This window comes from Pelodiscus sinensis, chromosome 3 (genome assembly GCF_052426305.1).
Source record: "Pelodiscus sinensis isolate ZL-2025 chromosome 3, ASM5242630v1, whole genome shotgun sequence".
Taxonomy (NCBI): Eukaryota; Metazoa; Chordata; order Testudines; family Trionychidae; genus Pelodiscus; species Pelodiscus sinensis.
Window position 1 is genome coordinate 195,281,201 of NC_143054.1, and position 143,537 is coordinate 195,424,737.

At 45.5% G+C, this 143,537-nt stretch overlaps 3 protein-coding genes and 1 long non-coding RNA gene across 11 annotated transcripts in view; 2 read left to right on the forward strand and 2 right to left on the reverse strand.

Annotated features, from left to right (window-relative positions):
* Positions 1-14,948: 14,948 nt before the first annotated feature.
* GPCPD1 (glycerophosphocholine phosphodiesterase 1) lies at positions 14,949-75,671 on the forward strand. Of its 5 annotated transcripts, XM_075925727.2 has the most exons (21): positions 14,949-15,204; positions 21,641-21,724; positions 25,386-25,482; positions 27,905-27,989; positions 30,879-30,954; positions 33,197-33,238; positions 34,997-35,120; positions 41,138-41,381; positions 45,209-45,371; positions 46,854-46,986; positions 47,696-47,750; positions 55,966-56,058; positions 58,142-58,219; positions 60,238-60,277; positions 61,936-61,997; positions 64,933-64,998; positions 65,857-65,993; positions 67,936-68,071; positions 68,464-68,624; positions 69,447-69,497; positions 73,964-74,101. In XM_075925727.2, exons 2-20 carry the CDS (start codon positions 21,676-21,678, stop codon positions 69,451-69,453), a joined length of 1,848 nt encoding a protein of 615 aa, XP_075781842.1. In that variant the 5' UTR covers positions 14,949-15,204; positions 21,641-21,675; the 3' UTR covers positions 69,454-69,497; positions 73,964-74,101. The 5 variants fall into 5 exon arrangements, with proteins under 5 accessions (XP_075781842.1, XP_075781841.2, XP_075781838.2 ...); XM_075925723.2 differs by lacking the exon at positions 69,447-69,497 and having other exon boundaries at positions 14,950-15,204; positions 73,964-75,671; XM_075925724.2 differs by lacking the exon at positions 69,447-69,497 and having other exon boundaries at positions 14,950-15,193; positions 73,964-75,671.
* A 13,218-nt stretch (positions 75,672-88,889) lies between these two features.
* On the reverse strand, positions 88,890-94,993 carry LOC112543549 (uncharacterized). Of its 3 annotated transcripts, none has more exons than XR_016349299.1 (3): positions 94,573-94,993; positions 90,236-94,342; positions 88,890-89,320 (listed from the first exon to the last, which is right to left on the reverse strand). It is a non-coding gene; the product is annotated as an uncharacterized LOC112543549 (long non-coding RNA). The 3 variants fall into 3 exon arrangements; XR_016349298.1 differs by having other exon boundaries at positions 90,236-91,891; positions 92,122-94,993; XR_012903048.2 differs by having other exon boundaries at positions 90,236-94,993.
* Positions 94,994-103,715: 8,722 nt separating this feature from the next.
* NAPB (NSF attachment protein beta) lies at positions 103,716-140,568 on the forward strand. Of its 2 annotated transcripts, XM_075925730.2 has the most exons (11): positions 103,928-104,025; positions 113,761-113,840; positions 115,786-115,902; positions 119,682-119,728; positions 119,915-119,992; positions 123,811-123,866; positions 124,457-124,541; positions 130,299-130,403; positions 134,084-134,152; positions 135,551-135,601; positions 137,342-140,568. In XM_075925730.2, exons 1-11 carry the CDS (start codon positions 103,928-103,930, stop codon positions 137,444-137,446), a joined length of 891 nt encoding a protein of 296 aa, XP_075781845.1. In that variant the 3' UTR covers positions 137,447-140,568. The 2 variants fall into 2 exon arrangements, with proteins under 2 accessions (XP_075781844.2, XP_075781845.1); XM_075925729.2 differs by lacking the exon at positions 119,682-119,728 and having other exon boundaries at positions 103,716-104,025.
* A 1,044-nt stretch (positions 140,569-141,612) lies between these two features.
* GZF1 (GDNF inducible zinc finger protein 1) overlaps positions 141,613-143,537 on the reverse strand; it is a 13,572-nt gene continuing 11,647 nt past the window's right edge. The window contains exon 6 of the mRNA XM_075925728.2: positions 141,613-143,537. This exon is cut by the window's right edge and continues 885 nt beyond it. The gene's annotated coding sequence lies outside the window, so the exon portion shown is untranslated.

A 143,537-nucleotide genomic window follows, 5' to 3' on the forward strand; every position in this document is an offset into this window, starting at 1 on the left:
ATAGAGGATACCCAAAAGTAGGGACACACAGGAGAGAGGTAAGATAGTGCATCTGGGAAGGAGAATGGGTCAGGGAGGCTAAATGAGAGCAGGGAGCTCGAGAGAAATTAATAGGTCATATGGAGTTACTCAAGATACTGCACACAGAGCCAAGACTTCTGGGCCCAATCCTGCAGTACTTATCCAACATCAATGAGTCTATATCTACACGGTCCCCATTTTGTGCAAAAAATATGCAAATGAGGTGAAGCGTGGAATATTACCGTGCCTCATTTGCATAATCCATGAGGCTCCGTTTTTGCGCAAGAGGCTTTTGCACAAAAACAGAGCCGTGTACATGGCTCCTTTTTGTGCAAAAACCCCCTCTTGCGCAAGAGCCGTTCTTCCTGAAAAAAATGCAGAAGAACGGCTCTTGCGCAAGAGGGGGTATTTGCACAAAAGCCTCTTGCACAAAAATGGAACCTCATTAATTATGCAAATGAGGTGTGGCGATGTTCCATGCTTCACCTCATTTGCATATTTTTTGCATAAAATGGGGGCAGTGTAGACATAGCCTAGGAGTTTAAAGCCTGCAGGATCAGGCCCTACTAAGCTATATATTACCAAATTGCAACAGTATTTTTAAATGAATTAAACATCCCTAATGCCCCAACTCAGTTCAGAACAAACCCCATTAAGCGGGCAGGTCAGAATAACTCTTCAAACTCTGCAAGCCTGAGTTACGGTACGATGTTCTTTTGCTGTTCAGTCAGCATAACTAATGAATGCTATAATGGATCAATAAGAAGCAAGCTCCTTTCTACCTGTTTACCAGATGAGTGGTATATAGTGTCTGCTCTGTAGAGCTTTGGAATTTTAACAGCTGTTTTCAACATGGATAAAACATTCACCATATATTAGATTATTTACATTTGAGTTATGTAAATAAATAACTGTATCTATTTTTTTTTATTCCAAAGCAACTGAGCTCATTTTTTTTCTAATCTTTTTCATTGCATTTTTTTACAGTATACAGCCAAAACAAACCATTGCTTGAAGAGTAATTTGGACCAATGGGAGAGAAACACCTTATGGCTACGTCTACATTGGCCCCCTATTACGGAATAGGGATGCAAATGTAGCACTTGGGAAGAGGCAAATGCGCGGGGGATTTAAATATCCCCCGCGGCATTTGCATTTTCATGGCCGCCGCTTTTTTCCGGCTTGGAGATAAGCCGGAGAAAAGCGTCCAGACTGGCGCGATCCTCCGGAATAAAGCCCTATTCCGGAGAATCTCTTATTCCTACTTGCAAGGGTATGTCTACACTACAAAGTTAGTTCGAACTAATGGACGTTAGTTCGAATTAACTTTCATAGGCGCTACACTAGCGCTCCGCTACTTCGAACTTAATTCGAACTAGAGGAGCGCTTAGTTCGAATTAAGTAAACCTCATTTTACGAGAACTAAGTCTAGTTCGAACTTACTAGTTCGAATTAAGGGGTGTGTAGCCCCTTAATTCGATCTAGTGGGAGGCTAGCCCTCCCCAGCTTTCCCTGGTGGCCACTCTGGCCAACACCAGGGAAACTCTATTGCCCCCCTCCCGGCCCCGGACCCCTTAAAGGGGCACGGGCTGGCTACGGTGCCAGTGCCAGGTGCAAGCCTGCCAGCACCCAGCTAGCAGACCCTGCACCTGGCACGGCTCGAGCCAGCCACCCAATGCCCCCCAGCCCTCCCCCTCTTCCCGGGACCAGGCTGGCGGCACCTGGGAGCTTGTCCGGCACCGCAAGAGGTGGGCACCCGCCTGGTCTAGTGCGGACATCATGGACCTTGTCCACGACCTCCGCACTAGGCACAGGAAAGTGGCCGTCTAGGGCAGGGGAGCTGCCAGCCTGGCCACCCAGGAGCAGGTGTGCATGAAAATCAAGGTGGTCCACTGAGACCCCCGACCCTGAGCTTACAATGGCCGTACTGGGTCAGACCAAAGGTCCATCTAGCCCAGTAGCCTGTCTGCCGACAGCGGCCAACCCTAGGGACCCTGGAGGGGATGGACCGAAGACAGTGACCAAGCCATTTGTCTCGTGCCATCCCTCTCCAGCCTTCCACAAACTTTGGGCAGGGACACCACTCCTACCCCCTGGCTAATACCACTCCATAAACCCAACCTCTATGACTTTATCTCACTTCTCTTTAAACTCTGTTCTAGTTCTAGCCTTCACAGCCTCCTGCAGCAAGGAGTTCCACAGGTTGACTCCTTGCTTTGTGAAGAACAACTTTCTGTTACTAGTTTGAAGCCTGCTACCCATTCCTTTCCTTTGGTGTCCTTTAGTCCTTCTATTATGGGAACTAATGAAGAACTTTTCTTGATGCACCCTCTCCACCCAACTCATGCTTTTATAGACCTCTATCCTATCCCCCCTCAGTCTCCTCTTTTCTAAACTGAAAAGTCCCAGTCTCTTTAGCCTCTCTTCATATGGGACCTGTTCCAAACCTCTGATCATTGTAGTTGCCCTCCCCTCTCCCACCCTCTCTCTTCCCCTCTCCCACCTCCTTTTCCCAGTCTCCCCGAGTTTTGTTCAATAAAGAGAGATTCTATTTTTGACCACACATTTTCTTTATTTTGTACATCAGGAAGGGGGGCTAGGGAAGGGTAAGTGGAAGGAGGTGAGGGAGGAATGGGGTACGAGCCCCCGATGGGGAGGACTGGGCTGGCTCTGTGGGCTTCTGGGGGTGGAACCTCTCCTGCAGCCCCCCAATTGTCCCCTCTCCCCAGATGGCAGCCTGTGGCAAGTGCAGCCGGTCTGATGGCCGAGTGCTGTGATGTGCCCAGTGTGGGTACTCCGGGCAATCCAAGCCAGGACTGCTTTGCAAGCGGCGCACCCCTGAGATCTGTCTGTCCGGGGTGGGGGTCGGGTCCCTTTAAGCACAGCCCTCGGCTAGCCTGAGACAGCAGCTCCACGCTCTAAGTCCTCCTCTGATGCCCTGCCGGCACTGCTTCCGGCCATCCTTAACCCCGGTTCAGAGTCCACTTAATGTGGACATGCTAGTTCGAATTAGCAAAATGCTAATTCAAACTAGTTTTTTAGTCTGGATCCGTTAGTTCGAATTAGCTTAGTTCAAATTAACTAATTCGAACTAAGTTAGTTCGAATTAGCGCTGTAGTGTAGACGTACCCACAGAGTCAGCCCTAATACACCAGTGTCAAAGTGTGTCTGACAGAAATGAGAAACTTGTAATCCCTTTCATTTGCCTGTGGAGATTGCTTCCTGATTTTCCTCACACATTGGTCCTTCAGTAATGCTTTTTTAAACACCCGAGTTGCTCCATTTATGACGATTGAAATTTTGTTGTTGCTGTTGTAGATGCTCTGCCGGTATTTTGAATGCAAAATGTTTCAAGAGATTTTTAGGTTCTGGGGAGGAAAGTGTCCATAAGAATTGCAGAAAACGGATCTGAGTTTGATTTAAGGCAAGTGCTGCTCTGCCTAACTGTCTCCCTCCTCCTCCATTTCTTCCTAAGTGATTCTAACATCTCTAAAATTCCTTATCTGGCTTTGCGAGAGACTTGTCTACACTGTTAGTGACATTAGACATGGAGATGAGATACCTTTCTGAGCAAAACAGAGATGATTGTAAAATACTGATGATGCTAAAAAATGTCCTCATGACACTATGCTCATAATGCAGCGTATAATTTAAGGATATATTTTAACAGTACTTGATGCTGTTTATCTTTTGAATGAGATCAATGATAGTATTAGTGTGAGTTCTCATGAACTCTCTCTCAGAGGACTGTGTACTAGTAGAGCTTTGGAATTCATAAACTATTGGGTTGCTTCCATTTTTAGCTTGTGTGATCCTATTACTTTCTCACCATAAACATGAACGGTGTTTGAATGATCAAATAGCTATCAAAAACTCAAGTAACGATCAAAGCATCTGTTTATGTATATGAACATATGTTTTAATTCATGCCATAAAAGGTTGAAAAATGGAACCCTCAAAAGTCATAAAATGCAAAGTTAAAGTTGGGGAGGAGAAATGTATTGAGTCTCTTTTCGGTATTAGTGATAGTTCCGTTTACTCCCTTGCTTATGTTTAACTCAGCTATTTTTCACTTCTCTTTCTTTAGTGGAACAGGAAATAGGTGACAGAAGTGGCTTTATTTAGGTATTTATACCTTGCCCATCACTGAGCATTCATAGGTTAATTCCTATGATCTTTGGCTGTACTCTAATTTACGAGCGTAAAGTCCCAAGGCATCCTTATGCCAGTGGAGGGTAAATGTGGTGAAGCTCCAGTCTGACATGCCCCTTATATTAGAGACGGGAGAGTTTATAGGATGGTGCCTTCAGCGGCTTTACACTCCAGTTCAGAGGCCCCCTGTGCAAGGAGAATTCACTATGGGCCCATTTCTCCAGGGGAGAATGCAGGGAGAGAATGCAGTCCCATTTCATCATCTGAACCAAGTGCCATGTCTATATTGGAGTGGAGAATCTGCTCCATTCTACCCCTCGTTGCTTTAATTTGTCGACATCTTTCTCTCTCTCTTCCATACCTCCGTCTTTAGACCCTTGTCCTTCCTAACAGTCTCCGAGGGGCAGCCGTGTTAGTCTGGGACTTTAAAACCAACAAGTAGTCCTGTAGCGCCTTAGAGACTAACCCAGATATATAGGATCATGCGCTCGCATGTGTGAAACCCTCCCTGACCGTATCAGCTTGAGGTGGCAGATGCAGTGTGGTGAACAATGGGATTTCAGTTCTGCGATGAAGGTGAAAGAAAAAGCTTGAAGAACTAGCTGAAGGTAGCAGAAGAAAAGACATGTCAGAGTATGTGCCATTGAGTAATACAATGCAGGTAGGACTCTGCAGTTCTGGTCTCCATTAAAATAAAAGGATTCCTATTTCACAGCTCTGGAGTTTGTTGATCAAGCTAGTGTTGCCATACGGAGTAAAAGCAACTTACATTTCTTACAGGTACAGTCCTATTGCAACCTGGGTCCCTGCCAGCTCTTTCAATAGCTCCCTGCTGCCTTCTGCCGCAGCTCAGCCAGTTCTTGCCAGAGCTGTGCCCCAGGGCACACCCCTTTACTTTCACCTCTGGTTGCCATGATCACTTGTGATGATTAAGTGGTTTACTGGAGACTGTTGCTTTGGCTGAAATTAATAAAGTGAAGGGATGTTATTCCCTAGCATCTGGCAACTTTACAAAAAATGAGTATCAAAGGCATAGGAACAATCTTGACATTTAGGTGCCTTGTCTTCACACACCTGATTAGCTAATGCTCAAATCACAAGTCACCATCAATGTGTAGCACTTTAAAGACTAACAAGATGGTTTAATAGGTGATGAGCTTTCGTGGGCCAGACCCACTTCCTCAGATCAAATAGTGGAAGAAAATTGTCACAACCATATATACCAACGGATACAGTTAAAAAAATGAACACATATGAAAAGGACAAATCAAATTTCAGAACATCACCTATTAAACCATCTTGTTAGTCTTTAAAGTGCTACATAGTCCTGTTTTTTGTTTCAGCTACACCAGACTAACACGGCTACATCTCTATCACCATCAATGTGTGACATTCAATCCATAGGTTAACATATGCCTGCTCCAGCTAGCTGGCCACATTTTTTGCACATCAAATAAGTGATTCTAAATTGCAGCTGATTTGTTGACAGAAAAGAGAGATGAATTCATCCCTTGAATCATTTGTTTCAAATACTTTGCCCAGCTCTAATAACCAATTGTTGTACAGCCTGGTTATTAACAATGGTCTGTAACAAGATGGCCTCTCTCTCCATGAGCCAGAGGCCATGGGCCAGCCAGCTCTGTTCACTAACTGGGTGCAGCTGAAATGAGGACCAGTGTTCCTAGCAGAAAGAGACAGGCTGTTCCTGTAGACGTTCCTGCAGAAGGACGGCTGCAGGTAGGATTCAAGCCCTGGCTAGGTAGAAAGCCTCAACTGGAAGTTTGTTTCCTTTTGTAAATTGGCTGGTTGTTTGACCAGTAAATGGAGCCCCCAGGCAAAGGCTAACGACTGACTGGGTGTAGTCAACAATTCCCCGGGCTAGTGAGGAATGTTGTCAATTTAGTGCCCATCCCCGTGGCAGATAGATGTCAGTTTCCTTGAGAAGAAGAAGAAAGTCTGCTGGACTTTGGATAAGAACACAAGAGAGTAGAAAAGGACTCAAAACGCGGATGCTCCGTTTGTCCTCTGTCCTCACATGCCTTGTATCCACCCAGCCTGAGATATTACGAAGAAGAAACGATTGCAAATAAAGAAGGCATGTATATATCCTAATGGAGCCAACTGGGTGGGTGAATGGGACTCCCTCTGGGATTGAGCACATTGCTCCTGGCAAAGCTGGGAGAAGTTGCTTAAGAATTAAAGTCCTGGCCCAGCAAAGCACTTACACAAGTAGACTCATGGTCTCATGTGTTTTGCTGGGCTGAGGTTCTGCCACCTGCCCAATGGCTGGGTGAGCTGCCTCTACAACATTTCCAGCCTTTGCCACCCCAGGAGTTGGAGGTGCTCTGCTTAGGAGTCATCTCCAAACCTGACATGCAGCATTGTCCTGTAGAGCGTATTGAGGACACACCTTGCAGGGTGTGCTGTGCAGGGAAAACAGAATGGAGTTAAAGGAAAAATATTGTTTCCCCGGAGGTACGAAATTCAGTCAAAGGGAATGTTCAAATTAAAGATTGCTCCTCAAAACAAAAGACTTTTCCTCTGCGGAGCAAGTGTAAACCAAACAGAGGGACTTAGCCGAGCCCTTCTTCCAACAGCTCCAAAGACAGATGTTGCTGATTGGAGGAGTATAGGATCCATGTGTCCAAAAAGCTCCACACACAGTAGGTGTGTGATGTGTTATTGCATAACGAAAGGATAAGGTCAGCCCCTGCTCCACTGGGACATTCGTTCTTTACAAAACAATGTCAGTGTGAAGCCTCAATGATATTGTTGGTTGGGTTGTTGTGATTCCCCTGCTGTGGTTATCAAATGCAGAAGGTCAGAATGGAGAACAAAGTCTTCATATTAGCCACGTGTGTCCAGGAAATTCATCATCTCTCCAGAACTACAGCCCCACTGATGTGTAACCCAGGTGCTTGCATTGCAGCATTTACTGGTATAAATAAGGGAAGAAACAATGGGGAGGATCCACGGTTCATTGAGGGATAAACTTATGCCAGAGCTGGGCAGGGTGACTACCAGAAGAGCCAGAAACTTTCATCCGGGGATGTAGCAGTCACTACACATGCTCAGTAGCTGTTTTGAAGCTACACAGGCAACTTTTAATTGCCAGGAAAAACTGCCTAGCCGTTATACATACCTATAGTCCCCATCTGAAGGCTGAGTACCTGGCACTCAGTAAGGCTATAAATAAGGGAAGTCGGAGGCCACCTGCGAGAACACAGCAGCTGAACCCCGCTGGGTTACGAGGTGTTGATGGCAAGGGCTGTGCCTATCCATTCGGATCCAAATGGCCTGCTCCCTATCTCACTGGGAGCTACACGAGGCTGTCTGGGCAGGTCTACACTAAACCCTCCCAGTCAATCTAATCTACATAGCTTAAGCTACACAAATAGCATAGCTGAAGTTGATGTTCTTACTGTGGTGTCTTCCATGCAGTAAGGTCGGCGGAGGCTGCTCTCCCATCGACACTGGCTACTCTTCTCATCCAGGTGGAGTACCGGCATTGACGGGAGAGCACTCGCAGATCCATTTATCATATCTGAGCAGACATGATAAATCAACGGCCGGTGGATTGATCGCTGTAGCATTGATCCCTAATGTAACAGAGACAAGCCCTAATAAACGTTACTGCTGGTTATCAGCGTTAACATTGGTGTTGCTGTAGAGGTTCAGGGGAGTTGGAAGGAGGCTGTGGAAAGGCTCTAGCTGGGAGAGGCTCAAGAGAGGTATATACGCTTTAGATTGCACACACTGCAAAAAGGACTCACCTCATGAGAAAGTTGGGGGAAGTGTATACGCACGTGTAGTTCAAGGTAGACGTTGCCTCAGTATCTTGTAATATGGAAGCTTGCAAGCAAAACACCAAAGGAATTGTCACAATAATTGTTAATGAGAAATATTGACAGCCAACTCAGACAGTGCATGTAGATTGATTATACTTACTAAATGCTGAGGTTTTTAGAACAAAAGAAATAGTCAGTCTCTTTCTTTCAAAGGTGTGCGTGTACAAAGCCAAATCTTGATCGTGAAAGGACTGATCTCTGACCTCGGCATCAGCAGAAAAGTAGGTTGAAGTGCATGAAAGGCAAAGTAATTCTAGATAATATTATCGCTGCCTTCTTCCCTGTTACATATGCCCATTGACCCCACTAGGTCTTTCCACTGACTTAAACAGATGATGCTGAATCAAGCCCTTGTTATTTGCCCAATACTCTGGGGGTATGCTCATTTATTAGATTTACTCTTACAGGACTGGGGGGGAGGTTAACAATTCTATCAGTGTGCTGCTTGTGCTTACTTGTGCTCGCATATGGAGCTGAATTCTCCCTGCTGCCAATTCCCCCTCCCACTAGAGCTCTCCTGCAGGAACTAGGTTCCTCAGGAAGGGGTTCTTCCCACCTTAGCAACTCACACCCACTAACAGAGCATGCTTGAGAAGACTGGGTAATCAGCATTCACAAGCTGACTCCCCATATGCCCCTGGACTCAGCAGGCTGGGTTTAACAGTAATGCCACACTGCACCCTCCTGAGCCTTTGGACTCAGTGGGCTGGATTAAACAGCACTTTAAGCTGCCATCCTCATATGCCTGCAGGTTCAGCACCCCCTATCCTCACTTTCACACCACAGTCATTCACAGGTAAACCACACGATGAGCAAACCCCACAGGATTTTGGACACTATAAGGATCTTTAGCTTGTGTACAAGAAGCGTTGTTGCAGAGGGAATGGGGAAGCCAAAACAACACCCCTTGAGGAAGAGTGAGCGAAAGAGAAAGAAAGAGAGAGAAGCAACCAGCTTAACAGTGAAAGTGATTTATTTCTGAGTAGTGATAGGAAGCCAACCACACATAACAGTTACAATATTAAATCTAAATTGAACGGCTACGTCTACACTGGTCCCTTTTTCAAAAGGGGCATGCTAATTTTACACTTCGGAATAGGGAAATCTGCGGGGGATTTAAATATCCCCCGCAGGATTTAAATAAAGATGTCCGCCGCTTTTTTCCGGCTTGGGGAAAAGCTGGAAAAAAAGCGTCTAGAGTGGCGCGATCCTCCGGAATAAAGCCCTTTTCTGGAGGATCTCTTTGAAGTAGGAATAAGAGATCCTCCAGAAAAGGGCTTTATTCCGGAAGATCGCACCACTCTAGACGCTTTTTTTCCGGCTTTTCCCCAAGCCGGAAAAAAGCGGCGGACATCTTTATTTAAATCCCACGGGGGATATTTAAATCCCCCGCGGATTTCCCTATTCCGAAGTGTAAAATTAGCATGCCCCTTTCGAAAAAGGGGCCAGTGTAGACGTAGCCAAACTGATTACAGATGCTAGGGCTAGCTAACCATATAACAATTTACATAGGGCAGAGTCAGGAGGCTATGCTTGGAGGCAGGGGGAAGGAAGAGAGAGAGACACCTCACCACTCTGTGGAGCTTGCACTGATCGGGGTTCCCAGATGATGATGATAGCCAGGGGTCCAGAAGGCAGGAGACAAGCAGAGCCCCCAGCATGATCAGACAGGAGATGAAGAAGTCCAAATGGAACTGATGCTGTTTTAAATCCAGGCATCAGAACAGTTTTTCTTGGGCAAGAGTAGGAGTTTTTATAGGGATAGGACAATAGTTCGAGGAGAGACAATAGAGACTGGTCACAGCTGGTTATGGGTGATGTTCCTTGAACCAGCTCACAATACAACTAGGCAGTTTCAGTATTTTGGATGTCAATAGGACCCATTACTAGAATTGGTCTGATAATGACTAATTGGGGTGTGAGCAGGCCTGGGTTCATTAGCAACTGGAGCAGAGATTTCCCATCAGGCAGTGCTTCTCTGCTTTAGGTATCCCACAGTTCAGGGCGGTTCCTGCTTTGGAAGAGCTGCTCTCCATTCTGTATGCTAATGAGATGTCCCTCTGTTTTATCTCCCATGCAAATGAGGCTGGGGTGTTTCCTTAATTCTATCACCCTTGTCTGAAGCAGTTTAGGTGTGTCTTCTCCAGCCTTTTCATTGCTTTATCTTTGATTCTAGCAAAGGCCTGGGGGAAGGGAATGGTTTTCCAAGAGTGTCACTCCCTGGTTCCCCAAGGGCACAGGGCTGATAGCTAACACCCTTAATGAGTAACTTATGACAAGAATAGTAATAGAGAGGTTGCCGTGTTAGTCTGATCTTGGTAAAACAAAAGGAAAAGCTATGTAGCACTTTAAAGACTAACAAGATGGTTTATTAGGTGATGAGCTTTCGTGGGCCAGACCCACTTCCTCAGATCATATTCAGAAAGAGAATTGGCATGACCATATATAACAAAGGAATACAATGAAGAAAGTGAACCGGGCTGGCCCAGTTGCTCAGTGTTGTAGGGTTGCCAGATGTCTGGTATTTTTGCCTCCTGGCAGGGAAAAAAAATCCGAAAATACCTGACATTTTAGATGTCCGGTATTTTCTGATTTTTTTTTTTACAGGACAAGTGGTCTAGTGCTTCTGATTTTTTTTACCCGGACTGTCCAGGTCAATACCAGACACCTGGCAACCCTAGCTGCTCACCACATCCAGCTCCAGGCTGCTTCAGACCCTACTCTACTCTCTGCTGCTCTGTCTCCAGCTCTCAGGCAGCTTTTCTATCCCCTCTGGCTGCAGCCCTGCTCCCCACATGGTGCTGCTTCTGGACTGTGTCTCAGGATCTGTGGCTACAGCCCTGCTCCCAGCTGTATCTCTGCACAGGATCTGCACTCTGAACAGTGTCTCTGGTTCTCTCTGGTTGGCCCAGCTCAGCCCCATGTGCTCTCCTTAGCTCAGCCCCACTTTGCCTGACACAGGCAAACCCAACTCACATGGAGGACAAGGGCCTCCCCTCACCCAACCTTCTGACTCTCTCAGTAGCGTGCCCACCCTATCAATGAGGCTGACTTGGGCATTGGCCTCTCCCCATTGTTCCTATGGACTGTCAGTGTCAGGATCCTGATTTCTCATCGACTCTTCCCCTTCCTTTTGGTTCTGGGGCTAGCCAGCCAACCTCACCCCATTGAGTAAGGGGCCAACATTCAGAGGGTAGAAGAGGTTGGATTGGAGAATATCTTCTGTCTGCACATGGACAGAAAATCCAACCCCAATCCTGACTCCAGTCCCAATTCCAGTTTAGAGATTAGAAGCAGAGTTAAAATTGGTATTGGAACATTAACCAAGAGGATCCTGACTTCTTTGCATTTAATTTCTCAATATAGACTCTGTCTTACTGGCATTTTTGACTATTGAGATTTTCTTGTGCTAACCTCTCTGCTGACGTAAACTGGTTCAGCACCAATGACGTCACCAGTGTACAACAGCAGAGTGCCTGGGCCCTTGTTTTAAAGTTGAGCTTTATTTAGAGCTTTGTTTCAACACTGAATAAATATAAAAAACTGTGCAACTGCTTTGTCTAGCAGCTAGGACTGCAGTGAGGGTTTGAGTTTGCAATTTCAAGACTTAGAAGACCATGTTATAAAATAGTTCCTTTGATTGTTCAAAAGGCAATTTAAAAAACATGTTCTGTCCAAAAGCATAAGAAAAAATCTGCTTTATGACAAAGTTAACAAAAATCTTATTGACACTTCATGTATTTATAGATTTAAAGTCCCAGTTTGGGATATGCTACAAACCACACTGGAGAAACGTTGACACACTTTGGCAGATCAGCAGCAATACCAATGGGATGTAGTCAGAAATCTCCCAATCTTGGCCTTCAACTGTAATCGGTTCCATTTTCTAGTTTTAATGGGGGACCTGGCACTTTAATACTTTCTTAGATTTTCCGTTTGTGTTTTCATTGGAACATTCCCCTCTAGTACAAAGATTTTACAAAACAGGAAACATACTTGAATCTCAGTGTCACAGCAGGAATGTTCGGGAGGCAGGATGCTTGCAATCCATAGATAAGGGACTGGGTTTGAAAATTAAGCACTTTGTTGTGATTCACTTGGACTATTGTTACATGGGTGATTTCACTGGGCCACATCCTAGCCCTGTTCAGAAACCTGTGCACTGCTCTGGGGCACGTGGGGGCTCAAAACTCAACATATCCGATAATCCAATCCTAGTGGCACACAGCCAGCCTGCTTGCCCCCAATTCCCTCTACACTTTCCAGCACAGGCAGCGCGCTGGGGGCACAGCTGAGAATAGACACAGGAGTAAGACGCTGTGGTGCGCTCTGCTGATCCTCAGTTTGTGTAAAAGCCCATTTAGGGGGCTGTTATTAGTTGGCACAAGTTAGAGTAGCCAAGACTGCTCTAACTGGCGTCAGGGGCTGAATTCTGCATAGAATTAGCCACTCATGCTGCATTCCTATATGTTGTGTTTCAGATCACCGGCTCTGTCAATTCAATGCGTAGCCAACATAGGACATTTGGATGGGAGCCTTCGGGTTGGCAGGTAACGACGGGTGTAGGGGGAATCACTCCACCTCCTCCAGCCAGCTTTGAGGGGGGAGGGATGCTCTGGTCAGAAGCCCCCCATGGGTCCATTATGCACACCCAGCTCTGGGGAGACACTGCTCTCCAGTTCCTTGTGGTACTGCACCCATCCATGCCAGGCTGGTCTCCCTGAGGTGACAGGCCTCTTTTTTGAGGATCTCTCTGCCATTGCTGCCAGGCTGCCTGCTTGCTGTCCTGCTGCAGCATGCCTGGCATGGTCATGCAGCATGCTACTGCTGTCCCTTCCTGTCCGGTTGAGCTATGTACGTCCACCAGTTCTGGGTGGCGCTAGCACTTGGACGGGAGTAGAGTGGTGCTGTGGGGTGGCCCTGGATGCTAAGTGGCTACGCCCCTAATCCAAGCACAGAGCTTTGGCTCTAGATTTATAAAGGCAGTTAGGTGCTTAAAAATCTGTCCCCAAAATGTAAATGGGTTGTGTGCATATGGAAACAATAGTGAGCTGCTCCAAAACCTACAGCAGCTAATGTAGTCTTTCCACTTCTTTCACTGACCCTTAGATCAGTCCTTGCATCTCTTTGTTGTTTAATTTTGGCCAGGCTTTAAGCTGGATCTTCTGTTTTCAGCAAACAAATGTAGGAATGTTTAGTTGCAAGGAAGTCTTTTTACTTACCTATAATCCCACTCATATTGCATATCAATTTCCCTGCAAGATGGAGTATTTTCAAAGCTGCAGTCTAATTTCAGCCAGATTAAAAATTTATGAGACTTTTTAAGGAGACATTGTAACTATTGAGTATTTGTGTATGGGGGAAGAATGTATAATAATGGTAGCTACATTCAGCGCACTTTGAAATAAAACTGTTACTATACCATGGAGATGAGTACAAAAATTATTAAGGGTATGAAATGGAACTCTTTGCCAGAGGATGTTGTGAAGGCCAAGCCTATAATAGGGTTCAAAAAAGAACTAGATACATTTATGGAGGATGGGCCCACCAATAGCTATTAGCCAGGGAGGGGACAAGATTTCCCAAATGATCTTTCCCCTGGTTTCTTTATCAATATTTGGGTGGTGGCAGCGGAAGTTTTATTCCCAAGATCTAGGTTTTTAAGATTTTGGGGGAAGTTTTATACCAAAGCCTGGTAGATAAGGCTTTGGGGTACGCTTGCTGGCCCCCACTTCTGCATTTATCATGCCAGAGTGGGGAAGGAGCCATGACATGGTGGCATAGCGGTAGGATTATTTTGAGAACCCAGGATTTTTAAAAGGACACAGGTTTTTCTTTGAGTGCAAGCTTTGCAGTTTTTTCTCTTGTTTCTTCTTTTGTTTTCTGGGCTGCCTCAGAGGGGCAGACAAAAGGTTAAGCTTAAGCCAGACACAGACTATTCCACCACTGCCACCATGTCATGGCTCCTTCCCCACTCTGGCATGATAAATGCAGAAGTGGGGGCCAGCAAGTGTACCTCAAAGCCTTATCTACCAGGCTTTGGTATAAAACTTCCCCCAAAATCTTAAAAACCTAGATCTTGGGAATAAAACTTCCGCTGCCACCACCCAAATGTTGATAAAGAAATCAGGGGAAAGATCATTTGGGAAATCTCACCCCTAAAATAAAAATCAGGGCACACAATTAACCACTACCAGGTAAATGAAAAGAAAAGAAAGAACTTTTATTATTATGACAGTATTCCTGTTGCAAGCATAATGACTAGATAGGAAGGTAACAAAATATACTCATGGAGAAACTCCATGGGCCTAGAACTTAGTTACAAAGAAAAGCCAAAACATCTTTTAAGCAGTGCCAGATCTCAGCTCCCATACCCAACCCTTAAAACAATAAAGCCTAATGAAACTTCCTAATCTTTACCCTACTTACAGAAAATGAAGAATGGTGTCTTGGGGAGAGAGACAGAGAGAGAGAGAGACACATGCTTGTCCCTCTCTGTAGCTGCAGAGACCTCACCCAGAGAGACAAAAAGGAGAAAGGAAAAAACCCCAATTCCTTTGTCCCAGTTTGAAAGTCCCACCTACATTCCTACTGGTCACTCCACCTGGCTAGGTGTAGTTAACCCCTTAATCCCCAGGCTGCTGGCTAACCCTCATAATCATGACAGTCACAACCTGCCCACTCCGCTCCCTCCTGGCCCTTTGGGTGCCTCCCTGTCTCCCCTGCAGGCCCTGGCCGCATCCCTGCCCGAGGCTCAATGCCAGCCTGGCCCGGGGCACCTCAAGCCGGCCAGCCCCCAGCCCTGGCCACGCCCCCTCCGGGCAGGCACTCTGCACGCTGATTGGCTGACTTAACTCAGCCCCGCCCCCGGGCCTTCCTGCTTTTCCTTGGTCCCCAGCTCAGCTGGCCGCTGGCTCTCCCCCCAGCGCGGCGCTTTCTAGGAATCGTTTCCGCGCCCATTGGCTGCGCCTGTCACGTGGCCGCCGCCTGCCAGTCCCCGCCTCGCGCCGGGTTCCGGCCGGGCGGTTGGAACCGGTTTGGCCGGGCCGTTGGCGACGCCGAGCCCTGCGGGGAGCTCGGCAGCCGGGGCCGCCGCCGCTTCCTCACACAAAAGGCGGCGGGAGCCGCGTCCAGCGCCTAGGCCAGAGCCGGTGGCCGCGCGGAGGAGCCAGGTCTCTGACAGGTGGGAGCGCGGGGGAGGAGCTGTAGCGGGGGGGCGGGTGTGTGGGACGGGGCTCCCCGGGGCGGGGAGGAGCGAGGCGGGGCTCCCTAAGGGGGGCTCGGGGGGCGGGGCTCCCCGAGGGGGTGGGCGGGGGGCGCGAGGCGGGGCTCCCCGAGGGGGCGGGGCTCCCTGAGGGGGGGTTCGGGGGGCGGGGCTCCCTGAGGGGGGTTCGGGGGGCGGGGCTCCCCGAGGGGGCGGGCGGGGGGGGGGCGGGGCTCCCCGAGGGGGCGGGGCTCCCCGGGGGGCGGGGCTCCCTGAGGGGGGTTCGGGGGGCGGGGCTCCCCGAGGGGGCGGGCGGGGGGCGCGAGGCGGGGCTCCCCGAGGGGGGTTCGGGGGGCGGGGCTCCCCGAGGGATTTGGGGGAGTGGCGGGACTCCCCTCGGAGGTGCAGGGGGAGCGGGGAGGAGTGTGGTTGGACTTCCGGCGGGGAGGAGCGAGGCGGCGCTCCCGGGGGGGGGGGGGGGTGCGGTGCGCGGTGCGCTGTGCTGTGCTGTGCTGTTCTGCCGGTCGGGGCAGGTGCTGTCCGGCAGCCGGGCGGAGGGGGCGGTCTCGCCCGGCCGCTGTCCAGCGCGGGGAGGTTTGTGTGGGGCCCTGATTGGGCGCGGAGCCGGTGACGAGCCCGCACAGGGAGGCTGTTTCAACCGCCTGTCGCTGGGCGTTGTGCGACCCGCTCTCGGACTGAGCAGACTGGGCTGCCGCAGCCAGCTAGTGTCGGGACAGCTCCCTGGCTAGGAGCACGGTGAGTCCCGGGCAGCGCCAGCGCTCAGTGCCCCCCCGGGGGCGTTGGGAGGTGCTGTGGGGTCACCATCCGTGGGGTGGATTCTGAGCTAGGACCCAAGGAATGATACAGGTTTGCTCTGTGTGAGCCTAGCCTTTCCTGGGATCAGAGTCATCGGGGATTCAGGAGCAAAATGACATTGATTTGATGGGGGTTAGAATATCAAATTAGGGCTCTTTGATAGAGAGTAAGTAGCCTTTTCGGTTCCTGGGGGAATTACTTGGCCATATGTAATTCAAATGCTTTTCATTCCAATACATTAAACTATACAGTGTAATTATTAAATATATTTTGTTCTAACAAAAATACATTGTATCCTGCCCACTTCTGCTCATCTGAGGAGGTGGGTTTTGCCCACAAAAGCTCATGATACTATATATTTTTGTCAGTCTCTAAGGTGCTACAGGACTACTTGCTTTTTTTTTTAGTTACAGACTAACAAGGCTAATCCCCTGAGACTTTTAAATATGTTTTGTGTTAGTCATACAGATTTGATGTAAATGAACAAGAAAATCCAGATAAACGTTTTCATTCCATTCTCACCTTGTTTCCTTCATGACTTCTGCAGGGTTTGTGAACTATTCCCTATGTGCCTCAACTACTGGGTATGGAAGTTCATTAGGAAGCTTAAATTGTATATCATTGCACTTGTCAGTTCATTGGACTCTTAATGTTGGTTTAATATAGTGGAGGACCTAACTTAAAATATTTTCGTAGTAGAAATACATAACACCTGAAAAGCAAAACTTATTCCACAAGTGTCACTGTCACGTCTGTAATAAGTGTAGAGTATGTTGTAAATATTTTCCCAGGAAGATTTTTTTGTCTTGAATAGTGGCCACTTTCAAAACTGTCAGTTGGCTTTCTGTCTCAAAACAGAATGCAGTATTCCACATAATGACTTTTTTAAAATGCTATTTTTTTTAGTCCTAGAACTGTGGGGAGCATTCAAAACTTCTAGTTAGTTGTCCATTCCATTTTTATCACTAATTGGTATAAGGGGGGATAGAGTGAGGCTTGTGTAATGCCAACAGGCAGGACCAAAAATGGGACCTTGGGAGCTTAGTGTAGGAGCCTTTACAGCTTGAGTCAAGCAAACAGTGTAGAGCAAACTCATTCTGTCTCTGTCTCTGTCAGTGGTCTAATCATGGGACAGTAAACCACACCCAGTAGGTTTGTGGGTTATACTTGCTCCTAGACTGAAACCATTTTTTTTATCAAGTTTCAGCACTGAAATATTTCATCCTGGCCTAGATAATTAAGTAAATGCTTTTTTTAAAAAAAAAAAAAAAAAAAAAAACCCAACTACACAACTTGGTGCCATTGCAAACATACCCAGATTCATTCCACTGCCTTCTCTGAGAAACGCAATCTCCAGAATTGCTGTTAAATGACTGAACTGGAAGAACAGTCTGCATATTGATAATTTCAATTATTTCTTGTGTTTACCTATTCTGAAAGAGATGACAATGTAAGCTAATGTCAACTACAAATTTGTTTTTATAATTACAGATACAATTAAAATACATTATATATTGTACTAATTAAAATACAATAGCACACTTTGGCCTTCTCAGTAACAGTTATAAATACTTACCTTTGGAGACATTGCCAGATAATTACAAGATAAATTAAATATCTCTCTAAAATGTTAATATTTCTATTTTAATCCCCAGGCATACTGTAATACAGTTTCTTAAAATAGTATTTCTGTTTTACTACTTCCTAAATGATAATTATAATATATATCAGGATTTTGTTTTGTCAGCAAAATTTCTGCTTTTTGATCAGAAGTGCATGTGTTCAGATTTTGCATCTAACTTTGAGATCATGTCTAAGTCTTAATGCTGCAATGCAGTGTCAAGGAGAGCTGCAGGATTTGTAAAGATGCTTGGTTATGTAGGAAAGATGACAAAATAAGGTTCTTTTTGGCAGTCTGTGACTATTCAGATGGAAACAAAGGGTTTCAGAAGTTCTTTGTAAGAAGCTATTATGTCCTGATATGCTGTTCAACCTTGGCACTGGTTCTTATGTCTGATGCTAGGGATGTTAACTTTTGATTAATTGGCTAATAATTTGATAAGGGGGAGGTAGGGTGTTCACTATGCTGACTGCGCCTCAGCCTTTTAAATGTGCAACCAAGGCTCTTACTATATTTAAAATGCAGACAAGCAGTGGGGAATATGGGGCAAGTGTGTTCCGACTGTGATGCTTCAGCCTTTGAAATGCAGCAAGAACCCCCCCAACCCTTTCCCCCCTTATCACTCCCCCCCGCCCCCCCCCCCATTGCTGCCACTCTCTGATAGAGGCAGCAAGCATTGGGGGAAACAACTAGTTGAGTCACTACTCAACTACCTGATAAGCTTATGCTTATTGGGTAGTCAGCTAGTCACATCCCTATCTGATACTACATGATTATTGCCTTCTGTTGCTGTATTGAATGTTTGCAGTTTGTTACTTTGTGATACCTTGTGTATGAGAGAGAGGGTTCTATTCTTTGTACTACAATAATTACTCATTTAACACGTACCTGCTTAACACGTTTTTGCAATAGCACGATTTTTTTTAGGGAACCGATTTTGAATAACATAACCGTCCCTGAAATAACACGAAAATAATCCAGTGGTGGACTACTTCGTGCAGCGCCATAAGTTGGTGAAAAGAGTGGTAATACGCATGAGTGAATGAATACACATGGTCACAGTGCTCCTCTGCTCACTTATGTGTTTTAACAAACCGCGGTGACTTGTGTTGCTAGATATCTAATGTTGACACTGACAACCCAGCACCAACAAAAAATTGACTTTGCCACCACTACCTGAAATGCAACCCTCTCCTTTTCCATTATTTTTAATGGGAAAATTGAACCCCCCCCCCCCATAGCATGTTTTCGCTTGGCACGGACATTTTCAGAAACGCATCTATAGTGTTAAATGAGGAATTACTGTATTAGTGTAACGAGTTTTCATTTGAAATTTAAATTCCATTTAAGATGCTTATTGTGTGTCTTTGTTTGTTTGTTTTTGTTTGTTCCCTACTGTGCTGGACTTTGTTCCTCATATACTAATTACATAACTTGTGATGGTATATTATGTAAGGCAGTGTTTCTTAAACTTTTTAAGACTGAGGAATACCAAACAACATTTTTTTTAATGAGAAACACCAAGGATTTTTTTGTTGAGCAAAAAAAAGGGGGGGGGGGGGAGGTTGCCTGACCTTTTAAGGGCGACCATTTTGAGCTCTGTTCTCCCCGGCACACCTCCGACTGCCTCACGACACACCGATGTGCCAGGGAACACAGTTTAAGAAACACTGATGTAAGGCAAACGGGGGTCAGCAAGTGCTCTGACTTTATTTTCCTATCAGATAGGGTTGGCGTTGATAGCATCCATGTGTTCTATGGGTATTATAGGGAGAAGGACTGCTTAAAATTGAAACGTGCAATTTTAAACAGAATGTAAAATGATTATAAACAAAACTTATTTCCAGGTAACTCCTGCTCTGTATCCCCTCTCATGATGGTAGCCAATATGTTTCTGAGAGATTGAAGAGAACAGGGCAGTTTTCTTATCATGTGATGTGTATCCCCCTTTAGTCCAGTCTCAACGTCTATCTTTTGGAGACTTAACAGCACCTGGCTTGTGTTCCAGACCATCCTGGCTGCTAATCACATAGGGAGGTGAATGTGTACTCCTGTACATAGTTAACCAATGAGCCTGGGCTCATCAGTTAACCCTAGAGTTGCCAGGTGTCTGATATTGAACTGGACAGTCTGGTATTTTCGCCTTCTGTCTAGTTAAAAAAAAAATTTCAGAAAATACCGGATATCTAAAATGTCCGGTATTTTCTGATTTCTCTGCCCCCCTCCCCCCCCCCCCAGGCAAAAACCCCGGGTGCATACGGGTTCTGCAGGGGAGCTGTCCATCCTGGGGCAGGGAGGTAAATTGGCAGGCGGCTGCCTGCAGCCTGTTAGGGCCAAAAAGCCTCAAAAGCAAAGTGTTTCTTAAAGGGACCACGCTGGTGTTTTGGCTTAACAACTCTTGGGATCTTTGTATTTTTTCAGAAACCATCTGGCAACCCTAGTTAACCCTTATCATTACACGCAGCCCCGTGCTTCCCTCTCCCCCTGCACTGCTGCCTCTGTATCTGCTTTTGCAGATCTGCTTCCCCACTGCACCAACTCTCATGGAGTTGTCTCCTGCCCCCCTCCTCTTCCTTCTTTTTGTGTAAGTGTGTACAGACTGAAAATTTCAGCAGGTACACATTTACCAAAATAAACAAATTTTAACATCCCTACTGATGGACCTGGCCTCTTAACTTATCTAACTCTTTGTTTTTTAACCCAGTTATGTTTTAACCATCACAACGCTGTCTTGGAGTAGGGATGTGAATATTGATCAAAACAGTTAACCGATTAAATGATATTGTTTAACCCGTTAACTGTTGGTAGGGGCAGGGCAGCCAGGGTGGAGGGTGTTATTGTTGCTATGGGTAGGAATGTTGGAATCCTGGTATGCTGTGTTTAGGAATCTGGCTGGGAGTGTCCCTGCGGGTAGGGCTGCTGGGCTGGGATCTGGAGCCACTGTGGCGATGTTGCCTGCCTGCTCTGGAGCCCCACCTGCTGCCCTGAACTCTAGTTACCAAGTAAGCATTCTGGTAAGGCTAATGCTTACCAGGTAACTGGTTGACCCATTAACTTTTTACATCCCTAGTTTGGAATGTGTTCCCCAAGTTGACTCTGTTGTGTGAAGAAGTACTTCCTTTTGTTTGTTTGGAACCTGATTGTTTGTTTGTTTGTTTTATTCAAGTGACCCCTTATTATTTACCATTTCACATAACTCAAGAACGTGTTTCCCCTATAACATTCATGATTGTATAGACCTCTGTCATCCTTTTGTTGTCTCTTATTCTAAGCTGAACAGTTTGTCTTTTTAAATGCGCCTCATGAAACACAACTCGTCAACACAGCTTACCAAATATCTTCCCTACCGAGGCTAATCAGTTCACCAACAGGACCAGATGTTCATGTGGTGTAAACACATGAACAAAGAGATGTACAAAGTTAACCAGTAAGCATTAGCCTTACCTGGTAAGCATTCTGGTAATGGGTTAACTGGCGGGCCTGTCCCAGCTGGAGCAAACCCTAATTAAGAGTAAAGAATAGTTTGAAGCGGCTGCTGTTTACCTATAGAACAGCCATTGGCCATTGAAGAGTATAATTTCACTTTGACTCTAGCGATAAAACTCTGACTTCACTGGGAGCACAGTTAGGCAAATTCTGAGTGCTTTAGGGAAATCTTCCTCTAAAAATATTGAATGCTATTTGTAGTTGCACTTACCAATCTCACTGTTATTGTTTAACACGTGTTTACTTTGCATGTAGGCCTTGTATCACGCTGACACTGCCCATTGGCTGGACAGTAATTTCTTGATGTGTTCAGTTCTTTACTTTGGGTTGCTGTGAAGTGGCATAGAGCTCACAAGTATTGCTGCTGACTCAGAACATTAAAGACCAATAGTTGGTCACCTCTCTATAGATAGATGAAGCTCATATTGTAGCTTTTAGTGAGTTACAGAATCAGTGTATTGTTACTGAAATATTACTTTTCCCTCCTAATAGGAGACACCAGACTTCCTTTGTCTTTATCTGCAAGTATGACCCCATCTCAAGTCTCTTTTGAAATAAGAGGAACATCAATACCAGGTACAAAATTACATTTATCGTATACTTTTTTGTGTCATAAAACTAGAAGAAAAAATTTCAGCCCTAGAGTTTAAAAAAAATTATTTTTGTTAAAGGGCAAAGAATTATATAATTTTGATAACTGGGATGACAAGGCACAGAGTGGATCAGTAAAAAGGAGCTAGGCAAAATAATTGTTTTTAGCAGAGGATTGGAGAATTAATAAATCAGGTAAAAATTCACTTTTGTTTGAAAAATATAGCATACTTGAGATTTTGATATACTCTCTGAAAGGGTGAATATTTGTAATGTTAGAGTTGTATTTGTGATAACCTTACTTTACCTAGTAGAAATATTTAGCATTAATCCTGATACTAGATATGGAGGCATACATTGCTCTATTTCTTGGAAAATCCTTAGTTCATGCTTAGATATTCTGATGGTTCCCGTTATATTTGGTTCAACTTGAATGGGCTTGGAATATGAGTTGACCTATTGGGTCAGAACAATGTGCTATCTAATCCAGTGTCCTAAAACCTCATATCTCAGTTACATTTCTTTTCTGTGTCTACCTGGTTTTGACCAGTGGAATATTATCCAATCTTTGTTTTCAACATTTTTTTAAAAATTATTACAAGCCAAACACAGGTACTAGTAGCCATTCTTTTTGAGCTTCTGATCTTGTACCACCTCCTCTAATTCAGAAACAAATGCACACACTCAGTGGTTGATTGCATCTAAAACAGCGGTTCCCAACCTTTTCCAGATGGGGACCCATTTTGACAATTCAGGAAGACTTGGTGACCCAGGGCAATTAAAAAGAATGTGTGAATGGCTCCTTAAGAGCCACCTGGGGAGACACCTGGCGACCCTTTTGAAATATAATGGTGACCTATATTTGGGTCCCGACCCATAGGTTGGGAAACCGTGATCTAAAACAACCTGAGGGCTTCCTCTGTGAATCATTATGGATATGTCTAGTCTACATGCCTCTGGCGACAGAGGCGTGTAGATTTTGCTACCCGACATAGGCAAAGAAGCGGGGATTTAAATAATCCCCGCTTCATTAAAATAAACATGGCCGATGCGCTTTGTCGACAATCAGCTGATCCGGCACAGGGCAGTAGTCTAGACGTGGATTAGTCGGCTGGGGAAGCCTTTGCTGACCGATCCCTCATGACGAAGCTTTCAGGATCGGTCGGCAAAGGCTTCCCCAGCCGACTGATCTGTGTCTAGACTACTGCGCTATGCCGGATCAGCTGATTGTCGGCACAGCGCTGCGGCCATGTTTATTTTAATGAAGCGGGGATTATTTAAATCCCCGCTTCTTTGCCTATGTCGGGTAGCTAAATCTACATGCCTCTGTTGCCAGAGGTATGTAGTCTAGACATACCCTATATGACTTGCCACAAGTGTATGTAAGGTATTCATCTTCTCAACTATCCTGGCTAACCTAACTATATGCACTCCCTGTGTAACAGCATAGCAATACTTAACTGTATATACACACAACTGGTGTTGTTTATACAGTGCTATAATGATTTGACTGCTTTGAAGTCACTAGTTCCTGTAGCAGGGGTGGGCAAAAGGGCCTCCGCGGACCGGATCCGGTCCGTCAAGTGGTTTGATCCAGCCCGAGGAGGCCCTGTCGCTCTCCCACTCCCAGGCCAATTATGGAAAAGTGCTGTGTGCTCCTGGCAGGGCGGAGGAAACTTCATGTGCTTCCCCCAGCCCAGGCCCTAATTGCCCACCCCTGTAGTAAGTACATTGGCATATTACCCATCTATCTTTATATGTTAACCATGGAGAGTATAAAGTAGGTCTGAATTCTGTGTTTTCATATTTTAAAGAAACTATTTATGCAAAATATGATAATTACTATTATTGGGACTGAACAACCTCAGTAACATCATTTTAAAATTTTTTAAATTTTGCATATACTCTTCCCTAGTATGAGAATTTGAAATAGTTGTCCGAGGTAGTGACTTTGGCACAGACTCACAGCTTTTATTAAGGTTTCCTGTGTCTCTGTAGGAGTGGTTCAAGTTTAATAGGTGAAAATACCTAGTCCATTGACATGACAGGTAGCTTAGTCTTCATTAATTCCAGTTTACTGATGCTCATGTTTCTGAAACTGAAGTGATATTTTCCTTTGAGCTAAAATGCTGCATCTTTGGTCTCAGCCCAAAGGTGAAATTATTTTTGAAACATGAAGTTAAAACAATTCAACTTTTTTAGTGAGGATGAAACAAATTCCAATCCTGTGTTTAACTTTTTAGGAACACTTCCAGTGGAAATTACTGAAGTTTAAAATTGTGCATATAAAGATTATTTTTAATTAATGGGTAATGCTATTCTAGGCATTTTGGGGAGGGACCTGGTGAGTAGAGGAGGAAAGAGGTCAAGCTTACTAAAATGTTCAGTGAGCATCTGTGAAGACCTGTAGCAGGACCAAATGAAATCCCATAAGGGTGTTAAAAATTTGGTGTGTTCTTGGGTGCGTAGACTGCTCCAAAGTGGAACAGTTTGCATGAGGGGCAGGGGGCAAGGCTCTCTGTAAAACTACAAATAACTCAAATTGTTCCAAAAGTACTGTTTTAACATCAAGAAAACAATGTTGAAGTTGTGCAGTTCAAGTTAATCAAGGGGGGAGGGAGAGGAAATTCTTGAGATTCTCAATGTGAAGGCCTCACCAGAAACACAAACGCCTTAATTTGTCCATGCTGTATGTCTCGTGTGTGTGTGTGTGTGTGTGTGTGTGTGTGTACGCATATGCACAACCACTAATATTGTGGTGCTTATAGTCATATACACATAAGAAACTAAGATGAACAAGGTTGAAAGCTTCAGAGTGGTAGCCAACTTAGTTGGTAACAGGAAAAACAAGTAGTTTAGTAAAGACTAAATAGTTACAAGAGACTGAAGAGACAAGTACTGAAGCTTGAAAATGCCAAAATGCATGCCTACAGAAATTTAATTCTGCTGCCTTCTGTGCATGCATTGTGACAGTGTTTGTTTATATGGCCACATACTATTTTTTTTCCATTTAAAAAAGTATAAAAGAGAAAAAGGTAAATATTTGTTCATGGTAAAGAGCATGTGCCTTCTGAAGGCTTGCCTTGCAATGGAACTAGTCACCTGGGAAAAGTGAAGCATGTGCATAAATATTTGTGAATTTGAGGCTTAAATTAGCAGCCTACTCTCTTTGTGCTTTCCTTTTTGTTGAGAAACTTAAATATAAACAACAAATTAGTTGCTACTTATTGGGTACATTAATTCTGCTTGTGCTACCCACTAAATATTTGAAATGAATTTCAAGGAAACTGACTTGGCATCAAGTATCTGTACTTCAGAATCTGCCTGTACTATTGCCTGAGGTGACTGAGCAGCTATGCTGCAGAAGAATGTGGTTGTCCCAATTATTTAGCAGTAACTGTCAGTAACCCTGCCTTTCTATAAACTGGTGAGTAAACCCTTCAAGATGGGAGACGAAATTGGAAGCAGAGTCAGTCCTGTAATAACATAACTTTTGCATGTGTGTGGAGAGGACAATTTACTGATGAGGACTGGATTGGGGTCTTTCATATATTATAAAAATAGACCAAATAAAGTTTTTCAATTCTTTCAATTGCTCTTTGTAATTGAAGACAACTCCAAGTAATTTTGATTATTCTCTTCGTAGGAGAGGTTTTTGCAATATGTGGGAGCTGCAACTCTTTAGGGAACTGGAATCCTCAAAATGCAGTGGTCCTTCAGGCTGATGATGCCGATGATGATGGGTAAGCATTTAGTGGGGGGGTGGGAGGGAACTGATCTAATTCTTAGATTTTGATATTGAAAACAAAATTCTGAAAATTTTGCACACAATTCATAAAATTCCCTAGAGTATTTATCTTATTGGGTATTTCCATAGCTTGATCATTTGGAAAGCATTTTTAGGAACAAAGGCATTTTATAAATTCCATTACATTAATACTTGCAATGAGCTTTTCCAGTTATGAGTGGTGTCCCTTTTGGAATGGAGTTGTAGCACTGCTCAAAAAATGTTTTTAGTGCAGATCATCCTTAACAGCACTTTAAAAACATTTACTATAAATCTGTAGTAAGAACATTTTTGTATAGTTGTGAATAGGGAAACACTAACTCGTGTTGCATGAATTTTAAAATACAGGCAGTCCCCGGGTTACGTACAAGATAGGGACTGTAGGTTTGTTTTTAAGTTGAATTTGTATGTAAGTCGGAACTGGTACATATTGTAGGGGAAACTCTAGCCAAACATTTCTCCAGAGCTCAGTTTTATTCTCCCACACCTCACTTCCCTCAGTCCTTTATTCTCAAGCTGAGGTGTCTGTTGAGAAAAGCCGCTCCACGTCTCCCTGGTCTGCTGGGGGGCGGCGCTAGCTTCGTGTCTCCCTGGTCTGCTGGGGGGAAGCAGCTAGTGCGGGGTTGCCTCACCCCGTTTGTAAGTAGGGATCTGATGTAAGTCGGATCCATGTAACCCGGGGACTGCCTGTAGTTTAGTATGCGAATAAATACTGCCAAAAGACTCACTGAGTAGCCATGTTAGTTTGTAACTGAAAAATGTAAACAACCATTCATTGTTTAAGTTTTTACTGCAAAAAAAAAAAAAAGTCAGCCGTTTCCTTAAAATAAGTTACCTGTTTGGTGTTTTTTTTTCTGGTTTAGGGAATAACATGCAGGAAATTTGTTTCTAACTTTGCCAATGACTGTTTGTGACCTTAATCATTTAACCTGTTTATCATTTTCCTCCATCTGTAAAATGTAGGGATGTTAACATGTAGACAACTACACAATTAAGCAATAAGCCTGGTTTTATCAGTTAATCCTGTTGGTTTGGAGGGTGGTGGGAGCAAGTGCCCCACCTCCCACTCCTGCGCTGCTGCCTCTGATAGAGAGGCAGCAGTGTGGAATATGAGGGGGGGCAGGCAGGAGTGGATATGTGTGATGTGCATATTGGCTCATGTGGGCCTGCCTTCCCCCTCCCTCGCTGCATCCTTCAGAGGCAGCCTCTGTTCTGAGCTCCCCATGGACAGAGGCTGCTCTGCGTCTCTTGGAGCAGCCTCGCTCTGTGGCAAGCCTGGACCCTCCGTGGGCAGAGGCTGCTTTGTGGCAGCAGCACCTGTCCACAGCAGGGGTCTGAGTGCACTGTGGACAGTGGCTGCTCCACATTCAATGGAGCAACCTCAGTCCACCAATAGTTCAGACCCCTCCCACCCCCCAGGCAGGGGCTGCTGCTATCCTGAGCTGCTGCCTCTGTATCTGAGGCAGCAGTACAGAGTGGCAGGCAGCTAGTCAGTGAGAGGAGCTAGCTTTTAAATAGGCTTCCCTCATGGACTCATTCCCCCTGCCACCCTATGTTACTACCTCTGATGGGGAGTCAGCAGCATAGGGTTGCAGGGAGCTCCCCAGGAGTGGAGCCGGAGTGCCCTGACTGCCAGCCTTGTCCTCAGGGACTATACAATAGTTGAGTAACGATGATTAACTACATGAATTCTTAACTATTCAATTAACCGATATCTAACATCCCTAGTGGCTACATGACTATTCAGTTACATACTATCTAACATCCCTGGTAAAATGAGGATAAGAATTTTTACCTTACTTTGTAAACCATGTCAGACCTATAGACAAAAGATAAAATGGAAGTGCTATGTATCTTCTTATTTCACTTGATGCATGCTTACATCAGCTAGAAGATAACTTTTTGTGCTATTACGCTTGGTTTATTTTATAAGATGTATGGGATATATTACTGTACTGACAATGATGCACGTTCTGACAGTAGTGCACTTTTGACTGTAACATTCTGAATGGTTGAATCATTATATTGTAGCAATAAAATCTTACTGAAACATCACCATAAATATTGTAAAATGCTTTCAGCCTCTCGAGACATTTTAGAGGTTCATTTAATAAATTCAGTGTTGCTATTCAGGTTGTAAGAAAGATGTGCAAATACACTGGCAGTTTCTTTGATTAACTTTTTTAAATAATTGCCTCTTTCAATACCTTTAAAAAATAAAAAGCAATCAAAAGAATGTACTTGGATGGTTAAGTCATTTTCCCCAAGCCATGTTTATATACTTACACATTTCTATAAAACTTTGTTTTGGGCTTGCACTAAAATCTTTTGAAAAACTTGATGTATTCAGATGCTTTTAAAAACTATTTTTTCCATAGCATGTTATGGAAAACTACTGTTGAACTCACTAGAGGAGTTGCTGTTCAATATCGATATTTTAAAGGGTGCTTCCTAGAACCCAAGGTATGTATAAGTTTTTAAGCTGTCTTTTTTTTAATTTTTACTGTAATACTTTATTTTAATTTAATTTAATAAAGAGTGTCTTATGACTCCAACAAAATAATAAAGCATTAAAAGACAGTCTTAGTCTCTGACAACTACTATTACTGTATGGAGTTGGTTACTTTAGCTGTTCCTATTTCCCTGCCTATCAATTGCTGGCTTTTTGTTCCTTCTGTAAAATGCATGATGATCACGCAGATCTTCAGTACATAAAAAATCCCTCCTAACTGCAGGTCATCTTTATCTGTTCTCACTAGAAGTAATCGTTAAAAGCCAGCAACTTTATTAAACAGGGTAAGAGTATTGAATCATAGTAACATAAACATATAATAGGTGAAGAAAATTGTTAATTTAAGTAAACTTGCTGAAATTCTGCTGCCTGTGCTTTAATATTAAATTATTTTTGATAAAATATCTTAAATGTTAACTACCTCTCTTCTTGTGCATTGACCAGATTTTAACTGCTTTCATTTAAAAAAGCAAAAAGTTGAAACATTCCAATATTTTTTCATAGTTCCTATGTAGACATTTGCATCTTCAGTTTTTACTTGGTTTTTAACTTTTTAGGAACAGTCCCAGTAGAAATTACTGAAGTTTAAAATTTGCATTTAAATTGTTCTGGCATTCAGCTGTCTGCTTGTAAATTACTGCCCAGCTTTTTATATGGCATATGAGATTCCATTTTGAGAATCTTGGATTTGGAGGTATGTCTGCTATCTCAGTAGTTAATCTAATCATAGTACAATGCATGTTTAGGTACCTGGCATGACACTTATACAGATTACATTGATAAATTCTTCAGGATAGACTGACCTCCTTTGATTGTACCCTGCTTTTGTTGTTTAGCTTTTTGGAGAGGTCACTCGCTTACTTAATGGGAGCAGCTGTGGGCACCTGCCTCTCTGCTGGCAGCCAAAGATTTTGCTATAAGAATCCAGAGTGTGTGTGTGTCAGCCAAAAAGTATATGGGTCTGTTACAAGAAAAGAGGGAAGAAACTTGACTTCATGTCCCTTTCAACTTACAGAATTGTCTAAAATATGTGTTTTCCCTTTCCCTCTTCTATCCTTGCAATTCTGATCTTTCTTGCTCTCTGTTAATTAGCATAACATTACCAAAAGAAAGACTAATTGTGTAAAATCTTGTTATAACTAGATGTAGTCTTCCTTTTCAAGCAGCAAGTGCTTCATAACTTTGGGATATGTATTTTGCATGAAGTGGCTTTGGGTGGGATATATGCAGCTTTGAGCTAAATGGGAACTTTGTATTACTGCAAAAAGCAAATGCAGAGATCAAACCTAAATTTACTTAATGCTTTTAAATCTTTGGCTTTTGGGGTCAGCTGATGTAAAAACCTTAATAGATTGCATATATTTAACATAATATCAGGAAGTCCCGTCTTATATTAAAAAATTGACACTGAGCCATAAACATTTACAGTGTTCACATACTTCACTCATTCATATTGGACAATTTGGACAAACTGAATCCCTTTTTGTTAGCAAATTAAGTTGTTGCTGTTAATTTGAAACAGATTTAATGTTTGCCTATTTTTTTTAAAATTCATCTGAGACCAAACTGGTGTTGGTGCTTGTGATGCTGAACCATATGCTTTGTAAGGGAAGGGACGATGTAGGCTTGATGAAATCGAGTGGTTTAGCCAAAAATACTAGGATGGTGAACCCTGAAGATAGCTATCAGCACTTTCTGTAGCAAATGGAACTGTGTTCTGATAAGAGAAGTAGGTAATTTAAAAATGTTGGAGTCCAGTTCAATACAGATTATCTAGAGACTTGGACCCAGTAAAGGCTCAGTTCTTGCTTCTGCAGCCAACCAACTGGTTATTACAAGTTCTAACTTAGAAAGCAATTTTAAAGCTCTTTTGCTCTTGGTAAGAGAAACAATCATTGTTCTCAATATCTAATTTGCTTTCTACTAAAACCAAATAGTGCATACAATAGGCAAAGTTTGGAGGAGAACTGCACATTTAATCTATCTCTAACCAAAACTAACCATAAAGGACTTCACTGATAGCTTGTTGTGTTTAAAGTTGTTAAAAGCAAATTTTTTTGTAGTGAGAAACTCCTAGTCTTCTGCCTGGCATCTTCGTCCCCATTTTGTGGATTCTTCTATGAATACATTCTCCTTTGCCCTAGAATAGTCTGTGTAAAATATTTTAATTTGGATATATGATTCACCTAAAATGATGACCTTTCTTCTTCTCTTTAGCACTTTGAACACTTTCATCATGCTTTTGCTATGCCTTTTAAGTGGTATAAATTTTTATATTCCTTTTTGTGGCAGCGAACCAAATTCAGATCTTCAAAATACAAATAGATGAGGTAATACTGAAGAAAAGGACCTCTTCCACAGTCAAAACAGTTTACCTCAGTTTAAGTTTCTCCCTAAATAAAACAGACATTATTTTTTTTTCAAACTTTCAACTGAAAAAACACAACCAAAAAGAGTTGTGTAGAATGCTAGAAGCCTATCAGAAGCAATAAATTGAAGAGAGATTCAGATAATTAATGCTAACTCTTGCAGTACCACAGATTTAAAACAAAACCTGAGTTCAGTAAAAAACTTTGTTGTTGGACAGAGTAATTTTCAAATAAAGTAGTTATAAACTTTGATTTTAATAACGGCATCCAACTTCTCCATTCCCAGTCCAAATTTGTCATAGTGATATGTCTCATCAAGTTGCATCATCAGCAGTCTCAGTGGTAAGAAGCAAGCCTTATCTTTTCTTATTCTTTAGCATATAAGTTAAGATCACAAGCATCCCACGTGGCATTGTGGGTAGAATATCCGATATAAAAGATTATTGCAGACATTTAACTTTTAAATTACAGACTATCGATGGTCCCTGCCAAGTCATAGTTCACAAGTGGGAGACTCATCTACAACCACGATCAATAACCCCTTTAGGTATGGGCATCAATTGCATTGGTTTGAGGCATATGCATAAGATTACTAATATTCTGCACATTGGTTTAGTAGGATTGACCAATAATTTATAGCTTTAAAATATTTAAATTTAGTAATGTTTGTTTAAGAGAAACAATTTTTAAGCATCATGGACCTCATTCTCCACCTTAAAATTGTCAAACTTTTAAGCTCTGGGAGTAACTGCTTTTAAAATGCAATGGATTTGGAACTGTTTTCTAAATTTTTGTCTGAGTCTTCCTGTTTCTATTTAAATTGGAGTTTAGCAAAGCTTTTTGATATTTGTCACACTTTGAGACTGAGGCTCCATAGTTACACTTTTAAAATAAGTGTGGAGAAGGGGAGGATATTAACTTACCCATGTTCTTATTCAGATAAAGTTCCAATATAAACTTTAAAGAGAACTTTACTCCCAGTAACTGGGTATAGTAAGTAGCTATTACTAACAATAGCAATAGAAATCCAAGTGATGGAGCTTTTCCTAACTGGTAAATACCAAAAATCTCCCTTTGCTATGGGGATATATGATACTAACTTGATTATAGTGGCTTCCTAGGAGTTTTCAAAAAATCCAAAATTTCTTTTTAAAAACTGAGGTCTTTGAGTGTAGTTTGGATCGCTTTATCAGCCATAAATTGGCACTTTATATATACTTTTGTCTAGTATATCAGAAGGCCGGTGTTTCCTATCCCTGTATTAGTTCATTCTACATATATTAAATACCTTCTGCTTACTGGAGAGTGTGTAACTTTTACTTGCAATCCTCTATTTAAATATTTGTTAGAACTAATCCTATGTACCGGAAGGGATTATTGTTGCTTACTAGATTGTGAATTAGAGCAGTTAAAGATTTCTGTGTCTGCAGCAAATTGGGGTGGTTGTTTTTTTTTTGTATGTTAGCAATTTGTATCCTGGTTTTTATATTTCATCCTTTTACTGGACTCTGTGTCTATTGCATTTGGTTTACCTTGCTCTGAACAGTTTAAATGAATTTAAGTGATAGTCAGCTTTTTTCTTTTTAATCTCTTAGTCGTTGGAAAAAAATACACTGGTCTTGTGAGTTCTGTGGTGGTTTTTTTAAATGTAAAATATGTTTCCTAGGAAAACTAAAGTACAAGCAGTCCCCGAGTTACGCGGATCCGACTTATGTCGGATCCGCACTTACGAATGGGGCTTTCTCGCCCCGGAGCTCGCAGGCAGCGGGACCGCCCAGAGCGTAGCGGTCCCACCACCTCGACCTCCGGGGTGAGAAAAGCTGCTTCGGGTGCCCCTGGTCTGCTGGGGACCGTCTCCAGCAGACCAGGGACACCTGGAGCAAAGCCAGGGAGGCGGAGGGGTCCCGCGCCTCTGAGGCTTTGCTCTGGCAAAGCCGGGGAGGCGCGGGACTCCGCCGTCGCTGCAGCTTTGCTCCCGGTGTCCCTGGTCTGCTGGAGACGGTCCCCAGCAGACCAGAGGCACTGGGAGCAAAGCTAGTGTCCCCCCCCCCCCCCCCCCCCAGCAGACCAGGCTTTTGTTGTGGACCCTGGGGTAGAGCAGCTGGGGTGCTGCCGGTTTGGTCCTGCAGGGACCAACCTGGCAGCCCAGCTGTTCTGTCCCAGGCTCAAGATTCAGCCGCTGTTGAAACTGATCAGTGGCTGATTCCAGGAAGCTGGGGGCAGAGCAATTCTGCCTCCAGCTTCCTGCAGTCAGCCCCTGGTCAGTTTCAGCAGCAGCGGCTGAATCTGGAGCCAGTTCCGACTTACATACAAATTCAACTTAAGAACAAACCTACAGTCCCTATCTTGTACGTAACCCGGGGACTGCCTGTACTGATAAATCTAATGAAAAATAAGAGCTTATTTCTTAATATCTTAAATGAACTTCCCAGTGACTGATTTATTTATAAACAGAATGACTATATTAAACTGTCTTTTTAAAGACTGAATATTGGAGCTGTAAAAAATAGTAAAAATACAGTGAATCTAGCAATGTCTAATACTAGCAATATATAATGTAACCTCCTTTCCTTCACTTTTCATTTGGAAGACACGTGGCATCTCATGAAACTTCTGTGGAGATGGCACTTTTTTTAGTTTCTGTATTTACTAGACTTTTGCAATAACTATGCTTATTCTTTGTGTTTTTTCTTCTTAATTTTAAGTAGACATGTAATTTTGACACTTGACTCTGCATAAGGTTAAGAATGCTAACTAGTTTTCTTCCGTTTCCACCCCTTCAATTCTAGAAAATGACATCGCTGTTGACGATGGGCAGTTTGGAATCCATAGTAAGTAAGATGTATTATTTTACATATGGCTTAAACAAAACATTTGTGAATGTCTGAGGGTCATCTGCTTCCTGGTGATACCCCGTTCCTGAGGAAGAGCACCAGCCATGTGCCAAGGAGCTATTTCACTGAATGCAGGATGCTGTGGCATCATGTTATGGGCATGCTCTTTCATACTCCCCGAATTCTGCCTCTCACTGATGTATATTAATTCTTAGATTTGGTAATATCTTTTAGGACTTGTCTACACTACAGAAATTGGTCAATGATCAGAAAGCCCTATAATAACATTAGACTCCTGTCAACACAGCTTGCAGCTCAAGAATTAAAAGTAAGAGCAATGCACTGTAGGTAGCCATCACACAATCTTCCTCACCACCTTCTGCTGCTAGCACTTGTGGATTGGCAGAGGGGATTGTCGAGCTCATCTGGTAGTGTTCTCCAACGGTCGATTCTGGGGTTGGTTTTATTCAACATTTTTATTAATGATCTGGTTGAGGGGATGGATTGCACCCCGAGTAAGTTCACAGATGACACTAAGCTGGGGGAGAAGTAGATATATTGGAAGCCAGGGATACAGTCCAGAGTGACCTAGACAAATTGGAGAACTAGGCCAAAAGATATCTGATGAGGTTCAACAAGGGCCAGTGCAGAGTCCTGCATTTGGGATTGAAGAATCCCAAGCACTGTTATGGGCTGGGAAAGTAGCAGTTCAGCAGAAAAGGGCTTGGAGATTACAATGGATGAGAAGCTGGATATGAGTAAACAGTGTTTCCTTATAGCCAAGAAGGCTAATGGCGCATTGGGGTGCATTAGTAGGAGCACTGCCAGCAGATCTAGGGAAGTGATTATTCCCTTTTATTCGGCACTGGTGAGGCCACATCTGGAGTATTGTGTCCAGTTCTGGGCCCCCCACTACAGGAAAGGATGTGGATGCATAGGAGAAAGTCCAAGCAGAGGGCAACCAAAATGATTAGGGCGCTGGAGCACATGACCTGCGAGGAGAGGCTGAGGAATTTGGGCTTATTTAGTCTACAGAAGATTGATTGGGGATTTGAAAGCAGCCTTCAACTACCTGACGGGGGGGTTCCAGAGAGGATGGCGAGAGTCTGTTCTCAGTGGTGACAGAATGAGGAGAAATGGTCTTAAGTTGTAGTGGGGGAAGTCTACTTTGGATGTTAGGAAAAACTATTTCATTAAGAGGGTGGTGGAGCACTGGAATGGGCTATGTAGAGAGGTGGTGGAATCTTCATCCCTAGAGGTTTTTAAGTCCCAGCTTGACAAAGCCCTTATTAGGATGATTTAGTTGGGATTGGCCCTGTTTCCAGCTGGGGTTTAGACTTGATGACCTCCTCAGGTCTCTTCCAACACCATGATTTTGAGAAGCTGAGGATTCTTTTTTTTTTTTTCTACCACTAGGTTATTCACAAGGTTCCTGATTCTCTCAGGGCAGGGATTGTGTTCATACTTGTTTCCTTTTGGAGATGGCTTTGTGTAACGACACGTTGCTGCCCTAAGATGTCTGAGTTGGGGTGGGGCAAAGATGTGGATGGATCCAGAAACATTTGCTAGTAACACCACTAAATAATCCCTTTGGTTAGATGCTGATATGTGGTTCCAAGTATGCTAGACTGCACCAAAGTAACTAGCTATATTGAGTCACATTAGAATACCAGCATCACTTTTGAAATATTTTTAAGTATATTGATGTTTCTATTTTGTAATTATCTAACGATTTTGTCCTGTTTACTTTGCCAGATGGTGTTCAAACTCTGGATTCTGGATGGCTGACGTGTCAGACTGAAATAAGATTACGTCTACATTATTCTGAAAAACCACCTGTCTCCATATCCAAGAACAAATTTAAAAAATCTAGGTTTAGGTAAGATCAGCATAAGTTGCCATTTTTGTAATAACTTCCATTACCAGTTAAATACTGTAGTATGCTGACATGCCTTAACATAGTTTTATAGCTAAAGCTATAAATAACGTTTGCAAATATGCATTACTATGCCCTTCCTAGATATCAGAAGCTTTGCTGAACATCTCGTTGATAGCACCACTGATTTAATGTTATAAAGTGCCAGGGGAAATCAACCTTCACAGGATTTTTGCATACAGTCATAGCAGATGTCCTCAGCTTTTTCTGGGCCCTGTAGGTTTGGTGGTAATCATCAGTTAGATCTACATGGCTGAATTCTGTATAAATGTACTCATGTCACTAAACAGACATCTCTCTCAGAAAGGTTCCACACCCAAAATCTTTCTATTTAAAACCTGAAATTGCATGTGCTATGTGACCTAAGAGCAGGTGTATACGAACCAGCGACCTGCCAGGTTCTGGTACGTGATAGGATTGATTGTCTGAAGTCCATTGGACATTCAGACCACAATTAAGCTGCCTGTGGCTGCCATGTCCATTGTCTTGTAGCAGCAGATTGGATTTCATAGAATACTAGGATTGGAAGGGACCTCGAGAGGTCGTCCAGTCCAGTCCCCTGCCCTCATGGCAGGACCAAATACTGTCTAGACCATCCCTGATAGACATTTATCTAACCTACTCTTAAATATCTCCACAGATGGGGATTCCACAATCTCCCTGGGCAATTTATTCCAGTGTTTGACTACCCTGACAGGAACTTTTTCCTAATGTCCAACCTAAACCTCCCTTGCTGCAGTTTAAGCCCCTTGCTTCTTGTTCTATCCCCAGAGGCCAAGATGAATAAGTTTTCTCCCTCTTTTAGATACCTGAAAACTGCTATCATGTCCCCCCTCAATCTTCTCTTTTCTAAACTAAACAAACCCAATTCTTTCAAAGGACAACTAAAATGATTAGGGGTTTGGAACGGGTCCCATATGAGGAGAGGTTAAAGCGACTGGGACTTTTCAGTTTAGAAATGAGGAGACAGGGGGGATATGATAGAGGTCTATAAAATCATGACTGGTGTGGAGAGGGCCGATAAAGAAAAGTTATTTATTAGTTCCCTAAATAGAAGAACTAGAGGACACCAAATGAAATTAATGGGTAGCAGGTTTAAAACGAATAAAAGAAAGTTCTTCTTCACACAGTGTGTAGTCAACCTATGGAACTCCTTGCCAGAGGAGGCTGTGAAGGCTAGGACTATAACAGAGTTTAAAGAGAAGCTAAATAAATTCATGGAGGTTAGGTCCATAAAAGGCTATTAGCCAGGGGATAAAATGGTGTCCTTGGCCTCTGTTTGTCAGAGGCTGGAGAGAGATGGCAGGAGACAAATTGCTTGATCATTGTCTTCGTTCCACCTTCTCTGGGGCACCTGGTGCTGGCCACTGTCGGTAGACAGGCTACTGGGCTAGATGGACCTTTGGTCTGACCCAGTACGGCTGTTCTTATGTTTCAGCCTTCCTTCATAGGTCATGTTCTCTAGACCTTCAGTCATTCTTGTTGCTCTTCTCTGGACCCTCTCCAATTTCTCCACATCTTTCTTGAAATGTGGTGCCCAGAACTGGACACAATACTCCAACTGAGGCCTAACCAGCGCAGGGTAGAGCGGAAGAATGACTTCTCGTGTCGTGCTCACAACACACCTGTTAATACATCCAAGAATCATGTTTGCTTTTTTTTTTTTTTTTTTTTTTTTTGCAACCGCATCACACTGCTGACTCATTCAGCTTGTGGTCCACTGTAACCCCTAGATCCCTTTCTGCCGTACTCCTTCCTGGACGGTCGCTTCCCATTCTGTATGTGCAAAACAGATTGTTCCTTCCTAAGTGGAGCACTTTGCATTTATCATTATTAAACTTCATCCTGTTTACCTCGGACCATTTCTCCAATCTGTCCAGATCATTTTGGATTATGACCCTTGCAACCCCTCCCAGCTTGGTATCACCTGCAAATTTAATAAGCGTACTTTCTATGCCAATATCTAAATTGTTGATGAACATATTGAACAAAGCCAGTCCCAAAACACACCCCTACGGAACCCCGCTTGTTAGACCTTTCCAGCAGGATTGTGAACCATTAATAACTACTCTGAGTACGGTTTTCTAGCCAGTTAGGCACCCACCTTTATAGTAGCCCCATCTAAGTTGTACTTGTCTAGTTTATTGATAAGAATATCATGCAACACCGTATCAAATGCCTTACTAAAGTCTACCACTTCCACCACTTCTCCCTTATCCACAACACTCGCTATCCTATCAAAGAAAGCAATCAGATTGGTTTGACATGATTAGTTCTTTACAAATCCATGCTGGCTGTTCCCTATCACCTTGCCACCTTCCAAGTGTTTACAGATGATTTCCTTAATTACTTGCTCCATTATCTTCCCTGGCACAGAAGTTAAACTAACTGGTCTTTAGTTTCCTGGGTTGTTCTTATTTCCCTTTTTATAAATGGGCACTATATTTGCCCTTTTCCAGTCTCCTGGAATCTTTCCTGTCTCCCATGATTTTCCAAAGATAATAGCTAGAGGCTCAGATAGTCAAGGAGCTGATAGAGGAGGTATTCTAGGATGCATTTCATCAGGCCCTAGTGAGTTGCAGGCATCTAACTTTTCTAGATGATTTTTTAACTTGTTCTTTTTTATTTTATCTTCTAAACCTACCCCCTTCCCACTAGCATTCACTGTGTTAGGCATTCCTTCAGACTTCTTGGTGAAGACCGAAACAAAGAAGTCATTAAGCATTTCTGCCATTTCCAAGTTTCCTGTTACTGTTTCTCCTTCCTCACTGACCAGTGGGCCTACCCTGTCCTTGGTCTTCCTCGTGCTTCTAATGTGTTTATAAAAGGTCATCTTGTTTCCCTGTATTCCCATAGCTAGTTTGAGCTCATTTTGTGCCTTTGCCTTTCTAATCTTACCCCTACATTCCTGTGTTGATTGCCTATATTCATCCTTTGTTATTTGTCCTAGTTTCCATTTTTTATATGACTCCTTTTTTATTTTTAGATCATGTAAGATCTCGTGGTTAAGCCAAGGCGGTCTTTTGCCATATTTTCTATCTTTCCTACGCAGCAGAATAGCTTGCTTTTGGGCCCTTAACAATGTCCCTTTGAAAAACTGTCAACAACCCCTCAGTTGTTTTTCCCCCTCAATCTTGATTCCCATGGGACCTTACCTATCAGCTCTCTGAGCTTAGCAAAATCCGCCTTCCTGAAATCCATGGTTTCTGTTTTTACTGTTCTCCCTTCTACCCTTCCTTAGAATTGTAAACTCTGATTTCATGATCACTTTCACCCAAGCTACCTTCCACTTTCAAATTCTCAACCAGTTCCTCCCTATTTGTTAGGATCAGATCTAGAACAGCTTCCCCCCGGTAGCTTTTTCAACCTTCTGAAATAAAAAATTGTCTCCAATGCAGTCCAAGAACTTATTGGATAGTCTGTGCCCCTCTGTGTTATTTTCCCAACATATATCTGGATAGTTCAAGTTCCCCATCACCACCAAATCTTGGGCTTTGGATGATTTTATTTGTTTTTTTTTAAAAAAAAAAAAGCCTCATCTGCTTCTTCCACCTGGGTAGGTGGCCTGTAGTAGACTCCTAGCATGACATCACCCTTGTTTTAATCCCTTTTAGCCTAACCCAGAGACTCTCAACACTTCGTCTCCTATGTCCACCTCCACCTCACTCCAAGTGTGTTCATTTTTAATATATAAGGCAACACCTCTTCCCTTTTTTCCCTATCTATCCTTCGTGAGCAAGCTGTACCCTTGCATACAAACATTCCAATCATGTGTATTATCCCACCAAGTTTCTGTGATGCCAACAATATCATAATTGTACTTATTTATTAGCACTTCCAGTTCTTCCTGCTTATTACCTATACTTCTCACATTTGTATATAGGCATCTAAAATACTGATTTGATCTTGCCTCCCAGTTTTACCCTGACCCTCCTTTCTCTCTGCCATTATAGCCCACACTCCTTCCCATTTCTAAACCATCTGCCATGTCTCCATGTTCTCCATTTATCTGTGGGCTTTGCTCACCTGTCCCCGTCGAACCTAATTTAAAACCCTCCTCACTAGGTTAGCCATTCTGTGTCCAAATAGGCATACTTTGTGACATGAGTATATGTTTTGTACAGTGGTGAATATGAGAGTTCCAGGGTGCTGTTTTGAGGTACGGAGTTTCACAATATGTAGAGCCCTGCAAATCCATTGCACTCCACTTCATGTTCAGGGTATCACATACGCAGGTGTGAATATAGATATTCACTACTCTAATTTTTTTGCAAATGCAGATACAAATTTTGTGTCTAGAACCCTGCAAATTTGTGGATATCTGGATGTGGATCCAGATACCCATAGATCATTTCCGCAGATGTGGATACCTAGTTTTATATTCAGGCTAGGCCCTAACCATATGTACTCAGTAGTTTGCCTATGATTCAGTGGCTATGCTACTGCTTCTAGCATGCTAGCTCAGATGAAAGAGCTAGCATAGATATGTGTACTAAGGATGTTAAAGACTAGTCAACTATCCAATAAGCATTTGCTCATAGGATAGCTTTTTGACTAGTCTATAGGCACTTCCGCATTCCTCCTTTGAAATGTACAAGAGCCCCCGCTGGAACTCCGGGAAGTCCCACTGACTCCGGGCTGCACGCGGGTGCCTTTTTTGAAATGCCCAAGAGTTCCCAGCGAGGATTCTTGTGCATTTCAAAGCCATGGAGCCCAGGATCAGCGGGGTACTCCTCAGTTGATCCCGGGCTCCCTGCGACATTACCTGGGGAACCCAGGATCAACTGCAGAGGCTCCAGCTGCCCCTGGGCTCCCCGCAGCTGCCCATTTCAATCACGCAGATGCGTGGTTCAAAGGGACCGCCGCCAAACAGCTGATCTGCAGATTAGCTGTTCAGTGGCTATCCCTTTGAAGCACGCATCCGCATGATTCCAAGGGGCAGCTGCTGGGAGCTAACAGGCTGGATCCAGGCTGCCAGATCTGGCCAACGGCTATCTCACCAACACCCTTACAGTAGAGCAGTAGTAGCCAGCTGGGCAAGGAGGAGAAAGCTTTGCATGCTGTCCCTGCTCCCCTAACAAAATCCCCCGGCTTCCATTGGCCACTTAAAAAAAAAAAAAAAAAAAAAACACTGATCCTGGGAATTAAAGGGGCTGTGACTGTCTTTTGGCCACGGGTCAGTTCCCTTCTCTCCCCCCCCCCCCCCCCCCCCGGAAGTTTTGCTGCTATTTTTTGGGATGGGGGGCGTGAAGGTTTCTCAAAAAAGGGGGTGTGATGCTGAAAAGCTTGGGAACCACTGATCTAGACAACCCAAGTTCTCCTAAGTCCCAGGCATTTTTGAAACTTACCCAGTTTCTTGAGGTGTGATGCACAAGAACGTAGGCTATAAAGTTAAAATCTAAATCTGTAGAGCTGATTTGGAAAGTATAAATAGTAATGGGTCAAGGATGCGAGATGTAGAGAAGTACAGGTTGAGCCTTTCTAGTCCAACACTCTTGTCTGACAACACTTGTAGTCTGGCATGATGATTTTAGTTAGCCAGATGTCCACTTATGGATATGGCCAAATTTACTGCAGCCTTATAAAGTTTGTTTACAGCCACCAGTCCTAGCTCTGAGTTCTGTGCTGTTACTTAGCTCTAATTTACCCCTAAATGTCTTCTAAGAACCCAGGAAGCAGTGGAAGTGTTGCTAATGTTGCTAGACAATATTGACCTCCCCATGATCCAACACATTTTCTGGTTTGGCACTGGTCTGGTCCCAAAGGTGCCAGACTATAGCGGTTCAACCTGTATTATTCTACTAATATATTGCATTGAGATCTGGGTTGTCATGATGTTGAGGGAAGTGTAGGTAGTACAATGGCAGCTTTTGTTGGGCAGAATCCCACTACATCTCCTGTCACTGAAGATGCTTCACTAATTTTTTAGCATCTGATCTGTTTTTCTTTTTGGTGCATAGGGTAAAGCTGACACTAGAAGGCTTGGAGGAAGAAGAGGAGGAGGAGGACAACCAAGATAAAACATGTCTTACTCTTCATAAAACAGCAAACACCCTGGAGATCTCCTTAATAAGTGATAATGAATACAAATCCAGGCACTCTCAGCCAGAGTGTGGTTATGGTTTGCAGCCTGATCGATGGACAGAATACAGTATACAGACTATGGAACCAGATAATTTGGAATTAATCTTTGACTTTTTTGAAGTGAGTACTTGTCTGCCATGTATGTTAGGAAGTGATGAGTCCTAAGTGCAGAAAGGGATCATTTTAAATTGCTCAACACCTAGTAATTTTAAAAATACAGTTGCTAAAATATGTAGTTCAGACAAGTGGTTCTCAACCAGGGGTACATGTACTTATGGGGAAACACAGAAGTCTTCCAGAGGGTACATTCTGTCATCTAGATACTTGCCTAGTTTTACAACTGAAAAAGGACTAGCAAAGTCAGAGTACAAACTAAAATGTCATACAATGACTTTTTTATTCTGCTCTATACATTATACACTTAAATGGAAATACAGTGTTTGTATTCAATTGATTTTTATAGTAAAAATGAGAGCAAGCAATTTTTCAATAATAGTATGCTGTGATTTGTATGTATGACTTTGTAAGCAAATAGATTTAAAGTGAGTTGAAAAGTGGGGGTATTCAAGAAAACTTGGACTTCTGAAAAGGGGTACAGTAGTACAAAAAGGTTGAGAGGCACTGCCAGCTTCCGTCCTCTTCACGTGCCTCCTTCCTCCTTAGCCTGCCTCGAGCTATTGGGATCTAGCAATGCTGGAGGGCAAAGTTGTGTGATCAGCACTTTTTAAAGCATAGCACTCACCAGCCCGAATGCTTGTTCAGATAGCAGCACTACCTGGCATCTCAGAGGCTTGAGTATAAACAAGCTCCCTGTCCTCCCACTTCAGTTCAATGGAAATTGGATACACGGGTAGGAAGGATGGGGACACCCTGATAGCCCCCCAGATTTGTGCAGCAGACAGTAGGCAGGCTCCTGATCTGGAGCAGCTTGGCCAGGGCATCTCCCTCGGTGGGGAGAAGAGAGATGAGCAGGGGTGGAGTAGGTCCGCAACAGGAGGGCACTTCTATCCTGGAGTCATGTAGCAGCACCAACCTGACCACTGTGCCATGGTGTGTGATTAACAACTGTTAGAAAAACACATTAATTGTTTTGAGTTACTTGCATGTGTTAACTCTTAGCTGACCGTTTTTATTTACAACCTATTATTCCACAATTTCTAATTAAACTTTTATCACATGCTATACAGAGCATTAACCACAGTAACACTTGTAGACATCTTTCAAATATAGCACAAAAGAAAACAGCATAGAATATTAAAGTGAAATGGAAGTTATAAAGCTGTATTCCAGAGTTTGTGTAAAAACTCTTGGTGCTAAACTCTTGGTGCTAATAAACTCTTAGCAATAAAGTAATGTTTATTTTTTTCTAACAATATCTTGTCCTAGAGAGAGAGAATGTTGTTAGCTTGAATATATAATGAAATATAAATATATTCACTTATCTATAAGCATCATCTGCACAAAAATGATAAATATATTTAAACTTCAGTAAAGGCACAGGCAAGCTTTTTTTAACTTATTTTTGCCTCCATATTCAGATGTCCCTTCCCCCCTCCCCCGCCCCTCTCCCATTGTCTGCTTCAATAACAAAAGGGTTCAGCATCAGTGAAGGTTTTATTAAAAGCACAGTAGTGTTAATTGACGTGTTTTGACCTGTACATTTTCTCAGGCTAGAAAGTAGGTATATCTTCATATATCCACAGACTACTAGAAGGGACCTTGAGAGGTCATCAAGTCCAGTCCCCTGCCCTCATGGCAGGACCCAGTACCATCCCTGACAGATTTGCCCCAGGTCCCTAAATGGCCCCCTCGTGAATTTAACTCACAACCCTGGGTTTAGCAGGCCAATGCTCAAACCACTGAGCTATCCCGATAAGTGGACTTAGTGGTAGAGTAGCTCTGCAAAGTGTACATTTTATAATTATTGAAATGCTGGTTTTATATTTTAAAAAAAATAGTGAGTCAAAGATTCCCTGACACTCTGGATCCAGGATTCTTTTAAATGGAACAAACAATTCCACAAATGGTTAAAACAACAAGGAGCTCTGTGGCAACATAAAGACTAACACTTGGAAGGTAATAAGGTGATAGGGAATAGCCAGCATGGGTTTGTGAAGAACAAGTCATGCCAAACTAATCTGATAGCTTTCTTTGATAAGATAACGAGCCTTGTGGATAAGGGAGAAGCGGTGGATGTCATATACCTAGACTTTAGTAAGGCATTTGATACGGTCTCGCATGATATTCTTATTGATAAACTAGGCAAATATAACTTAGATAGGGCCACGATAAGGTGGGTGCATAATTGGCTGGATAACCGTAGTCAGAGAGTTGTTGTTAACGGTTCTAAATCCTGCTGGAAAAGGATAACAAGTGGAGTTCCTCAAGGGTCTGTTTTGGGACCCGTACTGTTCAATATCTTCATCAATGATGTAGATATTGGGATAGAGAGTACGCTTATTAAGTTTGCAGATGATACCAAACTGGGTGGGGTTGCGACTTCTTTGGAGGATAGGGACATAATTCAAAGTGACCTTAGCAAGTTAGAGAAATGGTCAGAGGTAAACAGGATGAGGTTTAATAAAGAGAAATGCAAAGTGCTCCACTTAGGAAGGAACAATCAGTTCCATACATACAAGATGGGAAGCGACTGTCTAGGAAGGAGCATGGCAGAAAGGGATCTAGGGGTCATAGTGGACCACAAGTTGAATATGAGTCAACAGTGTGATGCTGTTGCAAAAAAAGCAAATATGATTCTAGGTTGTATCAACAGGTGTGTTGTAAGCAAAACTCATGAAGTCATTCTGCCGCTCTACTCTGCACTAGTTAGGCCTCAGCTGGAGTACTGTGTTCAGTTCTGGGCGCCACATTTCAAGAAAGTTGTGGAGAAATTGGAAAGGGTACAGAGAAGAGCGACAAGAATGATTAAAGGTCTAGAGAACATGACCTATGAAGCCAGGCTTCATGAACTGGGCTTGTTTAGTTTGGAAAAAAGAAGATTAAGGGGGGACATGATAGCGGTTTTCAAATATCTAAAAGGGTGTCACAAGGAGGAAGGAGAAAATTTGTTCCTCTTGGTTTCTGAGGACAGGACAAGGAGTAATGGGCTTAAAGTGCAGCAGGGGAGGTTTAGATTGGACATTAGGAAAAAATTCCTAACTGTCAGGGTGGTCAAATATTGGAATAAATTGCCAAGGGAGGTGGTGGAATCTCCCTCTCTGGAGATATTTAAGAACAGGTTAGATAGACATCTGTCAGGGATGGTGTAGGTGGAGCTTGGTCCTGCCTTGAGGGCGGGGGGCTGGACTCGATGACCTCTTGAGGTCCCTTCCAGTCCTATTATTCTATGATTCTATGAAATGTATTAAGTTAAGTGTTGGTGTGCTAGAACCCACTTATATCATTTATATAGATATATTTTCATGATTAGAGTTTATACTAAGTTTGTAAATAGATTAAATGATTATTCAAATGCATAATTCTGTCTGCATACCTTCAGCCTTTTCTTTCCTCTAGAAAAATATTATATATACTCAACCTAATATATGAAATATTTATTTAAACTGTAAAATCCTGAATGATACACTGGGCTTTGTATGTCATGAAGCCAAAAAAAACTATGCAAACCAGAAGAAAGTGACTGCAATTTAAGGGTCTCTTAAATAATGTAGATTACTTGTTTCTAGAATTGTATCCAAGTCAGATTTCATATTTCTGATCAGTTACAGTAACATTGAGATCAGGTTTGTATGCAACACAGGTACATTTGAAGTTAAAAGGAGTGATCTTATAATGAAGCATTCTAAAGAGATGTTTCGTATTATATCAGTGCTTGTCTGCATCTGCCTGACAAGTGAAGTTGCTATGACCTGAGTGTTTATGTTGTCGTTCATACATCTAGCTGTAATTTAGTGTCTTGTTCTGTTTTTTTAATTTATCGTTTTTAGGAAGATCTAAGCGAAACAGTAGTACAAGGAGATGAACTTCCAGGCCATGTGGGTTCTGCATGCCTTTTATCCTCCACAATTGCAGAACTGGGAAAGAGTGCTGGAATTCTCACACTACCTATTATGAGTAGAATTTCAAGAAAAACCATTGGAAAAGTAAGAGGTATAGTTGCTACAAAACAACTTCAGTATAAACTACCTTTACAAGTGTGTGTGTGTGTGTGTGTGTGTGTATACACACATACACACACACACAGAGTTTTGTTTAAGGTGCTGTGTGGCCATTTAATACAACCATTTCAGAGTGCAGTTAAGTTAATGAAATTCTTCAAGTGATTGATCATGTACATTCCACATTAAGTCTGTGTGCTTGCGACATGCACTGGTGCTGTATTTTTCCCTTAGCAGTATCTGTAGGGAAGTGGCTCTGGCGCTCTCTGGAGTGGTGCTCTTAGGGCATAGCATAAGGAGTTCCGACCACTTCCCGCACCCTCAGTTCCTTCTTGCCACTTGTGACTATGCTGGAACATTCTGCTGTCTCATGCTAACGTTCTCATTGTTCAGCTTGGCAGACTTTCTCTGTAAAATAGTTACGCCTTAATAAAGTTACTATTAGTCAGAACTAGTTAGTTGGTCCTGGATGGGACTCTGCCTAAGAATAGGGTATTCCAGATCCCCAGGCTTCAAACCATGCAATTGCTGTAAACCTCTGATGCCCATCAATGATCCTTCCATGAGGTTAATTTACCTGGCTAAGTGAACAAGATTTTCCTGCTAGGCATTGGAGCACACAGCATCTTTTTCTCATGGATGAAGGGCCTCTTCTTTGCAGAGGATTTCCATCTGGACCACTTTTTGCATAAAGACTTGTTTTATGGACGGGCAAAGATCCCACTGCCACTGATAGTTGACTAGGCACTGACAAGGGAGCAGGCATCTTCGGTGATTGTCCTGGTGCACACCCCAATTCAGGACATCAGGCTGCCACTCTACAGGTCTTCTGTTCACATCTAATTATGCCATCCCTTAGCAGACCAGAGAAGACGCTGGATTTGGCAGAGCCATATTACAATCATCATGGTTGTGAACCACTACCCACCTCCGAGGGTACTGCTTGGAGTCACCTAATGTTGAATGGGAATGAACCATCACTTGAAGACAGTTACCTCTTCCATAATGTATTCTTCAAGTTGTGGTGTTCAAGTCTATTCCACGACCTTCCCTCCTTCCCCACTGTTCGAGTTTCTGGCAAGAAGGAACTGAGGCTGGGAGAAAAGTGGCACCCCTTTATACCATGAGGGCACCACTACAGAAGGGCACCAGAGCTGCTCCCCTACAGATACTGCCAAGGGGAAAAACTTCTGGCACCAGTGAATGATGTGCGCACACACCTAATCTGGAATGGCCATGAGCAAAGCATGTCAAACAGTCTTCTTTCACTGTATGATGACTATGTGGTGGTATTTAAACATAATTTCCTAGGATGTGTGTGTGTATAGTTACTATACATCAGGAAAATTTGTAGACTTGCAGTAAATTCTAAAATGCAGTGGCTCTGAAGTTGCTTTGGAGATGCAGCAAAACTGCTTTACTTAAACTTTCACATTCAATGATGTTCAAAACAATGTGCTTTCTTTTTTTATAGTGGACTACATAATTATTAAGCCAATATCAGGATACAATTGTGATATGAAAGCTTCATATGCTAAATACTGGAAACCGAGAACAACTCTAGATGTTGGACATAGGGGCGCAGGAAACTCTACAACAACTACCAAGTAAGTTCATGTGGACCTGAATTGTGATTTGACCAGTACCCATTTTTGTAGGTATTCAGTTGTGTAAATAGGTTTGCCACCTCAGTTTTTATAGGAAAAAACCTCATAGAATAAAATCACTTAATCTGCTAAATTTGAGTTTTTGTTTAAAATAAGCATTGCTGATCGTACTTTCTCTCTCTCCTCTCTCCTCCCTCTCTCTCTACCTCTACACTGGCATGATCGTGCGCAAGAACTCTTTTGCGGAAGAGTTCTTGTGCAAAAACTCTTCCAGAAGAGAGCGTCTACACTGGCATGTGCTTTTGCACAAGAGCATACATGCCAGTGTAGACTCTCTCTTGCTCAAGAAAGCTCTGATGGCCATTTTAACCATAGGGCTTTCTTGCACAAGAAATTCATGTTGCCTGTCTACACTGGCCTCTTGCTCAAGAACAGTTGCACGAAAGGGCTTATTCCTGAGTGGGAGCATCAGAGTTCTTGTGCAAGAAGCCCTGATTTCATACAGTAGAATGTCAGTGTACTTGCGCAAGAACTCGCGGCCAGTGTAGACAGGCAGCAAGTCTTCGCGCAAAAGCAAGTGCTTTTGCGCAAAATCGCACCGATGTAGACACAGCCTGTGTGTGTGTGTGTGTGTGTGTGTGTGTGTGTGTGTGTGTGTGGACATCGACACTGCTTTGTTTCTAACCACTTTTTTCCTTTTTTATTTCAGACTTGCTAAAGTTCAGGAAAACACTATTGCTTCTCTCCGGAATGCTGCTAGCCATGTATGTGTATATAGATTTATTTTCACCGATAACCTTTTCTGGTTTGTTTTGAAGATCTAGTGATTCTGCAGCTCAATTGGATAAATCTTAAGTGAAAAGAAAAGAATGGTCAAATACACAAAATATGGAGCATTGGTAACAACCTACAAGCTTAGTTCTTCGAGAGATAGAGATTAGCCGTGTTAGTCTAGTCTAGCTGAAACAAAAAACAGGACTATGTAGCACTTTAAAGACGAACAAGATGGTTTATTAAGTGATGAGTTTTCGTGGGTCAGACCCACTTCCTCAGATCAAATTGTGGAAGAAAATTGGCATGACCAATTTGGTGTATATATGGTCATGGGTCTGACCCACGAAAGCTCATCACTTAATAAACCATCTTGTTAGTCTTTAAAGTGCTACATAGTCCTGTTTGTTTCTTCGAGAGAGACGTCCCTGGTGGTGCTCCACAGTAGGTGTAGGTGCATCCCAGTGCCGCAGAGTGGATTCTTTATAGCAGCACATTGGGGTCGCGCATATGCGGCATGTGGTTCCTCCCCCGGCATCATCGCACAGGCGTGGCCACCCTCCCTTCAGTTCCTTTATACTGTCCTCGGCTCCAGACAGACCTCTGCAGTGCTCTTTGATCCTCATTAGTTCTTAGACATAACTAATCTGTCTATCTCCAAGTTCTCCCTAGTTGTTCTTAGGTTCCTTTAAAAAAAAAAAAATCTTTTCCTCATTTGACTTCTCCTGCCGTTTTACCATGACCTGGAACAATGAGCTCACTTGGGTTTAAATCAGGTGTGGGCAATAATTTTTGCGCCAGGGCCACTTCAAAAATTGTGTAAGTAGCCCCATGCAACCCCAGAAGGGGCGGGGCTACCCCACCCCCAGACCATGATTGGTCTGAGGGTGGGGAGCCCCTTTGCCTCCCTTCCCACTAGGCACCCATGACCTGGAAGAGGCTTGGCAAGCTCCCCCACCAATAGGCCAATCAGGGCCTGGGGGTGGGGGAGCACGCAAAGCCTCCTCCCGCCCTGGGATGTGCCGTGGGCTTCTCGCAGGGCTGGGGCAGGGTGAAGGAAGCTTCATGCAGCTCCCCCGCCCCAGGTCCTGATTGGCCTGGCCGTGGGGGAGTGTCGCAAAGCCTCCTCCGCTCTCTTCTCTCCCTCCCCCCCCCCCTGCAAGCAGCACATGGCACTTCTAAGTGCCATGTGCTGCTGATAGGGTGGGAGGAGGCTTTGCTTGCGTCCCCACTCCCAGGCCTTAATTGGTCTGAGGGCGGAGGGGAGCTCGAAGCCTTCCTCCGCTCTACCCTGCCCTGCGCGCAGGGCATGACGCTCTGAAGTGCCGCGCGCTGCTCGCAGGATGGGGACAGAGTAGAGAAGGCTTCAGGCCATCCCCAGGCCCTAATCTGCCTGGGGACGGGGGAGCAGCGGGGCCTCCGTGGATGGGATCCACCTGCTTGGTGGGCCGGATCCGACTCATGAAGGCCCTTTTGCCTACCCCAGTTTAAACGCTGTACAGTGTGCGATGACTCAATGCTGGCCTCAGACAGCCACAATAAATGTGTAAAATGCCTTGGGGACTCCCATGCTCATTGGGATTGTCCATACTGTGCTAAACTTAAGGCACGGACACGGAGAGACAGAGACCTCTGCTTAAAAAATGATTGGTAGAGAAGGGCAAACACCCTTCTTCAGCCTCGGGCTGCCAGCAGATTGCTAAGGACAAAGGGGACAAACCACTCAAAGCCCCAAAGAAATGGGCCACCCCACTTCCACAAGATGCACGTTTGCCTAAACGGTGCTCCATGGAGAGGCAGACAACAAAAGCTGACAGGTCACGCCTTAGCACATAAGATAAGACGGGCAACTCTAGTGCTGATTGAGCTCACCACAGACATGCCTCACATGGCGCCCATCCGGAGGCTACAGGTCACAGTACAGCCTGCGTCTCAGAACTCGGCACTGAGTACGGCGCCGAGCAGCACTACCCTTGAGGTCATGGTGCCGAAAGCGGTTACCACGGCACTGCAACAGCTGACAGAGCAGCCAATCAGCACCACTCTGCCTTTGCTGACCACAGCAACTTCTCACACGGTGTGCTCTGCTTCTAGAATATCAGAGGCACCATCGCCACTTGTAACAACAGTAGCCTTGGTTCCTTTCACTCCTACCATTACCAACCGTCATCAGAGACCCCTGGTGGTCTCCTTAACTTTTAACTCTTCATTTTTAAGCACTGAAACTATCTTATTCACCACAATCCAAATACACGTCATTACCTACTGTGTTATCAGCTGATGAAGAGGAGCCAGGGGTTTTCTCACCCCAGCTATCCCCACACACGGAGGCATCGGGACATTCATTTCATTCTAACTTTCCCAACCCTACCAGCATAGGCATGGCCCCCTGGGCCCTATCCATGGATACTACCACCCATGCCTTATCCACCACAGTGGCAATACTGGAGCCTATGGCCTCATCACAAAAAGAGAACATATAAGACGAAGCACACTGTGAAAGCACTTTCTCCCCTAACCCAACCCTCTCAAATTGAGAGGGAACAGAACAAATTTGACACACATCACAACTTTGGCTCTGAAGGCATTGCTTGACACAAGCTCACCGTCCGAGATGGGTGAAGCTATTATGCCACTGCCCATGGCAACCGCTGTGGACTTCACCTCCTTTCAGGAGCTTTTTAAGAGAGTTGCGGCTGATTTAAATATTGACGTGTTGTGTGTCCTGCACTTCCTCTGAGTTCACAAATAACCTGCAGGCGGCACCTTCTTCAAAAAATCACCTTGTTCATTAACTCAGCCATAATGGAACCTGCCAAAACCCTTTGGCAAATCCCTGCCTCAGTCCCTCCCACCTGTAAAAAGGCAGACTGCAAGTATTATGTCCCATCTAAGGGGTCAGAGTTTTTATTTACTCATCAACCACTAAACTTGCTAGTAGTCGACATGGCTTAGCAAAAAAATAAGGAACAACAAAACTGTTCCATGCCATCTGATAAGAGTAATAAGACTTGACACACTTGGCAAAAAAAGTGTACACCTCATCCATGTTGCAAATAAGAGTGGCCAACTATGCAGTGTTCCTCAGTAAATAAGATTTGCATAATTATTGAAATCATAACACCTTTATTGATATACCAGACACAAAAAAGATGCAGTTTAGAGCAGTTGTCACAGGGTCAAGCAATATCTAGGATAGCCCTTCAAGCTGCTCTAGACGCAGCTGACACAGCTATAAGAACAACAGCTGCGGCAGTTGTCATGAAACAGGCCTCATGGCTTAATCCCTCTGCCTTCCCTCATGAAATCCAACCATCTGTGGAAAATCTGCCTTTTGAGGGCGAAAAGCTCTTCATTGAAAACCAACGATATCCTCCATTCAATGAAGGATTCCAGGGCACCATTACACTCTCTCAGCATACAGATACCTGTAACAAGGAGAAGGCAATACAGATACTTACCATACCAGAGGCCAAGATACCCACATATCCTTGCCAAAGGCAAGACCAGCTGCCATACCAACAACATCGCCACGGTAGACAAGTGTCAACATTCGCAGACCAATACTTCCACCCACCCACCTCAGCCAAATAAGCAAATTTGAGGCATCTTTTGAAAGAAACTGAAAACCATTTTACCTCCTCCAGTTTCCAAATACTGGGAATCCTTTCACTTACCGTCTTCTACCATTTTGTGACGAATGACACAACATCACATCTGACAGATGGATGCTACAGACAATTTCTTTTGGATATACCATCCCATTCCTCTCCATCTCCTCACCCCACCCATGCACCCCTCCCTCTTTAGGAACCCCTCTCACGAGACTATATTACAACACGACGTAGATCACCTTCTACAATTGGGTGCTATAGAACCCATTCCCCCAGAGTTTGAGAACTGGATTTTATTCCTATTACATCCTCACCCAGGGGAAAAAACTGGGGGCAAGCACCCAATCCTTGATTTGAGGGCCCTGAACAAATTTATAAAGAGGTAAGTTCAAAATGGTTACATTATCCCCGCTCTGGAGTTCAGTGACTGGTTTTCTTCTCTCAACGTACAAGATGCATACTTTCATGTGTCCATGTGACCTACTCACAGACGTTTTCTTCATTTCACCCTAGGTTTGTAACATTATCAATATACAGTGCTACCCTTCAGACTTTCCATGGTGCCGAGGGTTTTCTCCAAGGTGCTAGCAGTAGTCACAGTCCACCTCAGAGAACGAGGTGTTACCATTTACCCATACCTTGACAATTGCCTCATCAAGGCAAGAACCAGGCACGATTCCTGTTGCTGCACCCATCTGGGTACAACAGTGCTTCCAATCACTAGGACTTCTGATAAACAAGAACAGGTCATTCCTTATGCCCACTCAATCCTTACAATTCATAGGGTCTCACCTCGACTCAGCCATCGCCCCCCCCCCCCCCCCCCAACAGATTCTTGAGGATCTGCGAACTAGTTCATTCACTCTGCATAATGCCACATGTCACAGCCCACGACGATCCACAACTCCTGGGACATACGGCTTCTTGCCCCAGCACCTGTCTGTTCATGAGGTGTATTCAGGGATGGCTCAGATCAACCTACAAGCCCAACCTGAACTTAATAACCAAAACGTTGACAGTCCCCAACATAGTATAAAGATCATTACGATGGTGGACAAAATCGTACAATTTATGCAGGGGCATACCCTTTCAAACTCCAGAACCCACAGTGGTCATCACCACAGATGCTCTCACCGGCCAGTGGAGCACACATGAGAGATCTTACAACCCAGGGCCTATGGACTCCAGCAGAAAGGATGCTACACATCAGTATCCTCGAGCTGAGGGCTGTCTGGCTCGCATGCAAGCATTTTATTTTCCATGTCACTGGAACCCATGTCAGAATATGTAAGGACAATATGGCCTGTATGTTTATATCAAACAGACAGAGCTGGGCGCGATCCCATGCTTTATGCAAGGAAACCATAGCACTCTGGAACTGGTGCCTCACTCGTGGCATCTCCAAAAGTGTGTGCCACCTCCCCAGTGTCCTAAACACAACAGCAGACACCCTAAGCAGGGTCCTACCTCAAAATTCTGAGTGGCAAATCGACCGCTCAGTTCTGACGGACATATGCGCATGGTGGGGATACCCTCACATGGATCTACTTGCCACCAAAGTGAACAAAAAATGCCCACTATACTGCTCCAGAGCGGGCGTGGGGAAGCACGCTCTCAGAGATTGCTCTCAACCTCAAGTGGAACAGCCCCTTGCTCTATGCATTCCCTCCCTTTCCCCTTCTCAACAGGATACTCGTCAAAATATGGAGGGACAAAGTGAGGTCTGTACTAAAGATAGTGTTCCTGCCTGATCCGAAGTCCCTACCTCCATACCACAAATTGCTTTACAGTCAGCTACTGTGGAGCAGCCCAGGGACGTGTCTCTCTCTCGAAGAGGGGGTTACTCACCCTTAGTGTAACTGTTGGTCTTCGAGATGAGTGTTCCTGGGGTTGCTCCACTACCCTCTCTTCCTCCCTTCTACTTTGGACCAAAACAAAAAGCTTTTCTATCATGCCAGGTTCTAGATAGAGAAGGAACTGAACGAAGGGTGGCCGCAGATGCACGATGGTGCCGGGGGGAGCACTGCTGTGAAGAATTGGTGCTGGGACACACCTACACCTACTGTGGAGCACCCCCAGGGACTCTCATCTCAAACATCGGTTACAGTCAAGATGAGTAACCTCCTCTTATAAAAGAAAATAAGTTCACTTTAGACCAGTGTTTCTTAAACCATGAGGCAGTCGGAGGTGTGCCACAGAGAACAGAGTTCAAAATGGCCACCCTTAAAGGGGCAGGCGACTTTTTTTTTTGGCTCAATAACTCCCTGCCCCCTTTTTTTTTTCCTCAGCAAAAAATCCTTGGTGTACCTCATTTAAAAAAACATTGTTTGGTGTTCCTCGGTCTTAAAGTTTAACAAGCACTGCTTTAGACGATCATCCTCGCTTACCTTTCCACCTTAAATTTTGCAGATATTGCTTCTAATACATGGAGAACTTGCCCCAAACCCTACAAAGTCTCATATGTGATTAACTTTATGCATGTGAATAGCCCACTGAAGGCAATGACTTAAGATTCTAGCTCTGTCGGTGGATAGATTTGCACTCACTTCCCTAAGGCCAGGGTTTCATCCATTGGGAACTGGTCAGGTATATGAAGTTGATTTGCATATGTCTTTGCTGGATTGTGGCCTCAGAGGTTAATTGGCTTTTGGAAATGATTTTGAAAAATTAAATCTGATTTTTTTTTTTTTTTTCAAAAAGTGTTTGATATTAAAATCTAGTCTTACTTTCAATGAGAGCTAGTACCTCTGACCTTTTTTTAAAGATTAGATCATTTAATTTGGGGGGTATTCATTTAGAATTCCCAATACGGGTATTCTGCCATTTAGTTTGAGATTGGGCAGAAAAGAATTCTGAAAGCAAAGATCCAGATCAGAAGATAGGTGAAAGAAGTGGTAATGGATTCAGGCACTGAAAGGAAGGTGGTGGGCAGATTATGGAGATGCCTTATCCAACTCCTCCTTCAACTGAAGAAATAAGCCTCTTGGCTGTACTTCTCCTGTTTTGCCAAAGAAGTACAAACAACTGTGGAGGACCTTTCTTTTGAAGTTTCAAAACTGTTTGCTAAGAAGACAGACACTTCCCTCCACACTTTAAAAGGTTGCAGTGCTATTTTTTCAAATGCTCAGAAGCTACATGTTTGGGCAGAAGAGAAATTATAATCCTCAACCTTTATTCAGACCCTATTCCTCACAATACTAACCTCAGCGATCATATGAGCCCGAAAGAAGCTCAGGTTCCCCTGTCAGAAACCTTCAGGATCACAACCTGCTTTTTCACACCTCTCCTCTCAAAATGACAGCTTTGACAGGTTGGTTGAGTTTCATCAGACTACTCTCATCAATACCATCTGATGCTGGAAAACCTCTCTCATATTTTAGAGACAGTCCACCCTGCCATTATCAGGTAGACCATCTTCATCTTCTGTAGCACTTGGCCACAAGCACATCAGTGATAGCTTCTGCCAGACTTCATAGGAGGGTCTCCAGTCATGGTTCACTTCAGTTTACAGATCAAGTAGACAGCCTAGACAAACTACAGCAGATGCCAAGATCAACCACTCCTTGAATTAGTGGATCAGCGTAGCAAATGCCTACCTGGGAATCGCGTTTGCCCAGCCTCCCCATCTCTACTCCACACCAGAGATCTAAAATCCCAGTTAACCATGATCCCGCATGCTTACCAGGTAACAGGTTAATTCTTTACATTCATACTCCTCACTACTGATGCATCCCAGATGCTCTCATTTTGAAACATGCCACATCAGCCTAGTTGAACTCAGTGGTCAGGCACATGTACTCTTTCTTTCTTCCACAGCTGAGTCATATACATACACAGGTCATGATGGACAATATTGGGTGCATGTATTATATAAACCATAAAGGAGATGCCAGATCACCCTTCCTATATGGAAGCACTAAAACTAAAACTATGGAACTGGTGCTTTTCCCACAATATTACACTATCGGGGCCTACTTATTGGGAGAACACAACATTATGTTGAATAAACTCAACATCAAATCCCCACACAATCATGAACAGTTCCTAGACTCAGTGGTATTCCAGCAATAATTGACTATGCTTTCTTGTTTAAAAGGAACAAATTTTCTAAATGTTTTTATGCAGCTGTAACAAAAAATGTAACCGGCTCGGTCAATCCAAATGGTTTACATTTATTTGATGCTATTGCATATGTATTTAACTGATCCTCAGATGGCTCATCAGCAGTTTCAAAATCTGGAATCATGCCTTTAAGCGGACTTTAGCATATAGGTAATAGCAGGAAAGCTGTGTAAATTTCAGTATATAAAGTGTATCATCTCATGGCTTTTCTGCAATGAAGAGTGCATAATACTCTGACATACACTTGTACCCTTAAGAGATTGAATGAATAGATATCAGACTTACATACTTGCTATTTAAATATTTCTTCCTGTACATGGTTTATGAATTGTTTAAGTGAAGAATTTGGTCCACTTATAGCCAGTAGTTCTCTATTGAACTCTAACTTTGTTAGCTACTGTAATTATTGTATTATGCTCTCCAGTTGTAGAGTGATAGTAAATGCAGCTCTTACCTTCTGTATTCTCTGTAGGGGGCAGCATTTGTGGAATTTGATGTACATCTTTCCAAGGATCACGTGCCTGTTGTATATCATGATCTCACTTGTTGTATGGCTATGAAAAAGGTATATATGAATGTACTGGCCATATTTCTGTTAGTGTGACCATTACTGGAACTCCAAGGTGTCTTGTAAAAATAATTTGGTAACTCAGAAAAAGTATAAAATGGAAACAATGAAATTTTAATATATTGGAACTGACTGTTTTGTATGAAAATATGCTAAAATATGAGCTAATTTAATAGCAATTCTTTATCTTTAAAGTAGGGACACTTTAAAGATATGATCTGAAATAGTTTCTTCCATGCTATAATGCAGTGGTACTTAACCTCTTAGATCATGACCCACAAAATGCGAAAATTCCTGTAGTGTGCTATATCTTGCAACCCTTTGTGGCTGTAATAGATTATCACAAGTTGGATTTTTTTTTTGCCTTCTCAGCTCCTTGAAGCACTGCTTACCTGTATTAGTACTTACCATTATGTGGGGAGGCAAATATGGGGCTAAAGAACTGCTTTTGAACTCGGTGGTAGGCCAGAAAGGATGGAGCCAGGCCAGAAGTGATAGCAGCAGGAAGCGTGGTCCTGGAAGCAGCTGCTGCTTCAGTGACTGCCTGGATTCCCAAAGTCTTATGATCAAAATAATTCTTTCTATTGCTTTCTCACAGTAAGGGTACGTCTAGACTACATGCCTCTGTCACCAAAGGCATGTAGATTAGGCTACCCGACATAGTAAAATGAAGCGGCGATTTAAATAATCGCCGCTTCATTTAAATTTACATGGCTGCTGCGCTGAGCCAACAAACAGCTGGTCAGCAGTTTGTCGGCTATATCTGGTCAGCTGTTTGTCGGCTCAGCGTGGCAGCCATGTAAATTTAAATGAAGCGGCAATTATTTAAATCACCGCTTCATTTTACTATGTCGGGTAGCCTAATCTACATGCCTCTGGCGACAGAGGCATGTAGTCTAGAAGTACCCTAAGGGTGAGATTCTCAAGACCCTTTTACGTGACTCACTGGGTGAGCAACACAGTTGTAGTGCATTCTGATTCTGATAGAAATTCACTGAGGAGAACAGTCTTACAGCAGACTTGTAGAATTTCTCTTTAAACCTCCCAAGTTTCATAGTATGTAGCCCATTAAATATTGTTTCTGTATAAGGTGAGTTCAACAGTGCTCTATTGAACTCTAACTTCAGTAATGGGGCACTTTTGTGGCACAACTTTAGTCACGAAATGCTGATGTACCACGTTGTCTCACTGGATCTGTCAACATGGTCAGCAGGAGAGTTCAGAGAAGCTGAACTCTGTCCCCTTGCTTTTCTTCTCTCTACAGTTTGACAGCCATAGAGAAAAAGGAGGTGAAGGTGGAGAGCTTGTCAGATCTGTGCCCCCTTTCCTTTGAAAAGCTTGAGCAAGCATTTTGTACTGAGTAAAATGTTATCAACTCCTCATGCTTAGATTGAAATGTGGTCACCTGACATATGACAAGCTTTGGACTTGAACTGTGGTTGGCATGAAATATACACTCAGTTTATGATTAATGAAGTGGGTGTAGAAAATGTCCTAAATCAGTATAGCAATACTTGAACAAAATTTTTATTGGGGAAATAATTGAAATTAAAATGGAGACTTGCAGGTGTCTTGAAAGAATTTCTTTGGACACTAAGACATGTGTTCTCTATGGTTTTTGAGAAGTTTGACAACCCTTCCAAATTTTCATTTTAATGAGGTTTTGGGTTTTTAGAATTTTTATTGTACACTTTCCAGCTTGTGAACTTCAGGTTGAATGCAGAATACCATTAATTTATTAATCTTTTTTTAATGAATAAATGCTAGCAGTTATAATAATTTTTAATAATGCACAGGACAGCATAGTGCATATGTGAGTACTTGAAAAGTAAGTCCTAAATTGTACATGCAAATCTTACAGTTGCCATAAGTGCACTAAGACAGTTACCGTTTTGTACATCAAAGTGCCTATGCTGTCACCTGGGAAAACTAGCCTCACCCACAAACTAATGAAATGCCATTTTAACGATAGCAGTAGTAAACATAATATTTGTCAGTGTGCTTCACTAAATGCTTCCGTGTTTGTCTGTCTTAATTTTGAATTTTCAACATTTAATGTCTACTATATATTTTTTCCAAGAAATTTGATGCTGAGCCATTGGAATTGTTTGAGATTCCAGTAAAAGAACTTTCATATGACCAGCTGCAGTTATTGAAGGTAATGTCATGATAGGATAGTTTGATATGCTGCTGCACAGTAGATGTTTGTATTAAAACTGGATAATGGGTCTTCATTTTGAAACGAAGGTTGCCATTAAAAAGAGCCCTTGCTGCTGCTCTGAATGTGCTGCACGTATACAGTAAGTAATTTAACAGCATATTACTGTATTTTTTTACTTTTAATTTAGCAGAGGGCATTCTTTATGGAAGGTCAGCTATATATCAAGATGTGAGTTTAAATAGTAAACTGTTTGAATTACTGAGCGCACAAATTGCCTCTTTGCTGTAGATTAAGTGGATCGCTTACTTCCCCAAAAATGTAATAGGAAAGGATATTCTCAGAGAAAGATATAAGGGATTGGAAATAGGGAGGATAAAATGGAATGGCCAAATCTGTATGAATATCTGAATGGCCATATCACTACTATGATACTCTTACGATGAGATTAAGAGCTTAATTTTTCAGACGTGCTAAGCTTGCATAACAGTTAATGAAGCCTGAGGGTACGTTAAAATTTGGCACTAAGATTTTTTTTCTCAAGTTAACAGGATTTTTAAAGGTATTTTTACTGTTCCGTTAAATGTGTAATTTTTTTTTTTAGAAAAATAACTTATTTTCTGATCAAATGCTACTTTGTGTACTGCTTGTTTTGACCTTACAACTCATATACACTGGGTGGAAAGATGGAACAGCATACTTAACAGTCCCAGATGATGACTCAGGGACACTGAGTATTATGACAATATAAGGTTTTAAAAAAATAGCCTAAAGATGGTGTTAGAACTCATTTAAAACTGCTAGTTCAGAAACTTTGCTGAGAGGGAAAGAGGGAAATAAAAACTGAGATTAGATTTTGGGGGGGGGGGAGTTGTCTGCATTATGAAAAATTGTCAAGGGTAGATCAGATAATCCTGGCTTAATTTAGACTCTTGTGTCTGAGGGCAAAGGTTTGGAATGATACATAGCCCACTCTAACCTGGTCAGGCAGAACTGGAGAGCAAGATGCCACAATGGATACCGAGGGGCATCTATTTGCTGGAAAAATAGAGACCAGCAGATGAGTCTGGGAAGCGTGAGTTAAAAATGAGGATTGTACTACTTATTTCAGACTCAAGGAAAGATGTGGCAGAAGAGAATTTTAGTTTTTCTTTCTTTCTTAAATTACCAATTTTTCCCTTCAGCTTTAAAGAAAAAAATTGAATGGATGTAGGGTTTCAGCCTAAGCCTCACCATATTCTAAATCAGATACATGAGCCCCAGTGCTTTTTTTGAGACAGTATGGCCTGGAATGGTGTACGGTCACCTATTTTCCCGGCACACAGAAAAGGAATGGCATTTTCCCCCGTGCATACTGGTACCTGCTTTCCTGGGCTGGCTCAACTCCTGCCAGAAGCCTGCTCAGAATGCACGGCGGGGTGTGGTGTGGGGTTTTTTGTTTGTTTGGTTGGGTGTTTTGCGCTCCCAGCACAGTGTTTTGGCTTTTAAAGGGGCTGTGACTGCATTTCGGCCCCCCAGCACGGCTTTTTTTGCTCATCAATTTTGCCCCCCAAAAAAGCACTGCATGGCCCCATCCCATTAACTGCTGTCATTCCTCTGCTTGTAGTAGGCCCAAAGTACAGGAAGTGTAAAGACAGACTAGATATGTTTTCAGGAATGCACATTACAGCCATTTGTAAACTGAGTACATAAGGTGAAGGTGCAATGTTCATAATGTGCATTACAAGCCTTAATTTTATGTTATACCCTCTTCTCTCTGTTCACATGCAAGTTTTTTGGTTTCATTTTTGTTAAAAGCTTTTTCCTTTAAATCTTAAAATAGGCAAATTGTAAAGGATCTGTGTGTTAGAATGTTTTGTCTGCCTTCCTACCAGAACTGCATATTTGACAGATTTGAAGACTTTTTAAAATATAAGGGAATTCAGATGGAAAAAAAATCTTTACCGAAATAATAAGTTCTCTACAGATAAAGCATGCTTGTTAATTTAATATAATTGTTTTGTGATTTTTTTTTTTAGGTGTCTCATGTGACTGCTTTGAAATTAAAAGATCACGATGGTATGTACTAATACAAAAGTTTTTATCTTCTGTCATAAGAACTTATATTGTCATTGAAATGTTTATTTTTCAATCAGTTTTGTTCCTGTTAATTGAAAATTGAGATTTTCAAATTCTTGAAGATAAAGAGTTCCCTATATGGCAGTGTCAGCATACCTGCAGAGAAACTGCCATAAAACACCCCTGGCTGGCCCGTGTCCGCTGATCTGGGGACTAGGGCTGCAGGCCAATAAAATTGCAATGTAGACATCTATGCTTGGACGGGGCCTGGGGATCTTCCCCTTCATGAGGTTCCTGAACCAGGATTTCCACATCAGTTTTATAGCCCTGCAACTCTAGTCAGTTGACATGGGCTAGCTGTGGATGTTTTTATTGCACTGTGGACATGCTCTAAGAACATTGGTAATAAGCAGTGGTGCCTTTAAACTGTAGGTCATCAATATGAAGTCCAGCTCAGCAGGGATTAAAAGGTGTTCCTATTTAATGGAAATCTGGTAGTTCTGAATTCAGCTTGCAACTCCCTTGTCACCCTTTGCCCTAAATTGTAAACTCTTCAGGGTATGAATCTCTTACTGTATGTTTATTACAAACCTTAGCACAGGCCTGGGCAAAATACAGCCCATGGGCCGGATCTCGCCCGCCAAGCCACACAATCTGGGTCCGCAGATGCAGTATGGAGCCACAGGCAGGCTCCCCTACTTGTCCCCCACACTGCTCAGAAAATCGGCTGCAAGGTCGTTTCTCTCTTAAAAACTCGAGCCTCGAGGGAAGGGGGTGCAGGGGGGAAGACGTCCGGCATAACTACCATCCCCAGCACAATCACATTGAACAGCTTCTGGCCAGAAACTTGTCAGTGGGAACTGCCTGTTTGAATAACAGGCATCACATGAAGCACCATGCACACAAGCACATAGGTAGGCTGGTTGGGCTGCTGGCTGGTAAATCTCCTGGCCAGAGTCTGCCTCGGGCACCCCAGCCCTTCCCTCTCCTCCAGACATCTGTCTTCCTACCCTACATAACCCAAACCCTCTGCCCCCCCTCCTGAGCCCATACCTCCTGCCAGTGCCTGCACCCCAATTCCCTGCCCCAGATCACAGTTCCCTTCTACCCTAGGTTACAACCCAAACCCCTGCACACCAGTTCCCTGCCCTATGTCACATTCCAAAATCCCGCAGCCCAGTCCCCTGCCCTAGGTTACAATTGCCTCTTTCACCCAAACTCCCTCCCAGATTCTACTCTTGCTCCTGCACCTCAATTCCTTACCCCCAAGCTCTCTTGCATCCAACCTCCATCCCAGACCCTGCACCTCCATTAATATCATGGAAGAGTGCGGCCCTAGACCACTTTTCAAAATCTTGGAGTGCGCCCCCCACCCCCAATCAAAAATTATTGCCCATCCTGCCTTTGCACAAGGAGGACCCATCTCTGGTGAGTACTCTAGGAAGAGCTAGTGTACCATGGGCCAAAATCCCATTACTCGCTGTACATTTGAGTTGGCAGGACTGTGTTTGTCACAAATCTATTGGAAGTGTGGGGAGGAGTTCAGTCAGAAACCATCTTTAAAGAGAGTTAATGTCTTAAAATCTCATGATTTTGAAGACCGTCTCCTAATTTGGGGATTGGCAATACTGCTATTTGCCCTTTCTATTTAATTTCAGCATATTTTAAAGGGGAGGAAAATGCTGTTTATGAGAACCAACCATTTCCATCTCTCCAGACGGTAAGCAGCAGTCAATATAGAACTAGACAACATAGTGCCATGTAATGCTAAGCAAATTGACATTTAAAAATATTTTTAGTTTTGGGTCCTTGCATTCTTAATGGAGAAATGGAGTCTTGAAAATGAACTTTCAAAGACAGTCACAGGACTAGGAGAGGGTTCAAAATGGAGCTTATTTTTTACTATCATGTGCACATGTGTTTGGGGCACTGAAATGCTATAGCTACTATAACAATATTAGCCGCATTCAAATACTCTTCTCTTTCCAACACAAAATAGTTAGATCTACTGCTTCAATTTTGAGAACACTCCCTCCCCCCCAAAAAAATCCAGAAGATTTTTTTTTTCCCATTTCTAGTCACTTTCTAAATCATCCTGAGTTTTTCTGCAATAGGAACTCTCTGGTAGCTAATTAATTAATTCTTCCCAGCAGTTTCCAAGAAGCTGTTTACCAGCAATAGTGCATCATAGACCATTAGGAATATAAGGGACCTCAAGAGGTCTTCAGATCCAGTTCCCTGTCCTCATAGCAGGACCAAGTATTATCTAAATTGGGATGGACAATAATTTTTAATGGGGGGCCACTCCAAGATTTTGGTAAGTGGTCAAGGGCTTCACTTCTGAGGAGGGGGTGTGGGGTCTGGGACAGCAGGAGGGATGTAGAAGGGACCTTGGGATAGAAGACTGGAGTACAGGGTATGAGAGGGAGTTTGTGAAGGAGGGAGTCGTAGGCAGTTGTGGGGGTGGGAATAGAAGAGGTGGGGTGCCAGAGGCAGGCTCTGGCTGGAAGGTGCTTACCTAGGCAGCTCCCAGCCAGCAACTCTGCATGAACTGGAGACTGGCTCCCTGACAGTGTGCTGGGCAGGCTACTCCATGTTGCTCTGCTCCAGCATAGAGAGGGAAGGAGTGAAGAGGCTTCTCGCGCTGCCCCTGCTGTTAACAAAATTTCTCTGCTCCTATTGGCCAGAAACTGGCCAATGGGGGATGGAGGTTTTTGCTAGGAGGTGGGGTCAGCTTGCAAAGCTTTCTCCTCCATGCCTATACTGCATAGCATTTAGCAGCCTGCTGTTGAAAGCGGCTGCAGCTGCTGTATAATAAGGGTGCTGGAAGGCAGCTGAGAGCCAGATCTGGTGGCTTGGCTTAGGCTGGATCTGGCGTGCTTATCCGCCTCTTGCCCACCCCCATCTAGATCATCCCTGACATGTCTGTCTAGCCTTTTAAATATCTCCAGTGATGGAGTTTCCGCAACCTCCCTAGGCAACTTATGCCAGTGCTTAACCACCCTGACAAAGTTTTTCCTAATGTCCAACCTAAACTTCCCTTGCTATGATTTAAGCCAATTGCTTCTTGTCCTATTGTCAGAGGTTAAGGAGAATAATTTTCTATCTTCTCCTTGTAACACTGCCATTACACTCATCAGAGCCAAGGAAATGGGTATAGTCACAGTAAAAGAGGGCTATAGGCCAGAACTTTCAAAAGTGGCCACTAATTGTGGATGACTCTGTTAGGTGCTCAACTTGGTACCTAGGGCCTGCTTTTCAGAAATCCTGTTCACCCACAATTCTAGAGGTTTTTGGTACCTGCAGGTGCTTAACATTCCTGAAAATCAGACCTCTTGGGGTGTCAAATTGAGCACCAAAATTTGAGACGTTCACAGCTGGTGGCCACTTCTCAAACTTTAGCCTTAGAATTGAATTTATTTATCACTTACCTTCTGCTACTTAGCATAGCCATGCATAGCACTGAGCGAGTAGAGTTCCAATATAGTCCATTAATAACTTACCTGTGTCAAAGTTATGTTTGTTAGCTTTTTCTTCTGGTAAATAGTTTCTGACTCTGTCTGTAATAATTCTTAAACTGCAGTTTAAGAAAAAAAATTGCTTTATTTGCCCTTTACAGCAAATACAAATGAAAGTAACAAATCTTTATCTTGTCTGAGACACAGACATGAACACATGAGAATAATAAACTGGCTTACCCAAAGGAATCTTTATCTGAGCCAGGTAGCTTTTGCCTGTTAACCAGGGAAATTGTTGTTTTTCACGTATCAGGGCAATTTCTTTTGTTTTATAACAAAAACATATGTGATAAGTAGCCAAAAAGAAAACGTATGAATTCTTTAAGTATTAGTAAACTATAAGTAACTGTACTTCTCAAAGTGCTAGTACAGGGGTGGGCAATAATTTTTGTAGGAGAGCTACTTCACCAATGTTAATAGTGATTGTGAGCCAGTCCTGGAAGGGGTGGGGCCTCAGCTGAAAGGGGCTGTTCCCTCTATGCACCATGTTGGCGGGTGAGGGAGGAAGCTTTGCACGCTCCCGCATTGGGCAAGGGAGCATGCGAGTCCATTCCCCCCACCACCACCACAACCTTGCCAGGGACACGCGGCACACAGAGGGAACTGCCAGCCATTTTGAACAGCTGGCTGTTTCCTCTGATGCTGCATGTCCCTAGCGGGGGGAGAAGACTTCACATGCTCCTCCACCTCCCGGCCCCAGTTGGCCCTCTTAGGGCATGTGATGTATAGAGGGAGCTGCCAGGCATTTTGAACAACTGGTGGTTTCCTCTGGTGCCATGTGCCCTCCTGCAGGGGAAGGTGACTTCGCATGCTCTCCTGCCCCTGGGTTTCAATTGGTCTGGGGGTGTGGCAGGGCAGGCCACATGAAATGGCATGGCAGGCCAGATCTGGCCCGCTGGCCACATCTTGCCCACCCCTGTGCTAGTACATAAGAATTTAGTTGCAGATAATGCTGTTTTGCTAATTATTCTATTGACCCACTAGAAAAAGGATAATGTACCTTTAAGTGTTAAAGAATTGGCTGTATGTTTGTTGTTGGCCCTTGCTGGGTTCAGCATTTTTTGTCCTGTGATTATCCTTACCACTAGCATATATAGGCATCATGTGATTTGATGCCTTTTTATAATATTCATCCAGGTTCTGGAATCCCTCCCTGAAGATGTTGGATATAACATAGAAATAAAATGGATCTGCCAGCAAAGAGTAAGCAATTTATAATGTTCCTTATTTTTGATACATTGTGTTACTTTGCAGACTACAATGCATACCTTGATGTCAGCTTGCATAGGACACAGACCTAAACTACTATTTTACTGTTTTTATTTAATCAAATGTAATAGACTTACCCAGTCATTTTTTTCCCTTTTGAATAGTAAGGGTATGTTTACACAGCAGGGCTAAAGCTGAAATAAGCTATGCAACTTCAGCTACGTCAGTTGCGTAGCTTAATTCGAAATAGCTTATTTTGGTTTTTGGCGCTGTCTACGCAGCAGGAAGTCTGAGGAAGAGCACTCTTCCTCTGACTTCCCTCACTTCTCATAAAATGAGGGTTACAGGAGTTGGAGTAAGAAGTCTTCCAGCTTGACATTATTTTGACATTGTAGAAATCACTGCTTGTAGTGTAGATGTGGACTATGTTATTTCAGAATGTCTGTAATTTCAGAATAACACTGCTGTGTTAGACGTACCTTAAAGGGCAATTTTTGTTTCACTGACCATGTGCCTTACTAGCTGTAGAACTAGAAAATCAAAGGCACTGAATCTGCAAATGAATAGGCAACTACTTATCTGTAAGCACGTGAGTTACGTGATATTGAAAAGTCTCTAAAGTTACATAACTTATAACACTCATTTAAAAGCTGCATGTTTCTGAACAATTTTGTTTAAAGCTGGCTCTTATAATGTTGCAAACAAGGCTTGGTAAATTGGAAAAGAGTACTGTATTTTAATTCATATTGATGAGCTTGATTCTTTTTTCACTCAAGTAATGAAGACTCCTGTCATTTGAAATAATTATAGTAGTCACTGATGTAGTTCAATTACTTATCTTTGTTTTTATAGGATGGGAAATGGGATGGCAACCTGGCAACCTATTTTGATATGAATCTCTTCTTAGATGTCATTCTAAAAACTACTCTAGTAAATGCTGGAAGAAGGAGAATTATATATTCTTCATTTGATGCAGACATTTGCACAATGTAAGTTACTACTCAACTTTAAACAGTTTTTGACACAATAGATTTCACTTTAGGTATTAATACACAAATGAAAACTCACTAAAGCTATTCCTGTAACTAGAGTTTATACTTAAGCGTGTTGGCATTCAGTTAATAAACAGGCAATTAGATCTTTCATCCATCTGACCCGTACCCAAAATAAAAAACAAATCCAGCAACATATTAAGAAAAAAGACATTGGGGGAGACTTAATTGTTTAAGTGGCTCAGTGGTTATCTGAGTAAATATTTATTTTCTTAAAAAAAAAAAAAAAAAAAAAAAGTTCCTTTCCCTATTGTTTTAATACTGGGATTTCACTTTCCCCTGGGACCAGCTTCCTGGCCATTTCATCAATGTGTTGAATTGTTCTTTCCTCTTAGTTGGAGAACAGAATATTTAGTGTCTCTTGATTACATAGCTCTTACCCGTTAGGTAGATAGGAGGGTTGGTCATTAGCCCTGTGCAAACCCAAACTGACTGCAGTTTCTTAATTGCTATATAAAGCAGGGCGGTAGACTTGCAAAATATTATTTAAGGGATTGCTGCTTGGTGCTCATGCTTACATAAAAACAAGAAAATACTTGTTTGAAATGCCGTGGTTCACAATACTACCTAAGAAAAGTTAGGGACAGATAATAGCTCTAACGTCTCTTCAGTTACTGGACAGTTGTGGGTAATGTCACTGCCCATATGCTGCTATGCAGACAGCTACAAGACCGTACACTTGTCCGGTAACAGCCAATTCTTTTCACATTAGGTTTCTTGGAACGGGACAACATCTGTATTTGGCAGTTACTTAGTGTATGCAAATTAAATATGCATATAATTAAAGAACTATTGAAAATTTTCAACAAACCTGATTTAAAAATGAAAATGCTTAAACTACATGAATACGGTTCTTGGATATTTGGCTTTCTGTGTGGCACATCGTGTGTTGGTTTGCTGGGTGCTGAGCAAGACAGACCCTGGAGCAGGGAACTTAGTCTAGGACAGAGCAATCAACACACTACATCAGTCTTTATATGTAGATATAGCAGAATTCCTTAATGAAATACCGTGTAGAAGAAATGTTTTAAGCAGATACTTGAAAGAGAAGACAATCACTTGACCATGAATTTCCAAACATAAGGGACAGCCTTGGAAAAAGAGTGGAAGAAAGGTACAAAGGGGCTGGTTAGGAGCGGGCTATGAAGAGTGAAAAGTACAGGTGGGGTCAAAGTTGAAAAGTTACCATACTCAGAATACTACTTCCTCCTATTGCTATTTTATAGTTAAGCTAGTGAACCAGCTGCAGAGTGGTCAAGGTGGTTTGATGAGGTTTGAAGATTGCTATTGTGTGTGTTGAAAAGGAAAAAACAATGGAAGACTACCCACTAGTAGAATTTATATATAGAAAACTTGGGGGAGGGAAACATATACTTTTAACTTACCTTAAACAGTTGAAATGTGAGAGTATGTAAATCTCTAAAGTGGTGAAAAGGATAATGGTATGCTGTACAAATTGAGGAAGAATGGCAATATTTATATGTTGCATCTACAAAGGATTAACTGAATGCCCATTAAGTAAAAATATTCCCTTCTTGTCATTAGTAGTGAATGTGTTCATACATGAGACTGTGCATGGTACTATGCAGGAAAGGGAGATATCACTATGCTAAACTATCTTTCTGGAATTAAGATCCAGGGCAGTCATATCCCCCTTGCTTAGGAAGAAAGGGGAGAGAAAAATCATGCTATTTCTTTAGTCATAGCCACCTGACTAGATGGACTTGTCTGTCCACAAAACTGCCTAATCATCTATTAATACTTGACATATTACATGTCAGTACAGTTTGGGAATGGTGACTGTGCTTTTATATTCTCATCCATGTAACAAATAGTTTTGCTATGCAATTATATATTGTATTTTCATACTCTTCTGTAGGGTTCGGCAAAAGCAAAATAAGTATCCTGTGTTGTTTCTGACACAAGGAAAATCTGATGTGTATCCAGAACTTATGGATCTCAGGTCTCGTACAACACCTATTGCCATGAGCTTTGCACAGTTTGAAAATTTGTTGGTAAGTTGTTGCATTCTTGTTGTTCTCTGAAATGAAATTAACTTACTGCTGCACTCCATAATTGGTGATAAACTGACTTGTAAAATACAAAAGTAAGATATGGTGACAAGCAAACTGTTAAAAGAATACATGAACATTTAGTAGTAAGCATGTTAAAGTAATGTAATTTTCCAAATACTAAGAATGTGTTTTCAGCCCTCTTGAATATTGAACTGTTGTTAAAGAAGCAAGTCTTTAAAAATGCATTTAATTCCCGGAGTTTGTAAGATTTTTTTTTTTTTTTTAGTTTAAAAATTGCAAAACACTTCAGTGATCTAAAGCTTAAAAAGCTGAACTGTAAGAGTATTTAGTCTAAATTATATTTGCATTTTCTTAAATGTTTAATTTTACAGGGAATTAATGTACACACTGAAGACATACTTAGGAACCCATCATATATTCAAGAAGCCAAATCTAAAGGTTTAGTTATTTTCTGCTGGGGTGATGATACAAATGACCCAGAGAACAGGAAGAAGTTGAGAGAATATGGTGTTAATGGGCTAATATATGACAGGTATTTATTTCTTCAAATATTTCTTTAGAATTATAGTACCTAAAGTGACCATATGAAATGTGTTTTGTTCTTGATCTTGAATAGATTGTACTTTGATTTTTTGGCCTGATTGAATGGATATTACAACACCTTGGTCTGTGTGGCTATGTCTAGATTGTATTGCTTTTTTGGGATACCGGAGGTATTGCAGAAAAGCAACACTGCGTTGAAGGAAAGCATCCGCTTTAAAAAAAAAAAAAAAAAAAAAAATTTTCAAAAAAGCAGACGTGCTCTTTCGCCATTCCTGTAAACCTCGCTCTATGAGGAATAAGGGATGTGTCAAAAGAGCACTTTCTTTTGACATTAGCACGTCTACATGGCATCAATTTCAAGAGCCTCTTTTGAAAATAAAATGGAAAAAGATATGCAATTTGCTTACTGCAAATTGTTTCTCTTTCCGATTTTACATTGCAGTGTAGATCTAGACTGTCTATTTGTAAACTCAAATTCAAGAGAAGACCATCCTAAAACTCATTTGAATGTGAAACATAGGTAACTTTTCCTTCTGCAAAAGGATGGTGCCAAGTACATGGATGGCCAGTTTGAGTAGTCATGCATTTGATTCCTAAAAGATAACTAGTTTATAAATCTTAACATTTAACTGGCATTTTTTATTATTGGTTTTTAAACTTTTGTATACAAGATGTGGTAAAGTTTGCTTACCTTCTGTTTTCTGTATTTGTTGAAGACAGTAAGTGTAATACATTCAGATTGTTCTATTTAACAAAATCGACTTTCAGAACTGTAGATTCTTGTGTACTCACTACTGTTCTTGCCATCAAGGAGCTAGACAAGGCTACTTCTGAATTTTAGAAGACTCTGGAGTAATATAAGGTACTCTTTCTAGTCTTCAGAGACTGATTGCACTGCAAAGGCAATGTAATCAGCCTGATAGTGAATTATTAAACTAGATCTTAGACAGGGGTGGGCAAACATTTTGGCCTCAGGGGCCACATCAGGGTTCAGAAATTTATATGGAAGGCCATATACGGAAGGCTAGGGAAGTCTGTGTGCCTCCCCAAACAGCCAGGTGTAGCCTGGCTCCTGTGCCCTATGTAACTCCCTGCCCTCCATTATCCACCAAATACCCCCGCCTCTCCCATCAAATCCCTCTGCTTCCTGTCCCCCCAAGACCTCCCACCCCCTATTCAACACCCACACCCGCTTCTCTTCCTCTGACTGACTTCTGCCCCCTGACCATGCTATAGTGGCTGGCAGTGCTACAGCTGTAATGCCTAGCCTGAGTTATAGTCATACCGCCTGGAGCACCGGGGCTGGCGTTGCAGCAAGCATGCCACTTGAGTGCTGGGGGAGCTGAGGCTATGGGGGAGAGATGACAGCAGGAGATGGGCCAGGAGCTAGCCTTCCCCAGGCAGGAGGCCAGACAGAAGGGTTTGGCAGGCCAGATGTGGCCCCCATCTGCCCTAGAACAATACTCAGGTCCATATTGTGACCTGAGGCGCCTAGGGTAGCCCACCCTGAAAATGCCAAGGGAAGGGTAGTCTGCAAAAAACAGATTCTCCCAAAACTGGTGGCTGACACTGCAGTTGGTCTCCAACCAGTCACAAACTGTGTTCCTAATCCTCCACACCGATTTATCAAGAAGCAGGGTGGGAGTAAGGGAATTACACAGCTCCATTTATTGTATTCTAAATTCTAGCTTCCAATCAGCAGATAGGTCCAGTAAGATGAGACATTTCTTAAAATGCTATTTGCTATACAAAACGTTCTTCTGATTCAATGGGCCAGCCACATTACCATATTAACACTAGTTTGGATCTTGCCCAAAATTCCACTCTGCTGGTTAATCCTTTAGTATCTAAATCAGATTTAAAATAAAAGAATGAGAAGAGTTGTTAAATGGTCAAAGCAATCAGATACATATGACTTCAGAGTCATATATCAGGTTCTTAGAAGAATTTTTGAGTTTGTTGGCTTGTAAAATCCCTTTTAGATTGTACTAAAGCTTTGGGCGGATCTATCAGTTCTTGGTTCAAATCTGCAGTTTGTAGAGAAGTTACTCCAGAGGTGAGAAGCGAGATGTTTTTAAAATATTCTCATCCATGTGGCTTACACATTCTTTGTCCCAAATGCAAGCTCACAGCACATGGGCATGGAAAAGTATTTGGAGTCCTCTGTCCATAGGCATGTCCCTATGCATGTTCTGTTGACTTAAGCCAGGGCTACGCCTTGTATTTAATGGGTTCGTTGTACAACCGATTGCCTTTGATAGCCATCAAGCAGGCTGGGTAGTGCTGCTGCCAGTCTGTCGAGAAATGTCACCTAGATACACAGCACAAGATTGAGATCAATTTACCACGCATTAATAACATGATACAAAGATGAAATAGGCATATAAACAACCATATCCTATTTAGGAAATCATGTCCTTTCCACTGAGACCTTGCGTGGCAGAGCTGATATAATATTCATTGCAACTTTGTAATATTGGTATTAATGATATAAATGGTCATTCATATTCTATTCTGCATCACACACCTTGTCTGTATATTCCAAAGTATAGTTTTCAAGTTCTGTGTAATCATCAAGGTCTGTAATCTAGAAAAGAAGCTGCAGATCATGATGATGATGATCTAAAACAATTTATTCATAGAATACTAGAACTAGAAGGGACCACAAGAGATCATCAAGTCCAGTCCCCTGCCCTCATGGCAGGACCTAGCACAGGCTATATAATCCCTGATAGATGTCTGTCTAACCTGTTCTTAAATATCTCCAGTGATGGAGATTCCACAACCTCCATAGGCAATTTATTCTAGTGTTTCACCACCTTGATAGTTGGGAAGTTTTTCCTAATGTCCCACCTAAACCTCCCTTGCTGCAATTTAAGCCAATTGCTTCTTGTTAACACTGTTTAATTTTGGAAATGACTGGATTATGTTGATAGCTTTGGCTCATGTGTTCCATCTAAATTAATACAGGCAGTCCCTGGGTTACATGGATCTGACTTACATCGGATCCCTACTTACAAACGGGGTGAGGCAACCCCACACTAGCTGCTTCCCTCCAGCAGACCAGGGAGACGTGAAGCTAGCGCCCCCCCCCCCCCCCCAGCAGACCAGGGAGACACGGAGTGGCTTTTCTCAGCAGACACCTCAGCTTGAGAATAAAGGATTGAGGGAAGTGAGGTGTAGGAGAATAAAACTGAGCTCTGGAGAAATGTTTGGCTAGAGTTTCCCCTACAATATGTACCAGTTCCGACTTACATACAAATTCAACTTAAGAACAAACCTACAGTCCCTCTCTTGTACGTAACCCGGGGACTACCTGTACACCTGTAAAGTCCTGTCCTCAGAAAAAGTGAATGTTAGTGGTAGGGATGTACAATCCTGTTAACTGGTTAACCAGTTAAACATATTGTTTAACCAGCTAACCGATTAAAGGAAGTGGGGGAAGGAGGAAAGGGCCACTCTAGCCCAGTTAGAGAGGCAACTCCCGCCCCCCATCCACCACTGGGTTGGAGTGTCTTTGCCGGCAAAAACTTAACCATGCTGATAAAGGACTACTACTTTATATTGCAGCATACGATTAAAAGCCGGGATCAGCAACCTATGGCTCATGAGCCAAGGATGACCCACTAGGGAGCCAGATATGGCTCTCTTGAAGCTCCAGCCACCACCTTGCTCCCCCCACAGCAGGGAAACTGCGCTGGTGCTACAGCAGGCCTGGGCAAAACAATCCGGCCCATGAATACAGCAGGGAGCTTCAGGCAGGCTCCCCTGCTTGCCCCACCCCTGTCAGCTGCTCAGAAAAGCAACTGCTGGACTGTTTGTGTTCCACAAACTGTGAGCCAGGAGGGGAGCAGGGAATGGTGCTTCACGGATGCTCCCACCCCCCAGCACAATCCCATTGGCCCGTTTCTGGTCAGTGGAAGCTGCCTGTTTGGTGCTTCGCATGCTGCCTGTTTTTCAGTCTGCCCTCCCCTCAGGCTCCTAAGAAACCTGCCGGGCTGGAGTCTCACTGGGAAATCTCTCGGCCAGAGCCTGCCTCTGGCACCCCAGCCCCTCCCTCTCCCTACTCCACATAACCCAAACCCTCTGCCCCTCTTCTGCTCCCATACCTCCTCCCAGTACCTTCACCCCAATCTACTGCCCCAGAACACAATCCTCTCCTGCCCTAGGTCACAATCCAATTTCCTGCACCACTATCCCATGCCTTGAGTCACAACTGCCTCCTTCACCCAAACTCCGTGGCCCCTGACCCAAAAAAGTTTCCCCACCCCTGCCATAAATAAAGACTATGTTGAAACCTTTTTTGTTGGACATAATATTTTACTTTATTTAAAAATGAAGCCTGGCCAGTGAGTCCCCAATTGGGGCCCAGCCCCATTTGGCCACAGCATCATAACACTTCCCCATACATCCCAAACCTGAGCTCATACACCTGAACCCTCTGCCATGAGTCCCTCATACTCCTACATCCTCAGACTCCTGCATCCCCACATCCCAGCCCCCTGACAGAAGACTGACAGAAGACAGCCTGAGGCTACATCTGGACTGCAAGCTTCGTTTGGAAGAATCTTCTCTGGAAGAGATCTTCTCAAAAAGCTTATTTCGAAAGAGCGTCCACACAGCAAAAGCGCAACAACAAAGCGATGTGCTTTTTATCTTGCATTTAAGTTGTGATTAGTGTGGACAGAGTGGCCACCAGGGAACCTGTTATTTCCTAGAGGCCTCTTCTTTTGAAAACTTCCTTTTCTGTGTCCACATATGGCTTTTTTGGAAAAAGGCTTCTTCCTTGTAGAATGAGGTTTACCACTGTCCAAAAAACCCCTCCGTTCTTTCCACTTTCTGTCAAAAGAACTCAGTGGCAGTGTGGATACAAGTATGGTTTTCCTGAAACGTTGCAGTGTAGACGCACCCTGAATGGGTGCATGAAGCTAGATTTGGCCAGTTATGATGTAAACTTCAAAGATATGCATGAAAAGATGCAGCAGCAGTCCCATTAAATAAAGTCTGAGTACAGTGTTTCATTTATGCTATTATTAATCATTTAATGTCAGCACTGATATTAAGCTGAATATTTTCAGTCATGCAAATGGACATTCTTATACGGCTTTGTTGACCATTTGCTCCGAACGTTGATGTAGTTTGGCTCTTTGATTTGAAAAGGTTGCCGACCCCTGATTGAGAGACAAGTTTCAGATGTTAAGTACAAATATATAGAGGTGCTAGCAACCTAATTTCACTCTTAGGCAGACAAACCAGAAATTAAACAGTAGTTTCATGTAGAATAATTTCTGTAACCACTTCTTACAGACTTGTTTCTCTTTTATTCAGGATATACGATTGGATGCCTGAACAACCGAATATATTCCAGGTAGAGCAGCTGGAAAGCCTAAAGGAAGAGTTACCAGAACTGAAATTCTGCATATGTCCCACTGTTAGCCACTTCAGTTCCGCATCTCTGTGTAAATGCCGTAATAGCCATGTGGAAACAAATGGCTTAGATAACTTAACGAATGCTTAAGTATGCACAAGTTGACTCCAGGCAGGATGCTGCTTTGTGTATTTGATTTTTTACCATTGGAGCAGTGCGATCTATGCCTTCCTTTTTTTTTGAGCAATAACTATGTTCCTATTCCATGACAGTTCTTGCTAGAGTTTCAAATCCTGTTAAAATGTTAGGCCAGTTATAATTATTATTCCAGTTTACATGCAGTTTTTAAATCTTCACAATCAACAAGTTCAAAATCTTAAAATAGAAACCAAGTGCTGTAACAGTGCAAAATGTGTCTTCTAAAATGAGCAGTCTGAGGTATGGATATTTCAAAGATTAAATGTTAGTGGTTACTCTGATACTGAAACTGCTCATAAGCCATGTTGTCATTGATTCAGTACTAATCTGCCATCAGATTAGGAGAGTGATTGTATACATAATTACATCTGGCCTGAGTAAATTAGTACCTCATATGCATGTATTTGCACTGATGCATCCAATTGTACAAAACCTTTGTGCCATCTTAAAATGTGTGTATATACAGTATATATTTTTAAGTAAACAGTAGTGCACATGAACTGATTTTTTTTCCCTCACTGTTAGAACCTTTACATTGTTGCCATTTTTTCTTTACCAGCCAAATCAATGGCATAAAGTCTGTATATGGCAGTTAAGGGCAAACCACAAGTACAGCTTTTATTTAATCGTGCTCAAACCTGCCAAACCTCGATGTTGTAAGTAACTTTATACACACAAAAAAATTGCAGGTTTTTTATTAAGAATTTTATTGCACAATAATCTTAAAGGAGCAAATGCATATAATGCACAAATTCTACAAAATGCATGCTTCAGGTAGTAAGCATGAAATGTATAAGTGTTTGCAATGGTCCTTGCATTCTTGAGGTGCTAGTTGAGTGTGAGGTAGCAAGGATGTACTAAAATGCTTAATCTTTGTTGCCTGACACCGTGAGCCTATATGTGGCTATATTCAAATAAGATGAATTGTAGATGGCAAAAACCTTATTACATATTACAGACCACTAACTCTTTTGTATTTAGCAACAGTAAGTACATTTGTGATACTTGCCTTCAAAATTGACTTCTCAGATAATCCTTATCCTCTATTGGCTGATGTCTGTCCTCTGTAATGTATTCCATAGTTATAGTTTAGAAAAGCTGTTATATATGTAGGCATGTTCTTAAATTTGTACCTCATAAGAGAGCCTGTCATGGCAACACAACAGCTATCACTTTTTACTGAAGTGTTAATGTATAATAAAACCTCTCAAATATTTATTTTTCCTCTTGTAAATTGACAATGAAAATTGTATAATTTGCTTTACAAACAGTCATTGCTGCATTCAACTGATTACAAGAGCAATTGCAATATGTGTTTGGGCCTGGACCACTGAATAGTTTGAGGCAAAGGGTTTCTGTCAGCTTGCCTTGCATATCTAGTATTTAAATTTCTTTTTTCCTCCACACACAGCATAGTACTTGGGAATTGTCTGTCTTCAATAAAATAAAATACATCTGAATTTAAGAACAGCTGTGAGTTTTTGTTTTTTCATGAGGCACTTAACACTGGTCTGAAGCCAGCTGTGTAATGGTTAATCATGGCTGTCTTGCTTGATACAGCAGTTAGAGGCCCAAATTCATAAATGCTAGACTGCAGATTTGATAACATTTCATCATGCTTAATTTCAATTGTTTATCTTGACAGATGGACAGTTACTTTATGTTCCTGGCATACACAGTTAAAAATAAAACCTAAATACTCTTCCTGAAAAGTTGCAACTTAACGCTGCTTCATTTCTTGGAATCCAGAAATCTAATACAGCAATACAGAGAGAGACATAGCATCTTCTTACCCATCTGTTTCAGACTGGCTCTTTGGCACTCTTACCAGTGTTCCCTGTAAGCTGTGCGCTTGTGTGGTTGCTCAAGAGAAATCCAGATACTACCCAGCTGATTAGCAGAGCGCCCACACCTAGTTTTTGTGTTTGTTAGTGGTGCATATTTGCACATTCCTCAGTGCACATACAAATTTTTCCACACATGGATGGAAAAAAATCTGCACGTGGATGGCAAAGATTTGAGGGAACATTGACATTGACTGATGAAGATAGAGATTGCATGATTCTCCCAGCCTGCAAACAGGACCAGGGAGCCCCTGAGAATTTAAATAGTTTGCATTGAAAACTGTGTTAACATTACAATGCAGTTTACAAACTGATGTACTGACTGCTTTAGAGGGTTGGACGTTTCATTGCTTGTGTAGGCTGAGCTGTGCACTCAAAGAGCAGCATATTAAGCTGCTGCTTATGTATAGGCAGCAGCAAGGTACGCTAGAGAGCTTGTGCTATGCCATAAAGTTGAATGTAGGATATTTCATTACTCTGCAGCTAGAATTGGAATAGCTTAGCAATACCCAGCAACACTTAGGACGATGCATAAATACAATGTTGGCATTGGCAATGTGGTTCAGTTCCTGGCTCCTCTGCCTGCACCTATGTCCAGACAAAAAACAGCCTGACAACAGATGCCTCTGTCTAGGGCCTGATGTGGATTTGTGGCCTTTGGCCTGCATTTCCCTCTCCTGGACAGTTGGGCTGGGGCTGATTAATCTACTCTGAGAAGGGCCTACTGGTACAGTCTCTCAGGAAGTAGGTGGGAGCTACAGGAGGAAGCTGAGACATATCTGTGCTCACAAGGAATTCAATGAAAAATGTTTCCTGGTTGCTGGTTAAAGATATCAGGCAGTGCTCCAACCCTACTCTCTGCCCACCATTCACAGAGATTATAAGAATGGTGTGCAGCCCTGGTAATGAGGAATCTTCCCCCAAAGATGGAGGCAAAGCCAGGGCTCTTGATAGTTTTCTTTTTCCTGAATAAACTCCCGGGGTGCGTCTCGACTGGCAAGATTTTGCACAAAAACTTGCCAGCTGTCTACACTGGCCGCTTGAATTTGCGCAAGAGCACTGATGATCTAATGTAAGATTGTCAGTGTTCTTGCGCAAATACAGTGATGCTCCCGCTCAGGAAAAAGCCCTCTTGCGCAAATGCTTTTGCGCAAGAGGGCCAGTGGAGACAGGGAAGAACTGTTTTGCGCAAAAAAGCCCCGATGGCGAAAATGGCGAGCGGGGCTTTCTTGCGCACAATCGTGTCTAGACTGGCCACGCATGCTTTTGCGCAAAAGCACTTTTTACGCAAAGGCACCTGTGCCAATCTAGATGCTCTTTTGCAGAAATACTTTTAACGGAAAAACTTTTCCATTAAAAGCATTTCCGCAAAATCATGCCAGTCTAGCCCCAGAGACTGCTGCCACATGCAGCCGCAGATTTACAGCAGGGCGAGCAGGGCGGCTGCCCCGGGCCCTGCACTTCCAGAGGTCCTGTGCATGCCCTGTGGTGCCACAGCACTTGTGCCGTGTCAAAGGGGGGGGGGCCTGCAAAATTGTGCTGCCTGGGCCCTGCAGCACTCTCATCCCCCCCTGGCCACATGATCACGGAAGGCAGGCACCAGAGGCTAGTTAAGGGCTTGCCTGAATCAGAAGGCTAATCAGACCCCTGCAGCCAATTAAGGCTGGTTTAAGGGGGAAGGCTTGTGAGGAGAGAGTGCGTTGCTGGAGAACTGCAAAAAGGAAATCGTACTTGTGCTGAAGCAGGATCGATACGATCAGGTACCTGGGAGATGGTACTAGGGGAATGTTTGGAAAAGTGGCCCAGGGAAAAGGTTGCTGTATTGGGGGTAGTGGGGGGGAGTAACGATCAGTTGCAGCTACCTGGATCCCTGGGCCAGAACTCGAGTAGTGGGTGGACACAAGTTTCCCTCCAACCATCCCCGCTCCACCAGAGTCACTCCCTGAGAGGGCAGACCACGCCTAGAGGGGGGTTTACCCCACTCTGTGAACTAGCCTATGATGAGGGTGGCTCAGTAAGCTGTGACCCCTGCCTCTAGTAAAGAATAAGAAGCCTTGTGGAGGGTCACAGTGAGCCTCTCAGGCAGATGCTGTCTACCAGAAGCATGGGACCCACAGACAGGTCAGAGCTTTGCCACATCTCTTCTTTTACTTCATTGTGTAGCCATGGTGGCATCTGCTTGGTCCTCTTACTGTGCTTTGTAATTGGGGAGATGCATTTAAAATGAGCCTCCATTATAGTGTTTTTGAAAAATGCTAGTGCTGGGCTGATTTCCACCAGCTGAGAATCTGTGCAGAGTTAGCTAGGGCATGCTGCCCCTCCTGGCAAAGCAGTGAAGAGGTTCATTAATCCTGATTAATCCGAAAGTCCTTTGGCCTAGCAGCTGGCTAGGAATTAACTTCCATGCAGTGGGATTTCATTTCCCCCAGATGAGCCAGATCCTCGGCTGGTGTAAATGGTCACAGCCAGTTCCTCTCTCCCTGCTTGCTGCTGTTTGACTCCTATTCCTGTACTAACCCTTCATCCTCTTTCGCTCTGCCTCGGCTTCTGCTTGCAAATGATCAGAGTGCAGAGAAACTAAGGGTATTGCCTCCACTCAAGAGACTCGTGGCAGCACTTGGGAAATGCACTGCTCCTGATGCTCACACCAAAATTGTAATTGCTAACTGGGGTGCCCTATGTGTCTCCCATGCCCCACTCTGCACCCCACAGGCACCAGCAGTACAGCCGTTAGACACCTGCAGCTGGCGGGCTTGTAGGGCTCAGGCTCAGTTTATCTGCAGTGTTGGCATTCAGCCTCAGGCTACCATCTGGGTGAAGGAGGAGGGTCCCAGCGCTCAGGCTGCATTTACAGGGCAACACAGCTAGGGTTGCCAGATGGTTTCACAAAAATACCGAACACACTTGACGTTACATCACAATCTACATTCCAGCTTATTTAGAAAATTCCAGACATTTCTATTTTCTCATTTCTATTTTTTCAATTTGTTTACCGAACAGAAAGCTCAAATACTGGACTGTCTGGTTCAAAACCAGACACCTGGCAACCCTAAACACAGCAACCTTTTAGCCAGAGCTCTGGTCAGCTGGCACAGGCCAGCCGTGGGTGTCTAACTGCAGCGTGGACACACCAAGTGCCTTGCCCAAAGTAAAGTCAGGGACACGAACACATAATTCCCGAGTCTGAGGCTAGCGCTTCACCCACTGGACTCTCTTTCCCCCTCGCCCTTCCTCCTAGCCTCATGGCTGGGTAGGCACTGCAGCAGTCCTTGCAGAGAAAAGGTCTAGCAACAGCCCTCGCTCCCTGTGGACTGACTGCCCCCACTGGTCTGACAGTGGTGCAAAGCAGAGGTACATGTGTCATGGGCTGTGTCCAGTGGGTGTGCCCGTCAGAACTCAGGAAGGCGTCACATCCTAAATCTGAGGCCTGGCAACTTCGCTCTCAGGGGTTCTTTGTTCAAAGCAAACAGTCCTTCATTCTGCAAAACAGCAAGGCGCCTTCGAGGCTAACAGAATTATTAGGGCATAAGCACCGTGGGGCTCTCATTTTGGTTGCAGTAGGTAAGTGCTGTTGCAATGGAAAGGGAAAATGTAATAATGCATTTTTCTTTTGTACTTCTTGAGCACAATGGCTATGACCGTATGTATCAGAGAGAGAGAGATAATCGGCCATGGGCATTTATAATCATAGAATCATAGGACTGGAAGGGACCTCGAGAGGTCATCGAGTCCAGCCCCCCGCCCTCAAGGCAGGACCAAGCGCCGTCTACACCATCCCTGACAGATGTCTATCCAACCTGTTCTTAAATATCTCCAGAGAGGGAGATTCCACCACCTCCCTTGGCAATTTATTCCAATATTTGACCACCCTGACAGTTAGGAATTTTTTCCTAATGTCCAATCTAAACCTCCCCTGCTGCACTTTAAGCCCATTACTCCTTGTCCTGTCCTCAGAAACCAAGAGGAACAAATTTTCTCCTTCCTCCTTGTGACACCCTTTTAGATATTTGAAAACCGCTATCATGTCCCACCTTAATCTTCTTTTTTCCAAACTAAACAAGCCCAGTTCATGAAGCCTGGCTTCATAGGTCATGTTCTCTAGACCTTTAATCATTCTTGTCGCTCCTCTCTGTACCCTTTCCAATTTCTCCACATCTTTCTTGAAATGTGGCGCCCAGAACTGGACACAGTACTCCAGCTGAGGCCTAACTAGTGCAGAGTAGAGCGGCAGAATGACTTCACAAGTTTTGCTTACAACACATCTGTTGATACCTGTTTAGCCTAGCATTGTCCAATTCACTTTAATTGCCATTTTTTTCCCCATTGAGTTTACATTAAAAGTCTGTAGCTAGTGGAGTACAGTGTTGTAGCCTGACAGTTTTGACACATTGAAGCATCCCTTGTCGATTTAGCTAAGAATGCAAAGTTATTTCCAACCAGGTATTATTGTAACATTGCTTTGTTCTGGTGTTCTTTGAGGAAGCCAGCTCAGATTGTATTGCTTGCTCTGTGTACAAAAGCGTTGAATATTCTTGTGATTCTAGCTAGGGAAATTAACAGCTTCTTTTAGAGACCAGTGACTTGTATTAACGTGCCTCTGGTCTTGAGCAAACCGTACATAGGAAAGGCTTTCTGCTGCGACTTGTGTTGCAGGTTGGTAGCAATGTGGTGTAGAGGAATCTATTCTGAGGACCCATACTCGCAGCTCTGGGAGTTTTTCAAACCAGCTCAGCTGTTGGGATGTGGCCAAACCAACCCATCCTTGGGAATGGGAGACTACTTTGCATTCTTATCACTTTCTTCCTTGCTGCATGTTCTGCAATGTTGTGGGGGTTTTTTCAGTGCATCTGCGGCAGGAGTAAATCTGTATAACTCAACTGAGTTCAAAGGTGCCACGACCCTTTACGCTATGTGAGGATCTAGGATCCAGAGGATCTCTCTGAAGGGAGAGTATATAAACAAGGTGAAGCCACAAATGCGGTTAATCGAGATTTTTCCTCTCCACTGAGTGTTGAGTGGACTGATACTGAGTTGGTCTGGTGGGAGCCCATCTCTGGCTCTGGATCAGCCCTGCTGCTATGGAGGGGTAATGCTGCTGCAGCCGGAGGCCATGATCTAGCTGCTCATCTGGCCAGTTCTCAGCATGGCACTGATCATCTCTGGAGGGGGTTGTGCCCATGGTGCTCTGCTTATAGAAGTCAGAGGTAGAAAGCCCCTCCCCATGCGAATGGAGTCTCTAGAAGGTGTATCCGATAATTAGAACCATGCCAACCCTACGCGATGTGAAAGCACCTCGTCTGCTTTCCAGCCTTTCCTTGGGTGTTCATGTGTGTTCTACTGGCCCCCATGTGTCAGATCTCTTACTCTGAGGGCTGATTAAAACGCAAGGAATTGTTTGCATGCTCAGAATTTGGCACTGGAGTTGCATTGCTTCATTGGGATTGGCTGACTCATTCCCTGGCATTCCTTCTGCTCCGTCACTGGCTGACTGCAGCAGTGGATACTGCTGGATACTGCTGACCTCAGTCTTGGATACTGGCGTATCAGGCCGTGAGCGGTGCTGTTCATGAGTGGTGCAAGCATGCTTGAGTGAGCGTGGTCCAAAAGCAGCGACTCACAGGGCGTGGAACGTTAGCACGAGGGAGATTCACGCTCCCGTTGGCCGTGCACTGACTCTTTGTCTAGACAAAGTCGTGCCGGCTGGATAGTCCCATAGAGTCTATATTGCCCCCAACGGTCATCCAGACAGCAGCTCACTCTGTCCCCTTTCCTGTCCCTGACGGCTCCCTCCCCAGCATGCCCCCTCCGTCAGCGTAAGGCAGGAGGCAGCATGACCCTAGCTATGGCTCAGGTTGAGTTAAGGTCCCTTCTCATCCTTCCAGCAGCACAGAGCCCAAAGGAGGAGCTGTAGATCTGTCTCCTTACATCTATTCAGGGGTTAAAATGAGGCGCCGCCTCTGGGAACCTGGCTAGTGATTTCTTGGTCGTACTGAGTTGTATTGATGACCCTGCTCCCCCAGTGTAGACAGCACTCCTTCCCCAACGCCTTTGGCCCTGAGCCAATATGAGTCCTTGCGACCCTGAAGTTTTCCAGCTGGTGTAATGGAGAATCAGAGTCCTACAGTACAGGGAGGGTCCTATATCTATGTCCTATGCACTGAGCTGCAGTAGCCTGGTTGTGGGTCAAGGAGAAGGGAGAGAGGATGTGATGTGAGCAAGTGTAGTCCACACGGCATGAATAATGGAGCTTCTGACATGGGGCAGAAAAGGGAAAGTTCTAACGAGGCAAACGTGGCACCGGCGCCAACCTTCAGTGTGGAGGCTCCTTGCTGAAGATCATGACAACAATAATCAGTAATCCCCCCTTCTCGTACTGTCTTTTAGCCACTGGAAGGGACCTTGAGAGGTCATTGAGTCCAGTCCCCTGCCCTCACGGCAGGACCAAGCACTGTCTAGAATTTAGATCCTCCCTGATAGATGTCTGTGCAACCTGCTCTTAAATATCTCTTGATGGAGTTTCCACAGCCTCCCTGCCATTTTTTATGACTGCAGCATCTGGCTTGAAATTAACAAATTAATTTCCCAGCTTCGTTTTGATTCATCACTCTTCAAAGAGCTAGTGCGTGAGCCTTACCAACAGCCACCGTGAGAAGTTAGCCCAAGGGCATAAACAGCCCCTGCAGTGTGGGATGCATTATTAAAATATTCTTCTCGTCACAGAGAGGAATAAACCTCCAGGCTGCTGGGAGAGATGACAGAGGCAATGTAGGATCAAGGCTGGCTGAGAATGGACTAGTAATGTCAGTGGAAATTACTTCTGCCCTAGCTCAGTACTTGCTGATTCTGAGGTCAACACAAGGGTCCTTTATGGGGTACAGAGGGTCACTCTTTTTAGGGTGTTGCCCTCTGCAACGAAGTGGTTATAGCACAGTGTTGTGTTCTCACGTTTCCTCTCCCCCCATGCGTCTGCTACTTTTTCTGGAATTGATGGTTGAATCAAAGATGCACACATCCCATTTCTTAAGCAAGGTGGGTGGGGCTCCCCAGAATCACTGTTGCTATTTCAATCCCAGGCATGTGAAGGTGCCAGTTCAGGAAGAATGGCCCTGGTTGTCTCCGTTGGAATAGTCCAGTTTTCCTGGAGCGCTGAACAGCGTGCACTTTCCCCGAGCAGCCGACAGTCAGATCAGTTAACCCTAGGATGGAATGAGCAGGCACTTGGGTGCAGCGTCCATCTATCCACAGGGTTGGGTGTGGAATTTGAATCCATCCTGATTCCCTGCCTGGTGTTCAGAAACGTGTGGAGTTGGAGGGCCAGGCCAGTTGTGGATTTGTATTTGTGTGTGTGCACGCAAATGGCCTTACACAATCCCTGGAGCATTGCAAAATGCAAACTCTGCCCTTCAGACTGCTGCCGGCACAGCTGTGCGATCCCCGACGGCGCTAGCAGGGCCAGCAATGGACTTTAGCGGAGATGGAGCCAGGCAGGTAAAGTGCCGGTAGGAGGGTGGAGTGGTTACCATAGAAAGCAGCTCTTTGCCGGTATCCTGTTCCCGTAGCCCTCTACCGGGGAAGGGCTCCTTCCGCAGGCGTGGCTGGCACACGACCTGTCACTTCCCCGGGGGGAGATGAGGAGCTGACATTGTTATTCTGGGTGCACAAATGATTCCTGGACGTACCCCTTCCCCTGGAAAACCCAACACACACACTTCAGCTGTTGGGTCTTACCCAAGTCCTGGGCTACTGCCATTGCTGCAGCTTGTGGTGGAATTTGCTGCAATTGACTTCAAGGGGGTTTGCCTCTGGCCAAAGAGAGCTGATGAAAACAAACCACTGCAGCTTAGCAATTATGGCTTCCCCATGCACGGCAGGTGACACCATGGCTTAGGGAGACGAGCTCCCCCCGCCCCACTCCCCAGCCCTGCCCACCAGAGCCCATGTTTACACACACACACACACACACACACTCTCTGTGTCTCTGTCTCTGTCTCTGTCTCTCTGTCTCTGTGACCTGCTGGCTCTTGCCCCCTCCCTGCCCCAGGATAGCACCCCCCAGTCTTCCCCCAGCTCCAGAGAGCCAATGGACAGCACAACCCCAGCTCGCTCCAGAGAGCTGGTGGGCGGCACGGCTCCAGAGAGCTGGCCAGCAGGCCTGGCACAGGGCTGGTGCCGTGTCACTCCCACCCCTGACCTGCAAGGCCCTCCCTGCAGCCAGCCACCAGCCCCAGCAGTAGACAGCCAGAGCAGCCCTGGTGCCAGGAAAACAGCTGGTGCAGCCCCCAACTTGCCTGCCTGAGCCTCTGGTATCCATTGGGACAGTGGGTGAGGGGAACTCTGATGAGGCAGTTGCCATCTCTGCCCTAGGACACCCACTGCCCCATGGCTCCTCTGCAACCACACGCAGGATGAATGGTGTTCAATTCACCTTAAAGGGGGAGGGGATCTTTCTGCAGCTCTCCCCCAAGCGGCCCTTAGGTGTGTGCAAACCTCTGCTAATTCACATAGTACTTGCAAATGAGTGGGAAAGCAGCCCCATTGGTGTGTGAATCCGAACAGAATGTTTCCAGTGAGCATCAGATTGGAGATGGCTTTCACCACAACCCAGCAGCTTTTTTCTAAGCAAAGGTTTTTTTGGTTTTTTTCCTCCACCATTAGTAAATCCACTTTAAGGGATTACGGCTCTGGCCAGTTGAAAGAAGGTGACAAGAACGGCCGTACTGGGTCAGACCAAAGGTCCATCTAGCCCAGTAGCCTGTCTGCCGACAGTGGCCAGCACCAGGTGCCCCAGAGAGGATGGACCGAAGACAATGATCAAGCAATTTGTCTCTTGCCATCCCTCTCCAGCCTCTGACAAACAGAGGCCAAGGACACCATTTTAGCCCCTGGCTAATAGCCTTTTATGGACCTAACCTCCATGAATTTATCCAGCTTCTCTTTAAACTCTGTTATAGTCCTAGCCTTCACAGCCTCCTCTGGCAAGGAGTTCCACAGGTTGACTACACGCTGTGTGAAGAAGAACGTTCTTTTATTAGTTTTAAAGGTCGTTCTAAGCCAGCCTGTAGGAAGGCAGAAGAGGGGTGAATGAGAGAGAGAAGCCCAGAGAGCAGACATGTAAATGGCCGGGAAGGCTCAGACTGCAGCCTTCGCGCTTTGCAGTGCTGTCTGCTCTGAGTCGGAAAAGTAAAGGCGGGGGGCAGGGGGCAGCGTGAGGATCCCCTGCTTTATGGTTGCTGGGTGATGGCTGCTCAGGCAGGCCTGGGTTTCCAGGAGGGAAATGGGCTGAGGTTCTGTGTCCGCAGCAGAGTTAGCATGGAGAGGGAAAGTGTCTTCAGGTTTCCCCAGGGCCACATGAGCAACCCAGGCGGCTGCCCTGAGTTACAGCCGCCTCCATGAGCGGGCCGTGCACTTTGCGGTGCAAGACCCGGTTCGGACACCGGGAAGGATGCGTCTGTCCACCTAGCTACCGTTCCTCAGGGAGGCAGTGCGCCTTCCCTAGTGGGGACCCCTTTCCATCCGTGTAGGCTGGGTTGACACTATGGGTTATGCCACGTTGCTACGGCACTGGAGCTAGGCCACTAGACTCCCCCCTCCCCTCACCTCCCCATGTGTGGACATGACTCTCTAAAGCACTGGTTTGATGGCAGCCACACTCGGGGGTTGTACCAATTGAACTCTGCGGGTGTCACCTGAAGGGGATACGACCTTAGGGGTAGACAAGCCCTTCAGAGTCTTACGAGGCATCACTTCAGAGGGTCTGGAGCAGCCTGCCCTTAATGTGAGCCCCCCACCCGCTCCATGGGAGAACCTGCATGTTCACTGCCTAATGCCTGGATTCCCAAGGGGGTCTGCTGGAGGCAAAGGGCCTTTCTGAACATAGAGGCCTTTTGCCCCTGCCCTGCCCCCGGTCTCTTCCCTGGCTCCCTATGGCCCTCGACAGCATGGCTCCTGCAGAAGCGCTGTTGCCAGTGTCTCTCCCTGGCAGGAGCCTGTCCCACATTGGCCGGGAGGGGGTCAAAGCAGGCTGGAGGGAGCTTGCGCAGAGCGCTGGCCAATTAGAGAGAGGCTTTTAAGCAGCCTATCAGAGGTCAGCTTGCTGGAGCAGCCCTGCATATAAGGAGCTGCCCAGCAGACTGAGCCAGTGGGGTTCTGACCAGGGAGGGTGGAGGATCAGGGTGTGCTCGTGCTCGTGCTCGTGCTCGTGCTCGTGCTCGTGCTCGTGCTCGTGCTCGTGCTCGTGCTCGTGCTCGTGCTCGTGCTCGTGCTCGTGCTCGTGCTCGTGCTCGTGTGCTCGCTTACGCTCACGCTCCAGTCAGATACCTGACAGGCTGTGAGCCTTGATGTAAGAGCCAAGAGGGTGCAAGGGGCACAGGGGCAGTGGCTCAGAGAGCAGGAGGAAGTTAAAGGAGAGTGAAAAAGAGCAGCACAAAGTTGCTTCCAGAGGGTCGTTGGGCCAGGACCCAGTGGCCTGGGTCCCCCTCTCTTCCCTCTTACCCCACGCTTTGCCACCAAGCACTGTGGCCCATACAGACTATGGCTTGCCCCTGAGGCAGAGGGTCTAGGCTTTGGGGTGCAGAGGAAAGCCAGGATGGCTGATAACCCCAGAAGGGACGCGAGGGAGCACTGCAGGGAGCACTGCTGGAGGGCCGTGTCCCGCAGAGGACGCCGTGGTCTGGCAGCGGCGTGGGTCCGGAACACGAATGTGGAGCGTGGCTGGAGGAGACGCTAGCCAGAAGGAGGTGCCCTGTGGCTGACCAAACTAATTCCCTGGAGCTACCAGCAGGAGGCGCCGCAGCAGTGAATCCCGCCCCATGACAGAGCCCCTTTGGATGGGGGTTACATAGAGCAGAGAGGAAACTCCATAAGGTGCTGCTGTCACTCTGCAGTGACTTTCACCATAGTGTAGGGGCCACGGCGGGAACAGCCCTGCCCCTTCCCAGCCCTTCCCCTTTCCTTCCATGCCCAGAGACTCCAAACATCCAGGAATGCCCTTCTGGGGAACCTCACAGCAGTTCATGGCTGGTTTGCCTGGGGATGTGGTTAAACCTTCCCCTCCCCTCTGTTCAAAACTTCTAGTGGCTTCCTTAAGAGTAACCAATGTGATGCTGCCAGCAAGTGGTGACAGAGGGTACTTCAGTTTCCAGCTGGCTGCCCGACACTCGGTTCTGAATGTACCTGGGGAGCGAAATGTTATGCCAGGGTTTTACTTTGGGAAGAACTGCCAAAGGGCAGAGAAACGAAAGCGAGGCCCTGGCAATCTGAAGTACAAAGCGAACCTCAGATAAGAGGAGGGATGAGAGCTGGTGGCACAAAATGCAAAGCAATTCAAATGGGAGGGAATCATTTGATCTGTTCATAGACCTTACCGGGCCCCAAACTAGCTCTGCCAACTCAGGGGAAGGTCGGGGTATCTCTGTGCCGCTCAGTAAAGCAGCGGGCAGACAAGACATTGGGACGGTTAAGGAATGGGTTAGACGTTAATAAAGGATTTATAATGGGATGCCGTAAATCACTAGTCCTCCCTCCCGTGGGGGAGCGTGTGCAGTGTTCCTCCCCCGATTTCAGGTCATTGACCATCTCTGAGCCGCCTATGAGAAGAACTAGTGATACTGTCTTATAAAAGACTACAGTGAGTGGGGCTGTCTACATTAGGGAGGGGGCACGAATCCCCTTTAGTCAGCACTGGTGAGGCCACATCTGGAGTATTGTGTCCCGTTCTGGGCCCCCCACTACAGAAAGGATGTGGACGCATTGGAAAGGGTCCAGCGGAGGGCAACCAAAATGATGAGGGGGCTCTGATAGCACATGACCTATGAGGAGAGGCTGAGGGATCTGGGTTTGTTTAGTCTGCAGAAGAGAAGAGTGAGGGGGGGATTTGATCGCAGCCTTTACCCCCTCCCCCTGAAGGTGGGTTCCAAACAGGCTAGAGAGAGGCTGTTCTCAGTGGTGACGGATGGCAGAACAAGGAGCAATGGTCTCAAGTTACAGTGGGGGAGGTCTAGGTTGGATATTAGGACAAACGATTTCCCTAGGAGAGTGGTGAAGCACTGGGATGGGTTCCCTAGGGAGCTGGTGGAATCTCCATCCCTAGAGTTTTCTAAGTCCCGGCTTGACAAAGCCCTGGCTGGGATGATTGAGTTGGGACTGGTCCTGGTTTGGGCAGGGGGTTGGACTCGATGCCCTCCTGAGTCTCTTCCAGCCCTAGGATTCTACAGAGAAGGAATCCTAGAATTGCCATGTAGTCCATCTCTGCTCCAAGCCTGCACCAGGAACTTGGGGGTCGGTGTACGTACTGTCGTTGCTTTAACCATTTTGCTCTCAGCCTCTCCCTTCTTTTACTAACAAGCCTTTAGAGTTGAGATTCCAAAGGACTGGCACAGAGAGCTCTTTTGGGTAAGAGCGGAGGTATACATTGACTGGAGAACGTGGCTGGTCCTTTGGGATCAGAAGAACCTGTGTGCAGTTGGTGAGATGGATTTTCCTAACCTCTCGTCGGTGTCAGGGGCTGGCTGTCCCAGGAAGGGCTGGCGTGTCTGAAGGGAACGCTTGTGTGGCTTCTTGCTGGCCAGTGTGGCAAAGAGAAGTGCCCTTTGTGACTGGTTTGGGGTCCTTAGAGCGGAGGGGCCCCAGTTTTGGCTTGTCAGGAGCCCTGTTTCTATGCACTTCACCCTGATTGGATCCTCCCAGTGGTACCCCAGAATCCATCCTATTACCCCTGCTGATAGCTTTGGAAAGAGTTTTTCTCGGTTCCTTTAGAATTCTAAGGAATTCCACCCACAAGGGTAACTGAAAATGCTGATTTTTTTTTAAGGCTGTTATTTTTTATAAAACAAGCAAACAAAAATGATTCCACCTTTGACACTTTTATTCTAAATCTCTCTCTCTCTTTTGCTCTCTCATTGTTCTGCTGCAGTATTTCTCCTCTTTACTAATGTCTCGCAGCTTGAAAACAGTCACCTCCAGCCAGGAGCTGCTGGAGTGGAAGCTGGTGTGAGTTGCCGGATTCCCTCAGGCCCCTGGCCACGTGCCTCGCTTCTCCTTCAAGCGGTGCCCCGTGGGTGCTCCACGCTGTGGGTGCTCCTCTCGAACGTGCCGGTGGCTCCTCGTCCCAACGATCGCAGAATGTTGCTCGCGGTGCCTGGCCGCCCTGCCCATGTGCAGTAGCCGTCTCGTGGTGCCGTTGGCGCCTGATTTTGCACTCGCGTGACGCAGCTTCCCTCAGGTCCTTCACCATCCTCAGAGCAGATGGAGCCTTCGGGCAGCGCTGACTCCTTCATCCTAAAATCCAAAAAGACGTGAAAATGAGTTTTTCCCTGAAGCGAACCCCTCCGATTATTGCTCCATTTCGACAGCGGACACTAGGCCGGGCTCACCCGGCCTCCAAAATGTGACACTTGTCGAGGGGCCATGCTGGTCTCTGACGGCCACTCTTTGTGCTTAGGAGAGGCCCGCATTCCACAGAATGCTCTCAGAGCCGGGGATAGAGGGGATGGAGCGCTCCGCTTAATGGTGATCCTGCCGGAGAAATCTCTCCCGCCCTCTGAGGAGACTCCTTTGACGGGGGTCTCACACAACCTCCGGTTACAATCAATCATTCAAGAGGGCCAGACGGCAGCCCTGCAGGTGGAGATTGCTGAAACAGGAGCCCAGACCACCGCTACGGCGGTAGTAAGTCATGGAGCATCTGGGTTGCAAGCTTCAAGGATCCCGCAGGAGATGCAGATGAAGGGGGGGAGACCTCGCTTTTGACAGGATGCCTCAGACCCCTGAGGTTAGGGGATTTATCGCCCCCTCAGACCGTCAGTCCTCAGCTTAGGTTGTTCCCTTCATTTTTCCCAGCGAGCAACAGACCTCTTCCCCTGACAGCTGGTGTTCGTCTCCACCTCCCCCACTTTCTCTCTCCCCCTGGGAAGAGTTTTGCTAACTGCCCAGGCTGGGCCTATGTGTCTGCGCTGTGATGTGACTTGGCCCAGGGGAATGCTGGGTTACAGAGCAGACAGCTCCCCCGCTACGTCACAGCACCTATTTGCCTCTAAAAATGATAAAACCAAGCTCCTCCGCACCAAGAAGAACTCTCACGCCACACTAGGCACCCGTGGCGTCTATCCCCCTCCCAAACAGGAGCTAGGGAAGCACCAGGCAGACGTTCTCCTCCTCGCAGCGGCAGGGCCCAGACAGAGCTGGTTTCCTTACCGAGGATGCTCTGCGGTGTGCGATCCTCTCACGCTACCCCTACGACCGGATCTCCTCTCGCTGCACCCGAAGCCACGTGCTGCGCCTGGACCCAGCGACTCTACAGCTCAAAGCTCGGCTCCTCCCTGGTCCCAGTCCGGGGAAGAAATCTGTGCTGACAGGGTAAAACGTGTGAGTAAATAGCCGATGTTCCACACCCGTCTGGGGACAAGGGGGAAAGATTCTCCCCGTGGTGACAGTAGAAGTAGCTGACTCCAATCCTGGGGGCTCCACAGTGGCTGAGGCCTGAGGACCTCTTTCCATGTCCATCTCTTCCTCTTTCATCCTCCTAGGAGGGGCATCAGCTCCCATGGATCCATGTCAGCCCTACTCTTGTGGCTCCCTCCTGGCCTGGCCCAACTCTTGTTGTGGCTCCAGGTGACATCACTGAAAAATTAGAACTGAAGAAGGATGACACCTTTCTGAGGTGACTGTCACTGGAGCCAATGGCAATTTAGGCCCCCGTGGCTGCCAACTACCTCTCAGCCTATGCGTCTGGAACAGAGTTTGGGTGCAGAAGAGGGTGTGGGATGCAGGTTCTGGGCGTGAGCACGGGGGCCGGAAGGGAGTTCAGGTGTGGGAGAGGATGAACCCTGAAAGATTTTGGCGCAGAATGTGGGGTCTGGGTTGGGGCAGGAGCATGAGGCGGGGAAGAGACTCCCGAAAGTGACCCACCCACCCTCTAGCAGTGACTCCCAGCCTACTGCGTTAATCGCTCGATCACGCATGTTGTGAATCGCGAATGTTGTCTGCCTGGCTAGAGATACTTCTGGGGAGAGGAGCAGCATTTCAGGGAGGGAGCCGCATGGGAAAAATGAAGGGAACAACCTAAGCTGAGGACTGACGGTCTGAGGGAGCAGCGGAGTGGGAGGGGGCAGACTGGTGGGAGGAATTGATCGGCAAGGAAAAGAGGTGGTTGTGGGAATGGGAAGGAAGCAATTTGTCTAGGGTCTTTTTTCACATGGAGCTAGGCTGGCCGGCCCCCTGCCCAGCGGAGCGTGTATCGAGGGCCCCTGCCTGTCGGAACTGGCCTTGAGGCAACTGTGCCCACCAGAGCGGCGCTCAACCGCCCCTGCCTGTGCGAGCTGGGAGAACAGTCCTTCGCCGAGAGTCCCGTTGCTCAGAGATACACACAGGCTCCCCCTGTGCCAAGCTCACTGGTCCAGCCCCTGTCAGGGCCCAGAGGCGTGTGCTGAGGTGAAGTGGTGGTTGGCGGAAATCGCGCTGGCTGATGGCTACAGGCAGGGGGCTCGCTGGCAACCGGCCGGTTTTAGCAGGTTCCTGGGCATCTTGTCCGTAACAGCGGGGCTCATCGTCCACTTGCCCGAGGGAGCTGAGCTCACTGGCAGCCTGTCCATTCGCGTGGAGACCTGATCTCCTGGCCATAGGAGCGGTGCTCCCCGGCCACCTGTCTGCGCGAGCGGGAGTCCTTCTCCACGTACCCGTAGGTGCCAATTGCTTGTACCTACCCTGTCGGCCGTGGTGCATGTCCCTGTGGTACGGGGTGTTCTTGTCGGTAACACTGCAAGTCAGCATCCGCCTACCTGTGGGAGCCAAGCTCACTGCCAGCCGCTCTGTAACTTCCTTCTTTCGCCTCCCGGGCCTCGGATCAGGCCCCTACGCAAGTAATAAAAAGGAAGCTGCAAGGAATGCTGGGAGTTAGTAAAGTAGCCCTGCAAGAAGGGGTTTGCTCCGGGGATATGACTGCAGCACCAGCTGCTCGCATGGGTGAGTCAGCTCCTGCAAAGAGGTGACGGTATTCCAAAGGTTTGAAACCCTCCGTACCAAGTGGAAGGAATAAAGCTGGGGGAGGGGGAACATGGGAACCATAGAACTCCCCCACAAACCTGTCCATTTTTCTTCCCCCACAGCTTCATGCCTGGGCAGCTGCCCTTGTAGCCCCGTCCCGGTTCAGCCCTGCACCTCCTGTCTAGACGCCTGTGGGCTCTGAGCTCCCTGCCGGCTTGTCAGCAAGGGTGGGAGTCGTCAGTTGCCTGCTTGTGGGAGCTGAACTTATTAGTAGCCTGACAGAACCAAAGGCAGAAATGGACAGTCAATCTGGGTGAGGTGACAATCGGTGTTGGGGCGGGAGCCGCATTCACTGACTGGTGGGAGGAATTGATCGGCAAGGAAAACTGGTGGCTGTTGGAAGGGGAAGGAAGCAATCTGTCAGGGGCCTTTGGTCACATGGAGCTGGGCTGGCCGGCCCCCTGCCCAGCGGAGCGTGTATCGAGGGCCCCTGCCTGTCGGAACTGGCCTTGAGGCAACCGTGCCCACCAGAGCGGCGCTCAACCGCCCCTGCCTGTGCGAGCTGGGAGAACAGTCCTTCGCCAAGAGTCCTGTTGCTCAGAGATACACACAGGCTCCCCCTGTGCCAAGCTCACTGGTCCAGCCCCTGTCAGGGCCCAGAGGCGTGTGCTGAGGTGAAGTGGTGGTTGGCGGAAATCGCGCTGGCTGATGGCTACAGGCAGGGGGCTCGCTGGCAACCGGCCGGTTTTAGCAGGTTCCTGGGCATCTTGTCCGTAACAGCGGGGCTCATCGTCCACTTGCCCGAGGGAGCTGAGCTCACTGGCAGCCTGTCCATTCGCGTGGAGACCTGATCTCCTGGCCATAGGAGCGGTGCTCCCCGGCCACCTGTCTGCGCGAGCGGGAGTCCTTCTCCACGTACCCGTAGGTGCCAATTGCTTGTACCTACCCTGTCGGCCGTGGTGCATGTCCCTGTGGTACGGGGTGTTCTTGTCGGTAACACTGCAAGTCAGCATCCACCTACCTGTGGGAGCCAAGCTCACTGCCAGCCGCTCTGTAACTTCCTTCTTTCGCCTCCCGGGCCTCGGATCAGGCCCCTACGCAAGTAATAAAAAGGAAGCTGCAAGGAATGCTGGGAGTTAGTAAAGTAGCCCTGCAAGAAGGGGTTTGCTCCGGGGATATGACTGCAGCACCAGCTGCTCGCATGGGTGAGTCAGCTCCTGCAAAGAGGTGACGGTATTCCAAAGGTTTGCAACCCTCCGTACCAAGTGGAAGGCATAAAGCTGGGGGAGGGGGAACGTGGGAACCATAGAACTCCCCCACAAACCTCTCCATTTTTCTTCCCCCACAGCTTCATGCCCTGGGCAGCTGCCCTTGTAGCCCCGTCCTGGTTCAGCCCTGTACCTCCTGTCTAGACGCCTGTGAGCTCTGAGCTCCCTGCCGGCTTGTCAGCAAGGGTGGGAGTCGTCAGTTGCCTGCTTGTGGGAGCTGAACTTATTAGTAGCCTGACAGAACCAAAGGCAGAAATGGACAGTCAATCTGGGTGAGGTGACAATCGGTGTTGGGGCGGGAGCCGCATTCACTGATTGGTGGAAGGAATTGATCGGCAAGGAAAACTGGTGGCTGTTGGAAGGGGAAGGAAGCAATCTGTCAGGGGCCTTTGGTCACATGGAGCTAGGCTGGCCGGCCCCCTGCCCAGCGGAGCGTGTATCGAGGGCCCCTGCCTGTCGGAACTGGCCTTGAGGCAACCGTGCCCACCAGAGCGGCGCTCAACCGCCCCTGCCTGTGCGAGCTGGGAGAACAGTCCTTCGCCAAGAGTCCTGTTGCTCAGAGATACACACAGGCTCCCCCTGTGCCAAGCTCACTGGTCCAGCCCGTCAGGGCCCAGAGGCGTGAGCTGAGGTGAAGTGGTGGTTGGCGGAAATCGCGCTGGCTGATGGCTACAGGCAGGGGGCTCGCTGGCAACCGGCCGGTTTTAGCAGGTTCCTGGGCATCTTGTCCGTAACAGCGGGGCTCATCGTCCACTTGCCCGAGGGAGCTGAGCTCACTGGCAGCCTGTCCATTCGCGTGGAGACCTGATCTCCTGGCCATAGGAGCTGTGCTCCCCGGCCACCTGTCTGCGTGAGCGGGAGTCCTTCTCCACGTACCCGTAGGTGCCAATTGCTTGTACCTACCCTGTCGGCCGTGGTGCATGTCCCTGTGGTACGGGGTGTTCTTGTCGGTAACACTGCAAGTCAGCATCCGCCTACCTGTGGGAGCCAAGCTCACTGCCAGCCGCTCTGTAACTTCCTTCTTTCGCCTCCCGGGCCTCGGATCAGGCCCCTACGCAAGTAATAAAAAGGAAGCTGCAAGGAATGCTGGGAGTTAGTAAAGTAGCCCTGCAAAAAGGGGTTTGCTCCGGGGATATGACTGCAGCACCAGCTGCTCGCATGGGTGAGTCAGCTCCTGCAAAGAGGTGACGGTATTCCAAAGGTTTGAAACCCTCCGTACCAAGTGGAAGGAATAAAGCTGGGGGAGGGGGAACATGGGAACCATAGAACTCCCCCACAAACCTGTCCATTTTTCTTCCCCCACAGCTTCATGCCCTGGGCAGCTGCCCTTGTAGCCCCGTCCCGGTTCAGCCCTGTACCTCCTGTCTAGACGCCTGTGGGCTCTGAGCTCCCTGCCGGCTTGTCTGCAAGGGTGGGAGTCGTCAGTTGCCTGCTTGTGGGAGCTGAACTTATTAGCAGCCTGACGGAACCAAAGGCAGAAATGGACAGTCAATCTGGGTGAGGTGACAATTGGTGTTGGGGCGGGAGCCGCATTCATTGATTGATGGAAGGAATTGATCGGCAAGGAAAACTGGTGGCTGTTGGAAGGGGAAGGAAGCAATCTGTCAGGGGCCTTTGGTCACATGGAGCTAGGCTGGCCGGCCCCCTGCCCAGCGGAGCGTGTATCGAGGGCCCCTGCCTGTCGGAACTGGCCTTGAGGCAACCGTGCCCACCAGAGCGGCGCTCAACCGCCCCTGCCTGTGCGAGCTGGGAGAACAGTCCTTCGCCGAGAGTCCCGTTGCTCAGAGATACACACAGGCTCCCCCTGTGCCAAGCTCACTGGTCCAGCCCCTGTCAGGGCCCAGAGGCGTGTGCTGAGGTGAAGTGGTGGTTGGCGGAAATCGCGCTGGCTGATGGCTACAGGCAGGGGGCTCGCTGGCAACCGGCCGGTTTTAGCAGGTTCCTGGGCATCTTGTCCGTAACAGCGGGGCTCATCGTCCACTTGCCCGAGGGAGCTGAGCTCACTGGCAGCCTGTCCATTCGCGTGGAGACCTGATCTCCTGGCCATAGGAGCGGTGCTCCCCGGCCACCTGTCTGCGTGAGCGGGAATCCTTCTCCACGTACCCGTAGGTGCCAATTGCTTGTACCTACCCTGTCGGCCGTGGTGCATGTCCCTGTGGTACGGGGTGTTCTTGTCGGTAACACTGCAAGTCAGCATCCACCTACCTGTGGGAGCTGAGCTCACTGCCAGCTGCTCTGTAATTTCCTTCTTTCGCCTCCCGGGCCTCGGATCAGGCCCCCGCAGAAGTAATGTAAATATAAACAGGAAATAATGGTGGGTGCTTGTGCAGAAGCCCAGCCCTGCGCTGTAGAGCTCAGTTTGCTGTGGGGAAGGGCCCGCAGCACTGGCCCCTTGGGTGTGGGGGACTTCTTCATAGGAAGAGGTAGCAGCCCTAGTGGTTGGAGTATTTCAACCATCCTAACTGATGCAAATAATTTCCAGCATTCACAGATCATACCTCAGACCCATTCACCCCTGCAACACTCCCCATTGCCAACCCTGTCCACACATCTATCGATGTGACAGCAGGACAGGACCTCTTAAGCCAGAACATCAGTGGTTCATACAACTGCACATCCTCTAATGTGATCTATGTCATTAAGTGGCAGCAATGCCCTTCGGCCATGTATATTGGCCAAACCGGACTGTCTCTGCAACAAAGGAGAAATGGACACAAATCAGACAGGAGAAGTGGTAACACACAGAAACTGGTAGGGGAACATTTTAACATACCTGGGCACTCAATCATGAATTTAAAAGTAGCCATTCTTCTACAAAGGAATGTCACCACCCAATTATAGAGAGAGAGCAGAAGTGGAATTCATACACATTTGATACCGTTACCCTGGGCTTGACTAAAGACATAAACTGGTTAGCACACTAGAAAGCCAGTTTCTTCTTCCTTTAACATCCCTATTTTCACACCAAAAGGTATGAATGGGAGACATCCAGCTTACTTAATTAGCATAATTAACACGGGTCCTACAATTGACAAGTAGTTCTTTTGGTTCTGTCTATCTCTTGGATTCTGTTATTTCTGCTCCAACTCATCTGATGAAGTGGTCCTTACCCATGAAAGCCCATGATCCTCTAAATTTTTGTTGGTCTCTGAGGACTACTCATTTTTAAAGTTAAACAAAGTCTTGTCTAATACGCTGTAGAGAAACATCTTACCCTACCTTATTGTGGGCCGAGCACCTTGTGAATGGATCTCCACAGGGCTTCCTGATCTCCCTTTTCCAAGTGGAGAATAGAGATTGTCAGGATTCAAAAGACCAAGGGGCAAGGAGGAGTAACTGTGCTCATCCAAGGCCAGCTGGAGCAGTCAGTGCTCATCTTGATGAGCATGGAATATGTTGGCCATTGTGAGCTCTGTCCCCACAGCAACCTCTGTGCTGTCATCAGTTCATCACAGGCGGACTTCATTTCAGGGGATGGAGTGTTTGAGGCCCTCTGGCATCATAGCTACAGCTGCAGTCTGATGCGGCACCCCTTGAATCGCCATAATGCATGTGGCCCAGAGAACAGAAGGTCTTTCCCATGAACACAAATGTTCTCTCAAAGACACACCTTTCCTTCATAACACCCCTGGCCTCCTGTCCATACGAACTTGCTAGCCCTGGTTCCCAAGTTGCCACCCACTCCCTGTTGTCTTTTGCAGATCAAATAATGACTTCAGAGTCCTATCATTTTAGGCCAGAAGGGTCTGTTAGATCAGGATAATTTCATTTTCTGTATTGGGCTTAGAAATTCACTCAGGGTATGTCTACACTGCCACCTTAGTTCGAACTAGGGTGGCTAATGTAGGCATTCGAAGTTGCAAATGAAGCCCGGGATATTTAAATATCCCGGGCTTCATTTGCATCTTCCCGGGCGCCGCCATTTTTAAATCCCCCTTAGTCCGAACTCTGTGCCCGCGGCTACACGCGGCACAGAGTAGGTAGTTTGAATTAGGATCTCTAATTCGAACTACCGGTACACCTTGTTCCTCGTTCCACGAGGAGTAACGGTAGTTCGAATTAAAGATCCTAATTCGAACTACCTATTCCGTGCCGCGTGTAGCCCCGGGCACGGAGTTCGGACTAAGGGGGATTTAAAAATGGTGGCGCCTGGGAAGATGCAAATGAAGCCTGGGATATTTAAATCCCGGGCTTCATTTGCAACTTCGAATGCCTACATTAGCCACCCTAGTTCGAACTAGGGTGGCAATGTAGACATACCCTCAGTGATTACAGCACAGAACTCAATCGTGTTTCAGGAAGATCTCTGTTCCTCAAAGTCATCTTGTCTTCATATGAGGACTTCAAGACATGGAAAATCTACTCATCCCATTGGTTGTTCATTTCAATGGTTGTCTGTCCTCCCTTTAGGGTTACCATATTTGAACTTTCAAAAAAGAGGACACCCTGGAGAGGGAGTGTATCTGTATCCATATCTACCAACTCATGATGTAGTAATGTGTTATATAATAAATACATACATACTATATAACACATTACTACAATGTGAGTTGGTAGATACTGATACAGATACACTCCTTCTCAAGGGTATCCTCTTTTTTGAAAGTTCAAATATGGTAACCCTACTGGTGTGCCTTATATCTAATTTGATTTGTGCTGGGCTTTAAATTCCAGCCACTGGTTGTTTTAAGGACGACAGGAGACGCGTGCTAAAATTAAATATTTCCGAATCGGCAGGCCCACATCACTGCCTCTCAGGGCTCTTAAAGGAGCTAGCTAAGGAAATCTCTGAATCATCCATAGTCATTTTTAACCAATGTTGACAAACTGGGGAAATGCAAAAAGATTGGGGGAATGCCAGTTGGAGGCAAAAATTATGATTAATGACAATCTGTGGCAAACATATCCCCTGTCCTGCAGTACTCTGTGTGAACTTTTGTCTATGGGTATGGCTGGACTGTGGGTTTTTTTGGGATATCCTGAAAACTCTGCCACGTCCAGGGAACGTGTTTGCTCTTCTGCTTTTTTTTTTTTTTTTTTGCGGAAGAGCAAACATGCTCTTTCAGAAGCCCCTGTATTCCTTGTTCCATGAGGAAGAAGTGGGCTTTTGAAAGAGGTTTTTTTTCTCCAAAATTTGGCCCAGTCTAGACGGGCCAAATTTCAGAAAAGCCTCTTCCGACAAAAATATTGGAAAAAGATACGCAAAATGCAGAGCAGTCTTGCCGTACCCTATATGTTATTGTGGGACTATAGGTACCTTTTTTTTCTAGAGACTTGACTAATGTAAATGTTAGGAACCTTAAAGATCTTTGTGGGACAGTGCTTGGAAAGTGCATTTTCTAGAAATACCTGGGGGGAGCGGAGGAGAAGAATGCAAATGACTCACTTTGGATTCATCCTTTTGAAGCTATCTTTTGGGGAGAAAAACCAGATTGCTAATTTCCTGCTCCTGGAAATTGAGGATTAAAGATCCCTATTTGTCTACAGTGTCTGACTATAACCCCTAAATCCTTTTCAGAGTCACTTCCTTCCCAGATACGGGTCCCCATTCTATGGGTATGGCATCTGGTCTCTGAATCTAAATGTCTGACTTTCTCATTGTATTTGTACTAATTTTCCAGCAATAGAGCATAGAGTAAATTGTGCATTGTTACATATTGAAATCTGATCCAGGACTTACTGAAATAACTGGGAAGTTTACAAGTGACTTTAGTGGAAGTAGGGTTATTCCCAGGATGGGCTTTCATAAATGCCATCGTAATAACGACGGCAGATTTATCACAGGAGTTTGTATCAAACATCACGGACCAATCAGGGTACAGTCGTGTTTTGCAGTGAGCTGCAACAGTGCCAGTGTGAGGCAGTTTGGAGCTGACTTTTGGAGCAGGGAGGGCTCCCTTTAGGAAGGAAACAGGGAGAGTGAAGATGTGCACTGTCTAGCAATAGCTTGTAACCCTTGTACTTGGAATCTCTCCCCAATCCATGAAAGAAGACTGAAAGAATTGGGTTTGTTTGGAAAAGAGAAGACTGAGAGGGGACATGATAGCAATTTTCAAGTACTTCAAGGGTGTTACAAGGAGAAGGGAGAAAAATTGTTCTCCTTGGCCTCTGAGGATAGAACAAGAAGCAAGGGGCTTAAACTGCAGCAAGGGAGGCTTAGGTTGGACATTAGGAAAAACTTTCTATCTGTCAGGGTGGTGAAGCACTGGAATAAATTGCCTAGGGAGGTTGTGGAATCTCCATCATTGGAGATATTTAAGAGCAGGTTAGACAGACATCTATCAGGGATGATCTAGATGGTGCTTGGTCCTGCCGTGAGGGCAGGGGACTGGACTTGATGACCCTTTGAGGCCCTGTCCAGTTCTAGTGTTCTGAGAGTCTATGATTTAGGAAAAGTCCCATGCTGAGGCACACAGTAATGGGAGGACTGTGCTGGTCACTCCAGATCCCAGCAAATTGTATCGCCCTAGAGGTCTCTAAGCATAACTGCACTTGCACAGTAGCATGGGAAAATCAGGTTGGTAGCCTATGCCTAACCGAATGAGCCAGTGGAGCTGATATGTTCCATCCATCACAAATCTTCAGCTTTTCTTTTAGTTTACATGATTTTCAAATATTCTTCACAAGTAAAATTGCTGTAGATATCTCAATCTTGGTGTGATTCCAACATTTTTCAGGTTACATTCTAAGTACTCCGTCAGGGTCATGTTGTCAAGGTTTTTTGTTTGTTGTTTTTTATGCAAGGTTTGCTGCACAGAAAGCCTCAGTAAACTGAAAAACCTCTACCTACCTCTGAAGATACTCAATCTGCTGTCACTTCAAACTTTTCCGACAGAATTTTGCTCTGTGCTTTTCATTCGCTTCCCATTTCAGAATTCAAGGCCTCTGCTTTACATTTGTGGGAAGCTGCCTCCAAATGTTTATGATTGCTTGCCTTACGGCTATAATCTACTGGTACATTGTACGTTGAGCAAAATAATAAACCTCCAGTACTATAGAAGATATTGTGAAGATTGCCCCCTTATGCTTGTGCATGATATTTTACTCATCATCGTACATACGGGTGTCAAAGTCAGACAGGACTCACAGATTTGTCAGACCGCTCTTTTTATTTTAGCAAAGCTCTGCTAAAATGCATCCAGAAAATGTGAGCACCATGCAAGGTTCAAACCCCTTGATTTATACAGTCAAAAAAAAGTCAAGTTAACAGGATTAAAAGGAGGGGCAAAACTTCACATGATTAGTGTGAGACTTAGTCAAGTATCTTCATTTCCACATCAAGCACACAGCAATCTCCTGTCCATATCTACTTGGTTATCTCAATTTGCTTTCTGCCTAACACCTAATGTTCCTTTTCCTGTTAACTCAGGCCCACCTGGGTAGCACGTTGATCTCTTAAAAGACAAACAGAATTCCTTCAACTTATTCAATTATTACAGCACAATTCGTCTTTCTCTTACAGTATAATTCTTTCTACTTTCACATGGGGTATATTTATGCTGCTGTTAATAACTGGTGGCTAGCTCATGCTAGCTGACTTGGCTTCTCAGGGGTCGTACTGTTTAATTGTGGTGTAGATGGTTGGGGTCAGACTGGATCTGAGACTCAAGGATCTTGAGAGTTGGGTGGGAGCTCAGGCTACAACCCAAAATGCTACACTGCAATTAAATAGCCCCTAACTAGAGCCCAAGTCAGCTGACACAGGCCAAATACAGGTGTCTCATTTCAGTGCAGATATGCCCTTGAGAGTTAAGTCCCATGCTTCTATTGCTATGTAACTTTCATCCGAGTTACATCTTTCAGAATGATTTCATTCATTAGAGGGGTTTGTTCTGTTGCATTTAGCATTATCATATATTGTAGAAAGTAGCCAAGCGAAAGCTCTCTTCCAAATGCCAAATTGCCAGTTTCACATGTGAAGATATTTGAGAAATCATGTTCTTCCATATATACGTGTATTAATATCTTTATAACTTTACTATGTGTTAATTGCATGTCTTGGCAGGATTACAGGGAATTCTAGGGGGAAAGGTTGGAAGTAGATCTAGTTGGAAAATTGAATTTCTCTCTTCCGGGAAATTCTACCATTTGACATTTGTTTTTGTTCAAAATGTCAACATTTTCTACATAATCGAAATTCCAGAAAAAAATTTGATTCTCAAACACAGAAAAGCTTTGTTTCAATACTGTTTCACATTGATAAACAATGTGGAATCCTGTGGCACCTTAAAGACTAACGGATTTGGGCATAAGATTTCATGGGTGACATTTGACTAACTCAGTTACCCCTCTGAAGCATCTGAAAAAGCTTATGCCCAAATATATCTGTTAGTCTTTAAGATGCCACAGGACTCCACATTGTTTTTGCAGATACAGACTAACACAGCTACCTCTCTAAGGCTTGTACCCAGGCACTGACAAAATCATACAAAATCATAATCTCACACACGCTCACTGACACCATCACATACTGCCACCATTCTGCATGCACACACAGACACCATCAGATATATACACCTCACTAGTCATCCCACACGGACACCATTCTGCATGCACACACAGAGACACCATCACATATATACACCTCACTAGTCATCCCACACGGACACCATTCTGCATGCACACACTGAGACACCATCAGATATATACACCTCACTAGTCATCCCACACGGACACCATTCTGCATGCACACACAGAGACACCATCAGATACATACACCTCACTAGTCATCCCACACGGACACCATTCTGCATGCACACACAGAGACACCATCAGATACATACACCTCACTAGTCATCCCACACGGACACCATTCTGCATGCACACACAGAGACACCATCAGATACATACACCTCACTAGTCATCCCACACGGACACCATTCTGCATGCACACACAGAGACACCATCAGATATATACACCTCACTAGTCATCCCACACGGACACCATTCTGCATGCACACACAGAGACACCATCAGATACATACACCTCACTAGTCATCCCACACGGCCACCATTCTGCATGCACACACAGAGACACCATCAGATACATACACCTCACTAGTCATCCCACACGGCCACCATTCTGCATGCACACACAGAGACACCATCAGATATATACACCTCACTAGTCATCCCACACGGCCACCATTCTGCATGCACACACAGAGACACCATCAGATACATACACCTCACTAGTCATCCCACACGGCCACCATTCTGCATGCACACACAGAGACACCATCAGATACATACACCTCACTAGTCATCCCACACGGACACCATTCTGCATGCACACACAGAGACACCATCACATATACACCTCACTCGTCATCCCACACGGACACCATTCTGCATGCACACACAGAGACACCATCAGATACATACACCTCACTAGTCATCCCACACGGCCACCATTCTGCATGCACACACGGAGACACCATCACATATATACACCTCACTCGTCATCCCACACGGCCACCATTCTGCATGCACACACAGAGACACCATCAGATACATACACCTCACTAGTCATCCCACACGGACACCATTCTGCATGCACACACAGAGACACCATCAGATACATACACCTCACTAGTCATCCCACACGGACACCATTCTGCATGCACACACAGAGACACCATCAGATACATACACCTCACTAGTCATCCCACACGGACACCATTCTGCATGCACACACAGAGACACCATCAGATACATACACCTCACTAGTCATCCCACACGGCCACCATTCTGCATGCACACACAGAGACACCATCAGATATATACACCTCACTAGTCATCCCACACGGCCACCATTCTGCATGCACACACAGAGACACCATCAGATACATACACCTCACTAGTCATCCCACACGGCCACCATTCTGCATGCACACACAGAGACACCATCAGATACATACACCTCACTAGTCATCCCACACGGACACCATTCTGCATGCACACACAGAGACACCATCACATATACACCTCACTCGTCATCCCACACGGACACCATTCTGCATGCACACACAGAGACACCATCAGATACATACACCTCACTAGTCATCCCACACGGCCACCATTCTGCATGCACACACGGAGACACCATCACATATATACACCTCACTCGTCATCCCACACGGCCACCATTCTGCATGCAACACAGAGTCATGCTCATCCACTGACACCGGCCCAATCGGAAACCTTCACACCCAACCACCATCCCACAGGGACAGCACCATGCGTGCACACACACAGTACCACACCCTGACATGATTACACATCCATGGACACCGTCACACAATGACCCACTGACACGATGATACAAGGGCACTATGCGCTCGCACCCTTAGACACACAATCCCACTCTCACACACACACACACACACACACACACAGCCACACACGCATTGTTGCGCGTGCACGCTCAGTGTCAACACAGGGACACCGTCTCCCACGCGGAGGAGGGGGGGGCCCTTGCACAATTGGAATAGCTCGCTGCCCGGGGCGCAGGAATGTCTCGCGGCCCCGGGTGCCTCGTGCGCGGGCGCGTGCCCGCCCCCTGCCAGACTACATCTCCCGGCGCGCCCCGCCCGGCCCGGCCCGCGCCTCCCCGCAGACCGAGCCGCCTGCCGCCATGGACAGCAGCGGCAAGGAGCGCGAGGCCGTGCAGCTCATGGCCGAGGCCGAGAAGCGGGTCAGGTCCTCGCACTCCTTCCTCAGGGGCCTCTTCGGGTGAGTCTGTGTTTTGTGCGTGCGTGTCTCTTTGTGCATCTGTGTTTTGTGCATGTGTGTGTGTGGCTGTGTTTTGTGCGTGCGTATCTGTGTTTTGTGCAAGTGTGTGTGTGTCTGTGCATCTGTTTTGTGCATGCATGCGTGTGTGTCTGCATCTGTTTTGTGCATGCATGCGTGTGTGTCTGTGCATCTGGTTTGTGCATGCATGCGTGTGTGTCTGTGCATCTGGTTTGTGCATGCATGCGTGTGTGTCTGTGCATCTGGTTTGTGCATGCATGCGTGTGTCTGTGTGCATCTGTGTTTTGTGTCTGTGTGCATCTGTGTGTTGTGTCTGTGTGCATCTGTTTCGTGCATGCATGCGTGTGTCTGTGTGCATGTCTGTGTTTTGTGCATGCGTGCGTGTGTGTCTGTGCATCTGCGTGTTTGTGTTTTGTGCGTGTGTCTGTGTTTTGTGCAAGCGTGCGTGTGTGTCTGTTTTGTGCGGGTTTCGGGGTGTGTGTGTGTGTGTGTGTGCGCTTCTCTGTTTGCACCCTGTGCCTGTGTGCACCCTGGTAACCAGCGGTATCCCTGCCGCCCTGCAAGTATTGCTCTGTAACACAAGGGTGCCCATGGTCTCTGTGCACAGGCTTCTCAGGAAAATCCTTCTCCCGGGCCTTCCATCTCGAAAACGCTTCCTCCTCTCTGCTGTGTTGCTGCTGGGAGAGGGGGCGGGGGGGAGAAAACCTTGCCTTTAGGTCCTTCCCCTGCTTGTATTTCTACACCTTCCTCCCCGCCCCCAGCCCTGCTGTTGCCTGTGTATTGTTATGCCTGGTAAGGAGGGAGAAGTTCTAGGGCTTTGGAGATGATGAGGGTATTTGAGTATCAAAGGCAGGGGTAGGTCACTGAGCACGCTGCAGGGATGAACGTTCCCTATGTGGGTGAGATGGGGTTGTGGGGAAACACCCTGCACTGGTCCCTTTCTCTTTCTGTCAGCCTGTTACTTAACAGACAGCATCTGGGTAAGAAACCACCATAGTGATTAGTTGCGTCTGAAGGAAGGAGCTGTGGGTAGTGGCATTTTTAGCTTCTAATCCGGGTTTCTGTATGATGAGGGAACTCCCTTGCGATAATCCTCCAGTGGAAAAGTGGCTGCTGCTTTTCATTATTGGAGCTTTACAGTGAAGAAATTTGATTTCTCCTCTTCTGCCCCTCTAATACCATCATCTGACCTGCCACACAGCAGCTAATGCAACATTACATCTGTCATAATAACTCCTGACTTTTAGCCAGTACTTCACAAAACCGGCAGCCACACAAACGATATAATCTTTCTCCTTTCTGGAGAGACGTAATCTGAGGCTGAACTTGATGTAGTTCTAGAATAATACTGTTTATTGGGCTTGCCAGCATTTAATCATCCCTGAGGTGGGAAAGCAGAAGCCAGGTATAGGGCAGGCAGAGGCCGCTGGGGTGGCAGGGTGGGCAACGCTTAAACCAAAACAAGAATGCCCAAACAGGAGTTTGCTCTGTTTTACTAAACCAGTTTAACTAAACTGCTGCAAGCTTGTGTGTAGACATGGTAGATAAGGCCTAAGTATTTGTTTGTTTGGCCTCTCAATAAAGCATCATGTGAGGAATTTTACTCAAGGTTTGAAGTTTAAATACTGGCTGTCTTTATTAGTCTACAGTGTAATAGAGTACTGCAGACTAGTAACATGTACACTTGGTGCATTAAAAAGACCAGTTTCATAAAGCCTACAACAATTACAAATCAGCTGGGAGGAAGAATTTAATCAGAAAAATGATAATGGGGTAATTGGGAATTGTTCAAGAACTCTTCATTGGGTGACCAAAAAGCCACAATTGAGGACGAAAGCTGTACAGGCAGTCCCCGACTTACGCGGATCCGACTTACGTCGGATCCGCACTTACGAACGGGGCTTTCTCGCCCCGGAGGTCGGGGCGAAAAAGCCCTGTTCATAAGCTGCTCCGGTGCCCCTGGTCTGCTGGAGACCGTCTCCAGCAGACCAGGGGCACCGGGCGGGTTCCCGCGCTTCTGAGGCTTTGCCAGAGCAAAGCCTCAGAGGCGCGGGGAACCGCCGCTGCTGCCGCTTCAGTCTGGGTGCCTGTGGTCTGCTGGGGACCGTCCCCAGCAGATCACAGGCACCCAGACTGAAGCCACAGCCGCGGCGGGGTCCCTCGCCTCTGAGGCTTTGCCAGAGCAAAGCCTCAGAGGCGCGGCACCCCGCTGCCGCTGCGGCTCTGCTCCCCGTTTCCCTGGTCTGCTGGGGGGGGGGGGCGCAGCTAGTGTGCTCCCCCCCCCCCCCCAGCAGACCAGGCTTTTGTTTTGGACTCTGGGGCAGAGCAGCTGGGGCGCTGCCGATTGGTCCTGCAGCGCCCGCTCTGGGCACTACTGGACCAACCCGGCAGCACCCCAGCTGCTCTGCCCCAGGCGTCCCCAAGTCAGCTGCTGCTGAAACTGACCAGCGCTGACTACAGGAAGCCCCAGGCAGAGTTGCTCTGCCCCGGGCTTCCTGGAATCAGCTGCTGATCAGTTTCAGCAGCAGCTGACTTGGGGACCCTGGGGTTCTTAAGTTGATTCTGTATGTAAGTCAGAACTGGCGGTCAGTTTCAGCAGCGGCTGAATCTGGACGCCAGTTCCGACTTACATACAGATTCAACTTAAGAACAAACCTACAGTCCCTATCTTGTACGTAACCCGGGGACTGCCTGTATTGGTTAAAAGCTAGCTTGGTTTAGAAGGTAAGTGAAAGCAGCCATATATAACGAATGGAAGGCAGGGAAAGTACGGCTATAAGAGACTATAGATGCGACTAGTTGCTTCCCCACCCCTTGTTGCCTCTATCAGAGAGAGGTAAGTCGGTGTGGGGACTAGGAGAGCCAGTGCTGAGGGAGCTGGCTTGAAAGCCGGTTTCCCCCAGCACTGTCTCCGCGTAGGGTAGGGGCGGTAGAGGCTCAGCGGAAACGGCACGTGCAGGGACTGAAGCAGTTTCCACTTGCGCTGCTTCTGCTGTGGTTCTGCTTTTGAAATGTACAAGAGCCCCGCCAGGGCTCTTGAACATTTCAGAGGCTCAGGTGCTGTCAGCAGTGCAGGGTCCCCTGCTGGTTCCATGTTCCCTACAGGGTTTTTTTTTTTTAAATGTACAAGAGCCCCATTGGGGCAGTTCAAAGGTGGAGGCACCCTTATAGACTAGTCTAATAGTCGATGGAAATCCCATCGACTATTTGATTAGTTGTTTAATCTAAATTTAACATCCCTAAGGGAAAGGTGATAATAGTGAATCCAGGAGTTGTAGAACATTGATAAGGGAAGCAGAGGGATTCTGTTGTCAGTAAAGAAGAGGGTTTTTTTAAGTCTGTTAAGAAGAAAACAAATCCTACTGGTGGTGTATTGGTCCATTACTAGCAGAAAATAGTAGAAATATAAATAATAAAGCAGAAGTGGTAGAAATGTTCAATAAAAAGTTTTTTTTCTTTCCCAAAAACAGAACAGCAGATAATGTTGTCATACCATATGAGGATAACACTTTTTCCCATTACTCTAGTATCTCAGGAGGATGTTAAATAACTTTTAAACTTTTAAACTCAGACATTTTAAATCGGCAGGTTGAGATAACTTACATCCAAGATGTCTATAAGAGCTTGTTGGATCATTAATGTTGATTTTTCAATAAGTCTTGGAACACTAAGGAAGTTGTGAAAGAAAGCTAATATTGGGCTGATATTTAAAAAGGATGAATGGGATGACTCGGGTAATTATAGGCCTATTAGTCTGACACTGATGGAAGATAATGGAGTAGCTGACATGGGATTCAGGTAATACAACATTAAAGGGATGTGCTATATTTAATGCCAATAAACACTGATATGTGGAAAAGAGACCCTGTCATATTTTAATATATTTTGATGAGCTTACACATTCGGTTAATAAAAGTAGTAGTGTTGATTATAATATATTTAGACTTCTATAAGACATATAACTAAGTACCAAATGACATTTTCGTTAATTTTATAACATTCTAGTTTTTTTAACACGGCACACATTAGATGGAGTAAAAGCTGGCTAACTGGTAAACCTCAAATTTTAATTATAAGAGGGAATGATCATTGAATGGATGTATTTCGGACTGCGGGCAGGGGAGCACAGGCATTGGTACTTTGCCTCGTTCTATTTAACATTTTTACCAGTGACTTAAAGGAAAATATAAAATCATTCAGAAAGATTGCAGTTGACACAGACTCGGGGAGTGGTAATCAGTGAAGGGGACAGGTCACTGATACAGAGCAATCTGGATTACTTGCTAGATGGGGCACAAACAAACTATGTATTTTAATACAACTATACAGCTCTGTGTGTCGAGGAGGAAAGACTAGGCGAGGGGTCGGCGACCTACGGCATGGGTGTGCCATAAATGGCATGCAAGCTGATTTTCAGCCGCACGCGGTGGCAGGAACTCAGGGCCGGCTCTGGACTGTGTGGCGGGGCAGTGGGACCTCTGGCCTCCAGGGCTGGCTGCAGCCGTGAGGCCTTGCAGCTTCTGGGGCCAGCCCCAGACTGCGTGGTCGCGGCAGCGGGGCCTCTGAGGCTGGCCCAGGACCGCATAACCGCAGAAGTGCCTCCAGGGCCCGCCTGGCCACAGCAATTGCTGTAAGGGGGCGCAAAGCCAGGTAAGCGTCCTGCCTCATGCCCAGACCCCCTACCCCAATCCCCTTCCTCCTGCCGAGACCCCGCACCCACAGCTTGCTCTGATGCCCTCCCTCGTTCCTGCACCTGCCTTCCTGGCCAGACACCCCCCCCACATCCTGCTCCTGCATCCATCATTGCTCCCTCACCCTCCTAGCCACACACTGCACCCTCCCTGGTGCCTGCTCCCTCCAGCTGGCCCAAACATCCTACTCCCAGCCTGTTTCTGCACCCTACCTCTCACCCAGACCTCACAAGCTTTCCCCCTTCTGCTCCCCAGCTCCCTTCCAGATTCTGCCCCCCATCTCTGTCTCACTCTCTGGCAGCCCTGTCTTGCACACTGAACCCCTCATTTTTGTCCCTATCCTAGAGCCGTAGGGGATCCATAAAATCCAGTAGCTCCGGCAGCCTAGAAAAGTCAATGTGGCCTATGGGAAACCCTGAACCTCAGTCCTCCCCGTTCCTTCCCCTCGCCCCATGAGGCTGGAGCACCAGAGGAGTGAGGTGTCTGTTGGGGCCACATCAGTGAGGGTTGAGTTTTTTTGGAGGAGGCTGACCACGTGTGTGGTTCCCAACTGATTTTCCTGTGGGTCAGTGACCCCGACCCAAAAAAGGTTCCCCACCCCTGCTGTAAATAAAGAAAACACGGAAGCCTTTTGTGTTGGACATCATATTGTACTTTATTTAAAATGAAGTTTGATAAACTAACGAGAGAGAGTTAAACCGCTTAATCTGTGTAATGATTTAAATGAACCTGTTCTCCCCAGCTGCTGCTGGTTCAGAAAATATGGTCACCGTACCCAGTCTGCCCCTGCTCCTTCCTCCCCCCAGCACACACATCCGTGAATAAGTTAAATCTTGGCAGGCCATTTCTCAAAGGTTGCCAACCGCTGCTGTAGGCCATACATTCTATCCTTGGAAGGAATGACTCTGAAAAATATTGGAGGTGGGGGTTATGACTCAGTAGCTGATTGCAAGCTCCCCATGCGATGCTGTGGCCAAAAGGGCTAACGCAGAGCGGATAAAAAACTATTAAAAAAACTTTTTAATGGATTTTTTTTTTTAATAAAACTTAAGATAATTTTAATTCAGTTACATTATAGCTCAAAGATATCACACCATAGAATAGGGATTATAAATTCTAATGCTGGAGTGTGAGATAATACATTCATGTGGGCTACGTCTAGACTGGCATGATTTTCCAGAAATGCTTTTAACGGAAAAGTTTACCGTTAAAAGCATTTTCGGAACAGAGCGTCTAGATTGGCACGGACGCTTTTCCACAAAAGCACTTTTTGTGGAAAAGCGTCTGTGCCAATCTAGACGCGCTTTTCCGCAAAAAAGCCCCAATTGCCTTTTGCGCAAAAGGACTTTTGCCCAAACGGGAGCAGCATAGTATTTCCGCAAGAACACTGAGAATCTTACATGAGATCATCAGTGCTTTTGCGGAAATTCAAGCGGCCAGTGTAGACAGCTGGCAAGTTTTTCCGGAAAAGTGTCTGTCTGATTTTCTGGAAAAACTGGCCAGTCTAGACACAGCCGTAATGTTTAAGAAAAGTTTTGTAAATGAGTGCCAATAGTTCATGGATGAGGGACCCAATCCTATGGGGTTCCAGAGGCTTCTGTATAGATTATTTAGGTTAATCTTTCTATCTACCCAGTGGCAGTCAGTGTACAGTCTACCATGGGGTCCAACATGCTAGCCACAGGTGGCTATTCGCTGGCTATAGTGGCTACTGCTTCAGAACTGGTTGGACACCACCAGAAGATACCATCAGAGATGCTTAGTTTTGCAATTCTCAAACTGGATTTGTGTCTCCAGAGAGGCTAAAGAGATTGGGACTTTTCAGTTTAGAAAAGAGGAGACTTAGGGAGGATATGATAGCGATCTATAAAATCATGAGTAGAGTGGAGGGGACGAATAAAGAAAAGTTATTTACTTATTCCCATAATATAAGAACTAGAGGACACCAAATGAAATTAATGGGTAGCAGGTTTAAAACTAATAAAATAAAGTTGTTCTTCACGCTGCGCACAGTTAACCTGTGGAACTCCTTGCCAGAGGAGGCTGTGAAAGCTAGGACTATAACAGAGTTTAAAAAAGAGCTAGATAAATTCATGGAGGTTAGGTCCATAAAAGGCTATTAGCCAGGGGGCAAGGAATTGTGCCCCTGACCTCTGTTTGTCAAAAGCTGGAGAGGGATGGCAGGAGACAAATTGCTTGATCATTGTCTTCAGTCCACCCCCTGTGGGGCACCTGGTGCTGGCCACTATCGGAGGACAGGACACTGGGCTAGATGGACCTTTGGTCTGACTCAGTATGGCCATTCTTATATTCTTATGTTCTAACCTGGTTGTTAACAGCGAAAATGTTTTAAAATAAATAAATAATATAGAGAGGTGAGAAATAACAGACCTCAAACCTATTGTCCCTCTGCAATTGTGCGTACATAGTCACTCCATATTTCAGTTTAAAAAAATCTATCAAAAATAAACCTGATTTTGAAAATCTTGAATGTATAACTAAGTTCAAAACTTGTTAAAACTTGTTATGTTAAAATGTTGTACATTGGCAGTTGAAAAAAACCCTCAGAATTGTTGTTTTAGTTAAATAAAACAATTCTGGCGATGTTCTCCTCTTAATACAGCATGACGAAAAAATGCTCCAAATATTAATGATTAACCTGTTGAATTGGAGATGGTTCACCTCCCAATATTTTCATAAATATCTGCTTCATTTACCTTGAATAATTCAAACTAATCATTCATTTTCCGTTGTTGATGTTAAACTAATCTGAAAAGTTTTCAAAATAAGTTACTTTTTAAAACTGTATAGTATGTACCTTCTAAAAATGAAACTTACATCTGTCTCTGAGTTGTGAAGAATATGTACTAAGGTTATAACAGCCGACAAGAATGCACTTTTATGTAGAAAACCATGATTAAATTGAGTCTTCCTAACTCGTGATTTAAATCAAATGCAGAGGCAAAATGACATCTTTACTCCAGTCAAAATTTCCCATTGGTGTATCCAAGGATCACTTTAGCCCAGAGTGGGTTTGATTTAAATCAGATTGATTTAAATCACTAGTCAGGAAGACTTGATTTAATCGTGGTTTTCTACATTCTTCCTTTCAAGGGTGCTTGGCTTCACCACGCACAGCAGCTGTCTTCCTGCCCCAGTTCCAAAGTTGGCAGAGAACCCTAAAGGAAGGTTAAAGCCAGAAGATACTTCCTCTGTTCAATTTTTCTTCAGTTCTGCATAGAGAAAATTTCATTGCTTCTGCTCCCAAGATAGTTCCTCTCCCCTGGACAAAGGCATCCACTTGGCTCACTCAGCTCCTCTGGCAGTGGTGTCTAGCGTAGGGCTGGGCAAAATATGGCAGCCACCGGATCCGGCCCACAGACCACCCTGCGGGACCCTCAGATTCAGCTGCTGCGGTTTAAAGCGCAGTCTGTGTGGCTCTTTGCTTTTCAGGGAGGGGGAGGCGTTGTGATATTCCTGCCCCCAGCCCAATCTCTCAGCTCCTATTGGCTGAAACAACCAGCCTCTAGGAACTGACCCTAGCTAATCTCTCAGCTCCTATTGGCTGGAAACAACCAGTCAATAGGAGCTAAGAGATTGGCCTTGGGGATGGGGGCCGTGCAAGTCTCTTCCCCCGCCCGGAGCTGAGAGCCACATGCAGGGAGCAGCCTGCAGTTTAAAGTGATCTGGGGCTACAGCAAGTAGGGAGCCCAGCCTACCTTGGGAGTGCTGCAGGGCTGCTGGCCAGGAGACACTTAGAAAGCACCTCCCAGCCAAAGCCTGTCTCTGGCACCTGAGCCCCTCCTGCACCCCAATTCCCTCCCCAGGTCACCATCCAAACCCTCTGCACCCCTCTGCCCCATGTCACAATTCCCTCCCAAACCCTGTATCCTCTTCTACACCCCTCCCCCAGGCCAGAATCCTCTCCTGCACCCAAACACCCTCCCAGACCGTGCACCCCATTCCCCTGCCCCAGGTCACCACCCAAACCCTCTGTAGTCTGCACCCCCTTTTTCCCTTCTAGGTCACAATTCCCTCCCAGACTTTGCACCTCCTCCTAGAGTCCCTCCCCCAGGCCAGAGTCCTCTCCTGCACCCATACCCCTTTCCTGACCCTACACCCCAATCCACTGACCCAGGTCACAACCCTCTCCTTCATCCAAACTCGCTCTCAGACCGTCTCCTGCACCCCAGGTCTTTACCTCATGCGCCCTTCTGCACCCAGCCTCCATCCTAGACCCTGCATCTCCACAGAAAAGTACGGCCCTTGACCGCTTTCCAAGATCTTGGAGTGGCCCCCCACCAAAAATTATTGACCACCCCTGGTCTATCACAGCTACACCCTGTGCCTCTACTACAGCAGCTCCAGAGGGGAACAGGCAGAATGCAGTTGCAGCGTGAGACTCCCAACATGGCCCAGTTGCCAGTTCTAACCTGCCTCCTCCTGTCAGGCCTTTATCACTGGTTCCAGCAACCCCTCCAGTCATGACCATACACTCTTGGTCCCAGGGTCGCCCCTCCAGCCAGTACAGCAGTGCGATTTGTTGTTCGCTGTTGTCCTTGTTTTATTTATCAACGGCAGTGATTCCGACCTCTGGCTGTTTTTTCTTTGGAGTGAAAACTTCCACTCTGATGATCATGTTTACAACTAGGCAAATGCTGGGGAGGAAAAATGCTGCAAGCACTAGCTTGAATTTAATGCAAGTGAGGCCCAGAAGTTGGAGTTAGCTGCCTAAATACTTTGAGGATCTGGGCTTGTCTTAGACCTTCCCAGTCCTTCTTTATGTGCCTCTGCTACTATTCCGGTTTTTATTCACACCAGCCCTTGAGAAAGGAAAATCTGAAACTCTTGCACTTGAGTATTTGTAGTGGAAATGGTACATTTTATGGAGTTGTAACTTTGCATGAGACAAGAACACAAAATCCAAAACTCCGGTTTGGGTTTAGCTCACACCCAAATGACGATATTTCATTGCCGTGCCTGCAAATTGTAATTGAGTGACTTGCACTTTTTTTGGCTTCTCCAGAGGTAACTCAAAGGTGGAAGAAGCCTGTGAAATGTACACCAGGGCTGCAAACTTGTTCAAGATCGCCAAAAACTGGAATGGTGAGTAGTTTGTTTCATTTATAAGGTTAATTGTAGGAAAGGCTTAAAGCTTGAGATTCATCTTTCAGATAAAGGTCAAACACCAACTAAGCAGCTACTTCCCTAACAGTGGGACATCTAGGGAGGCTGTGGAAGCTTCTTCACTGGAGGGTTTTGGAAGGAGGCTGGACAGCCCTCTGCCTTGGATGGTTTAGACAACAAAGCTGGTTAGACTAGACAGCCCTTGTGGTCCCTTCTAACCCTATGTGTCTATGATTCTACATGCAAGGAAGCAAATTAAAAGCCTTGGTGGAGAGTTGGGGGTGGGGAATCTGTGCATCAGGGAAAACAAGGGGACAGCCTTTGGTTTTTACACCTCCACTTGTGCTTTGTATCTTGCCTATTTTGGGTTGGGAAGAGGAAGTGCCGTAAGTCACCCAGAGCCAGCAAAATTCACAAAAATTGAAGAAAGGAAACCTTTCTGCCCAGCTGAATGCTTGAATAATTGGTTCAGAACCTTTCAAACAGCTTAGTGACCTGTGACTGCTCCAATATCCTGTTGCAAATGATCTAAGTGCAGTCCCATTTGGCAGGGTGTTTCCATGGGACTAGTGACGATGGCTGTGCGATTTATGTACACTGTCAACCCCCCATAGTATTCTCTGGAATGAACTGGGAGGGGTCCAGAGTCGTTACAGTATTGAGTTAACTAGCCAGTGTCCAAGTGCACATTTTCATTTAAAAATAATTAAAGCTTGATACCTACAAAGAAGTTGCTCTTGGGGTTCTTTCCTGTTTGACTATTTGATTTGTTTTTAAGATTTGTAAACATGCTTTTTCCAAGGTCAAAGACTGGCAAGTGATCTAATATTCTGAAGGAATAGCAGAGGTACACAAGGAGAAGAGCTGTTCCCTGCTGTGCTGGGGGGGAAGTGTAGCACGTGGAGTGGTTATTACTAGCTCTGTGTTTGAAATGCTGTGCCATATTTGATGGCCATGGGAAAAGTTGATGCAAATATAAGTTTCCCAAGATAAACATGAACATCAATGCACAGAATTATCAGGGGATTTGAGACGCTGGCATCTCTTCAGGCTTTCACATAAAAGAAATGAAAACTTTGTTTACGCGGGGCACAATAGCACCAGTTTTTCTTTAACAAATGGGAGATGAGGAACTGGAAAAAAAAATTGCTTGCTTCTTCCCAGGCTTTCCATTTGCGTCTCTCTAACTCCTGCTTGGATGTGCCATCAGCATAGGAGCAAAGGGGGAGACTTTCAAACCAGAAGGAGGTGCCAAGTCCCACTGGGAGGGAGCAGTGTATCTAGCTGTCCCTTGTGGTGTTTGGATGATCTCCTGCTAAATGCACGTACACTATTGAGTAGTTCACTCTGAGTATGTGACTTTCTCAATATTAGAATAGGGTAGAAATAGTAACAGAAGCAGTGATTTTATTTGCCGCCAAGTTTCAGGAACTAAAAATTTCAAAAAGGGATAGATCTGAGCCTCCCAATTCTTAGGTGCGATTTCCATCTGCTGTTTGACACTAGCAGAAATAATTGCCATAGCAAGTTAACGTACCTCTTTATCAACCACCTCTGACTATCTGAGTGCACTTGCAAATCCGGTAGGGGCGAGGTATTCAGAGTTGAATCCCATTTCAGACGTAAAGGTGAGGGCACAGATTTTGTAGGTACAAATTGTACCTGCAGAATGAAAGCTGTCTTTGAAAATGTGACCTTAAATTTTCAGCGGGGCTCCTACGTTGCAATATGCACTTGCATGTTCCTCAGCGTGATGGCCTTATCTTTGCATACAAATGCAGAGTTTTTGGTTTGTACATCAGGGTGCATCTCTCAAAATTATAATTTTATAGCTCCATTGACATTTCTGTAGCCACTGCTATAAATTCATGCTTATTAAATTAGACTAGAAATGTTAATCTTTTTTGCTGTATTTCTTTCCTAGCTGCAGGAAATGCGTTTTGTCAGGCAGCCAAGCTCCATATGCAACTACAGAGTAAACACGATGCAGCCATCAGTTTTGTGGATGCTGGGAATGCTTATAAAAAGGCAGATCCACAAGGTAAGGCAAATGACATATAATACAATAATATACAAAGCCTGCTTGGCGCGTAGTAAGTTGCTGGTATTTGATTTATGATCTTCTGTGTAGTATTTGATAAAACATTTTTAAAGTATGGTCTTTTCATAGTGAAACAAAGAAGTTTGCTTAAGGCCCTTTTTGTTCATTCATATTCTGCAAATAATGCTAAATTTATTATAGCTGTCCTGGGTTGAAGCAGTCTGATTAAGTTTTTTTCACAAGCCCTATTGAAATAAGATTGGTCATAAAGGTCTGGTTTCATCCAGTTTTGTGTTTTGGGATTTACAGGTCTAAAGAAGTAATTCTTGTTTTGTGTCTGTCGGTGTCAATTGTAAACCAGATTTTGTTCTGTTTAAATCTGTACACAACTGGGCTGTGTCTATACTGGCCACTTATTCCGGAAAATCAGCCGCTTTTCCGGAATAACTTGCCAGCTGTCTACACTGGCCCCTTGAATTTCGGGAAAAGCACTGACGATCTACTGTAAGAAATCAGCCGCTTTTCTGGAAATACTATGCTGCTCCCGTTCGGGCAAAAGTCCTTTTTCCGGAAAACTGTTCCGGAAAAGGGCCAGTGTAGACAGCACAGTAGTGTTTTCCGCAAAAAAGCCCCGATGGCGAAAATGACGATAGGGGCTTTTTTGCGGAAAAGCGTTTCTAGATTGGCCACAGATGCTTTTCCGGAAAAAGTGCTTTTCCGGAAAAGCATCCTGCCAATGGAGACGCGCTTTTTCCGGAAATACTTATAATGGAAAACTGTTCCGTTTTAAGCATTTCCGGAAAAGGGTGCCAGTGTAGACGTAGCTCTGTAGTAAATCCAGTAGCTTCAACAGAATTACTCTGCATTTACCCTGCTGTAACTGAGCAAAATTTGGAACCGTGTCTGTTTCTCACCCAGTAGGATTTAGAATTATGGCAGAAATATTCAGTCCCAGCATGAAGTGTGCTTCATTAAGTAACAGAGATCTATAAAATCTTGAAGGGTGTGAAGCTAGTGAAGAAACAAACATAGTTAAAACAAACATAAGGAAGTTATCAGTACGGACTCTTTCTTGGCTCCTGTTACTGAACTAAAGTCTTGCTCACTAGATTGCAAGGCCTGTTGCTGTTTTCATGTTACAGGCCTCTATTTAGGCCTGCTGACTCCATGGTACTGACCCTCAACTTACTACAGCCGCGGGCAGGTAGTTTGAACTATGGGGCATTTAAAAATGGCGGCGCCTGGGAACATGCAAATAAAGCCCGGGATATTTAAATCCCGGGCTTCATTAGCGAGTTCGAATGACTATATTAGCCATCCTAGTTTGAACTAGGGTGGCAGTGTAGACATACCCTAGGTGTCCTTAGGCCTCTGACTGCTGGAAGCTGGGGGTGTACAATGAAATGGATCATTCACTAATTGCCTTGTTTTTTTCATTCCCTCGGAAGCATCTGGCACTGGCTGCTGTCAGAAGACAGGATACTGGGCCAGATGGATAGTTGGTTTGAACTAGTATGGCCATTCCTCTGTTCTCGGGGATAGTGACAAAATTCCTGTGCAGTCACTAGGTATTTGAGCAGGGGTCGGCAACCTTTTCAAGCCAAAGAGCCAAACTACCCAACATTCAGAGCAAGTGGTCGACAAAGAGCTGTATAAAAATGCCCATTTGCGTGACTGAAAATATGCAACTTAATAGTATTGATAATTGGCATGATGATTAATAATAGCACACGTGAATCATTGTACTCACAGACTCTCTTCAATGGGACTTCTGCTACTGCATCTTTTCACGCATTTCTTTGAAGTTTACGTCCTAACTAGTCAAATCCAGCTTCAAGCACCCATTCAGGCTGTCTTCTGTCAATCTTAAGGCAGAGGTCTGGGGATGTAGGGGTTCAGGAGTCTTGGTTGGGATGTATGAGGGGCTCAAGGCACAGGGTTGGGGTGTGTGTGGGGTGCAGGAGTGTTATGGCAGGGGACTGGGGATGTAGGGATATGAGGGGCTCAGGGCAGAGGGTTCAGGTGTATGATAGGCTCGGAGGTGCGTGGGGGCAGTGCAGAAGTATTATGATTGGGGGCTTGTTGGCCAGGTTTCATTTTTAAATAAAGTAAAATATTATGTTCAGCACAAAAGGTTTCAACATAATCTTTATATATGGCAGGGGTGGGGACCTCTGAGTTTGGGTGAAGGAGGCAGTTGTGACCTGAGGCACAGGATTGGGGTGCAAGGGTTTGGGTTGTGACCTAGGGCAGGAGAGAGTTGTGATCTGGGGCGGGAGATTGGGGTGCAGGATCTAGGATGGGATATGGGCTCAGGAGGGGCAGAGGGTTTGGGTTATATGGAGTAGGGGGACAGAGGGCTGCTGGCAGAGGTGTCAGAGACAGGCTTTGGCCAGGAGACTTACCAGCGAGACTCCAGCCAAGCACGTTTCTCAGGAGCCTGTCCCATCCCCATCCCCGCACAAGCTTCAGGGCCTTGTGCTGTGTGAGGGGAGAGGGGATTGGTGTTTCACACGCCAGTCATTGGCCCGTGGGATTGTGCTGGGGGTTGGAGCAGCCATGAAACACCGCTCCTTCCTCCCTTCCAAGCTCACAAGTTTTTGTGGGGTTTTTTTTGAGCTTTTACTTGTTGTTTATTGTTAATATTTTAACACCGAACTCCTGTCCGAATTCTGTGAGGCATGAGGGGATGACTTTTCAGTGGAGATGTTGCTGTTGAAACTGAAGTCTGCAGTAACCATAGGTTCCCATTTTTTGTATCTTCGTTCACATTTACGTACGCTCCCGGATGTCCCAGAGCTCCTCCCACGATACCACTCCATTTTCAACTTGATTCACAGGCTGCTCTGCTCTTTAGTCAGTTGCAGAGTTCTCGTTCACCTCCTGCCATGCAAGAAATCGAACCTTCCTGTAGTCATTTTCTTCATCAACCTGCCCTGTGTGCGTTACTCTCTCTCTGCGTAGCCTGTCCAGGGTGGCGCGTCAGCAATAACGATCCGCGGAAGGGCGACCCGGGCGCCACCATTTTGACGCCATCACATGATCGAGCAAGTCGGTGATGCGGCACGTGCAACATGCTCTATCTTCCCCCCCACATACACACTTTCCCCACCACACAAAGGGCCCCCCCACACCACTTTTCTGAGGGCTCTCTGCTGTGTCCGTGGGCCAGATCCAGCCTGTGGAGGGTGTTTTGCCCAGGCCTCCTGTAGCCACAGCGCAGGCTTCCTGCTGCGGGGCAGGTGGGAGCTGGGCTTAAGCTTCAAAAGAGCCATATCTGGCTCCCTAGTGAGTCCTATTTGTCTCTTGAGCCATAGGCTGCCGACCCCTGTGTTTGAGTACACTAAAAACTTGCTTCTCCTGGACAAAATTTTCAAAGCAAACTAAGAGACTGGGATACTGGTTTTTTGCACATGCTAGTTTTTGCATGTGTTCCTTCTCAGAGGCAAAATTTTGGCTCGGGAAAAATCCGTTTGTACTTAGGATGTGCATTTCTCCATGGGATTTGGCATTACGTGTTTACTAGATTTGCAAGTACAAATGCACCTTTAAAGCACACACCTCAGAGGGTTTTGCCTGTGTAAAACTTGAGGCATTAAAATGTACGTCTCAGTTTCAGAGGCTGGTCAGCTGGTTGTTTGAGGAGAATGACATTCAAGTTTCTGATCAGAACAGACACATAGCAGAAATACTGCCTTATTTTGATGAAAGTTGAACAATGCCTGCATGTCTCAGCTGATTTTTTTTCCCGTTGTTTTTCCTGAATGCTTACGCTACAGAGGCTATGATCTGCTTAAATGCAGCCATCGATATTTACACAGACTTGGTAAGAAATGTATCACCTTGAGGAGATGGGGTTGGTATCCAATGTGTGTCAGCTTAGATTGATGCCTCTTGTTGTAACATGAGTTTGATTAAATCAGAGTTCCATTAAAAGTTATAAATTATGCATATACTTGAAGGAGAAAGGGGGGGAAAAACCCGTATGTCTCTCTTTAATTGTTCATCCTAGGGTCGATTTACTATTGCTGCCAAACATCACATCACTATTGCAGAGGTTTATGAGACTGAGCTGGTAGATATTGAAAAGGTAAGTTGAGGAAACTTTTCATTGTAATTACGTGTGTGACTGTGCGGTCAGAACTGTGTGTGATTATGAAACTTCACTGTGTTAGTCTAGCGAACTTCGTGAATCAGGCTCTCCTAGGGCCGTACTGTCTGTGGGCTTCTTTCCAATCTTGCTGATGTGGGTAACTTGTGAGGTGAAAATACAAGTAGTCCTGTAGCACTTTAGAGACTAACAGTATATAGATAGTAAAGTAGACTTCCGATAATCTGGAACCTTTGGGACCTAGGTGGTGCCGGATTATCGGACTATCAGGAGGTACTATAAGATGGTTATATATAAAGTGTTTTAACCCTTTTTATCGTAGCACAAGCACTGTCCAGCGTGTCACAATGCCAGTGGCAGACTGACTCAGTCCCGTCCGGTTTCGCTCAGTTCAGCTGCTTTCTTGTGACTCGTTTTTTGCCGAAGCTCACTCACTAGGCTCTTGCCATTTTGATGCCGGACTATCGGGAGTGCCGTACAATTGGATGCTGGACTATTGGAGTTTTACTGTATCATGAACTTGTATGGGCAAAACCCACTTCTTCAGATGAGTGGAAAAAAATAGGAAAAAACCTCACAATTTAAAGCAGAAAAGAAGGGGCGGGGGGAGAGAGAAACTCTGTCAATAGTAGTGCCATAGCTAAATGAGACTGAGTGAGCTGTGGATGTTATTTGGGTGTTGAATATAACGGTCTATCCAGTTCAGTCTTTGTTCAGTCCCTAAGAGACCGTGTCAGATTTGCAAATGAAAGTCAGTTCCTCAGTTTCTCTCTGTAGTTGGTTCCTGAAATTCCTTTGTAAAAGAATGGCTACTTTTGAATCCATTAATGAGTGCCCGAGTAGGTATTTTAAATTGACCTGCGTTAACGCCTGCGATTAATGTAGGACAGGATTAACGTGTTAATCTTTGTAACGCGTTAATTGCGGGTGTTAATGCTGCACTGCCCCTTTGAAGTCCCGTTTTGGCACTTCAAAGGGGCAGCGCAAGTGGAGCCCCTTTGAAGTGCTACTCCGGCGCTTCAAAGGGGCTTTGCAACAGTGGAGCTGGGGATCAGCTGGAGTCCCCAGCTGATCCCAGGCTCCATGCAGCCTGGCCCTGTTGAAATGCCGCCCTGGTGTTTCAAAGGGGAGGTGCATGCGATAAATCACTGTTACATTTCTTAATCGCGCGATAAATCGCGATTAAATTTTTTAATTGCTTGACAGCCCTATTTTACATCTATTAATGAGTGCCCAGGTCAGTCTCTCGACACAGGTTAAATGGACACACTGGGATCTCAGAAATGGTAATGCACGAGCCTGTAGGAGCACATTTTAACCTGCGTGGGCACTCATTCAATATTTCTGGGAGGATGGGTTGCTGTGGGACATAGCAAATGCCAAGACAAGGGTTCACAGAGCGGCTGCAGATGGTGGAGAGCTACTTCTGGGCTCAAGACATGATCGCTTCATGGTGGGGTTGCATCGAAATGCAGGCTTAGAAAGACATGCAGCGGCAGCAGAACTTTTGGTCATGCAAGGCCAGGTTCCTAGAGCTGTGTGCCCAGCTTGCCCCAGACCTCCAGTGCAAGAACACCAAACTGAGAGTTGCACTGACAGTGGAGAAGTGAGTGGTGAGCGCAGTTGTAAAAACGTGCAATGCCGGATTGGTACCGGCCAGCCGGAAATCAGTTTGGAGTGGGGAAAACGCGTGGCAGGAGCCGTTGTCCTGCAACTGATGGTAATGCTTGCCTCAGTGCAGGGCCATTAACTTACTGCTGCATGGGACTGTGATGCTTAGGACATAGTGGATGGATTTGCAGCACTGAGGTTCCTGAACTACGGAGAAGCAATAAATGGCCCTTGTATCTTTATTTTAGCAGCAAACCACCTTGCCATGGAGCGCATGAACACAAGGGTTACTTTTGTGTGGTGATGCAAACATTAGTGGATCACTGGGGAGACTTCACCAATATCAATGTGAGCTGCTCAGAGAGGATGCATGACAGTCACATATTTCAAAACACAGGCCTTTGCTGTAAGGAGGGACTTTTTTTTCCCTAATGGCTCAATAACCTTTGGCTGTGTTAAAACGCCAGTAGTGGTTTTGGGGGGACTTATTCGTGAGCAAACGGTAGGCTAAGGCTATAATTATGTTATGGAAGTCACAGAATCCATGACTTCCTGAGGCCTCTGTGACGTTTTCTGCCCCCATCAGCAGGCAGCCTTGCAGCTTTCAGCTGCTGCTGGTGGACCCCCAGCAGTTCTTAGCCCCAAGACTTCCATTTACTGTGGGTACTGGACCCTCCTGCATTTCATCAAGAATATTTTTAGTAAAAATTCAGGCACGTCACAGGCTCCTGTGAATTTTTGTTTATTGCCCTTGACCGGTCTGATTTTTACTAAAAATATCCATGACAAAATGTGAGCTTCCCGACGAAGCCATCCTCCACAGCATGGAATGATTCAGCAACCAGCTGTCCAGGAGCAGGGTGAATGCTGAATGTGTCTTTGGCAGCTTGAAGGGACGTTAGCATCGTTGACTCACAAGGTTGGAGCTCAGTAAGAAAAATATCCCAGGGGTGATAGCGTCTCGCTGTGTCCTGCGCAATACTTGTGAATCAAAGGGAGGAAAGTTGCCGCTAGGGAGGAGGGCAGAGATAGAGAAGCCATCTGCTAAGTTCAAACAGCTAGACACAAGGGCTAGTAAAAGAACCCATTGTAGCGGTATGACTCCAAGAGGCTCCAGGAGAGCACTTTTATGGCAATAATGCATTGCGGTGTCCTATGCTCTGTGTGGCCCTGCTGGTTTGGGGCCTATTAGGAATTTTGTGGTGCTGGGGGTGGGGCGGTAAACGTATGACTAGAACATTGTCAGTGCGCCTGTTAATTTTGCAGCACTTGCTGAACCTGTAGATGATTTCACTTACTGATCCTGTGAGTTGTCACTTACTGATCCTGTGAGCTCACTGATCCTGTGAGTTGTCACACTGTGCAGCGACAAGCAAGCGAGTGATTTCAGAAGGGCTAGGGATTCCGCAGCGTGTGTCGTGAGCTAATAAAGATGCATTATTTCCCAAAGAATAGAATTTTTATGCAGTGACAATCAGTGAAAATAAGTATCTATGCCATTTAAAAGCAGACCATAAAAACATCATGAATTAATAGAATATATCTTTTCAAGAGGAAAGAATATTCATGTCCATTTTAGCTACACATGCAGCAACTGTGGCTTTCACAGGTCAGTGTGGCTTTCACAGGTCAGTGTATGTGAAGCTCTGGTTTTCCTTAATGTCTCTTGGGGTGGGGTGGTAAGGGGCTGGAGTGGTAGTCCCTGATGTCACATGCAATGTTGAGGGTGGATGCTGCTATGGAGTTTTACCCGTGATTGTTGTGTAGGTGCACAAGAATATGCAGCATCTGTGCTCTTTGACACAGACGCCTCCTTATGTCCTGGGGCATTTCTCTCTCTCCTTTTCCTGCTGGGACTCCTGGGCCTTTCCCTTCTCCATTTTTTTCTTCTCCAGACTGTCTGCAAAGCTTGCTGTGTGATTTCAGTGGGTTTATGTACAGTAATAAAAGCTATAGTCAGTAGTCCAGCTGTAAAACTCTTACTCAGAGGTCGTTCGAGATGGGTTGCAGTGTTTGAATATTGGAATACTCCTATGGGACAGTAGCAATCGAATGTCATGCTGTCCCTTTAAAACCACCCGAGGAATTATTTTAAAAATTCTAAGCTTGGTAAATAATGGTCTTCACCAAAAATCTCGTCTCAAAAGTAACATGTTGCGAGAGAAATGTTTGCGTCTGTCTTTTAGGCAATTGCACATTACGAACAAGCGGCAGATTACTACAAAGGAGAAGAATCTAACAGGCAAGTCTTTGTCATAGGAGAGTTATTTTAAATACGGCAGATTTACAGTCTGGAATTATACTTTTTGTCTTCTCTATACTAAGATGTTCAAGTATCATACGCCTCTTCTAATTTGTGGAGTCTTTAATGGGATGTCCAGATACTGCATTAAGATGCTGAGATGGTCACTTAGGTACATGAAATTGGCTTTCACCCTACTGGCCTATCAGTCTAGATATCTCAATTTGAATACTCAGAGTCCTGTTAAGGTGCTTGCACGTGAAAACGGGTTTCTGCCTTGGTTTAGATTTTAAGGCTTGACTTCCGCACGCCATGGAATGTTTAATGCACATGCTTCTTAGGCTCTTTGGGGCTGAATATCATCCCATAGGTCACTGGAAAGGGAATTTCCTGTAGATTTGCAGAAAGCTTTAAGATTCATTGGACCTTGGTACTTTAATAATTTTGGTATTTTTAATATAATTGTTTATAGGTAGCTACTGGGCTATGCATTAACTAATGGGCGTATCTAGTAGAGAAGTAGGAAAATTGACACATTGACCACTAGGTACTGTGCTGTTATTTACTTTAACTGAAGTTCTTGATTCTAGTTCAGCTAACAGGTGCCTGCTGAAGGTGGCTGCATATGCTGCTCAGCTGGAGCAGTACCAGAAGGCAATAGAAATCTACGAGCAGGTTAGTACATACACTCTTATCATATATATAAAAGGCCAATGTCTGTGGCTCTGTCACGCTGTAATGCCTCTAACGCTGTCATGTTCTCTCTTGCCTCTGAGCGGCGCCTGTGCCTCTGTAACGCTGTCATGTTCTCTCTTGCCTCTGAGCGGCGTTGCTGCAGTGATCAGTAGACGGAGCGGAGCACTGAGCACCGTGTGACAGGGCAGGATCACTCTGTGGCGGCGAGGACAATCCACCCCACACTCAAGCGGCACCGACCCTCATGCTGCATGGGGACCGCAGAGCCCAAACGGCTGTTTGTGCTGCTTGCTCCCATGCGACGGCCCGGCTGAGCCGCGCAGAAGTCAGCCAAGTGCCACAGTGGGAGGCGAAGGGGGGGAGCGGGGCGGTAACGTGCATGGACGGGGGGGGGGGGGAGGAGAGAGAGAAAAGCAGGAGGAGAAGAGAAAGAGAGAGATGGAGAGAGAGGCAGGAGGCGGAGGAGAGCTGAGAGAGGGGGAGGCAGTAGGAGAAGAAAAGGAGAGAGAGAAAGAGAGAGACACGGAGCGAGAGACCGGAGGCTTAAGAGGGAAGATCGAGATAGAAAGGGAATAGGACGTGGAGGAGAAACCCGAGGGCAGGGCAAAGAAGTGGGGCAGGGAGACACTTGATCCCCACCAAGACACACCCGTCTTATGATTTCCAGGTTCCTTGCAAAATCCTGTCTTATGACGGGCTATTGGCTAGTTATAAAATGTGTAAGTCACATAAGTGCCTTGTATGCTGCTCTGGGTCAGGATCCGTGGGCACTGAAGCCAGATTGCTATGGGTTTGTCTACATGGCCCTGCTGTTTGGGTGATGGGGCTGTGAATAGCAGTGAGCGCCAAAGTGCTGAGTAACTGCCACCAGGCGGATTTGAACCTGGGACCTCTAGAGCTTAATATAGGAGCCTTTACCCTCTGAGCTAAAAGCCAGCTGGCTCCCAGTCCATGCTGTAGAGATCTCTTGGTCTTATCTCGTGCCATTATTCCTGAAAATAATCAGCGTAGCGGCATTGCGCAAGAGGGGTTTTCTTGCACAAGAAGGGGCCGCGTAGACAGCTCCTTCTGGCGCAAGAGCCTCTTCTGCAAAATGGCGGCTCATTAGATATGCAAATGAGGCTCAGCGATATTCCACGCTTAGCCTAATTTGCATACTTCTGGCGCAACAACCCGCCAGTGTAGACATAGCCTAGGTGTGTGGGTTACGCACTGCTCCTCTCCAATCTGGACACATAGCCCCTTAGGACTGCATGAGTGCACTGCTGTTTCCAACCCTGTAGCCCAAACTGTGGGGCAGCATAGATAAGCCCTAAATCTTGCATGGTCTCAGGAATGTGGACTAAAGAGAGAATTTCTTTCCCTCACTGTGGAAAGAATCCCCATTCTGTCCGTAGTAGAGGCTGCAACTAGCTTTCCATTATAAAACAGACTTTACTCGTTCCATACAACTGAACTGGATGTGAAATGTCACACGTGGACTTGGTCAAGAGTAGAATTCTTTTTGCGAAACTGTGCTGCGAATCGGATGAGCCACTACAGGGCGATACATGCCGTGGTGTTGCAGCCTGGTTGGTCCATACTTGAGACATAAGCTGGGGGGAGAAATATATTTTATTGGACCAGCTTCTGGTGAGACTGAGGAGCAAGCTTTTGAGCTTACACAGAGCATTTCTTACCTGGCGATAATTATGGCTCCTGTTCTCACCTGAAGAGCTTTGTGTTAGCTTGAAAATTGCAAGTATCTCCCAGTAATGGCTTCACTCACCTTGCCGCTTAGATTTCTGGGAGATGTTGTCAAAAACAACTTTTCTGAGTTGTTCCAGGGTTAACATTCTAACTTTATAAGCTTAGTTTTGACTGCCTGTAACTTCTTGAGTTGGTGAGGGAGTGAAGGAGGGGAAATGTGTGTTTCCCTGTCTGATATAATTGTATGTGTTTCCCTGTGATTGGTCATGTACTTCAACATGAGCTTGGAGAGCTAGAAAAGTTTTCCAAAAGTTAATTGTGCCTTGTGTTTCCAAGTCTTTTTCTCCCCCTCCCCCCCCCCGAAAGTCTTAGGGCTGGAATCTCAAATGTTGTTAGTGCTTGAGTCCTAATTGATATCTAGCGCATAGCATTAATATTCAAGAGAAACTGTGAAATTAGGAATGATATTGCATGGCTAGAGCCAATCCCTAGCAGACTGGCTGGCCGCCAGTGCAGTTGAGTGGATTATTTTAATGAAGATTTTGCTGCCACCATATTATTCTTTGTGTTCAGAATTTCCAGATGTAAAGATTGATAGGTAGCTAGAGGATGACCATTGGTGTGAGATCAGCTAAGGTTGTTTGTGGAACTTACTCTGTGAACTTCCTGGCTTTCAAATTTGTATTTTTATATCTTCACCTTTTGTAAGAATGTCCTGTTTCTGTTTCCATTGATACCTGTTTGCAAGCTTAGCTAGTGTATCATAATGAAGATTTTTGGCTGGGAGTATTTTAAATCAGCTCTTTGCTTTTTGGATTTTTTAGGGGCCTAATACTTGTACAGGATATCACAGAGTCCTGTCGCTGCTCTCTGGTCTGCACCAAACGGCAAAAACAGCTGCTTACAGAGAGGCTGTACGTGTGATGCTGTGCACACTAAACAGAATGCTGTGGGCATCTGATCTGGAATTACTCAGCATCTTCCGCTCCTGGTGCCTTCCCTAGGAGTGGAGGGCTCCCTGCAGCCTGCTGAATCAGACCTAACATGTTAAGCTGCGGGGAAGCAAACGGTTGTAGTGTTGGGTTAGCTGGCAGTCGGATGCTTGCACCATGGAAGAGCAGCAGACACCACGCCTCCAGGGTGCTGGGGGATGTAGGCTGTCTAGTGACCGCTCCTGCACTTGCTCTGCAGTTTTGCTCTCCCTTGCACTTAAGCAGCGGAGAGCCACAGCCATTCTCTTCCTGTTCCGGTCGTGGCCCTTTGGGGCTCTGGGATATTGCTGGCAGCACAGAAACGCCTCTCCAGCCCTGCAGTCCACAGCTGCAGCCTTCCACCTGCAGCGCCTTTCACTCTCCATTCTCTTCTCCGAGGCTGTGCAAGGCAACCATGATTTGGCTGCTGTGTCTGTTTGGCGCCATGTACCATGCTCCAGAACATCCGCTTGCAATGCCAGACAGACCTGGTGTGGATTCCCTTTGCCTAGGGATGTAATAGTGTTAGTCAATTAACTGATAAGCAAAAGCACATAGGTAATGCTATAGACTATACACATTTCTTCCCCCCTGCTTGCCAATAAGTTTTTTTAGCAGCCCGGCTCAGTCCTGGGACCTATCCCTGCTGAGGCTCTGCATTTAAAGTGTATTAGGAGCCGAGCGGGCAGGCCCCCCAGCTCAGTCCTGGCTTGCACTGGGTCTGGGAGCTCAGACCTTCCCCCCTTGTCTGGACAGGGGATGCTGCCACCCCATGCTGCTGCCTCTATATCAGAGGCAGCAGCGTGGGGTGACAGGCAGCCACTCTGAGGGGAGTTCCCCTCGCAGACCAGCTCCTGCCTGGCACTTTGCACTGCTGCCTCTGATACAGAGGCAGCAGTGCAGAGTGGCAGGAGGCTCCTCAAGAGTCCCAGCCCCCGGGGACTATAGAATAGTCGAGTAACCAGTAAGAATTCATGAGGTTCATTGACTGCTCGATTAACCGCTGTGTAACATCCCTACCTTTGCCTGTACCATTCTGCTCTGTAAGAGATACTAAGGTTGCCAGCAGAGCGGAGACAAAGTGCAGTTCACGCCAGAGATGTTAACAGATGGTTTCTTTTTGTAAACATGTAGCCATTGAATTTTTTAGCAGTTACACGTTTACAGGCAGGGGGCAGGTGGGAGTCGGGTCCCCCCAAGCACCAGCTCCCGCCTGCTGCCTCTGTGCATACAGCTCCCACCTGTCCCCCAACAGCAGCACGGGGGGCAGGCAGCTCCTTGAAAGCTGGCTTCCTATGTGTACCGGCTCCTGCCGGCCCTTCCACCCCCTGTGCTGCTGCCTCTCTCTCGAAGCCCCGAGCACAGACTCCTGCCTGCCCCCCGCGCTGCTGCTTCTGGCAGTCGGGGGGGGAGGGGGGAGGTGGCTCTGCAGGAACAGGCACCTGCCTCCTACCTTGCTGCCTCTGATACAGAGGCAGCAAGGGGGGGGTGTAACCGTTAGGATTAACCGATGAGCCTAAGCTCATCGGTTAATCATGTAAACGGGTACACAGTAACATCCCTAGTTTACATAATACCACTTAAGGCAAGGGTGGGGAACCTGAGTCCCAGAGGCCGAATGCAGCCCCTGGATTGCCTGGATCTGGCCCCCGACGCTGCCCCCTTCCAGCAGTGGGGTGCCTGCGCTGGCACTGTAGTTCCTCGCTGTCCCCCCAGGGAGCTGGAGCACACAATGTACTAGCCCGGCCCCCCCAGGCTCTGATGCGTGAGGGGAAAGTGGGGGGTGCCTTCTCTGTCAGGGGCCACATCAGTGAGGGGTTTTTTTGTTTGTTTTTTGCTTCTCACTTGTGTGCAGCCCCCGACCCAGAAAAGGTTCCCTACTCCTGACTTAGCAGGAGAACACGTGAGTTTTTCTCCAGCATCAATGCTGTGTTTTAAAATCCGACTTGTGCAGTCTCGCGTCTCTTCCGTTGAGGGCTCAGCTCTGCAAAGCGCTGAGCACTTTGTTCCTAGTTCATTAACTCCCTTCAGAGCATGGACAGTCCCACTGGCTGTAGGGGGACTGGGTGTGCTTAAAGCTAAATACGTGTGTAAGTGCTTGCTGGGTCAGGGAGGGAGCGTGCACAGCAGCATACGGGACTGAGCCCTGAAGGAACAAAAAGAATCACTTCTGTTCCAGGCAGTGGTGGTTCTAAATATTGTAGCCTTTTAAGTATAAACCTGATGGAGAGGTGCGTGCGTGCGCATTCATACGTCTGTCTGTGAATCTGTCTGATCAAGAACTCCTCCTAAATAGGAAGAGCTGGGCCACCAAATTTGGTAGGCAGCTTCCTCTTACAACTTAAAGCAAGATCGGGGTTTGGTTGTGCCAGGACAATGGGATGCGCCTGGAATGCAATTGTTTCTCATAACATGGAAAGGCAGGGCTCTGCTAGCAGGGATGGTTATATTGTGTAGTGACCACAGGGGGGCAGCAAGGGGCCAGAGATGGGGACTGGGACAGCTATAACCCCATTGGGCCAGCAGGGGGCCGGGGTGGAGAAAGAGACAGCTATTTACTATATATTTGAGAGCGTTTGACTGTTCGTACGTCTGTGTCTGTCCCCCCAGCTGGGGGACATGCACTCCTCCCTCGGGGGTGCCTGCTGCCGTGGCAATGGACAGGCGCGTCTCACTTGGCCCCATGCTGCTGCGGTGAGAGAGGACTGGGGTTGCCCTCTGTCCCTGGGCAGCCTTCAAACTGAACCCCTTATCCCCAGCCCAGAGCAATGATTTAAATGAAGGAAAACAAAACTTATTTGAGTTAAGGACCCAAGCAAGGCCGGGTAAATCCCTTAGATTTATGTATAGAAATATTTGGTACTGATTTGTTTCACGTTGGAATTTTGTTGTACTCGATGAAACCCGTTGGAGCTGTTGCTTTTTCTTAGGATCTGGTATTCGTAGCACGTTTTTAATCCTGTCTGTTAAACGTGTGTGAGCTGTTGTATGTCATTTTGATCACCTGGGGGTTTTTAGTTCTTGCAAAGAAAAGATGTAATATAACCTGACGGTCACTCTAACTTTTTATGTCTAGGTTGGAACAAATACCATGGATAATCCTTTGCTCAAGTACAGTGCAAAAGAGTATTTTTTTAAAGCTGCTCTCTGCCACTTTATTGTGGATGAGTTGAATGCGAAGGTTAGTGACCTCTGCTCTATTTTTCTAGGATGTATCTAGATGAAACTTTGCAACATGAAGTAATGCTAATGTGACTGACTGATCCTGCCTTTCTGCAGCGAGGGTGTGAAATACAAATTTTCGGTTGATATGCAGGAGGGATGCAAATATGGGTCAAAACTGTTTAAACAGTTCAACGATTAAAATTACATCATTTTAACCGGGTAGCCATTAGTAGCGGTAGGGTCTTACTGTTGCTGCGGCAGGCACTTGGCCGGGGTCAGGGCTACTGAGGCATAGCCGGGACTGTAGCAGGAACCGGGGCGGCTGAGAACTGGTGCTGGGGTGCAGCCGGGACTGCTGGAAACCAGGGTTGTGATGCAGCTAGGAACTGGGCCCTCTGCCATAGGATCTGCCATTCTAACCGTACATTCCTACTCTCTCAGAACAACTGACTTCCTAATTTTTGTACGAATGGTTGCTGAGCTGGGGCCTGTTTCTCAAAGCAGATTCCCTTTTTACTCTTGCCAGCAACCGAGGCCCCGTTTGTTTCGGCAGCAGACAAGGGTGCGTAGAGAGATCAGTACCGCAAATCAAGCAGAGGTGTCTATGACCACATTCATCTCCGCAGACAATTATTTGCAAAAGAAAGGGAAGCAGGTATTAAAATCAGGCCCATCAACTCTCGGGTGCCATAAAATAGAACCGTCTTCATGTGGACACAATCTCATAATAAGGGCACGATTTAAGCTTCTCCAAAGAGCCTCTTTCTATTACCCATCTTGGACAGGATTTAAAATACTGCAGGAGTCCTTTCGGGGGCTGACTTCCATCCTGCCTATTGCTTTTTTTGTTCTGTAGGCAGGACGGATGTTGGCGTATAGTCGTGTAAATGATTAATCGGTAAACCAGGGTTTATCGGTTAATTCTATTGACTACATGACCTCCCCTTCCCCCCTCCCCCTCCGCTGCCTCTGTATCCAAGGCAGCAAGGTGGGGGGAGGGGAGGCAGGAGCCGGTGCCTGTGAGGAACCAGCTTTTAAGCAAGGTCCTCACAAGCACCTGAGCCCATGGAGCCACCTGTCCCCCATCCCAGTGCTGCTGCCTCTGCACGCAGAGGGTGAGGGGGGCAGGCGGGAGCTGGTACACGCGGGGAGCCGGCTTTTAAGCCAGCTCTCTGCAGGTACTGGCTCTGCAGAGCCACCTGCCCCTTCCCCCCCCTTGTTGCCTCCCACAGAAGTAATGGGAAGGGGAGGTGGGAATTGGTGCTCAGGGGAGCCAGCTTAAAAGCTAGTTCCTCTCCCCTTTCCTTCCCCCCGTGATGCTGCCTCTGATACAGAGGCAAGAGCACATGTTGGAGGGCAGCCAGGATGCCGGCGCAACCCCTGACCATGGGGAGCTCAGACCCCCCGTGGACAGGGGCAGCCCCACACGGCCTGCTAAGTCAGTCCAAATAGTTCTGTGTGTTGGATCAGGCCATAGGTACCTGATTTGCACCTGCAATAAAGGTCAGGTTCTGAAACCCTTTAAAGTCACAATTCAAGCTGAAAAAACAACAGACGACAGCAGACCTAGCTTCTGCTTCAGAGGAAGCCTGTCTGTTCTCCTGTGCAAGTCATTCCCTTAGCTTTGCAGTCTCTGTTGTCTCTAGTTTCTTCTAGTATCTTACAGGGAAGAAAGGGGAATGGTCTCTCTCTCTCTGTCTGTCTCTCTGTCTCTCTCTCTCTTTTTTTTTTTTAAAGTTCTCTGAATCCTAGAATCCTAGGGCTGGAAGAGACCTCAGAAGGTCATCAAGTCCAGCCCCCTGCCCAAAGAAGGACCAGTCCCAACTAAATCAACCCATCCAGGGCTTTGTCAAGCCGAGACTTAAAAACCTCTACGGATGGAGATGCCACCCCCTCTCTAGATAACCCATCCCAGTGCTTCACCACCCTCCTAAGGAAATAGTTTTTCCTAATATCCCACCTAGACCTCCCCCGCTGTAACTTGAGACCATTGCTCCTTGTTCTGCCAACTGTCACTACTGGGAACAGCCTTTCTCCATCCTCTTTGGAACCTCCCTTCAGGAAGTTGAAGGCTGCCATCAACTCCCCCTCACTCTTCTCTTCTGCAGACTAAATAAGCTCAAATCCCTCAGCCTCTCCTTGTAGGTCATTTGCTCCAGCCCCCGAATCATTTTGGTTGCTCTCTGCTGGACCCTCTCCAATGCGTCCACATCCTTTCTGTAGTGGGGGGAGAGGGAGGGGGAGGGGCCTGGAACTGGACACACTACTCCAGGTGTGGCCTCACCAGAGCTGAATAAAGGAATAATCACTTCTCTAGATCTGCTGGCAATGCTCCTCCTAATGCAACCTAATATGCCATTCACCTTCTTGGCTACAAGGGCACACTGTTGACTCACATCCAGCTTCTCATACACTGTAACCCCCAGGTCCTTTTCTGCTGAACTGCTACTTAGCCAGTCGGTCCCCAGCCTGTAACAATACTTGGGATTCTTCAGTCGCAAGTGCAGGACTCTGCACTTGTCCTTGTTGAACCTCATCAGATTTCTTGCGGCCCAATCCTCTATTTCTGTCTAGGTCACTCTGGACCCTATCCCTGCCCTCCAGTGTATCTACCTCTCTCCCTAGTTTTAGTGTCATCCAGGGGCGGCCCGTGAGCCTAGGCAGACTAGGCGCCCGATGACGGCATCACAAGGCACCTGGGCGTCCCATTATTATGTCACGGCCATTGACAGCCGTGCAGGCAGAGGCGCCAATCGCGCCTTCTGCCTGGGGTGCCAGCTACTACAGCCGGTCTCAGGCTGCTCCTGGTGTCATCTGCAAACTTGCTGAGGGTGCAGTCCGTCCCCCCATCCAGGTCATTAATAAAGATGTTGAACAAAATGTGGATCTAGATCCAAACTCTCCTTTCCGGCTTCCTCCCTCAAACAGCAGACATTCCCCTCCCCCAACCGCCCACTGTAGAAATGTCAGTAAGGTTAGGTGGAAAAGGATAGTCTTATTAGAGGCTGTACGATGAGGCAGGGCAGGAGCATCACCTGTCGCAACAAGGGGGCTTCAGACTGAAATCAGCCTTCTAGCCCGTTATTTTGCCTCCTAACATTCTCCGTTAGGCAAAGACCAAGCTTGGGCCTTAAATTTCTTTGTGTGCTTGAGATTTTACTGGAATCTGTTGTGTTAGGCTGTTTGTTGCAGTGTGTTAGGGTGAGGTTATATAAAGACAGTGACCAGGGGTATGACCAGGGGTAATGTAGTCATCCACAGTTGCAAATGAAGCCCGGGATTTGAATTTCCCGGGCTTCATTTGCATGAAGCCGGCCGGCGCCATTTTTAAATGCTGGCTAGTTCAAACCCCGTGCCGCGCGGCTACACGCGGCACGGAGTAGCTAGTTCGGATTAGGCTTCTGATCCGAACTAGCTGTACGCCTCGTGGAAGCCTAATCCGAACTAGCTACTGCGTGTAGCCGCGCAGCACGGGGTTCGAACTAGCCGGCATTTAAAAATGGCGCCGGCCGGCTTCATGCAAATGAAGCCCGGGAAATTCAAATCCCGGGCTTCATTTGCAACTGTGGGTGACTACATTACCCCCGCTAGTTCGAACTAGCGGGGTAGTGTAGACATACCCCAGGTGAATAACTCTTGCATTTGGCTGAAACCCAGTGCTTGCTTTTTCTAGTAATTTTAACTTCTCTGTTTCAGCTTGCTCTTGAGAAGTATGAAGAAATGTTTCCAGCATTCACAGATTCAAGAGAGTGCAAGCTAGTGAAAGTAAGTCGAACTGATGTTAAATATAGTTACCCTGAAAGTTGAGTCATTTGTCAGAAAATAAACAACTCTGCACTTTACTATCTTTCCCTTACCGTATAGTATGTTGATCTGTTCATATTATTTGTGTACATTAGAGGGCGCCCACATGAGTTTATATCTGGCTTGGAATTGTACAGAACTTGTTTAACTTGTGAGATAATTATCATTTGTCTCTAGCTTAATCTTAATGAAAGTACATATTTTATTACACATAAGCAAATATAGCAATAGATCCAAAGGGCTTATTGGATAGTTCCATACATTGTCTGTACGTTGCTGGATTTAACAGGTTCAGGAATTCCTCATGCTGCGTGAAGCACACGCATTGGTTATCTTTTTCCATTTGTTGATGGAGAAGAGTGTTAGGTATAATCCGTAAATCATAGTGCAGTGGTTCTCAAAGTGTGGTCCCCATGGACCAACCACCTTGCAGGTAGTCTGTGGGCTTGGGACTCCAGCCCTGTGCACTCCCCCTCACGTGGTTGGAGTGCTAGCTTCCTGCTGTGTGTGTGGGGGGGAGAACCCTGAATCTGGCTCGTTGGAGGAACCAGCTGCTCCCCTTCCTGCTGGCTGGGAAAAGGGGAGTGCAGGAAACCGCTTGCCTGGAGGCTTTCCCAAGTGCTCCTATTGGCCAGAATCACAGCCAGAATCCCTATCCCTGGCAGCCCCCTCCTCATTTTTGGCCCCACACCAGAGCCTGGGGGAACGGCCCACAAAAATCTACTAGCCCTGAGATCCCAGAAGAGTTAATCTGGCCTGTGGGGAGCCCTGAACTTCTGTCCTCCCTTCTATGCTTCCTCTCCCATGGGGCAGAAGCAGGAGGAGAGTATGACTTCTGACTGATTTTTCTGTGGGTCAGTGGCTGCCGACCCCCAAAAAGGTTCTCCCCCCCCCCCCCCCGTTATAAATAAAGACAATGTTGAAAGCTTTTGTTTTGGACATAAATTAATATTTTACTTGATTAAAAATGAAGTTTGGTAAACTAACATGAGAAAGTTAGAGCACTTACTCTATTTACAGATTTTGATTTAGATTAATAATATTTCATTTCTTACCAGTGATATGCCCTCTTATGTTATAACTGCAGATTTATGTTTTTATGCTCCAGTAGCCTAATATGAATCATTTACTATTTAAGGTATTTAGAGAGACATGAAGGCATTTTGTCGTCATGGGTGGTTTGCTGGTGGCCTGCGGAAAGGTTTGCATTGGGCGGGGTGGGCCCCAGGCTAGAAAGGTTGAGAACCGCTGTCACAGGGTAACGGAGTACTCAGACTAGCATGTGCACAATCTGATGCTGGGAATGGAAGTGATACATTTCCCATACTAAAGTATAACCCTTGCCTCTAATTCTGGTAGAAGCTGCTGGAAGCTCATGAGGACCAAAACTGTGATGCGTACACTGAGGCCGTAAGTAGTCAAGCCGTACCCTGAGGCATTTGTGGCGCACTATTCCCGGACCAAAGTTCAAAGAAGCCTCCCTCTAGTCTCCATTTTTGCATGCTAATTTTGTCCGCTCGGTTATTTGCACGAGAGTTCCTGGGCATTGTTGTTCTTTGCACTGTTAGCATCCTCAGTGCTGTATGAAACACCCAGGCAAAGACCCCGATTCCCACTTAACGCTGCTCTGTTTACCCTTCTGGAGCAATGGCCTAAGTCAGTGGTCCCCAACCTTTCGGGGCTGCTGGGCGCCCGGGGGCGGGGCCACTCACGTGTCGGACATCCGGGGGCGGGGCTGCTCACGTGCCACGCGTCCGAGGGCGGGGCTGCCCATGTGCTGCGCACCCAGGGCCGGCACCACCCATGTGCCCAGGGCAGGAGCTGTGCATACGCCACGCGCCCGGGGCAGGAGCCGTGCATGCGCCGGCCCAGATCAGTTGGCGGGCGCACATAAATGCCCTGGCGGGCACCATGGCACCCACAGGTACCACGTTGGGGACCCCTGGCCTAAGTGTATGTGAAAATTCAGGCTACTGTCTCTGTCCTGAGGACCTGGCAGAGTTTATAATCTAAGGCATAATTCGGTACTGGGTAACACATCCCTAGCTACTACCCTGATTTTAGTAAGTGACTAATCCACTATCTGATAAGTCGCTCCCTCCCCCCCTTGATGCCTCTGTCAGAGAGAGGCAGCTGGGGGGGAGCAGGAGCTTAAAAGCTGGTTCTCCCCTGCAGCATCTCCGTGGGGCGGGGCAGGGGCGCAGCGGGGAACTGGTGGCACTTCCGCCTTCGAAACGTAGCAAGAGCAGGGCTCTTGTACATTTCAAAAGCAAAGTGCGCAGGGAGCACAGGGCCAGCGGGGGACTCAAGCAGTCCCCTGCTGACTCTATGCTCCCTGCGGTGTTTCCACCTTTGAAATGTAACAGGAGCCGGCAGGGCTCTCGCTACATTTTAAAGGCGGAGGCGCCCTTTTTGAATAGTCAATGCAAATTCCATCGACTATTCGACTAGTTGATTAAATTTAACATCCCTAGTAGTAGCAGATCAGGTCCTAAAAGCTTAAACATCTCTAGGTCTTCACGTGTGTACTCGGTGCTTCGTATTAGTGCAGCAGTACAAAGCAGCTGAAAATGTAAAAAGGTCCCTGTTCAGCAAACTGCCCCACATCAGCAAAGCCCTTAAGCACATGCTTAAGTTCCACTGAAATACATAGAGACTTGGGTGAGGTTTTTTTAAATGACCAGTTCTCCTACTGGTCATCACTGCATTTTGAGGTCTCTGCTCCCCACTCCAGTTCCTTCTTCCCTTTTTTTCCAACAATCCTGGTCTGTTTTGCTTGATCTAGGAGAGTGAACTACAGGGTATCCTCCATGATCGTTTTATCTTGCCCTGAAAAGGCCAATAGCAAGAGAGGAAGAGCACTGGGGCAGGGGGTTGCCACAAACTCTCTCCTCCTCTCTCTCAGAGGTGGTGCTAATGTGCCACGGCTTTCTACGCTGAAGCAGTGTCCTGCTCTCTTAGATTTTTATATTAGAAACTCCCACTGATTGTAGTGAGCTTTGGATCAGCCCTTTACTACATGTATCACTGGCTTAAGGAATAACAGAAATGACCAGCAAATGAATTGTAGCACATAATTTACTGTTGGGGTAGTGATGGCATGTTCCAGTTTGCCCTCTGTTAAACCGTGTTCAACTTCCTTCCACTTAGGTTAAGGAATTTGACTCAATATCTCGCTTGGATCAATGGCTTACCACTATGTTGCTTCGCATCAAAAAGTCAGTCCAAGGAGATGGTGATGGAGACCTGAAGTGAATTATTTATGGTATATATGGCATGCAGCCTAACTCCTAAATAATCTGTTTTTGTGTAATGGCCAGGGACCATTATGGGATACTTAACGATATGTCTAGCTTAATTTTGTTGCTTATGAACCAAATGACGTGTATTGTTAGTATCCTGGTGTCTTTTTGATGACCTGGATGGATGAGAATTGATACCCCTAGGTGTTGCTAAGAGATCTTCCATATGTGAGAGCAATAGCGGGATTCACTAGACTGTTGAAATCAGTGAAAGAAATGCTTGTGGCAAAAATATATTTTTTGGTAGCTGGTGAGCCAGAAGTCTTTCATTTTTAATTTTCGTTTTGCTGCCATTTCTCTCCTAGCTCATTGTCTTCCACACCTTTGATCCATGCTTGTAAATATGACATACAGTACACAGTATTTTCTGATCTAATGCTATATTGCTAGAGTTTTATGTTTTTAATGGACCTTTCTCTATGTAGACTTTTGTTTTTAAAATGATAAAGCTATTTTAATGATGGTAGTGAAAAGCTTATGATTTTTATATACAGTATGCATGTGTGTCTGTGTACATACTCTACAGATACATGTGTGCATGAATAAATACATAATGATCTGGGTCTAAAAACATTAATCTTCATGTGTGTGTGGGAGGGGGTCCGCTTATAATGTAAATTACCTTCTCCCCAAAACACTCATTAACTAGGACCTAGCTTATATATTTTTCTGTTTAAGAAATATATATAACATTTAAGTTTCTTCTATTTTTTTCCCTTGGATATGTTTTTTCCGCTCATTTTATTTTTTGGTGTATACCATCTCTCCTGCCCTAAGATGACTTTAACAGGTAATAATATATTTTTCTAACCTTTCATTTACGTAAGTTCCTGCTATTGTCTTTGCTGCAGGTTTTTTGTATGTGCCAGAACACTATTTCGTTACCTTGGTGCTGTTGGCAAGTCTGTGTCAATGGTATGCGGTGTAGTGACTGAATTAGACTTGCTCTTAGCTTAAGATACACCTTTTCAGCACTGCTGGACAACAGCTTGCCCAGGCTTGCTTTAAAACTATGTAGAAAATAAAAATCACATACAATGATCTTGAAGAACATCTGTGAATCCTAATTTCTGTTTGTATGTGCCTAGCCTAGTTTCAATGGAGATAGACAAGCTACCTATATTAAATATATCAAAGTGAGGTATATTCATGACCATTGCAGTTTCAGTGTTGTGGCTTAATATTTCAGTGCAATTCCAGTAAGATGTAGAAATGATTTAATTTTTATATCACCAGTGCTGCTTAGGTAGTGAAAGGCTACTGGTTTTATTTTGTATAAATGCTTCTTGTCATTTGAGCTTTTAAATATTGGATACTCATAAAATAGGAAAACACTACTATCCCATAGTTTGGTACCTGTACTGTGCAGCTATCTATGGTCTAGGTTGGTTTTTGCTCTCTTGTGGAGGAAAGACCTGCCCAAACAGGGTACTAACTGACTTTCATTTTTAAGAATATCTATTTTTTTTCCTGTGCTTCTAGCTTTCCTTAATAAAATGGAACTGAGTGGCTATATTGCCTGACACACAGTAAAAGTATGGGTACGTAGTAATCCTAGCAAACAGCACACACATTTGTTTACAGAAAATATCAAGTGATAATCATAAATTCCAGGAAAGAACATGGTTGCATTGACTTATGTTTCAGAGGGACAGCCATGTTAGTCTGTAACTGAAAAACTTAAAAAACAGCAAGTAGTCCTGCAGCACCTTAGAGACTAACAAAAAATGTAGCTTGTTAGTCTCTGTCCCGTAGGACTACTTGCTGTTTAAGTTCATTGACTTACATCAGTCAGTTTAAACTTTCTTCCATGTTGTTTTCTAGATGTGTTTGTAAATGATTCCAGGAAGGGATCTACCCCTGCTTTCAGCTCTGTGCTGTGTAGGGAGTTTGGCTTTTCTTGTAATTGAAATAAACAGCACTATTGGCATTCGTTGAAATTGGACAAAATTGTTTCCTCCCCCCTCAAGAATTTAAAAAGCTTCTTAGGAAAAACTTGCTTGGTTTGTTGGATGGAGATGTGTGGCTTCAATGAGACATAGGGGAAATGGGAGGAGCTGGCTCTGATAAGAAACAGACTCCAATAGGGTGGGAAGTGTTAAAAAGCTGCAACTTCTTGTGCGATTAACATTTGCTTAGCTTGGCTGATCTAATTAGAAATGACTCACTTGGGCCTCCCTTTAGGGAACACTCCTGTACAAAGCCAACTTTTCTTTAACAGATATGCCAGCATACTCCTGTAGTGTGGGTGCAGCTTGCAGCTCTGGAAGGGGTTTTTCTGTCAGGGTACAAAACCATGGCCCTGGGCATGAACTAGCATGTAAGCTTACAGATGCATTTTCCCATTGATTTAACTGAGGTTAGAACAGCATAGCTTTGCTCAGGGGCTGGATTTTTCACACCTGAATGCTACAGTTGTGTTGACTCAGTTTAAGGTGTGCCTCTACAAAGACAAGCCAGAGGGGAAAAGAAAAGGCTTAAGAGTAGTCCTATATATTTGAAAAAGCTCTGGTCTAAGAAGAAATGAGATGTTAAGCTGTTTTGTAGAAAGGCATTTGTTTTTTCAAACTTTCCTTATGCAAAGAGGAACATTTATATCAGACAAAACTCAGTTTAGCCAAGTTTAGTGAAAATCTACACAGGTAACACCACACACAATAGCCACATTCAACACTTCATACACAAGTCGGCACTAGTTATATTTTACTTTCCATGGCTGGTTTATTTCTCCAGGACCTGAAACACAGTATTTTGCACAATTATGATAGTATGCATAAATTATTGCTGTAACAGAACGATGTACTAGTCTGTAAGCCGTTATTAATGCACTCTAATGTAGTAGTCTTGTCTAACTGCAAATCTTGGTGATTTTGTATAGTAGCATGTCATCTGTAATGTAATAATTTGCTGTAAGCTGTGATACCAGTTTTCAAATCATGTAATCAGAGCAAACTGTCAGGCTGTTATTTTTCCTTGCCCTGGGTCAAGAATCTGTACTATGAAAACTAATAATGAAATGGCCTTAGCAGGAACAGATTGTGTGAATTCTACAGTAATAAAATGAAAGTGAAGCAATTGTAATGAGCATTCTTGTCTGTAGACTAGCAGTGGCCATGAGCTGTGTTAATGGTAAGAGACCCTTTTGTCAGCGAGTGCTCTGCAGCAAGTGGTTCCACCTTCTGCATGGTTCATGTGTAAATCTTCAGAATGCTCTGCACTGAATTTCCCTACTGCCACCAACACGACACTACGTGATTATTTATCTCATCCAGACTCACGTAAACAATCAGCTGTTGAATTACTGTTCTAAGCTGATGTGTCATAGGCAAACAGGGTGTGTTTTCATGGGCATGAGCCCCGGAGTAGCTTGTAGTGCAGTGGTCCCCAACATGGTGCCCGCGAGTGCCGTGGCACCCGCCGGGCCATTTCTGTGCGCCTGCCGAGTGATTGGGGCCGGCCCTGCCCCCGAGTGCACAGCACAGGGGCGGTGCCAGCCCCAGGTGCGCAGCATATGGGCATGCAGAACAGGAGCAGCACTGTCCGTGGCCCTGCCCCCGGGTGCCCCAAAAGGTTGGGGACCACTGTTGTAGTGGATAGATTTCACTTTTAGGAAATCCTTCAAGTTGGTCCTACTGAATTTTGCCTAGATAGGCTGTCAGGTTCCTCTTTCACCCATGCTAGGGCTGATTCAGGCTTATGGGAAATACTGTCCACACGGACTAGCCAGGATTGACCAGTTAACCAAGAAGGGAGGGCCTCATGTCCCTTAGTACTCAATACTGCATGCACAACTGAAGGGCTACAATAGGATTTGTTCATGTGTGAAAATGAATCTAGTAGAATTTTCTGATGCATATTATAACATTACAATGATTGCAGAAATAATCAAGCCATATGTAAGCAAAACAGAGTACTGAACAGTGGAATGATTAGGCTTAAGTCATGAAATAATCAGGAGCAACTTCTGTAGAATCATGGCCGTGTATCCCCTGGGCCTGCTATTATAATTACCTCAAAATCATAAGATCCCTGCAATGTATCATGCATCATTCCCACTGGGGGAGGTGGCCATCTGGTACTTCAAGCAAGCCATTTACAAAAAGGGAAGTACGCATTCAATATTTTAATAGGATTTAATAGTTCATACAGGTTACTCACTCAGATACATTCATGGAGTACAAAATTCTTCCCTGTCTACAGGTACTAATACTCAGGATTTAAATATATCTACAAACACTGTACATTGGTCATTAGGAATCATGTGAACTTCAACACTCAAAATGAACACAATTTTTGAATAAATATGCCAAATATAACTTCTTAGAAAGCTCTTTTTAATCCTTTTTCCTGGATCAAGCTAGGGGCCAAAGGTAACATCAGAAGCTCATTTAAGGTTAAAAAACCCACAACAGAACTGTAAGACCAGAGGTGATTTTTATTGCTTCGCCTACCAGTGAGTCTTCTAAGAATGGGCCACAAAACTTGATTGTGCTTAACGTCCAGCAAGCTTGTCTCACACTGGTTCTGAAGAAAATACCAAGTTACGAAGCCTTCAGCAGAAAGGCAGAGCCTCAGCAGCTGTAAATTGACTGCTAAGATTTTGGAACAGTTAATCTCCCTATTAGTAATAAGATACTTGACCAATGCTCATAAAAGCTCTTTAAAATGGGTTGTGCCTTTTCTAGGCAACTGCTTTGCCTCTGAGTTTTGAAAAAAGGCAAGTGGGATGAAGCTGTTTTAATTGTTGAAAGTATCATCTTTGAATGCTTCTAACTAAACTATGGGGCTAATCCGGCTCCACTGTTCAGGCATTTTCCATTGTGACAACAAGCCTCTGCTCAGTTAAATCCATCCACACATGGAAGGTGCTCACAAAATAAGTTAAGGTCTACATTTTCCCTCACTGAGAATAACGCAGAAAGTGAGCCCTTGCAATGGAAAAAAAATTAGTTGTACAGAGACATCCCACTTTGTTGTAGGCAGTAAAGGGAACTTAGTCTCATTGTAAAAAGGATTAGGACAAAAATTGACACCTTGACTAGATTTCTATAGGAGATTCCAAGAAAGGTCTGATCCTGCAATCTCTTTTAACACAACACCCATGAGAAGGACCAATCAGATTATTCATGGAAGCATAGCTTGAAGCATCCAACCCATAAAAGCCTCTCCAAAAGTCCACTGAAGTCCATGGGAACTCTCCTATTGCACCTTAATGGATTTTGGAGCAAGCACAACCTTCCTGGCCCTTTAAAAGGCACATTGTCAGTATCTTCCTATTAATTTTTTCACTTTAAATACCATTGTAATAGGAAAACAAATGTTTTTAAAATATAAACTTCAGCACAGATGTCATTTATTTTTGGCATTTGCCTCAGTTTGAGCACCTTCAAGCACTAGCCCAAAGCTGCAGTGGTTGCATTTCCAACACTGACTCTTAGAAAAGGCTTATTGAAATAACAGCAACAATGTTCTTCCTTCACAAGTTTTGTAAAAAAAATGTCAAAGTAAAATTTGGAGCCTGAAATTACCAGAATTGTCTTAATGGATTCCACTGACCTCCTGCACACCAAGACCCCTAATCCCACAAATGAATCCATCAAGAACCACATTAATTAATAGGGACCAGTAGAGCCAGTTGCAAGATCAGAGATTGAGTGCAAAGCTAGTGCAAAAGTTGGTGATAATGAAGCAGTAATTTACACCTTTACTTTTTAGTGAGTTATGTTAATCACTAGAGTAGTTACCCTGCTAATTCACAACTGACACTCACTGGAGTGAGTTAACAGTACCTGAGCTATTTTAGAAGAGCACAGTCTGCTTCCAACACCCAAACCCACAGCCTACAATTTCCACATTTTTTATATGGAAAAATAAGAACTATCGGAATGTCCAAACCTTGCTCTCATTAGTTTTTCCAAAAGCTAAAATCATTCTATTTGAATTTTTGGCAAAGCCACATTTAAAACACTTCCTGAAATGAAATTTAAAAAGTTTGGGTTTTTTACATATGGCCTTTTACTAGGAAAATGTAACCATTTAACTGT

Bases quoted from the DNA above. Each gene is read 5' to 3' on its own strand.
- NAPB (XM_075925729.2), top strand. From the start codon at position 103,806: ATGTCTCGCGGCCCCGGGTGCCTCGTGCGCGGGCGCGTGCCCGCCCCC. The intron at 113,841-115,785 runs GTGAGTAGTTTG...TTTCTTTCCTAG, and splicing joins GATCGCCAAAAACTGGAATG to CTGCAGGAAATGCGTTTTGT. The intron at 115,903-119,914 runs GTAAGGCAAATG...TGTTCATCCTAG, and splicing joins TAAAAAGGCAGATCCACAAG to GGTCGATTTACTATTGCTGC.
- GPCPD1 (XM_075925723.2), top strand. From the start codon at position 21,676: ATGACCCCATCTCAAGTCTCTTTTGAAATAAGAGGAACATCAATACCA. The intron at 35,121-41,137 runs GTAAGATCAGCA...TTTGGTGCATAG, and splicing joins TTTAAAAAATCTAGGTTTAG to GGTAAAGCTGACACTAGAAG. The intron at 46,987-47,695 runs GTAAGTTCATGT...TTTTTATTTCAG, and splicing joins AACTCTACAACAACTACCAA to ACTTGCTAAAGTTCAGGAAA.